At 40.9% G+C, this 121,896-nt stretch overlaps 3 protein-coding genes across 4 annotated transcripts; all 3 read right to left on the bottom strand.

Moving 5' to 3' along the window:
- Nucleotides 1-18,867: 18,867 nt before the first annotated feature.
- nfatc2a (nuclear factor of activated T cells 2a) lies at nucleotides 18,868-47,521 on the bottom strand (the record flags this gene model as incomplete). Its single annotated transcript, XM_080470196.1, has 10 exons — nucleotides 18,868-21,605; nucleotides 30,491-31,201; nucleotides 33,010-33,142; nucleotides 33,246-33,301; nucleotides 36,715-36,855; nucleotides 38,433-38,605; nucleotides 39,742-39,944; nucleotides 45,223-45,391; nucleotides 45,504-46,431; nucleotides 47,389-47,521. 10 exons carry the CDS (start codon nucleotides 47,519-47,521, stop codon nucleotides 21,550-21,552), a joined length of 2,703 nt encoding a protein of 900 aa, XP_080326322.1. The 3' UTR covers nucleotides 18,868-21,549.
- Nucleotides 47,522-59,661: 12,140 nt separating this feature from the next.
- atp9a (ATPase phospholipid transporting 9A) lies at nucleotides 59,662-93,682 on the bottom strand. 2 transcript variants are annotated; one of them, XM_080469029.1, is made up of 28 exons: nucleotides 93,474-93,682; nucleotides 90,590-90,734; nucleotides 87,193-87,306; nucleotides 86,936-87,044; nucleotides 85,264-85,322; nucleotides 84,318-84,369; nucleotides 83,320-83,414; nucleotides 82,395-82,475; nucleotides 81,552-81,627; nucleotides 81,028-81,104; nucleotides 80,358-80,518; nucleotides 80,122-80,264; nucleotides 79,292-79,404; nucleotides 78,327-78,536; nucleotides 74,243-74,404; nucleotides 73,670-73,762; nucleotides 73,505-73,588; nucleotides 72,422-72,592; nucleotides 71,633-71,731; nucleotides 70,197-70,286; nucleotides 69,786-69,930; nucleotides 68,071-68,135; nucleotides 66,591-66,746; nucleotides 65,098-65,162; nucleotides 64,781-64,889; nucleotides 64,649-64,706; nucleotides 63,210-63,413; nucleotides 59,662-61,133 (listed from the first exon to the last, which is right to left on the bottom strand). In XM_080469029.1, the coding sequence occupies exons 1-28, from the start codon at nucleotides 93,539-93,541 to the stop codon at nucleotides 60,997-60,999; spliced, it is 3,141 nt and encodes a 1,046-aa protein (XP_080325155.1). In that variant the 5' UTR covers nucleotides 93,542-93,682; the 3' UTR covers nucleotides 59,662-60,996. The 2 variants fall into 2 exon arrangements, with proteins under 2 accessions (XP_080325155.1, XP_080325156.1); XM_080469030.1 differs by lacking the exon at nucleotides 93,474-93,682 and adding an exon at nucleotides 92,795-92,897.
- A 3,169-nt stretch (nucleotides 93,683-96,851) lies between these two features.
- sall4 (spalt-like transcription factor 4) lies at nucleotides 96,852-102,499 on the bottom strand (the record flags this gene model as incomplete). Its single annotated transcript, XM_080468470.1, has 4 exons — nucleotides 96,852-97,289; nucleotides 97,414-97,718; nucleotides 97,803-100,250; nucleotides 102,433-102,499. The coding sequence occupies 4 exons, from the start codon at nucleotides 102,497-102,499 to the stop codon at nucleotides 96,852-96,854; spliced, it is 3,258 nt and encodes a 1,085-aa protein (XP_080324596.1).
- Nucleotides 102,500-121,896: the final 19,397 nt, after the last annotated feature.

Genomic DNA, 121,896 nt, shown 5'->3' with positions numbered 1-121,896 from the left:
CAGCTAACGCCAAGCAAAGCTCAAGTGCTGATAAAGAGGTTGGCAGTAAGGTTGAGGTTGTCATTCACCTGATCAAATAGTATGCTTTTAAACCAGAAATTGAGCATTAAGTCAAAACAAAAGATTTCTAATGTTCAAAAATACATATCACAAACAGACACGTTGCTACAGACGGCCACGATATCCATCCGACTCAAAATAGTCCTGTAAAAAAAGCCAACAAGCTAAACAGGTGTAATTTTACACTTTAAATCATATTCAGTCATTTCACAGTCCATTTATTAACACTTTGACAGACGGCCTCCAATTTTAATGCGTTCTGCATAGTAAACGTAACAATCTTCCATCGTCTTTCAATTTTAACCAATTAGAAATACATAACCCATATAAATCACCACTTTTCTAAATTGATCACTCATCACAATGTCCATGCTGGATCACAGAGTAATCCTGATACAGGAGGAGCTGGACCCACTCTTGGTTTAAAGCAGAACTGTTAAACTCATTTCGGGCAAAAGCTTGTAGCTTCTCAGAACTCAGGATTTCTGCAGCCTCTAGTATGATGCTTGTTTTCACAAACTCATCCCCATGAGGGCTTCTTTGCCCCTCTACGGTCTGAATGAATGAATTTTATGTCTGAGTAAATTCCCTCATTTGTTGGATTTTTCCTCCTTCCTTTTTTGTAATGCGCATATATAAGCAGACACATGGACATATATAAGTAGGCCGCTGCTTTCTTTTGCAGCCGACATATTGGCATGGCTGCCATGTTGGATGATCACCATTTCACCACCAGTGCATTCACTTCTCTTGAGGAAAGGGGTATTTATGGAACTAAAATAATCATAGCGCACTGATTATACAACACAGTTAAACTGGTTTGGTTTATTACAAGCAGCAAAGATGTAATCTGGACTTTGGGTGTAGAGAAACGAGCTGTCGTGACCTGCATAGCTGACGTAAAGTCACATTTTCGGTGTACAAAAGAATTTTGGATAATAACTACATGTCTGTCATTTATGGGAAACTGAACTTAATAAAATGGGATGAAAAGAGAAGTGAATAATGCACGTCAGGTGAAAAGGGTCCTCATCCAATATGGCAGCCATGCCAAAACATCAGCTATAAAAGCACCTGCTATTAATAATGTGTCTTCTGATATATGTTCATGTGTCACACATACTGCATGTCCATGTACAAGTCGACACATGGACATTCACTTCTACGACGGGAAGTCAAATGAACTTTCTCAAATGCTCTGAGAAATGTCAAGGTCGTATCAAGGTGTAAATATAAGACACGACTACCGGTTTTAATGTAATCATGCCTTAATTTTCCTGTAATTAAACAAAGGAAATGTAGCAGGTCAATTTTGTTTCAGCCTGTTGGTGGTTATGGTACACGCATTAACAAGAAAAATTCAAGCTGTCCCTTCATGTCACAAGCATTGCAGATCTAAATTGACCTTTAGAAACCTTTAATACCTTAAAGTAGGCCTATGCTGAATGTTTTGCTGAAATCAAGAAAATAAAAAAAATGCCAATGCAATTTACTCTGACTTCAATGGACTGTATTTAATCTTCCAGAACTATTCTGAAAGAATGACCATTTTTTATATCTTTAAAATGAACTTGTAAGCTGACTGTTATGAAATGTGGAATAAGCACAAACCACTCCACTGGTACAAATTCATAAAAAAACACACAAGTTACTCAGGCTGCACAATATATGAAAAATCTATTGTTATAGCAAGACCAGCATGAACATGATATATAATATACGTATCCCAAAAAACTGTCTGAACTGTAATACATTATGTTTCTGTGCACTGTGCATCTGTGCTCTCCAAGTTCAAAATGACAGAAATGTCAAATCAGATTGTGACAAAATTACTCAGCAACCTTATATCACACGTTCACCTGATATCCTGCAGCCCTTACAGGTACGTGAGCTTAAATTGCTAAACCAATTAAAAAAAAGAAGTTGAAAACAAATATAAAGGGGTATACAGTAGATCAAATTGTAATATAACCCAAACTCTACAGTACAATAAGCGAGTGTATCACATGGTTTAAAAGCTTAGGAGGTTCATTTCATTACATATCTGGAAATTGATTTTCACAGTAGATAAACTCCTACAGTCAGAAGTAGAGCCCTGCGCTGGAGTTTTCGCAGTATGACTAAGCACACCTTTGTCTGCCCTCACCAACGCTGGGCCGATCTGTCAGGTAAACAGACCTCAGAAGGTGAGGAGAGGACGTTTACCAGCCTCTTTCTTCTTTCTGACGATCTCTGCTCGCGTCTTCAGAGGAAAATCAATAAAAACATCAAGTGGCGGCACGATGAAAGCTCACAAAGTCGGGATGAGCAGAGGATTTGGCCTGATGGGAAAGAAGGAAACTCTTGTTTTTGGCCGCTTTTGGTTTGGTTTTTAGATTCAACTGACTTTCCGCTTTGTGAAACTCAAAAATTGAATGAAAAACGGAACGTTGACTTTAGTAAAATAGAAATAAAAACATTTCTCTACAGTTTATCATCCAAAGTCAGACGTTTGGTTAAATATCACAGAAGATTTGGAAGGTTAGACACAGACACCCGAGAAAGTGGGCATGCTGGAGTAAAGAAAGGGTCTTGGTATCAACACAAGTTTTTCATGTGATTCAGGGAATACAATAAAAAAAACAAAAAAACAAATGCCTCCTGCAGACGGTAGCTGGTGTTGTAACACATTATCTGATGCTTCGGGTGGATTTGGTCATATGTGCACAGTTGTTTTACCTTATGTGAAAGATGATGTCATTGTCGCCATATTCGAAACAATAGGTTTCTTCCTGCAAATGTATTCAAATAAATGTGCATTCACTCCTGTTGCTGGTTCAGTTTTACTTGCTCTGCGCCAAATGTTGCACGGAGTTTCCATGCGAACAGAGCATGAGACATGGGGAGTGCCATGTTTATGTAGCTACAGGAAGTAACTTCCACCTTACTTTTTCTTTTCTGCATCACTTGCTGTTTTGTAAAGTGCTCTCATATATTCTGCACAAAGAATTTCAGTTTATTGTGAAACTGTTTCACATTTACTAAAACACATTGACTCTGGATTTGACTCCAGCTTTGTTGGCAGTTTATTTGCATTATGCTTCTCCAATTTATGGTCAGAATCCCAACATAATGTCCTCTTTTAACTTTTACTGTTTACATGACAACATTTCAAGTGAAAAGCCGTCGTTTTGGCATTTTCATTTCTGAAAAGTTTTGCATTTACACAGCAATGTTTTTGAAAGCGATGTCCGTGTACACGGAAAAGGCAGAAATTATGAAAATGATGTAGTTCTCATGTAGAGCCACTAGCTGTTGCTGTTGTTTGTTTTGGTAAAGAATCCACATGCCTGCAGAAAACAATACGCAATAAACATTAACAATGGTGAGAACGCATCATTCGTATGGACAGAAGACGACATTGCTATGATTAGTGACTCTCAACTATAAACCATCCAAGTCCCAGGAGAATATGGACTGATAGTTTAGACAATCTGAAGGCGGCCATTGTTGTTATTGTCCATCTACTTGCATGTGTAAAATAACTATTATCTGTGGTCGTGGTGCGCAGCAGCAGTGTTTCAGAACAGTTGAGCTTTTTGGGCCTGCATTAAGCTCCTTTAAAGAAAAAGTATAAATGCCTGCTGCCTGCAGAGAAACACAAATCAAAAAAAAAAAAGAAGGAACACTTAAATAAATAGAGTAAAACAAGTGTCAGGAAAAGGTTAGTCTTAAATAAATCCAGATTTTTTGTTTTGGAGTAATACTTAATTTGAGCATAATGTGCTGCATTCAAAGCTTTTGAAAACCCTTTCGGCTGACACGACACTGAGGATATGTTTGAATGCCCCATTAGTGAGCTGCAGCTGTCGATGACAGAATGCAATTATATCACTGCCTTACACAAAACAAAGCAGAAAACCCGGCTCGGTAAAGTCATAGTCTCGGCATGTGCAGCAGTATCACACGTACATAAGTCGGAAGTTCACGTGACTTCATTCCCAAAATAGCATCATGAGGTCTTAGCCTAGCAAACAGCTCTCGATGTGTTGCTGCTGCTGCTCCAACAGCAGGATATCATTTTTTTCCCTCCATGGCTGTATTTTTGTATTTGTATTACTGCAGTGGTAAACTGTTTTTATTCCTCCCTGCGTTCTCTCTGGAGACTACTGTGTTCATTTTGACCTTCATGAGTTCACCCCGATTCCCACAGCATGCTAAACTTAGTACTGAGGCTGCTGCTAAAGGCAGTTACCATTAGTGCAGTGATAAACTACATATTCACATTCTAATCTACTGTTTATGCCACTTCTCTTTCCCTTAAATTGTTATCATTGAGATACGTGTTATTCTGAGCTGGAGACCATGATTTCCTTTAACGATTGTTACTAGTGTAATAGTGAAACCATTTAAGACCCCATTTTTATCAGAACGTTTCAAGTGAGAATGCATCATTTTTGCATTTTTGTTGCTAAAAAATTTGCGTTAACACATCAACATGTTGATAATGATGTCCGCTTACAGAAGAACTTCAGAAAACGATGTAGTCAGTGTGCCAGGCCACCAGGTGGCACTGTTGGTTGTTTCCAAAATGAAACCACATACATGAGCAGAGAGAACAATAATTACAAACATTAACAATAGGAATACACGGACGTTCAAATGGACAGGCGACCAAGATGGATTGTTATTATGGTGACTCTCCACTATAAAACTACCAGGTCCCAGGAGAATATCGATGAGGAGTCATGGCACTCTGGAGGCAAACGTTGATGTTATTGTCCATCTACTTGCATGCGCTGAGGAACTATTTACCCCGGCTGTGGTTCACATGTGCAGTAGGAGCATTTCAGAAAAGTTGGGTTTTCCCTTGTTTACACGGAGATGGACTCGGAGCGTTTTTTTAAAACGTTTCAACTTGGGAGCTGTTTTCAAAATGTTGCATTTTGAGTGGCTTCGAATACCATTTTCCTGTAAACAGACAAACAACAAATGCAACAAGAGCTTTCCGTTTTCACTACATTGTATAAACCGAGTACACTAACATATTAGACAGCTGCTAAAGCAGGTTATGTCAGCAAACTACCACAAGTTATAGACTGAGAATTAAGATTTATATTTCATGCTTATGCTACTACTTTTTCCTCACTATTTTCTCAGAAAAGAAATGCTATTATCCTGTGTATGGTCATATATAGCGAGTAAAACAAGTAAAAGCCATAAAAGTTTGATTCAAGTTTGCACTAACCTACACTAGCATGACAAGCATTTAAAATGCAGCTCATTTTCAGATTAGAATCGGAATCCGTGTTGCACAGCTAGTAAAATAATTAAAAACTAAAGGTTTGCTTTGCGCGTACCATGTAGCTTATTTGATTTGTGTTAGCATGCTATGTTTAGCACTTGGACTGGGAACATTTTTGTTAATAATAAACGCTTTCCTTCACAGGTCAAACGAGAGGTCATAGACCTGCTGTTGAAGTAACCATAATCAACCTGCTCAGAACTCAGAGTTACGTCCTTTATCTATCGGACCAGAACTGATAATTAACTGGGTGGAAAACGGTTCAAGCAGAAACTACTGCGACCATTCTAGACAGTTTCATGTGGACTCTTTGACTCGTCGCCACAGGAACAATAATGAGATCCACCACCGTACGCTGCAGCGAAGACCTCACAGGGTTTTAATGTTAGAAGGCTCATAGGAGGCTCGTCTGTACTGAGGAATCAAAGTACGAGCATCAGGAAGGTGCTGGTCCTTTTGGTTTAATCAAGGGACATTTTTCTCTTCATGTTTTTAGTTCATGGAGTGTATATCATCAGATGTGATTCTTTTTCTCAAACATGTCAGCTCTTTTTCCAACTCAAAGCATCTGTTTTCAGCAGTTTGCGCTGTTCCTTTTATGGCTCCTTATTGCAGCTTAACGTGGTTCAAGTACAACAGACCAAAGATTTTTGTTTTATCCAAGGTTGTATTCTGTCTAATTTATTTGCTGTTGTGTCTTTGTGCATTACTATAAGATTCAAATAAAGTCATGAAAAAGGAATAATTTGTGCAGAGGGCTTATTTTCTCCTCTCTTTTGTGCACCATTATATTGAATCAACATGATATTTGGAGACTGCTGTGAACAGTCACAATGTAATTATGGTTTCGTGACTCCAAGGAAAAATTCTTTTGCCATTTTCATGCTCAGGTTTACTTATTAACAACCATTGTTTCATTATTCCTCTCAATGTGAGCCCTTATCATTCTGTCACTTCTTTTCCTTTACTATGTCTACAGCTCGCAGCATGACCGTCTCCGTGTATTTAATGAGCTTAACATCGTTGGAAGTTGGAAAAACAAATGTACTACATAATTCTGCTTTTGCTCTTTAATGCCACATAAGATGTATAAATCCTCATAGTAAAAAAACAAACAAGGAACGTTGTTTTTTTTTTGCCAAACTCTATGACTTGAGTAATTTTTTGTAAAATTATAGTTTGTACAATAACCGAATTTTGGTGAGCAATTTACACACTAAATGTAAACAGCGGCCATGCGAAATGCTGTGAGCGACTTTTGGTTCAGTGCACTTTGTGCATAACCGTGCTCTTATCACACAGTTTTATATTTTAAATGTTAAACTTGCCATCTACCTGGCCAAACAACTGGTCTGATGGTCCGCTGCATCAGTATTGCCATAGAAAGAAGGTTGAAAATGTGTCTTGTTTGAGTGCAAGACAATTCAATGGATTTATGGATTCGGTTGGCCGCAATCATGCCGGAACAAAAGTACAGAATTCATAAATGAAATCATGCGAAAAAGATTAATTTGCAGGATGTAAAAATAACCACAACTTCATATATGATATAACCTCCAATCCTCAAATCTCCAATCCCAAGTTCTCCCAAGGTCTCTTGGTCGCCACTGGCCCAAAAAGGGGCTGAAAACAGACACAATCACAAACAACGCTTTCATTGGCAGTAAGTCTCTTTGCACATTATAAATTACTCTTCCACCAAAACCTATTCATGGTATTTTGTGTGATCCTGAAGAGAATGGGTGATATTCATGAAGACAGAAGAAAATAGAAGGTAGGTGATATTCATGAAGCTAAATGTAAGTTATCTTGCACGCCTGCATCCGCATGAAAACTAGTTTAAATTTAATTTACGCTTGTATTCAAGGAGTGCTTTAAAAAAAAAAAAAAGCCACAAAATAAAAAATATTTTGGGAAAATCACTCCCTTCAAAAATGTGTTTTTTTACAGCTATAATTAAAATACCATGCCGGTCCTAGAGGTTGAGTAACTCCTTAAACATTACAGTGATTCTGAGACATGTTTCCCTTCACACTGATGTCAGTCCGCTCTGTTACCACAACAAGCATGACAATCTGAGTCACACCGGAATCTGTATCTTATTGTAGGTGTGGGTGTAATAACTTCCTACGACGAGCACTGATCATCTAATCCTGGCTTGGCACAGGGAGGTAATTAGTCTACAGATCTTTATTTCAAAATAATGCCAGCCGACTTAAAAAAAGAAATTGAGTAAAAATGACTGCGAGCAAAGAGAGGAATGAGACCGTGGAGCAGGTTTTAAGCCTCTCCTCCGGCTCATAGTGAGCAGCTGATGACCTTTGGCTTTGTGGACAGCAGAGAGACTCATCCCTGTGGAAACAGTGACAGATGATCACTGGAGGTGTTGTGAAAATGAGAAACATGTAGGGCACATCCTCTTGACAGTGGTGTGCGAGGTCACTCTGGTGTCACCCACTTGTGTGTGTTCATTAATTTACCTGAGAAGATCCTTAGAGGAGTCTGCTTTTCATAGATTCATCCAGCAAAATGCACCGACATGCCAGAGTAAACCTTCTCAGATCAGATGTCAATACTGAATGTCAGCCAGCCTGTATAAACTGGTATATTAATGCAGTTTCGGTAGTATATGGTCAGAAACAGAACTGGGAAAGCTTATGATTATGCAAATATTACTTTATTTGCATGATATATGGAGCCCAGCAGGATTTTTAAGGATTTGAAGAGAGATTTCCAGGAAGCAGAGCCGTGCTGACCTTCAGTCCAGCCGCCTAATGGCAAATTGCTCTTCATTCACGATACAACGTATAGATGTAGCTATCAAACGGGTAGAAGGGAAATCCAAGATCCTGATTATCAGAGCCGAGTTTATGAAGGCACCTCATTTATTCAGACTCTGGGTATTAATACGCTCCTACAATGAAATGATTGTGAGTAGCAGTCCAGTGAAGAGTACAGACCCAGTTGATCTACTTAATTATTTCCAATTGCCTTTCAAGAACTCACATTTTCAGCTTCTCGGCCCAGAGAAAGTCGCGCTTTGGAGGAATGGAAAATTTGAACAGCCATAATTTGATCACAAATAAATTGGATGACTCCGTCTGCCGAGAGGGACGACGTGAGGCAATCAAAAGCCGTGACTGAGCAGATGCTGTCGGTGACAATGCTTTGCATTTTTCTCATCTATTTCCAAGATGAAGACACGAAGTTTTGCCTCACAGACGCAGTAAACTTGAAATGACTTGCTTGTGTGGTTAAAAATAACACAACATTTTAGAGTGTGAAGCAGCTCCGCAAATAGAGCAAAAGGGAAAACTATTCTATTCTATTCAGAGGATCCAACAATTCAATGTAAATATCCTTTGTTTTAAGTTGAATTCTGTTTCTATGGATACCACATTGTTGCTATGAGACAGGGTTGGAACAGGAGGAGAGTATATGTGGTTATTCTAAGCCAGGAAACGCATACAGTTTACATATACACCGATCAGCCTAAACATAATGACCAGTGACGGGCGAGAGGAATGACACTGAATATCTCTTCATGTCAGTACCTGTGAGAAGGTGAGATTCATGGGACGTGGTAAATGAACAAGTGAACAGCCATGGATACGGAAGAGGCCTTTGATCTGTTGCCACTGAGTGCAACACTGAGACACAAAGAAGAAGCGACAATTTGACTGAGTTGATCAGAAACTTTGGGATTCATATTACTGAGCACCTCCAACCGTTGTCTTTGAGGGAACGCTGCGGTGTCGTCCTTGAAGGTAATCTGCATGGCACGTCTCTCTGATAAGACGTTCTGCCTGTTAAACTCATCATGCCGGATGTTGGTCGAAACTCGACAGAGCAAGTCATCAAATGGCCTCTCATTGTTAATACCAGAGATAATAATTCTCCGTAACCACAATGTCTTTAACAGCCTCACCAACTATCACCGCTGACAAAGCTTCTGCCTCCCCCTCAAAAGAGAAATGATCACAGTCTTTTCAAAAGTTTCCATGTTTGTTTTTTTGTTTTGCGACTTGTTGCCGTACAAATTGTTGCCAGAGACTGTTGACTCACAGCTGCCCCCAGTGGAGGTAAAGTGTAAAATTCAAAGGACATATAAAAATATAAGGCCAATAATGAAACCATTGCTTGGAACTAACACTTGAATTTTTATGCATATAGTATTCACAGTAGAAGTACAGAAATCACACTTTACCAGGATGCACTATGGGAAGAAGACAAACCAAGAAAGGAACAATGTTCTGCTCAGAAACATCGGATCCTACCGTCCATATGGACGTTTTCTGTGACATGTACCACCTACCAACACCTTGTGGCAGACCATGACTCCCCTCTACAGAAACAACATTCCCTCCGAGGATAACGCACCCTGCCACAAAGCAAAAGTGGTTCAATGAGAGCTTGAGTAACAAAGCCATTTTGGCATTGACTCGGGTTATCAAATTCCCCGGATCTCAATCCAGTCAAGCATCTGTGAGATGTGGCAGACAATGATGGAGTCTCCACCTCATTTGATCTACTGCTGACATACAGCAGCAGCGCACCGTCAGGGGTCAATGGAGATCCGCCTTCAGTGCACTTTTTTTGTTTAGTTGTTGCTGGCAGCCAATGAGAAAATCTGCACAATATTCCCAATATTAGTCAGGTGGTCTCAATGCTGTGGCAGATTTCAATATATTTTAAATTTGGGAATTTTCCTAACAACAAAGACATCCCGTTTGTTCATTCATGGATTGAATGCACCTTTGAAATGTCTCATAATCGATTTCCATATCAATTAAACAACACTAATCCTTGAACTGACACATTATCAATGTTCATTTTACTACTAATAGTTCACACGTCAGGTCTGATTTCCAATTAGACCAAATTCAATGGCGAGGATTAACTTCCCCTCTCGGCTGAACCCTGAATATGATCCAATTGTCAAAGGGCGGGAATTAACTGAGCACCCAATTAGTCAGAGTTCATTAATTAAGTGAGGCTGCTGCTCAGGGTTTCTCCTGGCTTCCTGCATTATATGAATCCTCTTTGTAGGTGTGATTTAGACTTCACAGGCACACAGTGATAAAGAAGAGAAAAGAAATGTGAATTTCTGAGGAGGAATAAAAATGTACATGTGCCAGGCCTCACTCACTTTCTTCGTCCCTGTGTTCGCTCGAAGTCTTCTTGAAGTGTGAGGATTCGACGTCTTGCTGACAGTGTTAGGGGGACGTCAGCTTATAACTCAGCAGGTCCGCTGATAACTGTGGCTTTGATTATAGCTGTGCAAAATAACAGTTCCCTTCTCGGTGCAGTCTGTGCAGATGCTCCTCTATCTGCTCTGCTGTGTGCCACTTAATGTGCTCCTGCATGTGTTCCTCTGAGGAGTCCTATTATTAGTAAAGTATTTCTGGGACCATATCTTTTCTTCTTTTCTTTAAGCTGACTGGTTGAATCAGGATAAACTTTAGCAATACACAATGTATAACATCAATGAAAAAACCCCTCAAATTGACATATGTCTTTCAAAAATCATTTCAAATAATACAGCTCAGTTGGGTTTGGTTGGTGGAATAGTTTATCTTCTTGTTTGGATGTTGGTAAATCATTGTAAGGAAAAAAACAACTGAAGAGCTGATTGTTTTTAATAAGCCAAGAGCCAGTTCACCAAAGCCTTCTAAACCAGGGGTGTCAACATTAGTTTCACCATAGGCCTCATCAATATTCTGGTTTCCCTCAAAGGGCTGGTTTAATCTTTAGGAGTCTAAATATGTAACTAATACTAAACATAGAGTAACTTTCAATAATGTTAGTTATTTATTTGAATATAAACATATTATACATGCATTTATGTAAAAATACATCTAAATATGTTTCTGCTCTTATAACAAAAACTATTTTAGTGCAGCTTCTCTCAGTATTGACTTTTGTCTTCCAGGACCTTTTGGCAACACAAAATGACCAGATGAGCTGTGTTTGACCCGCAGGCCCTGACTCTGATACTTTAGTTCCATTCAATTGATTCAATATCCTGATTGTGTGTTTGGGTATATTGATAGGATCCGACATCAGTTAAGGATTATCAAGGTTATGGCGGTTTAGGAGCAGATAAATATGAAATGCGGTGAAATGAAATGACGTGTCACTCAGATGTAACTGTCAACCTCAATGTGTGAGAAGGGAAAAAGTCAAGGGGTCACAGGGTCAGCAGGCACAAGAGGCAGCCTGATATTACCATTTTACTATAAAGGTGTGATTTCAAACATCTGTTGAAGAAGGATCTCCAAGAAGGTAATGAAATATACTTTGTACTAATTCTGTTATTTTGAATGTGTTGGTGCCTGTGAGCCGTGATGTTGTACAGCTGCTGCGTGTGAGGATGGAAATGGCCATCGTTACGCTCAAAGAAACAAAGTAGTCGGCAAACAATTTGATTTGTGAGATGAGATTGCGTCGGTGCTGCGCTGGTGGTTCTCCTTTGCAGCCGAGTGTATGTGAAATGTGAGCGGCCATCGGGACCGAGGGCTGCGTAATCTCAGTTACCGGCAGCACTTCTGGTTTAAACACTGAATACACTCTGCATGATACCAATTAGACGGAAACCGGAGAAACTTCAGCTTACCACTGCAGATACTGAAGCTGCGATTGCAGTGTTAAACAATGGCTGCTGAGAACACTGGGGGCTGAGAGCTGTGCAGCATGATGAGATGACTTTTAACATAACAGCAGATTAAAAAAAAACAACAAAAAAAACAAGGGAGGAATTGAAATAGTGCTGTGTGCTTCACATGTCGCCCTCAAACACTCCCACAACAATTACGCTGAAGTGCATGTTCACGCACTGCACTTAACCTCCGGAATACCTTGTGAAGCCCTGACGAGCGGTGCTGGTGACAGCTTCAATTAACGTATGCAGAAAGAACATTTTCAAGGCTCCAGTTCATTAAGAAAACTTTTGGGGCAGATGTGGTGCCGTCATTGGAGAATCAAGTGCACTGCATTTTGCCTGATTAGAGCTTCAAATAATTTTGTATCATTGAAGACATCCGCCACATCCGCCTCTGTTTTACAATAGAGTGAAGCCCCAGGATAGGCTGTGATTGTTCGTGGATATGAAATGTGCATAAGAAGTCAGATAATCAGTGGGACTTGAAGCAATCATGTTCAATTTGACATGTTCACTGAGATAATCCTGGTGTGGCACCTCAGTAAAGTATCGACCCAGGCCCCGCACTCTCTCCTCACTAATAAAGGGTGCGCCGATTACAGGCTGTCTATTAAAACCTATCATAATAATCACCTTAAACAAATGTTTATAAGTCCTCTTGATCACCAGTTGAACTCTTTTAAGCTGCACGTACTTTGTGCCTGCAGGGATGTGGGTGTGTGTTGTCTGACCAGGGGTCTGTTTGTGTTTTCTGAGCTGCTGAAATACAGCAATTTCCTGTAATGTGTCAATAAGGTTCAATAAAAGTATATTGTATTACATTCATCTTGAATGAACGCCATGATTTCACTATTGACAATGCAGTGTAAACAGTCCATCGACCTGAAGTCAGTAACTCAAACACAAGAAATGCTGGGAATGAAGCACATTTAGGGGAACTAGTTTAAAAAGCAAAAGAAAGAACTCAGATCTTTTCACGATTTCTTCTCAGGAAGTTTAGTGATTTAGCGGCTTCGTCTCATAGTGAGAACATTGCCAGCTCCAGGTTAAGAGACTCTCTGCGTGCAGTTTGCATGTTCTCCCTGCGTGTGTCTCCTGGTAAACCAGTTTCCTCCCAAACATGAATTGTAAGGTAATAAGTGACTGTGAAGCTGCCAGTAGGTGTGACAGTGAATGTCTCTGTGTCAGCCCTGTGTGGGACTGGAGACCTGTCGCTCCTTCCCCCATTGTCAGCTGGGATTTGCTCCAAGTGGGATAAAGCAGTGGAGAAGATGGATGTATGGGTGGTAACTGAAATTTATCAGTATGATAAATTCTCAAATAAAAAAAATACAAAATTATTAGAAAAAATAAATAAACTTGAGTCATGAAATCATGCTGGGAAAAGGCATCATACATCTTTCATTCTTTCATCTGTCATTTCCTACAACTGCTACAGCCGGAACGATTGAATTTAAGCGTCACACTGCAATTTCAGTAAAACATCCCGGCACTGTTTATTCACAGCAAATATCAGGTATGCTTTCTGTAAAGTGTTGCCGTTTATATAAATCCGCAGATATTCTATGAATATCCTCCCAATTACTCCCCTGTCAGGAGGAGACGGCAGTGAGATGAAGGGATTATGTAAACGGGGGACCTTTGACCCTTGAGGGAGCGCTAGAAAAGAGCCTGTGTTGTTGTCGGTGGTGGGCGGCAGCTGTATTTACCAGTGCAGCCTGTTTCCTCTGGTTTAATGAGCATCAGGTCCACTTCAGGGCTGATGTCGCCACTCACCTCGGCGCCGGAGTGGGATTTTTCACCACCTGGCGATAACAGATAATAAACCATTAGAGCAGTTTGGACAGTCTGTTTGGCGCTTCACGCTCCATGCTCGGCTCCCTCAGAGCGTGAATTAAATTGTGCTCCGTGAGAGGACACTTGTTGTTTGATACTTAAAGCCTGCTTGTTGTGCGGCCGACTGTCAACTGAATTTTATGTTTCGTCTCCCCGCAATTACTAATTGAGAGACCATGATTTTTATTTTTTTTTTAATTAATTGGAGGATTTATTAATAAGGCTCATTTAAATACTGTTGAATGTGTGTGACAATGTGTCTTATTTAAAATGCATACAAATTGAAATTGCAGGCATTTCATTTCGCGTGCTTTATGCAGGAAATCAGGCCCATAGCGAATGCAAATTGATGCATGATGGCGTCACTCTGTCCTATGGAGGTCACCTTTGATTCAGTGGAGGTTGACATCATGCAGTCAAACAGTTCATACCAAAGTTTATGAAATCCAGCAGTCTGTAAGAACCATTACTCCAATTGAGTCTTCGATCTCCAGGCTCTTTATCTTATGATAATCGTACCTCCAAAAGATGTTCACCATCAAATTATTTAGTCTTGGCTGTAACATTTTAAAGTTAAAAAAAAAAAAAAGAAAAAAGGAAGAAACACTGCTTATTTTCCAGTTGTTTTTAAAACGGAACCAAAACATTAGACCTTATCAACTCCAATCAACTCCTGCAATCTGATCATTTACACACTAAGGCCTCACAGTGGGGTGGAACAATGAGGAATCAGCACACAAACAGCAGCAGACTGCAGCACACCTGCTCCCCATCAGGCTCACCTGCTCGGGGGTCTGCTCCTCCACAGGTGCTGCGCTTCCTGTGAGGTCAACGTGACAATGTGAACTCCCGTCACATGTCTGAGCCGATACCACGGACAACCTGGAGGTCTGTGGAACCTGAGGCCCAAGTGGCGTATTTCTTATATACCTATCTTCTATTTTTGAATGAAATAAATTGTCTAAAATTATTAGAGGTGTTACTCCACACAGTTTTCTAAAGAACTCAAGAGGTTGCTTAAAACACCTTTCAGAACTACAAACAGACTTTATGTAAATGGAGGGTTGCTGTAATTATTCACTCTCTTCAGATAAACCCAAACAGACTCCATGATGCAACTTTCAGAGCAAGATTTGTATTTAAGAGGGTTACTAAAAAAATGCTATATGTTGGCGATTATGATATCCTGCTGCTTCAAAGTGCATTATTTATTATTAGGAGAGCATTGGTGACATATACCGAGGTAGCAAAAGAGAAGTGCTCAAGTCATTTACTCAACCCAGGTTGTATGTGGTCTCAATGTGAGGAAGGATCACCTCGTAGTGACCTCACTTTTTGTGCGTTTATGTTATTTGACTAGGGAATATGTGAATGTTATTGGAGACTTTGGAATAATTCAGAAAATAAAGTTGTATCACACAGCAGCACATAAATATTCCAAATTTATTTAGTTTTATCATTGTTTTGACAATTTTTCAAAAACAGTTTAGCCCCAGACTTCAAGTACATATGTTGAAGTTTCCCCAACTTGTTGTATTTTACCTCTGATTTGTCCACAATAATGGATTTTGCCAAATATCTGTGTTTATCTTAGATTATTTTCTAGCACCATGGAAAGAAAATCTATCATCCATATCATAGCGATTAAAAACTTAAAACCACAATCTCACAAAAACACAAAAAAACAATGACTTGTAAAATGTAAGTGAAGCAGAGCTCCCACATAATACTCTGAACACACGCTCTCATGCCACAAATGCTTTGTATCATGCAAAGTACAATATACATACTTCTACTACAATCTTCAATTAACATAATGGACTTTAAATGCTGCTAAAGTACGAGGTACTTTGTGCCATGCATTACTCTGGACATTAGCATTCTGCTGAGGGGCAACTCTGTAGCTCCGTCTAGTGGCAGGCAGCTGCATGACAGTTAAACAGCCCAAAACACAAATCCGTATTACTATATTTTCCAGGCTTGAGAATAAGTCACATCTAAAATACGGTAGTACTGGTACCTACCGGTAGTTTTTCTGTGGTACTGTAGCAATATTCTATTGAGGTATGATGCCATCTAGTGGTGGCAGAATGTATGTACCTGTATATTTTGATATATACTGTAAGTCCCTTGGTGACATGAGCTAATACAAAAAGTGTAACTTGCCTAGATAGTCTGGCATTCTTTCTAGCACGAGCTACCCAAAGGACGAAGTGAAAGACAATCACCTGCATGTTTAATAATTATTATAATTGTGTGTTTGTGGTTGCAGCGGCATGCACCAAGATTTATTGTTATACAGTTTGCATGCAAAACTTTTACAGATTTGAGGTTCTCTCTTTAATGTTCCCAGTTTAACTCAATGTAACCAGTGTCTCCATTTGACTTAAAGTCATTTGTTGAGATTTACTACATCCGGTGGAAACACTACTGTGTAATGTAACGTCTGCAAAGAGCTAAAAGCAGCCCGCAGCTGTTTGGTGAATGAAGCTTTGTGAGATTCTCAGATTCAATTTGCAAGTCTAAAGTGACTGAATTTGCCAATTTGATAGTAAGACAGAAAGAAAAAAAAAAAATTGGTTGAAGTATTCCCATTGTGCCTCAGAAGCAGCTCTGTGCTTCAGTGATTGAGTGCTGTTGGAACGGCTCTCCATGTTTCGGACTTCCATCTGCATGTTGCTGTCTCCCTCTGCAGGCCTGCTGCAGATCACCAGCTTCACCCAGCTGAGAAACACACTTCAGTGTGCAGTACTGTACTGCTATGTTTTGTGTTGCATCATATATAGACTGTATGAATAAACCATTAAACTGTGACTGTGAAAGGTTTGTTCCTGTCAGATTCATATGTAGAGAAATATGTGACTGATATTTCTGTGTTCTGGTGAGAATATTTGATTTGAAATTTGAAATGTCACTTTTCCATGGTCCGTTTTAAAACTAGACAACACAGGGAAAATAACACGAAGACCATGTGATTTTGAGGACTTCGTTTGTGAATTAAATTCTCTTTACTTCCAATTAAATGAGATTAAAGGGCTTTTTTTTCTAAGGACACAGAATTTAATTAGCAACTTTTGTTTTTAAGACAAGATTCAATCTTTGCATTTATTTTATACAACTATAATAATAAAAATATTAACAATGATGATGATGATGATAATAACAACAATAACAATAATAATAATGATAATAAATTCAATATACCTACATCACCTGAATCTATTTAAAAGTTGAAAAAGTTCCCTTTTATTGGACCCTGGGGCCAGAAAGCTTGGCTACCTTTAGATTTCAGTCGACTCATTTGACAAGAAAGCAGCTGAGGACTTGACGCTTAACTCAGAATCGATATTGTATAACAAGGTCAAACAAAGACAAACTTTAAAAGTAGTCCAATTCCTGAATTATTTCTAAAACACACAAGGTGCAGTGGAGGGAAGACATCATGTGTGTTATGGGATCACATTTTGATGCTCGAGCACACGAACACCTGAAACAGGAAGGTGACTCATGTCTGTGAGAAAATGATGCAGAGTTTTGGGAAGTGTCTGCAAACGGACAATATCATCTTTATTCCACACAAACAGCCCTCTATGCTGCTGCTTTCAGCTGAATCTGTCACTTCTCAGGGATCAAATGTTTTACTTTGAATATAAGAAACGTATGTTAACACTGAAAAAGTCAGGCAACAAGATAATGAAGCTTGAGCAATATAAGCAATTGTGCTGAACAAGTGAATACCAACCCCTCTAAAAAAACAACAACAAACAAACCCCTCTACAGTGTTGGTGCCATTTCAGTTGTGTTCATTTTGAAGCCTTTTATGTAAAAATGAGCTCACTCATTTTCTACCCTTTTCGTTTTTGGGGGGTGAGCTGAATGAAATGCCAAGCTCATCATGTATTTCATTCCTGTGCGATTTCGCACAGTAAACTCATTAACTCATTACAGCGTGGAGTGTTAAAGGGCGCGTGAGTCATCAGGGCAGATCTGTGTAGTGGGCTGCAGAAGCCCACGTGCTTTTCTCTTTCTCTTCTTCTTCTTCTTCTTTCAGCCGTGATGATGTCACAGCCAGATACTTCCTGAACACAGGGTTCATTCACAGAGTCCTCAGAGTCCGCCCAAAGCAAGGAGGAGGCACCAAACAAGCCGTCTCCATGGTAACTGCAGCCTCCGGCACAATTTATCCCCACACATCCCCTTTCTTGTTGTTATTTGTTATTTGAGGGAGGATTAGAAACTGTGTGCAGTCTGTCGGCCGCGGTCACGTGTGCCCGGGTAAACAGCACTTTGCTTTTCAAGGTTCAAGCTCTGAATATCTTTTCATGTCAGGCCAGTCAGGTCTCCCATGAATGCATCTGCTCCTGGCTCGCTGTGTGCAAGGAGCACTGGATGAGTCACAGACTTCTGTGGGGTTTCAGTTTTCCTTTTTCTTTTTCTTTAAAAAGGCACCGGGAAGGGTAAACAGACACCTTTGTGTTGTCTTGACCATACGCAGACGAGCTGAAACTGGACTGAAGCTCATCTATACAGCAAAAACCAAATATCCCAAACACCAATAATAAAGTCCATCAGCAGGGAAACGCCAAGAGATGCTTCAAAAGTTTATACACAGTTACCCAGACAATACAGATGAGTCATTCACACAGGAACACAGACGGACTGACAACCAGAACACACAGAAAACACCCAATATAAACCACAGCCACCAGGTGAAGACAATTATACACTCAGGCACAGGTGAAACTTAATGGGGGGGGCAATCAGACATAAAGAAGAGAAGCCAAGGAGCCTGACATGAGACACAGTCAGAGTCAGAGAGAGAAATCCCCTCAAAACTACCAAAACAAAGCAAGTTGATGTAATCCAATACTAAACCAAAACTAAATTTGTGTTTTGGGGCACACCACATATTATTTTGTGGACCCCTGAGAAATGTGTACACCACGGCATTGGATTTTATAGTTAATGTTTCAATGATTGCAAAATACTGATCAGATGACAAATGAGATACAGTCTTAATGATGTTCAAGGTTATTATTTATTGCTTCTTTAGGGATACAAAAATAGCATGGATAGAGATTTTTTTTTTTTTAAAGAGGCACACAAACTCAACATGTAACAAATACATGACAACTATCAACACAAAAAAATAATAAAATAAAATAAGACAGTATTAATAACCAAAGATTCCTTAACAGATTGCAAAAAAAAAAAAGATAATAGAACAAAAACATGAACAAGAATATAAACTGACAAAAGGGTAGGTGTATGATAGTTCCCTTCAAAAAAATAAAAGTACTAAAACAGATTAAGGATAAAATAAGGACTTTAAAATGGTGTATTTTAAAATGGTGTATGACGAAAAACCAAACTGCTCGTACTTTAAAAACTTGGACATTTAGTGACTAATATTCACACAAAAAAAGAGGGGAGGGAGGGATGGTTCATTTAATACAGATTACATTCAAGAAATGTCAAATGTACTTGTGCTGTACTGGCTCAAAAATAAAAAATAATATAATACAAAATATAAGAAACATTTGAAATCTCCTTAAAAACTAAACACTGTGATCCAATTATTAGATTTTACTTTTATGCTTCTTCTTTTTTTTTTTTTTTTACAGAGTTTTATTTCCTGGCACTTAACATTTTTATTGTCGTCCAATCCACTCATCATTTTATGAAAATATACTGCTTTTCTCGCCACAGTAAGCCTCAATAGTATATCACTGTATACTATTATTGTGCTTACACTATAATGACAGCTACAGAAAATAGAAAGTATTCTCTTTATATCTGCAAGCATGAAGATTTCCGCATAGGCAGCTTTTGGTGTGTTGATTGTCATCACATGCACATCTTCAAAAATGCAACTGTAAACAACAGTGCACACAGTTTTAGGTTCGGGCATCTCAATTCAAGAATGTGGGGCGAACCACAAAAGTCAAAACAATCAATGCAAATAAAAAAAAAATGTAAAAAAAGACAAAGGATTTGACTGACAGAGGCAAAAAGGCCATCTTTAAATCAGAATGCTCACACTTCAGCTTGCGGGCGCCAGACTTCAAATACATTTCAGAAACCACAGGGCGACAAAAAAAAGTTGGGATGATGTGTAAAATGTAGATAAAAGCAAGTTTAGAAAATCCTAGAATCGTATGAGGGTGTTTTACCGTTTAATGAATTACATATATTTTTTAAAAATTGGCTCTTGAAAAGGCATTTCTTTTTTTGTCACATATCGTCCCAACTTTTTTGAAAAGACATCGCCGATGCAACGTTGAGATGAAAAAGTTCAACTTGTGCAGAAACGTTTGGGAAATGTACACTCATGCTATCAATGTCACGTCACAGACCTCTGTGAAGCTTGCTTGGCACCTGACTATATATTTGAGAATATATATATATCTATATATTTATATAAAACAATACATTATTCACATGACTCCAACATCGGATAAAAAGATAATAATGTTGACCTCCCAAGTTGTTGAAAACAGTGCATATTAGGAGTTGGCACAATAGTTTATTTAGATATGATTAAGGCAGCGTGTGCTTCACTTCAGTCAGAAAGATCGCAGTTCGCTATGAGATGATCGACAAAAAGACACGTCTGGATATAATGCGAATTTCACAGAAGGTTCGTATCTCACTGGGCTGCAACGTGTTCTTCGAAACTTTGTAAAAAAAAAACCATAGTTCACAAAAATGTCACTTGAGTTTTGAAGAGAAATGAGAAACGGGACTTTTTTTCCAGGTTTGAGGTCCTCATGCCGGAAAACAAAAAAAAGAGTAATCAGGAAATCTTCAATCCCTCACGTAACTGTTGCACCACTTTTCTAGTTTACTGCCAAACGGCTGCAAACTTAACAAGTTATCGTGTGAATGTTGAACGACTGTCGCCGCGTTTATCGCGCAAAAGTCGTGCGAATGTCGTGCCAGTATCATGCGAGTTACTTTTCCAAAAGCGAATATCTTAAAAAGCATCCGGCATAACATGCCGGCATTAAAATCTCTTTAAAGTTTGTGAAACGTTGTTGCAATAACTGTGCGAATGTCACACAATTACTGTGCACAAGACGAGTGTCCTGCTAACGTGTGAACAGCGGGCAGTCGGCAGAATCTCATTCAGACGCCGAGCGAGTGTTCAGCGGGACTGAAAATGATAAACATGGTCTCTCATGTTCACTTTTCCGTCTCTCCAGCCAGTGGCCAGTTCTTGCAGCCCAGTGAGAGAAGTGCTTTAACCTGCTTAAGACGTTTCGGTTCACACTCCTGCTACGCGACACTATCATGAGGGGAAACGGGTGTGAATTCATTGTCTGGCAAACATGGCCAGCTAATTTATTATTTCTCTTACAATTTCCTCCTGTTTTGTTTGTTTCGTCGAGTTTATAACACAGCCTCGCATGAGGAAAAAGCCCATCTGTCCGATTCTGAAATGTTTCACTGGTGGTAAACCTGTTGCTGGTGGCAGACGGGTCAGTGAGTCCTTCTGTTTGCCAAAAGTTTATTGCAGGAAAGCATCCAAAGCAAACAAGAGCCGGGAGCTGATATTTCAATGAGCAAAGAAAATGAGGAAGAGGAGCTCTGATTATCGGTGGAAGTGCGTCACTTCACCGGCAGGTTGAAGACTGTGTGTGTGTGTGTGTGTGTGTCTTGTGTGTGTGTGTGTATCGGAGGAGGGTGTGTGTTGTCGTTTCCTCCTCTATGTCTGCCCTCTGGCGTGAACGCCCGTCAGATCCTTTCTGATGATCTCATTCACTGTGAAACAGATAAAAAAAAAAGAGGGATTTTAGACATCGACAGGATCAACTGATTTCACAATAAAATCACGTAACCATGCGAGATCTCTTAGACAACATGCAGGTGGATTATATATATTCCTGAAATACTTTTTGTAAACACTCGGTTGACATTTCTGTACAAGCTGCATTGATGCTCGGTGACCTCTAGAGGTAGCAAGCAGTTGCTTGTGTTGCTCAGCTGATTATGAGGGTGTGTGTGTGTGTGTGTACACTGATCAACAGGAGGAGGAAGGGGGCATGAGATGGAAACTTTCATTGAGTCATAGATCTAAAAATAGGAGCCCAAAGTGTGGGGGAACACAAACCGTGCCCTGAAAATAAAATTCTAACACTGGATTTAATTTCTGCCCACATCAAACCACCACGGTGTTGAAGTGCACGACAACTCCTTTCACCCAGAATGCTAAACTTTATCAACCTTCAATTTGAAGATGACACAGAGCTTTGACATACAATTTTGCAATACAAATCAAAGCGATGGATTCGATGCATTTGTGAAATTAAAGAACTGAAACTCAAGGCTTTCTATTTAAATCCCATCAGAGTTCAGTTATTCTACAGTGACACGCGCTCACTGTGGTTACAGAACTTAAGAAATTCTGCGAGTCTTCAATTCAATTTGTGTATGTTCTGACTGATGGTGTTTCCTATCCTTGATGGTTTTGTGAATAAATGAGCATAACTCTTAAGTTCCAAAATGCTCAGTCGTTTGTTTCTATACTATTAGTTTTTTCCACATTGTTCATCTGTGAATTGACGATTTATTATCTACTGAGCTGCAACAATTCAGATTACTGGGACAAATCTGTTCATCGGAAAAAGAAAAAAAAAAGTCCTATTTGATGTGTTTACATGCACAAATGTGTTAAATGGAAAAACCCTTGTTTACATGTTTCTGTCTCATAGGATGTAACATAAAATGTGTCTTCTCTTTCCTCAGAAGTGGTACTTTGTGTACTTTCTGCTGCTGCACGTCACATTCCGTCTTCTGCTCACAGAAGACTACATCCTGTTGCTTTTCTTGTTTAAAATATTGGCCGTCTCGCCGTGTTAATCTTGATTCCTCGCAATCAAACCTGATGAAAGCATGTCTCATCACAAGTTAATGTGAATGTGATCTCCCCAGAAGTTGGGTCATTATCAGGATTTGAATCTGCCTTCACCTCATTTTGTCAAACCAGACGCGTCCCACTTCCTGTGATATCTTTGAATACACTGAGCACGACGGCAGAGCTCCGGCCTGACGCGAGTGAGCCCTGCCAGTCTCCAGAGTCAATGCCATAATAAGATGTCGTTTTATTTTAACGGACCGAATGCTGAAACATTTCTCCATTAAAGTGTCACATCTTTCACCCCAGACTGCAAAATATTAGTCTCTCGTAAAGGCTGCCTGAAGTGCAGTAAAACTGTGCGTAACAGTTTCCTGCAGGAGGATGAAGTCCTCTGGTTTTGCGGCTGCTGCTTATTTTTAATGCTGCGCATTCATCTATTTTCTAATACGTGTGTAATATGGAAAACTCGCGCTGTGACCACCTGCGTCTCGCCCGTACTGCCACCGTGTTCTGTCTCAGGTAGTTCTGCATTAAACTGAAAGGAGTGACGAGCATGGAGAGCCTCATCTCCACACACGTGTAGAGCTGCAGTCGGACACACTACTGTACAGTGTGTGTGTGTGTGTGTGTGTGTGTGTGTGTGTGTGTGTGTGCATTATAGGCTGGTGCCACTGCTTCCACTGTGCCTCGGGGAACTCATTAGGCCCGATGAGTAATATAAGTATTTCAAAGTGGGCCAAAACAGCTTTTTCCCTGCAACCAATCCATTACAGAGAGCACCAGTGTCTGTGATCTCTGTCGCCATGGTAACGGGCTATATACTTAGCTCCTGAAGTGCTGAGATAAGAATATTAGCTTTTCAAATAGATATTTCTTTGAACTATTAGTCAGAAGGGTGGACGGGATTACTTAGTATTTTTGCAGTAAATATAGCTATAGAATTTTCAAAACATGAATGCATAATCCACTAAAGCAGAATTTATCACAGTTTAGTCTTGGCCACTATGCATATTGTGAATGTTTGTAGCTACCACTATTTTCAAGTTACAAAAAAAAAAATTCATCTGAATATTTGTACAAATATTAAGTCCTGAACTTTAAATCCAGGCTTCACTGGTTTAATTTTAGAGGCGCAGGAACGTTGGACTGCGGCCTTGTGTGTGTTCTATTTGAAACCTTGATTTGCATAGTGGGGAGGTGAAGGGTGCAGCTATTAAAAGTCGCAAAGATTCAAAATCAGACACCATCAAACCCACATGCCTGAGCAGATGGCATACTGCGAAGGAAAGGATAGAAAGGATTTTTTTAAATTTACTTAATTCTGGCTTGAATTCAATAGCTGTAACCGAAGTCTTAGGATAATATTTTGGATTCCGGCTTTAACTGATTTCTAAGTCAAAAAGATTAAATACACCGATTTATTTAAGTGTTTGCAATCTAATTAGGCAATCAGATGAAAAATGCTCTTCAGTCCAACAAGCTGATCCCTGTTTGCTTCTCTCACCGCCTCTCGCATGCCTGCCTGTCCATCTGATTATTTGCAGATGTGAAAGCAGCAGCCCAACACTGAGCGCGGTTTATAGCCGGGGCAGAATTTGAGAGCTCAGAAACTGCGGGAGCGGGCCAGCCCGGGTGCCGTGCTGTCGTCACAGCATCAGCGTCCCTGTTTATTTTAGCGTGTGGAGGAATTCCCTCTGACACCCAATGCCTTAAAGAAACTTTCATCTCCCCAGCGGTGGCACAGGATTTTTTTTTCCCTGAGTATAAAACTGGCTCAGAGAAGCAGCAGGAGCGCCACAGAGGGCCAGCATACACTGAGAGCTTTACTGATCCTAATGAAGGGTTGGCACGGAGCGGCTTTCTGAGGGAGGCGCAGGGAACACCCGGCCTAGTTTGTTCAATAGGTGAGTGTGTGGATGCTGAGATCCACTGCACCAATGAGAGAGAGAGAGAGAGAGAGAGAGAGAGAGAGAGAGAGAGAGAGAGAGAGAGAGAGAGAGAGAGAGAGAGAGAGAGAGAGAGAGAGACCCTGCTGTACAGTAGCTGACTCAGGAGCTGCACACGCCTGCTGTGAGCTGGAATGTGTGCATTTGTGTGCCTGCGACTATTTGCACGTTCACACAGTGCGTCTGCTTGTGCTTACAGTAGAAGTGTGTACGTGTCTCGCATACGACCGAATCAATTTAGGTGAGGCGCAGGAGATGACAGCACAAAACTGCAAAGCATGAAGAAGAAGAAACAAGAGAAAGTAGAGACAGACGGCGCTAATCTCCCTTTGATTTCTCGTAAATTGTACCTCAACATAAAGATACAAGATTAAAGTGATAATTAAGTTGCTTTTGGACTTTGCATCTTAAAATCTACTTTTCTAACTTATTACCAGAGTTGGCAAATGTATTCACATTCCACACACCACGGTGGGTCCCTGAGAAAGACCTCCCTCAGCTCCATTGTGGAAGCCCACTGCTGCCGGGGTGTAAAGTTAAGGTTGTATACAAATAGGATGTTCTCAATGCAGAGACATACTTTTCCCGAGGGGATCAACTGAGTAGAATTGTATTAAATGTTTGTGTACATCAAGACTTTGGTAAAAGTAAGTTGATTTGACTTGTTTATGTCTTCACTTCAGTGCAGATGGGAAAATACAGGTTCTGAGATTAACTCAAAAATATACAATGCCATTTTTAAGGCATCTTTAACCCTTCTCTGGACGACACACACACACACACACACACACACACACACACACACACACACACACACACACACACACACACACACACACACACACACACACACACACACACACCTCTGTTTGATCGTTCAAAATAGAAGGAGAAAGTACAGATATTTCTCCTCAAAATCTCTGCTTATGAGAAACATCTTTCTGCAACAGTGTTCGTTCATTCAGCAAAAGATCCACTTCAACCACTTCAGTCCAATTTATCTCCAGTGAGTTGTTATTAAAATGAAGCTTTAGCAGTCAGATTTTGACAAAGCCTCTGGTTATTAACTTTTTACTGTTAAGTGTGCTCGAATCAGGACAGGGGATGATGATGATGATGACGGGTCAGTGTGAACTTTACCACAAACTCAAACATTTTGGGAAATTAGCCTTATCTTCTGACATGTGTCACATTTTGTATGGATTTTAAATAGAATAGAATAGAATAGAATAGAATAGAATAGAATAGAAAGACATTGTCTTTCATCATCCAACTTGTCCATGACAAAAATATTGCCTCTACTTATGCAAAGAAGAATAAACCATATAAAACCATAAATGTGTGTCAATATTGACCGGAACTCACATAAAACCATCACCACTGGATTTTACATTGATTTTTTTTTTTTTTTACAATATTTGATAGACGGATATAAAACAAGCTTCACACGCTTTGACTCTGATTCATTTCTATACCGCTCTCTCGTACGTGAATTTAAATGATTTTTTGTCCTTCTTCACGGTGTGAAGCGAATAATCAAACAAATGGTCAAACGGGGTTGTGTTGTGCTTCCCACTGCGGTTGCTGTTGCACCGCCGTGTATTTGACGAAGCCTTTCAAATAGGATGGAAGTGAGCTGAGACTAATGCGTGTCCACCAGGCTGCTGCTGTGTGCTTTATCTTTCCTGCACTGATCCCGACCTGCTGGAACAATTTCACCTGCTCCACTGCCTCTGGGCTTTATTCCACACCCACTAAATCTACCAATTTCATGTAGATGAGGCATACAGAGAACTACAACACACATTTTTCACCCTTCGTGGTCCGAATCTCAAGGCGTGCTCTGACAGACGGAGAAAAGGATACCTGAGTAGATGTAATGAATGTAAATAAAAACTGGTGAAAAAAAGAGACGATGTGCAGTTGGAGGCATGGGAACGCGTGTGGGAGTGTCTGAGACGTAAAGCCTCTGAGTGGGCGAAGTTTTGGTACTCCACTTTCACTTCACACTTCACTTGTCACAAAAGTTGACACAGTTCAGGACCTCCAGAGATGCGACAGTTATCGACCACAACACCGAGACACTACCAGGATGTGGCATCACCTCTTTTCTTCATTAGAATGACTACGAACAGCAACACACATCCTGATGAGTAATGTTGACAATCTCACTTGGGTCACAAATGTGTTCAACGGTCCCGACTTATATGACTGTTCTGTGGTGTGGATCGAGCTTGAGCACCTTTCAGTAACACTCAGGGATTTTTATTTTTTTTACCACCTCACTTTGTTTTTCACTCCTCTTTAGATGTGTCCAGTATTGGAAAGTCCCTTCTTTTTTTCACAGCGAAGCAGCAAAGGTGATGTGAGTAGGTAGATTATCACGAGTCGGAGCGGAGAAACGAGGTTTACGTTAAACCAACAGACACTTTTTTTTTAAAGCATTACAGATAAAAGTTTTACATTCAGTGCACGATTATTGTCGTTCAATCGTTAATCACAGCTAAGAAATGAAATGTCTGCTCTCTCCCCAGAATTATTAGTCCGTTAGTATCTTATTCCTGTACAAAGCTGCTTAATATGCACCGACCCGCCACTAGTCGGAGCTGCAGAGCTCACTGCAGTTTTTAACCAGCGTAGTGGGGAGTTGAAGAGATCTCCCAAAATCAGAGTCTTCCTCTGCTCGCAACACCGAAGCTGTTGACATTGTTTGCACTGAGATGCTGCGATCCTGCCAGATCTGAGGCCCCGTTTCAACGATCACGATCGACTGGAAATGGCAGGAAAGTTTTCCATTCAGATGGCGACATTTTGCATTTTTGCCGTTGCTATCAAAAGAGACTGATCGGCAGAAACTCTAGGACATTATTAAAGTGGCTGATCTATTCGCAGCACATGTCCAGAAAAAACTACCAAAACCGCTGCGCGTGTGTGTAAAACTGCACATATCAGAAAAGTTGTGATGATTTCCCTATTTACACAGAGCATTTGGAAAACTTTGCACTCTGGAAGCCATTTTCAGAGATTTCAAAGTCGAACACTTTCACTTGAAAATGCAACTTTTTACAACAGTAACTTTGTTGAAGGCTTCTGAAATGCAATTGGACACGTTAAGCTTGTATACACTGTGCCTTTTCACCTTTTCAGATTAGAACTTGTTTAGGCTGTCGAGGATTATTCACCAGAAACATTTTTAGTATTCGCAGAGGGTCATTATATGGTCATAGAACCATGAGTCATTTGTAGTTCAGAGGGGTGAAAATCGAGTTATACCCAGTGATTGTTATTTTTATGAGAAGATTTCACGAGATTTCCAGAAAGGTGGTACAGTTTCTTTCTGGATTAAAAGATTAAAACTAATTCGAAAGCACCTCCATGGGAGGGAAAGACGGTTCGTCATCACCTTTTCATGATGGGAGGATCAAAGAAAGACCCCCAGTTTGATTGTTTCTCTAACTCCTTGTTAATTCACCCATTCACAGCTCTGTTGCTGTTTACTAGGGAGGGAAACCCTGAGAGTTCAATCCAAAAAACATAAATTCCATTGCTGGCCTTTTTTTTCGTTTAATTTTTTCCATTGAACCACACACACACACACACACACACACACACACACACACACACACACACACACACACACACACACACACACACACACACACACACACACACACACACACACACACACACACACACACACACACACACACACACACACACACACACACACACCTCCTTCCCCTTTCCTGCCAACTACCCTCCGCCCTCTGCTATCTTACAGGGATCAGGCTGGATTTCTGGAGGACAGCAGCTGCAAATAGGAATTTCTTGTGCCAGATTGGCAGAATGTCGTGGTCGGAAAAAAAGCTAATCCTCTGGTGGGCTCCCCCACAGAATCGAGGGGCACGAGGCCAAGGAGAAGTCCTGGCCAACTATAACAAACAAAGAGGCTTTCCCCAGTTCTCCCAGGCAGCACGTTCCAGTGTTTGACAATGGTTGCCATAGAGGTTGTTTTTCACTTCATAACAGTGTCAACATGTCCAGGCGGTCAGGAAAGTGACACTTTTTTCTCCCTCTCGCTCGGGCTTTAATGCATAAGGGGGGGGGGTAATTTCCTTGTGCGGGGCGGTGCCAGATGAACCATCGGACCAGCAGAGAGGGCAATGTTGAGCAGAGAAGCACCATGACAGCAACAAACAACTTTTAAACCTCATGTTGAGACAAAAATGATCATTTTATCATGAAACTATTGCAGAGAGTTCGAATGAAATCTATGATGATGTGGGGGGAAGAAAACCTAACATATCACATCATAATCAGTCAGAAATGCACAATTAAAAGTCATTTATATTATAGTAAATGTTAAAATAAGCTACTCCATGTACGACTAAAGTAACACACTGAAAGAAACTGCAGTAATATTAACTCCTCCACTAATTCAATAATAAAAATGAGTTGTCATGGTGGTGGCCTAACAACTCTTACAATAAGTTCATATTTGAAGCAAAGACACACGAATGTTAATATTTCCGAATGGACATCGTCCAATAAACAAGAGCTTACTAAATTGTTTGGAACCATTAATGCAACAGCCTGAGCTAAAGCAGATGTAAGACAGCAGCTCTGCAACTCTTTTAATGTACACCATCGCTCACAAGCTCACAGAAACTTTAGTAATCTTAATCGTATTAGAATAACTACGAGAGCATTACCGCGAAAAGCAGTGGTTTCATCGTATCTTATTACTTTCTAACATTTTATTTGCACAATTGATTGTTTAATTTGAAAAACTAGGGTTAGGATTTCACATTCAGAATCACTTTCTTGGCACTCACAAGCCCAGCAATGTACTTATTGAGCTATATGGCATGTATATTATAAAGAATATATAATACAGTAATAGAAACTTAATTAAAACAAATCCTAAACAAGAAGGGAACCCCGCCATGAAGCCTTGTGCATGCAGAAAAAAGAAATCTCTGTAGCAACCTCCACAATTTTTACAGCTTCTACTGAGCACTACTGTACGACTACATCACGTTTTACTTGCAGAACAAAATAACCTACATTATGCTGTCACTTCCACTGGATTTATGTGCATTGGGCACGTTTTTTCCTCTTTTCACATTGTCAAGATAAATGTTTCAATCTGGGTTGCTGATGTGGAGGAAAAGCTGCTTTGCCAATGAGCAAATGGGCAACACACAGCGGTGTTTATGTGATTATGAGAAATGTAAAAGGAAAGTGTTTGAGGCTTTGGTCCGATCTCATTGCGGACTACCTTTGTTGAAGAAATGTGAGGAAACGTTAAAGGGTTAAACACGGAAGCAGTTTGCAGAACCTTTAACTCCAAAACAAGGGAGAGCCACAACCTCGTGCCCGCCGCTGGATGTGGCCTGACATTAATTCTCTCGGAGGGTAATAGGGTTGACAAGCATAAGTATAAACATATGACTCACGATCCTTGTTATTTCCACCTTGAATGGAACTAAACTACCCCTCCTGGCGAGGATTGTTTGAACAGTGCGAGCTTGTCGTGTTGGCTTTGTTGAGGAGGATGCTATAGCACATAGATTGGATCAAGATATGTGGAAAAAAAAAAGAAAAAAGGAGATGGCTCAGATACTGTAAATATCCTTGAATTGTTCTGTGGAAAAGACGTATCTCTGTTTGGAAGTCTTATCTATTTCTTTCACAAAAGGGAACCCAATGTATCCACCACTTCGCCGGCCTGCTTTCTTTTTCCACGTCGATACACTTCACAGATAAAGACTCACACTGAGAGTGACACAGCCAGCTCTCCCACACACACACGGAGTAGAAAAGCATTAACTTACACTCACCATCATCTAGGTAGGCCTGGTCCAAGTTCTCCTCTTTGACTGTGACTCGCCTCGGCCCGTCCCCCGAAGCCTCTATCTGCCCCGTCCCGGCCGGGGTGCGACCTTTCTGCTGCCCCTTCTGCACGTACGGCTGCTGCTGGATCACGGTGGGGTAGTGCTGCTGCGGGTGGCTCACTGCGATGGGGGCCTGCGGGGGGGTGGGTGAGTGGGCCGCCGCCGCCGCCTGCGGGGAGTAGCTGTCGCAGTAGATGACCTGCTGGCTGTCCGGCTCCGGCGTGGCGAGGGCCTGGGGGTCTCCGGCCCGGAGCAGGTGGTGGTTGGTGGGAGAGAACTGGATGATGGAGGGGTGCGGGCCTGCGCCGATGGGACCCACGGACTGGGCGGGGGACCCCGTGTGGACCAGTACAGACCGGTGGGGGTCGGGAACCATCCCTCCGGTCTGCCAGAGGCCGGGGCTGCCGCTCAGGGCTTTGCCCGCACGAGAGTAGACGATGGCCGGACTCTGCTGCTGGAAGCGTGTGTCCTGGTTCGGGAGGCTGGAGCTGAGGCGCTGGCAGGACGCCATGCCGGGGACCAGGCCGTTGTCTGGGTGGAGGGCGCCGCGTGGGTTATGGTAGTAGGAATGAGGGGATAAACCCAAGATCTGAGGCATGGCGAAGCCCATCTGCTCTGCTTCATACTCATCTAGAGGCTCTGTCTTTATGGAGGAAGCTGCAGGGAAGAAAGAAACTATTTTTAGAAGGCAGTCACATTTGGCTGGAATCGACATTACTCTCCTCCGCTAAACAAATCATTAAAGAAATTTACTAGATAGTGAAAGTGACACTCTGTTTAAGTTTGAAGAATAATATACACTACTGTGCAAAGGTCTGAGCCAGAGGTGAAAACATCGCAGAGTCTGTGGTCTCATTTTGTAGCAAAGGCAAATGATCCCAAACACACAGTTAATTTCATTAAGAGTGCTATGTTGTGTAAAGAAGAACAGCGAGTCCAGGAAGGGCTGCTGTGGACCCCAAAGACCCCTGAAGTTGAGTTTCCCTGCCGAGTTTCACAAAAAACAAAATGAAATCTTTTGGTTTTGAAAAAAAACTGATCATGTGCGTTTTCTTAATTGATTTAAGAACAAATCCAACATTTTGGGTTTTGAAAGCATTCTACAGAATCCTTCTGCCACAAACCTGCCTAAATCTTCTGCACAATCTTATATATACATTAACAAAATAGACATTTTTATCTGGTATGGTGGAGGGGCTTGACATCTCCACCTCTCCACTTCAGGAAAATGAACTGTACTACACCAATACATGTTATCGAGAGGCATCAAAAGCACTCAAAATCCTTATTTAAACTGTTACAGGGCCCTTATTTAAATACTCCCCTCTCAGGAATGTGTGATAATTCACTTTTTACACAGTTTCAAGTCAATAAACAATGCTATGATGAAAAACAAAATACCAATTTCTGAATTCATTTGAAATTCTTCCTGTACTTTTCTGGTATCGCATACTTTTTATTTAATGTCTCATTTGCACCAAATGAAATAAGCCAAATATGACTCATAAGAAAAAATGTTGTTGAAAAAGTATCAAAGTCCATCTAATTAATACTTCAATAAGATTTAAAAGAAAGTATGAGCCACTTCAGGCAAAGTGACATGCTTGTTTGATTATAGAATATTTAGACTTAAAATAAGAAAAACTAATAACTTTCATAAACTCTCAAAGCTCCTGCGATACACACCGCTGTTGTTAGTTTGCAACAAATGTAAACAAATGAGGAAGTTGAAACACGTATTGATGTAACTTCCACTGATCGTCCCTTGTGTTTTTTTTACATTTTTATGTCTATTCATGTCCAGTACTTTGGTTCCGCTGTGGTTGTTTTTGAAGTCTTCCTCAAATTGACTTGAGCTGAGTAACTTTCTCACACATTCATTCATAAACTTTTACGGCTCCAGAATGAACTCGTTTCAAGAAAAAAGTACTATTATTTGTGTTCAAAAACAAATTACTTAACAAAAGTCCAGACCCTTGAAAAATGTAATTAAGCATACATACTTTACTGCCCCCTCTGTTGATTACAAGCTTTTTTCCCCCAAAGTGATCTTGCGATAATGTCCTTGCCTTCAGTAAAAGATACATTCAAACACGATTTCTTCACTGAAGTTGTTTTATTTGCTACTAATGTGAAGCTTAAGTGGTCGGATTTAGACAAAGATGTCTGTCGTTTTCAGCAAATGTTCCTGGAGTCGGGAGGAATACACTGTAGAAACAGAAGGACTTACAAAATCAAATCTACTAAAGTAAGCAAAGTAATTTAGTAATACTCTGTTGTGCTTTATTAAACACAGTTGCTTTGCTTTTCTTCCTCATTTCAGTTCTTTCTCTTTGGGATCCTGTTCTAGGTGGATAGAGGAAATGAAAACCAACGACTAGTATTAAAAAAGACTAATATGTGTTTTGTTTTGGGTTTTTTTTTTACAGCTGAATGAAAGCAGACAAAGTGATCTGTGTTCTTACATGCCAGTGGTGTGTAGGTGAAGTGCTGAGGCTGGCTGCGCTTCCTCTTGCCATTGATGACGTAGAAGTTCACTTTCACTGAGTGGCAGACGGACGCGTCCCGGTAGGACGGCACCTCCACAAACAGCATGCTCTGTAAGACAGCGCTCTATTATGTACCGGGGCGGCACCGTGTTTGCTGTGTTTCACAGGTCTGATAAAGAGTGTTTAAAGAACAGTGCGACTGTGACACGTACGGGCTGGCTCTTATCTTTGTCCACCGTGGCTTCCATTTCCCAGATTTGTTGCCCGTCTAGAAAGAAGTGGGGGGGGGGGGAAAAAAAAAAAAAAGAAGTGAAAAAGTGCAAACTCTCCACAATGTGGCGATTAACTCGGCCAAGTAATGCAGGCTGATTGTTTCAAGACGCGCTCAACGGGGTTCAGCCTGCACGCTTGGAAAATGGTGAATGCAAACAAAGTGAGAAATCACCTTTTCTTTTTGAAAAAGCCTTCAGATGGTTGTGGGTCAGACCACACTGGATCACTTCGTAGCTGAACTGCTATAGATTTAGACTTGTGGGACAGGTTTTTGGTGTTTTGGATGTTGTTGTTTACTCGTTCTGTTGAAGTCCGGTGGTCTATTACAATAACTCGAATATGAGCATAAAGCTTAATTTTTCTGTTTTCTGGGAATTTTATTATTATTTTTTTCTTCATATTTTAAATGGTCTGGCAGTAAAAGTGAGGGGATGCGTGTAAGATCAGATCAGTGGCGTTATCATCGGGATATAAGGGTTAAAAAAAAAAGAGTTTTTCCTCTATTAACTGTTTTTTCTTACTTTAGATTCTTCTTTCTTTCTTTATATTTTATTTGAAGGCAAAGTGCTGCGAGAAGTTGTAATTGTCCGAATATAAATTAATGAAATAAAATGTAACTTTTCAATGTTTTGTCTTTCTTTGTCCATTTTGAAGCACTTCACATACTCAAAGGCAGTGAGCCATAGTAGATTGTGTGTGCAGATACATTGCAAAACCACTTCCTCTTTCACTATAGAGAAGAAAACTAAAGATATAAATGATCCCGAGGTTCACCTCAGATACCATAGGGTCGTTAATTGATCACACATGGGCCTGTGTGCTCTCCGGATCTGTGCTGACAGCGAGTTAAAGCGCAACGTCAGCTGGGAGGTGATGAGAAGTGCAGGTTTGAGCGCTGCTCCGTGTTACATCACACTTGATCGTCCGAAGCCGTTGCTTGGGTGCAAAAGTTGAAAACAAAATGTGGACTGTCGATACAAACGCCACATGCCCGCACACATGACGGAACATGTGGTGCAGCGAGCTCTGTTTGAATGTTACTGTAGGTGGGAAACCCTCTGTCAGATTGAAAACACATGGCTTGAATGAGTCAGCAGAAGGAAAGGGGGATTCCACACGTGCTGCCAGCTTTTCTTTTCTTTTTTTGTTTGTCTTAATTTTATTTCTATGATCAACTTTCTCCACTTCAACTACAGAAACGTGATGGCTGCAGCTCTCCTGGCAGTTGCATTTGTTTGCATTTGTTGCAATTCCACACTAAGGGATACCCCCGTCTTGTTCTCCCTCTGGAGATAATTGTGCGCGGAGGTGGAAAAATAAAGAGAAGAGGGGGAGCTGGAAGAGGGAGAATCTTGGCTAGGCCGGGGACGCTTTCCTTCCCTCCATACAGCTCCCCTCCATCCAAGCACAAGAGTCAGGGGAGCTCCAGCCAGAGGCAGCTGTCTCTTATTCAGAGGGAGGATTTCACAGCCTCACTGGTCCAGAACTTTGTGTCATACAGAAACTCTCCAAAACAATGGCAATCCCTCTTTGCGAGATTTCTTTTTCCGTCTCTGTCTTACTATCCATTACTGTGGTGTGTCGTAACACAGCAGCAGGGAACCCCACATATGAAAACAAAGAAAGAAAAAGCAAGGGCCCTGCAGGTCCAAGTTTTACGTGAGGTAGGCCGTGCTGGCTTTAAAAAAAAAAGAAAAGAAAAGCGAGGAACTCCACTCTCAGCAGTGGAGCCGGTGAGTCACAATATCAGACAAGTGCAAGTATTTAACCTTAACCAACAACCCCAATGAACCTTTGAGCAGCAGCTACAGGCAAACGGGTGAAACAAGTTCACATCAGATTTGCTCTTCTTTTGTACGACTTACACTACTTCAAGTAAAGAAATGACATTTTCAGTGCATTTTGGCACAAGAATGGTGATTCTCTCAAAAAGGGCTTCCAGACAACATCTTTTTTCAAATGTCTCCATCTGAAGAGGGGAAACGTAATATATTTGTGCTGCTCACTCTTTTGCTTTTAACAGCAGCTCTCCAACAAAGTTCAACACTTCATACATCCTCATTTGCATAAAAGTGGAGACACTTTTTTTTTACACACACCAGATACCAAATGGGCCAATATGAACAATATAGGCACTTTCTTATGAGCAAAGGTTTATAGTGTGTTCCATTTCTTATTGGAACTCAGAATTCTTTGTTGTTTTCAGGTTTTCAGACAACTTTCAGATCTCGAGCCTGCATCCCTTAAGATTTGGTTTTCGGGTTTCAGCCATGACTGTCTCAGTTTACGTAGCTCTGACCTTCTGACGGTGTCGTCCAGGGAAGTTCTGTCCTCAAGGTTGTATCATGAAGTTTTGTCGAAACACATAGTTTGATCTCGTTTTTTGCAAATTTGACTTGATGCTAAAAGTTGTACCAGAATTTCTAACTTACTTGAAGTGGAACACGACAGCTGATGGTGATCAGGTTGACGTTACGTTACTACATCATATAAAAGGGGCGGTGAACACAGGTAAATTCTTATAGTCATCATAAATAGTGTTTTAAGCAAAATATCTAATATTAATTAAAAAACAGACCCAAACTTTATTGTATATTTGTCTTGTTAAGTCAAAAAATACTTTACAACGAGTGTATTAAATATGCCTCCATATGTACGTATGTGAGTATGAAGTTACAGTGTTCTTGCGAATAAAATATGGTGAAATATTTTGCGAGCTCTCTCTGGGTATAAATAAGAAAAACAGCTCTCTTGGACATGTGCAGTGTTTCCTGACTTGAAACAGTTTGCAGAATTTTTCCAAGAAAGTGACTTCATTCGGAGTCAAATGGAACGCAGCATTAAACCAGGTGGGTGACATAACAGAGCCAAGCAGACAGATAAACAGCTGAAGAGGGGGAATCATCTCAGTTACTTAATAACATAAAAAAAGAGAAAGAATGGAACATGGATTTTATAATATTATGAGAACATAAAACACAGTTTTGTTCCATTTCGACGAATCTTTAGGGAGAGAAACCGTGATACTGACAAATGCAGTCGAAAAAACAAACTTCCAGGCAACACCTCATCACATAACAAAGAGTCCATTTGAGCGATGCGACATGAATGAAAACAGTCAAAGGAAAAGGGCAAAAGGAAGTGAGACAGAGTGTTATCCTTTGGCTCATGCAAATAGCTCGTCTATCTACATGACATGGGGCGATGAAAAGCAGCTCTGGCAGCTACACGCAGACAAGTAACGACTCAGTGGGGAGAACAAGTGTTGCAATGCAACTGTGTGGTTAGAATTGCATAACATGAGAGCTCACAGATCCAGCGATCATAAAGATTTTACAGATTCAGACAATGCATGACGGCCTGAAAATGGCAAATTCCTCTTCTGCGGCAGATCTGAAAGTCACTCACCCTGGGTTTTCTCCATAAAGATGACTTTGGAGTCGGAGCTGAAGTTCTGCCCAGTCAGGATCATCTGCTGGCCACCCAGAACAGAGCAGCTGTCCATGTCCTGCTTCTCCACCATGGGAAGCTCATGGGCTGAGCGCTGGGCTGCAGAGACACACAGAAGGGTGGTGTGCTACATTTTACTGTGTGCAAGCAGGCGTCACTTCATCCACACTGACAATACTCTATTGTTCTCTCTTTTATCTCAATGCCAAATACATTTTATGGACTTTTGAAGTGTTTGGTGAATAAGACAAGGCGGCCTTGGAGTCTTTGCTCTTATGAAGGGGAGTTTCCAGTGTCAGGAATAACACCTTATAAAGTGGCTACCACTGTTTCATGTACGTAAAGAGTCAGTAAAAAATCTCTATGTGCCCTGCAGCCCTTGTCAGCTGTCAAGTTTAGAGTGAGCATTAGCAGTCTATTATACCAACTGAACTGCTTATTGATCCTCAACTACCTCAGTTCCAATAGCAATGTGCACCACTCAAAGTAACATTACATTTCATGAGCTGATTGATGATGTAAACAACCAAAAAAGGTTATGTATTGATGAAACAATCATTAGAATAATCCAAATGAGACTGAGAAAACCTGCAACCACTGAGAATTGAACTGACAGAAATGTGGTACTCATTACCAAGAAGTGACAGTGCTTTACAATAAAGAAATAAGGTTGAGTCATTCAGTCATCACAACAGTTGCTTTCGAGTTTGGTAAGTGTCAACTAAATAGGACAAATCATAACACATAAGAGGCATCAAAGAGCGGCAGCTCTCATCTGTAATGTTACATACAGGAAGTCTGTCCCACGGCTTTGACATTTTGACAGATCATCCCACATATTGTGCTCTTCTGTCAAATTTATGAGTAAATTCAGATTTGTTTGCTGTAACACTCGATGATGTCACATTTTATTTTGTGTATTTGGGTTCAGCACTCAATCCACTCACTCCACAGCAAGCAAATCAACTGGAAAACATGGATGGATGGATGGATGGATGGATGGATGGATGGATGGATGGATGGATGGATGGATGGACAACACAAAGAGGAATAACAGATGCCTCACAGGTATCATTGCATTCAGCTTTAAACTTGACTCCTTCTCCCTGCCAGTAGGGTTCATTTTATAACCGATATCCACTATTGATTCGACCTCTCTGGAATTCAGGGGGGGAATAAAGAAAAAAGCTAATAAAATGATCATATATTCTGTATAATCACCACGGCAGCACTGCAGCACGCCACATGTTGATCGAAAGCTTCATAAAGGCTGTTTTTGTTTGACTTCTGATTAGACCAGGTGTTTTAAAAACACTGCGTACACATGCGCCGGTGTCGCCAAACACAGACTTTACCACTGTGCACATACAAACAGGTACACAGACACCGAAACATGCAGCGCCCACCTACTGGGGAGAAGCCCTGGCTGCATAAGGAGGCCTTTATGCTCAGCAACTCTGGACTATCAACCTGGCTCCAAACTCATTTAAATGCAGATTCCTTTTTCACACGGTATATTTTGTATAAGGTTTTGTTAGCTATTAACATCAGGGAAAAGGGGAATACATAAAGCCCACATTGTTTGGGAATTTTGCACTTTTTTTTTTTTTTTTTTAAGATGTGTTGAAATAGCACCAAAAGCAGATCATGAAAGGATCTTGTGTGCAGCTGCTTACAGCACTCGATCGGATGCGAGGCCGCTTGGAGCGAGATGTGCTGTCCTCCAGGCTGTGGTATGTGGACGCGAAACACAAGGCGAACCCGGGTGTTCTTCCGGCCGACGTCTGTCTCGCCTTTCCTCAGCTCGATGTCGGCGTTCCTCAGCTTCAGGATCCCGGCACAATCAATTCTGGGAGAAAAAGATCGAATCTAAGCAAAACTGGCGACGGAAGCCTTCTCATTCATGATTGCTTTTGTCTCGCAACAAAAATATAGTCTTAGGGGCCTATTCTGAGCAGAGCATGCCAGTTCTATGGATTTTCTCTATTTCGTGTGTCTTCTACATCATGGGAAAATACTCGGAGGAGTTTACAACAACAGATTCATATGCAACGCCAGAAAACATGGATTGCTGCTGTCTTTGGGAAGAAACCGGAGTACCTGGAGGAAATCCATGCACACAAGGGGAGAACATGCAAACTGCAGACAGAAATACCCTGGATTCGAACCAGGGCCTTCTCGCTATGTTGACGATTTATTAGGCCTTTCAATCTATTCTAAAACTCTGCTCTTGTTCTCGGTTCTCCATCTATATGTTTGATACTTTCTTTAACAAACTTGTTCGACTTAATTTTGTCCTTGTGGAGAGCAGTGGATCCACTAATTTAACGCCAGGCAATAGAGCATGAAAACGATACGGTTTTCTACTGATCGTTCACGTAAACAGGGTCTAAAGTAAAAACCCGTTTGTCACTCCTGGTGTTATTCTTAGTTGAACCCCCAGATAATACACACAAACTGAAAACAATCTATTTGTGTGGGCCTGCCATTAGCACGCTTTGCAGCATTATGGTAAATCATTCTCGAAGTTGATAAAGGAAGATGGATGGATTTGTGTGCAATTATTGACGTCAACGTTAACCAGATGAGTTTAGCAAGTAAGTTGATTGATGACTTCATGCATTTTCTCAATATTTGGATGATTGGTTAACATGATGCTATTATTCGGCGATGCAGTAAGGTCTACGCGTCGTTTGGAAATGTCTTAACTCAAGTGATTAAAGTAACTAAAAGTGATTCCCCAACAACCTACAATAAAAGTAAATATGTAATAGGATTATGAATAATTAATTTTAAGTTGGATGTGTGTTGTCAAAATAATATTTTCATTTGCCGACTTGTTCTCATACTATCTGGAGTGTGCATGTTCTCTCTTTGCATGTAGGGTTTCCCCTGGATTGCTTCCAGCCTGCATGTCCCTGAGTGGGACAAGGCGGTATACAACAATACTTTTATGCACTCTGGATCGAAATACGCTCTTCTTACATTGCTTTCATGTTGTTCTTTGGCTCCAGGGGGATCTCCAGGACTTTGGTGCCATTGATGATCTTCTCGAAGCTGGTGGTGGTGACCGTCTTGCCCGTGATGCGGTGGACTTGGTAGAAGGCGTGAGGCTTGAGGATGCGCTCATCCGCCGTGCCGATGAAAATCTGCAGGCCAAGTGGCTCTTTGCCTCGGTAGCCCTGTAACTGCAAACACAAGCAACAACAAAAAAGAAAAACTCCAGTCATGACTTTTTGTCTTCTCACTTAAACTTCCGGAAACAAACGACGGAACAGAGATATACATGCATGGAGGAAATATTTCAGTCACGTGACATAGCCCTCTCGTTGTAACTCTGCATTTCCAGATGTTCCCTCCAGAGAAGGTCAATCAGTGTCAGAACCACGTGCACCAGCATGAGTCTTCCCTCCGCAGCCTTGAACAAGAGCCAGCAGAGAGCTTAACTCCTGCAGCCTTGTGCTTGTTCTTTCCAGACTGTAGAAGTTAGAAAATGGGAATCCTGGAGCTCATTGAGAGATATTTGGCCCGAGACCTAATTTAATGTCCTGTTGCAGAAATATAAGGCAGTTCATGAGTGAAGCTGTGTCGTGAAAGAGAAAGGAGATGTTACTTTAAACCTGTGACTCCCTCTTAAGGAAATCTGCAAAAACCACAAAAGCATCAAGTTGCATCTAAATGCAGTTTTTGTTCAGTGTGTGTGTGTGTGTGTGTGGTGCATAGCCTTTGTCACAGAACACAACCACGAACTGGATTTTCAGTACAAACTAGACGGGTAACTTTGCATGTCAGTGACAAGCTGAAGCCGTTTTGTTTCTCAGTTTTTAGCGAGAAATTCTAAAAGATACTTTTCTGATCTGTTAGATTCAAACTTCTCGGTGTTGCTTTCTGTCCACAAAGGCTGCTTTTATCTACTAAATAGTTGGATCAAGCTCCACTAAAACTGCAGGACGGCTCCACGTCTGAGTTCTTTCACGGCAAGAGTTCTTCCCTTGAAGCTGCAGCATGTAAAATCAGTAGCGTCAAGACAAAATAACTTCATTTGTGGAGCATATTTCAGAAACTCAATTTGAAGTGCGTCAAAGAAACACCCACAAACAATACAAGGGATACATATTAGAATAAAAACAATTCATTGACATTATATTGACAGAATACAAGTAAACCCAAGAACAGCTAAGTGAAATTAAAAACAAGTTTTCATAAAAAATATTTTTTATAAAGTTTTAAAACAGTTAAGAAAATACATTAAAGTTGAGTAAAGTTTAGAAATGTTAAGACATTAAATGCAGCTAACTTAAGAAATGTTCAGAAACATTATGTAAAGTTAAATGTTAAGCAAACTTAAGTAAAGTTAAGAATTAAGACATATGGGTTTAAGAAATTATCAAAATGTAAGAAATACAATGTAAAGTTAAAAAGAAGTCTGGGTAAGAAAATTTCTGAAGCTGAAGAAAATAGATGTTAATTAAGTTAAGAAAACTTAATAAATGTTAAATAAGTCAAGAAATGTTAAGTAAAGTTAGCTTTAGAAACTCTAAGAAAAGTTATTTTAAGTAAAGCTGAGAAAACTAAAGTCTTAAGAAACAATAACGCTCAGTGAAATTCAATTAAGAAAAGTTTGGTTGAGAAATTTTAAGTTAAGAAATGTTATGTTGAGATAACTAATCCGACAGCAGGAGAGATTTCAGACATCGCCATGGGTAGAAGACCTGTCAGCTGTGAAACGTGCACAGTGACATGAACCTGTACCCTCTAGAGCTGTGTCTTAAAGCAATCCCACGTGAAATACACGTTTGCAGAGATAGTCAGCACATACAATGAGACCGTTCTTGTTGCTGAAATAAGCACGACTTGCTTTGCCTCATTCCTGTTATCGCTGGCCTGATAACATCAACTTGTTGTGACAGTCAGACTTTGCAGCAGCTGCCGAGTGTGAGCAGAAACTATGGCAACATGAGTGAGCTCCCTCCCTTCATATCAAGGCAGGTGACACACACACACACACACACACACACACACACACACACACACACACACACACACACACACACACACACACACACACACACACACACACACACACACACACACACACACACACACACACACACACACACACACACACACACACAGAGAGGAAGCTGACGGCAAACACTGAGCAAGACATGTGAGCGGCCGGCCGGTTGTCATGGCGCAGGCAGGAGCAGTGAGTCATGACAGAGAGCGGCGTAGGAAAAGTAAAGTGGAGGGTACAAGAGAGGAGGATGGAGGGAAAAACACAGGAGTGAACGAGGAGCGGAGCACAGGAAAGAGGAGGTGAGGGAGTGCAGCCGTGGCCAGCCAGGCCTGACCATCTGATCAGGCAAAACTGACCTCAGGGTGAGGCAGCGGGAGCAGAAAATGGAAAAGAAGCAGAGGGCAGCTTTATTTCCAGAGTTTCTGCATTCACCAACAAAAACAGCGTTGAAACGTTGCTACAGCAACGGTCAGGAGAGGGAAGTTAAACCGGTTTGTGGACACCAGCTGATTGTTCAAATGTTGACATTTGAATCCCACGTTACACGCGTGAGAGAAGTACTGTGCGCAGTTATTTTTTACCACGGATGCTATTTTTGTGAGTCTGAGTGCTTCAACATTGTTAGTCAGCTTCCTAATTATGAGACCCAAACAGTCAGCAAGTAGTAGGAAGTCAACCTAACCTCAGATTTGTCTGTGTGGTTAAAACACAAAGACATATCGACATACATGTTGCTTACCGAGTTCAGTTTTTAAAAGCTGTCCTCAGACTGCAGAGACCAGAGCTGGACAACTAGACTTTTTTTCGGGGTACATCATATCAAACTGGATTCAACTCAGTATTTATATATTTCTTAATAATAAGCTGGATGTCGCACGATTACTCTTACTGTTTTTGTATTTTCAACAATCTGTTCTCCACAAACCAGGACTTTCACTTAGTATTTTAACCATTTCACATGCGGCTCAACCAATTTGTCAAGCACATTTTCAGTTGCTTGTTTCAAGGGTGTGGTTTGGGGGAAAAAAATTGTAGAACAGTCCAGTTTGTTTTGAAAGTCCAGGTATAGTTTAAAAAGTAAAACAAAACAAAGAAAATCTCATTTCAACATAATTCTTCATATTAGTGAAAGACTCTGTGTCTTTAAAGAGTCAGACATGTTTTGAGGAGTCCAAAACATATGTATATGTATATGTATATGTATATGTATATGTATATGTATATGTATATGTATATGTATATGTATATGTATATGTATATGTATATGTATATGTATAAATGCATGCATAGTCAAAGAGGAGATTTGGTGCGCACCGTCTGCTTTGTACCTGTAGGATAACAAGGCCTTTCTATGTGGAGTTTGCAAGTTGTTCCTGCTTTTCACACCAACCCAGTTCAAACCTATGGGGTAAGTTGCAGACCCTCAGTTGATTTTAGACTGGTTGTGCGTGTGATGGTAAATTAACTTTACTTCAACACACACACAAAAAGTGTTTGGCTTCCACGTAATGGGCTTGCACACCATTAGCACAGAATTGGGGGTCAATTGGCGATCTTCCAGACATGGCCAGGGTGAAAGGAGGGATTGAAACATCAGTTTAGGGATTGGGAAACATTCAGCTTGACAAACTGATCTATAAATCTATGTTCTGGATTCTTTTTTACCGACAGGTGAATGCAGGACGTTTTTTAACCTTGCTGACATGTTTCGGCTGCATCTGCAGCCTTCCTCAGAGCGTCATCTGACGTGTGATGACGTGTGAGTAAGCAGGCGACCATCAGCCGGGACACGGGGGCCTACATCCTTCCACACAGCTGGGATTCCATCCTCAAGAGACCACCGGACAACAGGGGGCGTGGCCGGCCTGACAGAATCTGACAGATCTGTCAGATTCTGTCAGGCCGGTCACATGATAAAGACCAACACGTCATCACACGTCATCACACGTCAGATGACGCTCGGAGGAAGGCTGCAGATGCAGCCGAAACATGTCAGCCAGGTGAAAAACTTTTCCTGCATTCACCTGTCGTGAAAAGAGTGCATAACATATACTATTTAGAACGACAAAATGAACACAATTCAACTGATCCATAAATCCATAACCACCTCAGGATGTTATATTATTACTCATTTTTAAATCAATACCTGTAATAGTACTAATATTTTGACTACACTAATGATATCTGGGTGTATTTGTTTTATAAAATGTAAAAATACAGCATTGTTGGGACTGGGAATCGAGCCGCCAACCTTCAGTTTGGAGAATGTCGAACAGCATGTGTGCATCATGAACATTTTTAATGGTCTTGAGATGATGTGCACATACATGCATACAGGCACGGCTCGGTTGGTGGAGCGGTCAGGTTGGAGTCCCATCTCTGCCTGCATGCCGAAGTGTCCTTGGGTGAATGCAGTGTGAGAGTGAGTGGTTGGTGGTGGTCGGAGGGGCCGAATGCACAGATTAGCAGCCTCGCTTCACTCAGTCTGCCCCAGGGCAGCTGTGGCTACATACGTAGTTTAACACCATCGAGTATGGAGAGAATGAATAATGCAATGGAAAGCGTCTCTGAGTGTCCAGAAAAGCGCTCCATAAAACCTATGCATTATTATTATGTGACGACTACTATGTAGGTAATGTTATGTTTGTCAGTGTGGATAACATCAAAAAGAACAAATAATAAGACAAGTCTTATTATTTGTCTGTCTCAACTTTCAATAAAAAATTATGCGATACTTGTATTTTGGAAAGACTTGTTTTGAAACAGAAACTAGTCTTTGCTTTCAAACCTTATGGATGTCAGTTTATTACCATTAAATCGTCTGCAGGTTTAGCATGAATGACTGTTACCGTCAGCTGCTTTGACTTGTTCGCCGTATTTGTCTTTTAATGTAGGGCCATAAAGGAAAAAGCTGTTTAAAGAAATAACGGAGCACAATAAAGCACGGATACCTGACAAAATCTACTTGAAGTACAAAGACTTTGTTTGCCACCTCAGTCTAGTGGCAGCGCTTCTTTCCATCTAGGAAACATTTGGATGAATGATGAATGGGAGATGGAGCTAGAATTTTTATACTAAATACAAAATTGACCTTTAATGTTTCTTGTGCTTGAATTCTGTCATTTAGTCTCCTGTTGTTTGTCTTTTGCTTCGAAAGTGGAATAACCCTAAAGTTATCCGTGAGTTTCGATAAATGCGGTCACAGTTTGTTTGAGAAAGAGAAGAACAGGAACAGCACCGGAGAGCTACCAGAGACACAAGCAGAATGATTTTCATACAGCCTGCCCTGGGCAACAACACCGCCACAGAGTGCATAATGAGTAGGAAATACCATTACATGCGAGCCCTCCCATCAGGTCTGCCCGAGGCTCCCGGACTGGCATTCTAACAACAAGCAGCAGACTGAACCTGAGATTTATGATCATGTGTGAGGTATAAACCGCTACCTGCACGACTGGATGTCCCCCTGTGGGGGCTTTGACGGCTCCTCTGCTGCCCTCCGTTTCATAGTGAGCTCTGTGATGTGGTTTGGGCTGCACCTCAATGCGGAGTTCGTACTGGTCGGTGCGACACGGGACCGGCCACTCCAGTGGGGGAAGAGAAGCCACAGGGATGCTGCAGGACAGAAATTTGTATAAAGTGCAACAATTTTTAAAGTTATGACTGAGAGAGTCATGGAGGATGAGAGTTTCTTGGCTCTGAAGTGTTGCTTTTCCTGCAAACTCACCTGCAGATGCTGGAAACCAGGGGCTTGGGCCAGATCGGTGGGATGACAAAGAAAGGTTCTGCGGCGGGTTTGGTTTTCAGGTCCTGCTCGCAGGACACCAGGTAGTTCCCGTCTGCGTTGTTCTCTGGGTACAGAGTGTAAACCTGGTTGGACGTCTTGACTATTTTAGTAGGCACCAGGCCTGGCTGACCGACCGTGCCAAAACCATTCATGCCATCAGGGAGGCCGCTGTGCGTATAGTGGACGCCTATGTTGTGATCTTCATGGGTGCTGTTGGGGGAGGGACTGCGGGAGCGGTGCCCGGGGAGCAGCCCTGGATTCCTGTACATGTCGTAGGTCCGTTTCCCCTGCGGGGAAGCCGAGCGGGATCCGGGTCTGGGAGAAGGCGAGCGGGGTCCCAGGCAGCCGTCCTCGCCTACGCTGGTGCGGGGGGAGGTGCCCGGGGAGGTGCGTGGTGAGCCAGTGTGGATGCTCTGCAGGCGGGGGCACAGGTCTCCGGGGTTCTGGCCACTGCCGGGAGACACACAAGGGGACGCCCAGGGGGAGTAGTTCTCCGAGTGCCAGCTGGTGGAGGAGTTGCTGCTGGCGGGGCTCAGGCACTGCGGCTCGCGGTAGGCGAGGCTGTCGTGGCCCGGCACAGTGAGGGTGGGCCGGGGGCTGATGTTCAGGTGGTGGATCTGCAGGGAGTCCCGGACGTGGTTGTAGTGCTCGCGGGAGGGAGTGATTTCGATGCGAGGGCTCAGGGCCAGGCCCGCGGGACGGGTGGCATCCACGTAGTTCCTGGCCTCCGAATTTTCATATCCGGACAGAACCTCCGCGTGGTAGGAGGGACTGCAGGACTTGATGCCGTACGGGGAGGCCTCCTCCAAAGGGAAGGCCTGCTCCGATTCAGGACTGAGGACTTTGTGAGGTGCAAGGTTGGGGTCATCTGTAGAATAGAGGAGATCACAAGTTACAAAACACAACATTCAATAAAACTGTTACTGAATTATGAAATTACTCATTCAAGGTTAAGAATGATTCTCTCTTATTCTATATTTGGTAACTTCTGTATTTATCTCTGTTTCTTTCCAACCAAGTGATGACTCAAAGAGCACATGAAAACTAATATGCTAAAGTCAAAGATAGGTTGTGGTACTTCTAGCAATTGAGAAACTGATCAAAAAGACTTCTGGTTTACATCCCCCAGTATACCTCAAATCCTCATTAATGCATTTCACATCATTTACAAGACAGTGCTTGAGTACAAACACTGTACACATAAACCTAGTGCAGGTGACTATATGCCAGTTTATATTCCTATGTCCAATCTTGTCACATTTGTGGGATTTTTTTTTATATTATGTTATAGGACAATAGTTCTTTGAAGAGGATGTGGTAACAAGATGTCACCATGCTTCAGAGAAATCTAAGAAGATTTTTTTTCCAATAATATTCAAAGAACTGCTGAAGTCATAAATTGTGGAATGAGTGTGGTTTTTGGTTTGATTTTAAACAGACTTATTATATTTGAATATTACACATATGATGGTGTTTATTTATACTATCTTGAGTGAGTCACTAAAGTTTAAAAAAGAAGTTCAAAAAACGAGTCTGGCCTTTAATAACATGTCAAGGATAAAAGTTGGCGTTTTGAAGTACAGCATTTCAGTGAACGTGGGGGAAACAATATCCCTTTGAAAAAGCACTATTCCTTTAAAATGTCAATATTTACAGCTGGAGGAGAATAAGTCATCATAACAATTGTTTCACGTGGTCAGACTGTCAGAATGGTCCCAATTACTTCCTGGTTTTCATTTCGATTCACATGAATAAACTTTACATGCCTCATCTAAAGTCATGAAGCGACAAATAACCAACGGATGGTTAACGCATGATTCCAAACCTTGATCGGCACCACCAAAGTCACTGCACGGCGGCTCATATTCAAACAAGTACTCAAACTCCAAATCCTCATCGGGGCAGTTGACTTGACTGAGCTCTTCCTCCAAGTCTTTCTCATCGTAAAAGGAGGTCATCTGTCTTAATTTTTCCTGAGGGACTCCTCCGGGTTGGGACGAAGCGACGAGTGCGCGGCTGCGGACTTTGCGGCGCTGGCGTGGATTTGGAGAACCTGCTCGTGCATCGGTGAGAGAGCTGCAGGAGGCGAAACGCGCACGTTTCCTGTTTGCAGCTCGCCGCCGTTATTTTCAGACGAAGGCGGGTCTATTTACACTCCGAATGCGGAGTTTTTCGGGTTCACCGACGTGCTGCGATCACGCCTTTCTCTCCCCCCAAACACACCTCCTCTGCGTCGAACAACCAGAAAGCGAAGACGCAGGACGGATGCGCTAAGTTGCCGCCGATCAAACGGGGCTGTGTTGTGACAGTACGCAGCCTGGTGCTGCCCCCGGGTGTTTGACAGCTTGTAGTGACACAGCAGGGTGCCGGCTGGCGACGTTACAGTCAGCCGAGCGGAACAGCTGTCCATTAAACCAGCGCTGCATGGCGCGACATCCTTTCAGGTTTGGTATTAAAACGTGGACGGAAACATTGGTTTAATCTATTACATAATCTTATGAAACACCCTTCCATGTTAGATTAACCATTTACGAGACGCGCTTTCCTTATTTACTCATCTATTTTATTTTATTGGGATTGACAACGCACGGGTTCTCCAGAGGGTATCCCCAGATTTACGCACGACGCACGACACGGACCGGGGCGTTCCCAGCAGTTTACGTCCAGTACCCCAGCTCTGTCAGCAATAACACCCCGCAGTCAACTTAACCTTGGTTTATTAGTATTTTTTGACGCTCCACATACGAAAAAACACTTTAATGCAGGATAGCACTGAGGTCGTTTAAACATTCAAGGTTTCTGTCCTCGTTCGGACAGGATCAACTTTTCATTGTATTAGATAAACCAGAAAAATGTCCTTAACATGTGTTTTCTTATAGTAGCACCCAACTCTTGAACAAACAAACTTGTTCATCTGTGTTCATGTCATCACTTGAAATGTAATTCTTGACAGAATTACAATAACCGTGTTTTTTCTCCCCGTTTCTCTTGGGCTGTTTAAGTAAGAAAAAGGCTCAAATAAATTGACAAATGCTTCATTTTGTTGCCTAATATCTCTCGCTCCCTGTGATCTAGGGCACGCGTCACGCACTGACGCAAAGAAGCGCAGAGTGTTTCTACCCAAACATCCACATGCCCACTAGTGATCTATGACAGGACATCATTCAAGTCAACAAACATCCCCGTGTAATGCTACTCTATCGATTGAAAGTCAAATGGGTTGATTACCAGATAATCACAACACTTCAGCACTACCTTGATCCATCGACCTCATGGTGTGGTACTGTGCCAGCCTCCAAGTCTCTCTGAACATCTGGAGAAAAGAGGTGAAGAAATAAACACAAAATAAAAAAAAGTTGTAAAAAAAAAAAATTAGGCTCCTCTAACAACCATAGCGGAGGAAAAGATCTTCAGGTAAAAATGCTGAAAGTGTAGAAAGATTTAAAAAAAAAAAATGAAATAAAATCTCTGAACGCGTTCAAAAAAAACCCCGTGAAGCTCCGACTCAAGCTGCGCGCAAACTGTCGGTGTTCACGAAACATGCAGCCGCATCAGCTCCAGCAGCGGGTCTGGTAAGAAGTCCTTCTTCCTAGAGCTCTATAAGGATTACTTGAGTATCAAGAGCGGCTTCCTTCCCCGCTCTGGGTGTTTATAATGGTCCAATGCTGTAAAATAACGGGATTCCCTCAGTGTTTCCTCCTGTTTATACGCCTTTGCCATGGAAACCTGGAGCGGGTCCATGTCGGAGACTCAGGGCTTTCCTGCAAAGCCCCACACTCAGGAATCCATGACGTCTCCGGCTCCTGCGCCAAGGCATTTCTGCGGCTTCTCTCAGACAGTAGCACACAAGAACTTCATTGTAGGGATGAAGAAATTACTGTAGGACACTGTAGGAGAGGGAGCGAGAGGGAGAGAGAGAGAGAGAGAGAGAGAGAGAGGGTGGAAAAAAGGAGAGAAATAGCTGTGAAGTTTGATACACTACATGAAATTTACTTAACACACTTTTGAGACAGTTCTGACAAACACTTAGATTTGTAAATGTGCAGGATTGCGGGTTTCTAAAAATGTTATTTCTTTGGAGTAAATTTAACCGCACTGTCTAATTTTAAACACGGAATATAAAGAATTCCTTTGTTTCCATTGTGGGAAGAAGTTACCATCCATTTCCATTTTGTAATGGAAATCTGCAACATCTTCTGCTGCTTGAACGGAAAAAAAAAAAGAGCTGAACAAGACCAATACATAGTCTGACCCCATGCAGAAAGATTCGTTCTTAGATGCAATTATATAACTAAACCCAAAGAAACCTCCTCCTAAAAGGAAAATTAAGGACAACCTGGCCTGCTATGTCACAAAAAACACGTTTCTGACAATGTTGGGGGGAAAAAACACCCAGTATTTAATTAAACATTTGAGTTAAAGTTCATATAACGACTTTTTTTTCATTGATTTGTTAGCAGCTGTGTCTTTTATGGTCAGCATGTGAGGGGAAAACTCACTCACACCTTGGGGATTTATAGGAACTTGATTCCTTCACTGGGCTGCAGTGTAGTGTAGTGAAGGTCCACAGATCGAGTCCAGGTTGGACTTTTTGCATGAAGTTTGCATGATCTCCCTGTGTGGTTAAGACATTTTCTTTGTCCCATTTAGTCCTGTTTCCTCCCACAGTCAATAAACATGCATTTGAAGCTGTGAATGGCTTGTGAGTGCGATTGTCTCACTGTGACCTCACAGTGTCTCAGAGGTCAATAAAACATGTGATAGAGGCAGAAAGTCCCAATAAATATGAACAAAGATATAGAAGTATTCAGAAGTATTATAGTTTTACAAGTTAGTTGCTAGAATTACATATATTTTATTCAGAAGATTCCAGATTTTCAACTTTCAACCACAATTTACTACTGGGTGTGCAACATAATAGTGAGTTAAGAGTTAATCTGTGTTCAGAGAAGGTGAAAGTCTCCATTAATTTACTCCCACATCAGATTTTCTCTCCATAAATCAAAATTTGATAAAATGACAATATCTAAAGGGGTGCAGTTGCTGCTTTTAAAGCAACTACCATCCGCTGAACAGTTCATGATTAAATCCTACATATGTACGGGTCTGAGTCACGTCTCAGTGTGTGAGTGCTGTCAGGTGTATTAATAGCTTTGCCAGTTTGTAAAGGATCGGGGGCGGGTAAGGCCCGTCTATCAGCCCGATGGGGTTAAACAAAGCTCCACGCACACCAAGAACCTTCATGTCGAAACACTTCAAATCATCCAGCTGCAGTGACTTTTCATCCACAGTTCATGCTCCTCCTGAACTGCGGCTGTTTCAGAGTCGTGTGTGACAAACTGAGGCGTTTTCAGGAAGTCGCTTATGAGCTGAATACATTTGCATCGTCAATTGAAAATAGCCGAAGCTAAACAAGGTTACATATAGTGCCCAGGAGAGGAAGGTGCAGAATAAGCCATCCAGAGCAGCCAAGTTAAACTATACATCACTGTTTCACTGCCAAGACTCAGAGCAGACTCTCATGTGTTTAATACTGCAATGTGCTTACAGTAAGGGGTCCAAAATGTATGTAAATATCCAAAAAAGAAGAAAAATAAAGAAAGAAGGAGAATTCATTCGTTTGTATGTGGGCGAGCCACCCATCTACTTTCAGTTAGCAAAGAGTCACTCAAACATGAATATGTTAAAAGTCCTTCACTAACCCTAAGAAGCATGGCACTGGAGGAACTGGAAAAAACTTTGACACCGACAAAGAAAGAGCATGCAAAACTCTACACAGGCCTTGTCAGCCACAAGGTATGTGGGAGATGTCTGAGACTTCACATGGTTTTTACCTGCATCAGTATAACAAAAGCTGGTTTTCTCATCCAAATCCCTGTAAAAGTGTATTTGCTCTTTATCCATCCTCAGGCTGCAAGTCTGGCATCCATATCAACTGTCAATGGTCAAGATGCACAACACACCCTGAACAGGTCCAAAGTCAGTCACAGGGCTAAAACAGAGACGCACAACTACAGTCATGATTAAATCAGATATGTGTGTCTTTAGACTGTGAGGAGGAAACCAGAGTGCTTCCAAAGACCAACACACACACACACACACACACACACACACACACACACACACACACACACACACACACACACACACACACACACACACACACACACACACACACACAGAAAACATGAAAATATGAAAAAGGCCCGATCTCGAGTTGAACCAGGGTCTTCTTGGTGTGGGGGGACGAGGGCAAACCGCTACGTCTTCCAAGGAGGAAGAGTTAACAAAAGGAATTTTCTAAAACATTTGGATATTCCATGAAGCTTATAAAACAATTTGAGTTGACTATATCCATAATAGACGTGGGTGGCACCGTGGAAGACTGGTTAACACTGTTGCATCAAAGAGGGTTAAAACGTGTGTTTATGTGGGTTTTCTTGGAGGGCTCGGGAGTCCTGCCACAATCTATAGAATCATTTTATTGTAAACTGAGGAATTTGAATTTCCAATGTGTGTGTGTGTGTGTGTTGGCCCTGTGATGGACACAGTCACGTCCAACACTCCTGATAATATATTCAGATGAAGACGCTATATAACAGGGGAGTCAAACTCTTTCTAGTTTGAGGTCCACACACCAACCAATTTAGATTGAGTGGACGACACTCCTACAATAACCTGATCATCAGGACAAATTTCTCATTTGAATGAGAAACCAGGGCGAACACTCTGCCGGGCCTGCAAACAGTATGTTTACCCCAATAGCAAATAAAATTGACAAATGAAGGTAAGGACTTACTTAATAGACATGATGGAACAGTGGTTGACAATGTCGCTTCAACGCAAGAAAGTTTGAGCTTGATGATCAGCGAGGCCTTTGTGTGTGGCGTTTACACTTAGTAGCAACTCATAACGCAATAACAGCACATGTTGCATTAGTATCATATTTACCTCTAAAATAAAGGTGCAAAATAAACCAAAATATTATTTTCTTACATTTCCTTACACTTCTGCAGGAATGACAGCGCCATTATTACATTAGACTCTCGTGATTTTATTAGATAATCAGTCATTTATTACATTTTGAACTCTTAAAGACATGGAGGTTAGTATATTATGAGCCATTTTTACAATATGAGTTTCCCTCAGCTACTCCAGCTTCCTCTCATGATTCATAGACGTGCTGTTTGTGTTAATTGGGGACCTCACATTGCAAGTATGTCTGAGCGTTGTCATATTTCTTTGTCTTTTGCCCCGTGATGGATGGTGACCTGCCTTTTGCCCCGTGTTGGCTGTGATCGACTCCAGCCTCGTCTCCCCTGTCTGAGCCACACGCATATTTCACTTTCTGAGCATCTGTATGACCTCAGTGACTGCTTCCATCAGTGGTGTCATCCTTGGGGCTATTCATAGGAAAATGTGTGTACTCCAGCGAGAGAAAAAATAAGGGGGGGGTAATTAGAAGATCTGTTTCGGATCGAGACATGGATTAGTCTGAGTGAGAGAGCCCGCGCTAGACAGTTGGGTTAACAAGGTGACTGCAGTGAGTCTGCAAACCGCAGCGGCCAAAGCCCACATTTATGGTGGTAACCATCTCGTCTACCAGATGTAAATTCCTCCGCTGTTACGGAACTCTTATGCAACTCAAGACGTGAATGAGCAAATTAATATGGCACACGCTTAACAGAGGAAAACTGCCTGTGTCCAGACGGCCGAGTTTGCACTTCCGTTTTTTTTTCTCTCTCTCTCGCGCTCTCCCTCCCTCCAAGTGTCTAATTTTTCCAAGTTCAAGCAAGTTTTTTCCACCACAGTAAAACAGCTCATTGAGGTACAGTTGTCTGGGTTAGAGCATTGCCCTGTTTAAGTTTTCCAAGTGTGACATGTGTGATTGAGCCTTCTAAATCCCAGCAGTGGAATTTTGATATGGAACTGGTACATTGCGATGTGTCTCATGGAAAAGTTTCAGGAGAAATTCAGGGGTCAACGACAAGCGTGGACTTTTGACTCCCTGTCAGGTCTTTTGATGTCCTTAAAGCCGGGCACGGTGGACTTTCTCTATTGCATCGGTCCTAAAGTTCAGAGGAAACTTGGGATTCTTGCAGGTGCCTCACCACTGGACTGATATTTAACCAAAAAGGAACATGGAACATGAACGCCCAGGTTCAAGACAGAATGTTTCCACTTCACCAATTACCGTCGATCACTTTCAGCTCTCTAATGTTGCCTAAATTGAGGAAAATAAGAGAAAAAAACACGCTTTATCCTATTTATTCTTGTGGAAAAGTATTCCAGCTGACAATGAGTGTGAGGCAGGGGCCCGTCTGTTCATTTACAGTCTCCAATTCTCTCTTCTTTTTTTTTTATAATGGTAAAGGGGCACAACTGGAGGACGTGTTGCTAGCAACGGTGGTCTAGGAGGACGATAAACACCACGGAGTGCCATATAGTCGAAAACTCTTTATATTTGCTTTTCATCTCAACACTGCCACGCATGGTTATCGGTGGTACTGCAACATTTGGTCTGTACCGGCAAGCTTTCAGGAGATGGACTGAAACACAGAGTACGATCGGGAGGCTTCATACATATCTGTAGCAAAAGTAGAGCAGAAATAACCATGAGGAAATGATTGGAAGTCGATGTGAAGAAAACACATCCATGTGTATGTTTCATTACCGTGAATGATGACATTGTCACGTCTACTCTCCTGGCTGATCCACGTACCTCATTTCTATATTCCCAGGTATAAGGATGTTGAAGGATAATGCTGTAGTGGACTGTAGCTCACAATCAAAGAATTTGTGGATTGCATTGTAATGAAGAAAAACAAAAAGAAGCTTTGGTTCGCTTGTGGTAGTTGCTGCGAGCAGCGTCAACAGACTGCCGGTTGGGGCTGCACTGGCATGTCATTGTGCAATAAGGAACCCTATTTCCTTCCTGCCACAAGTCCAGATCCCTGGAAAACATTTTGCTTCTTTTTCCAACGTGCATAAATGAACTAATGTGTTCCACCAACATGGAAACTACATACATCCACACACAGGAGGAAACCTCCTTATGTAATCTGATCAATACTCAAATGTTTGTAGAAAGAATTCAAGTATTTTAGGTCCAGTGGAAAAGTGGCAGTCTCGCCGGCCCAAGGGTTTTTCCCCTATTGCAGCACCGGGTTATGAAATCCAACGAAACAATATTACCGAGACTGTTTTCGAGTTATCCAGATTTCCAATTCAGCCCTGCAGCGGCTCACAATTTAAACATCCCTTTGTATTTAACATCAGTGCAATATGGATGTAAAGAAAACAGCATTAGGTAGTCAAAACAAATGGGTTCGACTCTATTCAGCATTTCAAACTCACTCCTCCCAGCAGAACTCCATTCATAACAGCGACTGACTGCATTTTAGTCCCAACAATCACAATCAAGCAGCTGCTGCAGCAGCTCCTCACAAAGGGAAAAGATGTTCCTAATCCGGCCCGTCTTAAAGTGATCCATGCGGTTTTGTTTGGTTGGTTTCGGAGGCCTTAGCCGTTGTCGTTGCAGATCACGGGGAGCGGAGTCGCACACGTGCAGCGCTTCTGAGCGTTTGCACAAATCAAAGCATTCCAGGCCCACAGAGCTAAAAATAGTACCTGGGGAGGGTGTGCGGCGTTTTATTGCAGGAGGCCTATCATTGCCAAAATTCTGTGTTTATACAGGGCACTAACAAGTGAGTAGTAAACAGTGACTTGTTCGTTATGCGGCGTCACCCACAACCATTCATCAGGGGTTTCTGTTATTTCCAAACAGCTCGCTGCAGCTAAGCACAAAGTCTCGACGTGGCATAAAATCATACATTTTGCACCAATTTGTAGCGTATCATAATATCCCAAAGTGACTGTTAGAGAAATCTTGTTTTGTCTCATAAAGAATGAGGTGTAATTTTGTAACACACGACAGTCACTCGTTTTAGCCGTAACAAGCTGATTATAATTATTAGATGCCGGCTCTGGGGTCACAGGTGGCCCTTCTGTAGCAGCTGAAGCTTCCACAAAATTATGCATCAACGGGCATTTTACTTTTTTTTTTTTATCTACACATCATTTTTAAAAGGGCCTCTATTGGCTAAAAAAGAGCTCTACAAAAGGTACAATAACTTAAATTTTATTTAAAAAGTAAACAACAACAAAAACCCCTAATAAAACACCTTTAAAATAATAGAATGACTAGAATTTGAAAAAAGAAAAAAAAACTTGAATGAAAGAAAAAAGAAAAACATGCAAAAGCGTTTTTTCTCAGAAATGCTGCAAAAACAGGGTGAAAATGCTGAAATTCGATACAAAACACCTGAAAATGTAATGTTATGTTTACCGTCCTAAATTCATAAATACAACATAAGATGTGCATCATAACAGTTTTTGTATGTATATCAAAACTATACGAAACATAAGCTGTATTAAAGGTTAGACATGTTTTGTGGCTCCAGCTAAATTTGATTTGGTGGAAAGTGACGAAAACGGCTCTGTTGGTCATCAAGGTTGCAGGCGTCCTGGTTAGGCAATAGCAATATTGAACAATTCTTAATTTTAGCATGAGCTCACAGTTAGCATTCCCTAACGCTGTTGTCTCCAGTAAGGAACTGCTTACATGGTGCACCGTCAGTTTTATCATTAACAGATTATCATCTTTAATTACCTGATAACTTCCCTGGATTCTTCAGTGAGGAGCTGTCCTGCTTACCAGATAGACTTTCAGCATTAGGCATGCGTTTGTTCTAGCAATGGCCACAGCATTATCCAAAACCGACCTATTTAACAGGAGATTAGTATTATCTGATGAGTTTATGATTGCTATTATCAAATCAAATCAAAGAATAATCCTGCTCACAGGACAGGCTGTTTACTTTTGCATTACCTTTTATTATTATTATTAGCTGTTATTTTCCAAAACAGTTTGAGCCGCCAATGAGCATTATCTAGAGTTGTCGTGTTCAGTGAAGAACTCTCCATTTCCTAGGGCAAAGTTTTAGCTTCAGCATTAACATTTCCTACACAAACTTTAAAGCGATCATATTGTGCAAAATTCACTTTGTAAAAACGGTAATACGCATCGCCATACCTGGGAATGACGCCCGAGAATTGAAGAAAGTCTGTCATCTCTCTCCCTGGCTTGTTTCAATTTTTAAAAATTGTGTTGCTCCAACGAGCGAATCAGAACTCAAACCCTATGAAGTGTCATCAGGGGTTTAGCCAATCCCAATCAAGATAAGCCCTCCCTTTGATCCTCCCACAATTAAGCAGCTCTGCTCCGGCACATGGCGCCACGAGAGGAAGTACTTCGTCCTCTTCCCAAGATGGGCGTGTGTGGGCGGAGCCAGTCCAGCTCACACAGACACAGCAGATTCTGAATGCAGCTCCTATGATCCAATATTCAAATAAATGAAAATCAAGGAGAAGCTGGATTGGGTGCAATATACAATGTTATCTGACCAAAGAGGCCCATGTGAAAGTGTTGAAAAGCTGTATAGAATGAGCCCATCAGCAAATTCTCATTATTCAAATTGTATAATGTGTAGATTTGAGAACATCGTCCTGCCATGAACCTTCTCTGGTATAGCAGAGTCTCAGCAGATAGTTCACATGTACAATGTTTCCGCACTCCTGTCTTCAAAAGATAAAATGTACCGACATCGTCATCATTACGAAGGAACTGTTATGTAACAGCTGTAAGCTACTCTAAAAAAAAAGAAGAAGAAAAAAAAAGAAAAGGTTTAAAGGCCTGAAAATCCAAAGCTTGTAAAACACAAAGTGGATTTGGGAATTTATTTGGCCTCTGGTTGGATTGAGAGTTTGGCAGCGAGGTAGCGGGGGGCTCCACAGCTGGCAGCCCACCACAGAGCTGGGCGCGCTCTGGAGTGGAATTTCAGCTTTCATGGGCCTGATGGAGGGGAATGTTTCTTTTAATGGTATCACTTACGCATGTGGCCGTCGGAACAAGGAGAGAACGTTGGAGGAACCCCGAGGAGTTCATCTGAAGACGCACAACCGAGGGGCTGCGCTGCACGTTCGGAAAGAAACTAGGCTTTTATGGTTGAGGTTCTGCTGCTGGCGTTACCGTGGCAACACACACACACACACACACACACACACACACACACACACACACACACACACACACACACACACACACACACACACACACACACACACACACACACACACACACACACACACACACTAATAGTAACTAGTAACTAACTGTAATCAAGTACAAATTTGTCAGTAACTACCAAAATTTCTTCACAATTATTTGCAGCCGTAACTAATGAAAACAGCTGTAATCAAAAGCTAATATTCAGTAACTAGTTAAGTAACGCAGATACTTTTTGAAGAAGTAACTATTTACTCATAACATTTTGCACAGTAACTAGTAACCAAAACTATAATCAAGAAATAATTTTCTGCAACTGGTAACAGACCAAGTACTGAACTGATTTTCAACAACTTGTGAATTAACTCCTCTACTACTTACTGAAGTTACTAGTAACTATAACAGTTATCAAGTACTCATTTCCAGGTACTAGTGACATAACTGCAGTATATGCAGCAGTAATTGGCAGTCATAACTAGTAACTGTAATCAATAATAACTTTTTAGGTACCAGGGAAATGCCTGCAACGATTCAGTATTTAAAGAAGCAACTTGTAACTCTAACTATAGTCATGGCTCTTCCCTGAGGTCATTAGTAACTATAACTGTAATCAGTTACTGATCTCCAGGTACTAGTTATACAGCTGCAATAATACAGTACTTAAAATACAAAGTTACTTACAGCAGTAACAAGTGAATATACCTCTAATCAAGTAATGCAATTCAGTTAGTAGTCATGAATCAACACTACTATTTAAAGAAGTAACTATAACTATAATGAGATAGCAATTTTCTGTAACAAATAAAATAACTTCATGCATAACTTTTAACTACAACTGCAATCAAGAATACATCTTTAGGTCCTGATGAAACAACTGCAACAATACAGCATTTAAAGCATTAACATCACTACTTTTACAGAGGTAACTAGTAACTATAATAGTAATGAAATGCATCTTTCAGTAACTAGTACTTAAACTCCACTACTATTGAAATCATTAAGTGTAACAGTAATCAGGTCGTACTAGTTTTGCTGACAGGTTCCTCTCCTTTTGGAACCGTGCTTTAAAGAGAAAAGAGATTGACACTGTGAAGAACCTCCTGGCTGCCTCCTCTAAATCGAACCTTTTCAATCGAGACATGTGCTCCTGTTTAGGACTGTGGGGAACGTCAGGCATGCGGGTCAGGACTCGGGACTCGGGACCAACCAGTGGAAAGGAGTCGCCGGGGACTCCCCCCACCGGAGAGAGGGAGCCAGACATCCCCCGTCCCGCTCCGGGACCCGGAAACTCACAGCTCATCATGGAGCAGCAGGAACAGCAGGAACAGCAGGAAGGCCTCCGCATGCAAACTGTGGACGTCCACAAGGAAAAACAGCAGCTTCAAATATCACATGTCCACCACAGCTTCACGCATCTGTGGACCCATCAAATAGAGAGAATAACCAGACAGGCCTTTTCTGTTTATTAAATCAGAAAGAACAGACCCTCATCGCTGTAGAAAAAACAACAACAACAACCCTGAAATAAACAAATACGTTTGATGCTTCTGAGATTTGAAGAAGAAGAAGAATCAAACACGATCAGTCACATTTGTAGTGTTGGAAATGAAATGTACTAGTTCCTGTATTACATGCACACAAGAACACTATTTTTGGGGTATTTGTACTTTTGGCATTTCGGATGCATTTTATTCAAAATGTGCATCGTGTATTTACTTCACCACTTTAAAAATCTCAATAAGTTCTGAGCATCAGCTTAACACAATGTTTGAATCGGACGCATTTTCAGTTCAGTATCTAGTTTAGTTTTTATTTAATTAGTAACCTCTAGCAACTACTAAGTGCACTACTTTACAGTAGCGAGCATAAAGCTGCATATTTTGTACCATATATGAGTTCTGGAGTCGGTCTTATGAAATGAAATGATCCATAGTGGAAAAAGTTATAATAAAATCACAGACCAGTAAAGAAAACAGGATATTTATTAATCATCATCACAACATTGACATTAGGACAATTCTCCCTTTTTGTTCTGCTCATTTAAGTGCAATTACCATCATTAAATAAGACATGTTAATAAATTAAAAAAAAAAAAAAAAAACCTTATTTACAAGCAGCCAGATCATTTTAGCATCATTTTTCAACAACATAAAAAAAAGAGACTCAACAGTTGTACAAAACAAAAATCTCTGTGCAAACAGCTTGAATTCAGTGGAGGTTCAAATAGTTTTTAGTTGACTAATGATTCATTATGGCACCGAGGACAATCGTTCTGACACTTCACCAAGTCACATGAGAAAAAAAGTTTGTTTTTTGCACAACTGAATTATTGTTGAATAGCTGGACCGTGTGTTAATTTGTTAGCTGCTAAATATTTACAGTCTATCGTCACACCACCAGTGAAATAAAAGTTTATTTTCCTTAAATGTGCAGTTGTAACCCTTCCCAACTGTATTTGTGGTGATTTTCTTTTTTCTTTTCTTTTCTTTTTTTTTTTTAAGTGTGGGGGTTAGTTGCAGTTAGAAGTGAAGTTTTGGATTAGACTCCATGAGAGGGAGCAGCTGGACGGTCGGGGTATTTTGGGTTATGGCTTTAGGTCACTGTTACAGTGAGTCATCATGCAATGCTGAAGCGCGGCCGGACCGGGCGGCCACATCAGAAGCCACGCGCTGCCCCCGTGGACACACAGCCGAGCCCCCGGCGGAAGGTTCGGGCTGCAAATAACCCGAGTGCTGCTCTGCGGCTGCTCTCCACAAACACCAAGAACTCGGGGTCCGCGCAAAGAGGCCGGGACGGATTTAACATCAGACACCACGGGTCATGCTAAAATAAGCCACCGCACCACCTCCGCCGTGTCGGGCCGAAGCTTCGAGGGTGACGCACAAACAAATACACAAACTTGCAGACGTGTGTTTTATGCAAAGTCTAGCCAGTAACCTGTTTTCTTTTTTTTTTTGTTTGTTTTTTTTGAAACCGTCAGTGTTGGAGGAGTGAGTGAATCAGGTCCTGAGTGGGAATGCTACCTCCAGTTCACTCGATCACCTCTGAATCTACTTCTTGACATGATTCTACTGAATTATTTTTTTTGTTTTGTAAGTTAGTCCTTGCATCAAACACATTTAGAATGAACACTGCTGTTTTACTAACAAAAACAATCTGTCCCTGTCACATCTCCACACCTTCATACCAAGTTGAAGCGGATCAATCCAAGTTCGATGCCGAGTTTTCAGCGCAGGCTCAGCAAGGATGAAGACTGCGGCGCGGTTCGGTTTCCCCTCTGCAGTAAACGTTTTTGTTTCTCCCTCTCTAGGAGGTGAGCTTGGAGTAGCTGGGTGGAGAGAAGCGTCTGCGGAGATACTTGAGGATGTAGAGCGGCAGGCAGCTCACCAGCGTGATGACGGTCACCTTCCAGAGGAACGACACCGTGGTGATGAAGTAGGCATCTGGACACAAGGCCGAGAGCAGAGGGTGAGAGAGAGAGAGAGGGGGGGGGGGCAGAAACCAAGTCTGAGCAACAATATATAGTTCCAGTGGCTCAAATAAGTCTGCATTAAATAAAGTGATGTAAGATGTGAATTGATGCCTTTGTGCGTTCAACCAAAACAAAATAAAAAAAACTGCTTTGCTAATTGGCCACTAGGTTGCAGAGTTTCCCCAGGATTGGAGTTATAAAATCACTAAAATGTGAAGTTTTGATTTATTTTATAATTGAACTAACTGGCGCTTCGCACAGAATACTACGGCTCTACCATCGCAACCAGAGGGGGCAAACTGTGGAGCAGCATCACTGCTGATCTGAACGACTGAAAATAAGCGAATACAGATCATAGCGCAACGCTGAGACGCAGTAGTGATCGTCAGAAAGCTGCGGAGTTCATTGGCTGAGAGGTCAGTGGTGCAGCATTGACAGCTACTTCACCGTTCCTACTGTCGGAGAAGTCAGAACAGAGAGTCGGGCGGTGGTGGCCTGCAGGCTGGAAAAACCAGCTGGAAAAGGACAAGTTTGCTGGTTTGAATCCCCCTGCCGCTGCTCTTTGAACCAGGGGCCGAACCACCAACTTCTAAAGAAGGAAATCCACTTCACACTCTCTATCTGAGGAAAAACACTGCGGCTCAGGGGATGTCAGATTGCACTTTACCCAATAAAAAAATCTCAAGTTGACGATATTTTGTAAAAAGTTCATAAAATGTGAACATTTTCAGGATTTGATGATTTTTTTTCTTGGACTACAACTGAGGGGAAATATAGGAGTTGTGCGTATATTAAACTGCTGACGTTGGTCTCCATTCATTGTGAGGCTCCTAGTGTTTCAGGGAAGGCTGCACTTTTGACTGGGAGTGGTTTTAGCCCCGCCCACCAACACGCCCCCTCCATTTCATTGCAGGGAGGAGAGGATTAGAGAACATGATTCTGTGACCTACTTTATTATTCTCGGGGATTCCTTTAGTCATTCACATGGGGCCTGGTGGTTAAGTCATTTAGTTTTCCCTGGAGAGGGGAAGTCACAACACTTTTATTTGGGCTTTACAAAGACTTTACTTGCTTCTGTGAGTCAAACTTCAGCTGCTGACCGTGTTCACAAGTGGGCCGAACTGCAACAGCCACAATCTTGATGTTTTTAGGACACCAACACACACCTTCGACCCTCAACTCAACCAAGAGGCACACCTCAGTTTGGACACTTCTGGTAGAATCTAGAAAGTTTTTTTCTGACTTTAAATGTTGCTGGCGTGCTTTGACTTCTGGAGAAAGGGAAAATAAATCTTGGAAAATGTCCAATTAAGTTTGTGAACTGGAAATGCAACAGAAGAATAGCCTTTAAAATCTATTCTTGTCCGACTTCAAGAGGGAGAAAATACGTCCAGAAAGCGTGCCCTTGACCACACGGCAGTCATGGTCCTTGGTGGTGGAGGTTGTCGGCTGAAAATGGAACTCCACACCCAACATAAAGCTGAAAATAAAGACTTGAACAGCTCTCGGTCGGAGATTCGTATATGTCACGCATCTTAATGTGGCATGACTATAAACAGCTGACTTTTCTGACAACTGAAGTAAATAAGACGTCCAACAGCCTGGCAACAAGTGGAGTGTAGAGTGAGATAAAGTGTAACAACAGACTCTTACTCTGCTATAAAACTTGTTTTTGTCTAAGAAGCTCCAACGTGAATGAATGTGTTCCAATCTGACTCTGTTTTTCTACCAGACACGCTTCCACTGTGATAAACACATAAACCTCGGCCGTCTGCAGGAAACGAACTGGACTCTTGGCATTTCCTTTTTTGGAATTTCATCCACACCAGGACGGTTTGTCAATACGCTCACCTTTACACTTCCTACTATCTAACATACCACGGCTAATTGTCCACCGGAGACGCGACGTGAACGAGCGGGACTGGCTTACTGGTGAATGCTGACGCACTATTTCAAGGTCGACCAAAGCACAACAACACCAGTCGTCCTGCATTGAAACGCGCTTGTCCGTTCGTCTCTATGAAAAGACAAAGTCGCCGTCACTCACCGATGAACTCGTGCAGGAACACGAGCGAGGCGACGTAGCACGCCAGGCTCAGGAGCTCGCCGACGATCATGAGCCAGTGCCACGTCTGGATGGTCAGGGCCACCATCAGCAGCTCAGTCAGGATGAGGGAGGTGAAGGAAATGGCCACAATATGGACGAACTCTGACTCGAAGAGCAGCATGGCCCCGTACATGATGATGCTCCCTGTGGAGGAAAGCAGAGGCCACAACGTTTCGAGTCGAGTTCAGGATCCGCCATCGTTATAACCTCGACAGGAAAGACACCCGGCAGCTCTTGACCGTAGCCAGTTGAGTAAGAGGTGGATCAGCAAGTAAAAGGTTTCAACTCCTGCGTGGAGCGTTTATATTGTCATACCCTGGACGTTGTTGTTTTTAGTCATTTTACAGGGATTTTTGAGCTTCATGTTTCTGACTTCTGGCCTGTTGTTGGCACATATGATGTAATGTTGGAACAATGAAGTGAAATACGACCTGTTGTCAACATAAACCAGGGGTCCATCTGACTCAACAAATATGTTGACATGCAGAATGAATGAATGAAAACGTCATTTACTGCAGTTATTGGCAAGTCGAATACAAACAGTAAGTAGCTGAACGTCTCTGTGAGTGAATGGTTTCATTCACTCATAATTTTTATATGAATTAAAGGAAAAAACCCGAATAAAAAACACTGATGGTCAAAGTTTATCATCAATATCTGTGCTCTTACGTTGTACAGTAAGAAGAAATCTTGGCTGTTATTACATTGTAGTGAACATATCTCTTTTTCACAAAGGAAATCATCTCACTTCTGACATACAATTAGTCTGCCGGCTGGTAAAAATGGTGATATGTATTCCTTCATTTGCGAGGCTTCTTACTTTTCTTTCAGACAGGCTCAGGTTACCCAGGACCATTAAGCTGTTTTCAGTTTAGACTTCATCCTTCTTCACTGGACCAAACTTCTCTCCTTTTCTTGCTCTTAATATATTCATATGTCACTAACTTTCTCTGCTGTAGTCTCTTCTGCCCTGCTGGATCTTTAATCTTTAGTCAGCAGGGTGTCAACCGATATGGACCTGTTTGTTTGTGTTATCTGGTCAATCACTTTCTTCTTCACTTTCCTCCAACTGCTCTGGGCAGAAAGCGAACACCTCAGATCTGTTGGGGGTTTGTTAAAAACAAATAGTCGCCTCTGCTTTTTAAGAATTGAATTGTCAAGAAGTGTCATCTTTCCTAGAATTGAAAGTGCAGTGACATGGCTATGTTGTAATGAAACCCATAAATACATACAGCCAACAAGAAATGACTGACGTGCTCCTTATACTTATATGCTCTGAGGTCTTGTACCTCTACAAACTGTTAAGTATCAATAGACATAACAAGAAGAAAATGAATGTGCACACAGGGGATGGATAATTGTGTATGTTCTCCTCTTACCTTGATAGATACTTATCAAAACCCAAATTAAAAATGTCTTGAAAGATAGTGGGCGACCCTGTAAAGAGAAAACAACAGAATCAGATTTCTGGCTTCCTACATAATGTGGCAGTCAGGTAACATATTCCAAACCTTCAGGAGATCTTTATACAACTCTGGGTACAACATGGCAACCTCCGACTTGACATCTTTGTCCAAAACCAGGGAGAAGACTGGGAACATGGTGTAGATAGTGGAGTAACTGAAACAAGACAAAACTGAGTGTCATGGATATTGCCCGGATTAAAATGGCAAAATGCGTCACATTGTAAGAGTTTTTTTTTTTTTTTTTTCAATTTTTCCCCTTCCCACATTTAACCAGTGCTGTAACACACAGAGGAAATGCCAGGAAAGCGAGACAGCCAAATGCTCTCTCGATAAGTCATCGACATTCACATCTTGATTCTCACCCAATAATCAGGAATCCTTGGTAGAGTGGGACCGAGGCAAAATAGAAAACAGAGGAGAAAACTGCCTGGGGGGGGGGAAGAGAACCAGAGAAAACAGCTTTTATATCAATACCAAAAATAAAGCTTCAAACATTACTTTTTTAACTGAAGCAGCAAGAAATAAAACAGAAGAGTTCATGTTTTATTATAATCACAATGACATGTCGGCACATAAATCCAACAGTGACCACACTGACGGAGCAAGCCCACACTTAAAACGCAATAATGTTTGTTCTAGCATTTCACTGCTACCGCTGCAGAGAATCACACTACAATGACTAATTCTAGGATGAGTATAAGGACGATGCCAACAGTGAGATGTCAACTAGTGAGCCAGCCGTCCAGCCTGCCGTCCCAACGCAGACAGGTCAGAGCTGCAGCTGTGGTTGGTGTTAATGTGACACATGTGGAGGAGGGCCTCCCTGAAAGCCCCAAAGTCCATGATGCAGTGAGTCATGAGCTGTCCCTGTGCAGCGGAGGCTGAGGTTGGACTGGGACATGGGAATTGGACAAGGGAACGCTGTGGGGTGGGAGGGTCGGCGTGGAAGGGCACCACTGGCTGCCTCCTCTGAGTCATCTCGCACCCCACCCTTCCATGACCACCCGTGAAACCTGACCTGCTTTATCCCTCTTTTTCTCCTCAAATGTAGATTTTAGTGTTGCAAGTGAGCAAAACAACTATTTCCGTGCATAAACTTGAGGTTTTTTTTACTTCTTTTTTTTTTTTTACTTTGTTGTCAGTTATTTTAAAACGTTATGCTTTGGTTTGGCTCGTGTTATCAAAAGGTCAGCAGTGTCTGGACAACTCTTTCAGTTTCAACACTCTCAAAACCCCCTTGTATTAGCTGGCGAGTGAATCAAAGCATTAATGTAACCTCATTTTAACTTTATTACCAAGGTGAGGATGTGTAGTGAACAGATAGCAGTAGTGCATTAAAGCCTCTTATTTTGGGAGGGAGGGATACTTTAATGCATCCAAATCTATACAGAACCAGAATACTTTCAAATTAAAGCACTGGGCAGTTTTTCAGGTTCTAAAGAAAAAAAAACTCCATTTCATAGTGGTTTTTGTTGACATCATCCAATCAGGAGACGACTCAGGCCCCCGCTTGGTGAGTCTTCGCCACTAGGTTGGGAACCAAATGTTGTCCATGCAAATTACAGGATTTTTATGAAAAACATTATAAATACAGATTTGTCAATGCAACTAAAGCCAAACGGTGCGGTTGACAAAGTAAAAGGAAAAACAAATCAAATATGTGATGCATTAACCTATTCCATACAGAGATTCCACAGATGTCAAGGCTAAAATTATTGGTACAGCATGTTCCAGTTGGAGGTTTTGGAAATTTAACTAGAAATTGAGCCAAATCAATTAAAAAACACTCAGTTATAATTCCAGCCTGAGTCATGCGCGCAGACATAAATGACACGGTGTTCTGGTTGGTTTTTACCTGCATGGTGCTGATGCACAGACTCCTGTGGATGACAAACTGGCTGAGGGCTGCAGACCTTTTGTAGCTGTTCCGACCGTGGACCATGAGGAGACGGCCCAAATGTTTGAACTGAGTCACGGAGAAGTCAGCAGCCAAAGAGGCCTGTTTTCCTTCCTGTCAAACACACAGCACAGAGGACAGTGAGGACACGCCACCAAACCGCTCATCACATGAAGGGCAGATGCTGAGAAACTGAGAACGCAGATATAAAGCTTCTTTTAATCAAAATAATCCGATAGATTTTCAATTACTACTACTGCATAAAGAAACTGTAACGTAAACTGCAATTACAATGTGAAGTTTTATATAAAATCCAGTGGTTTTTGTCCATTTTGTATTTCCTTTGACTTTGTAAGGAAGTTAAGAACTTACTTGGTACAAGTAAATGACCCCTGAAACTACTCATTTCTGCATTTCTAAGTATTGTTTGGATTTGATAATACATTAAGAATAAAAATGACAATGTTGGGAATACTGTTAGACAGAAAATTAAGTACACAGGCAAGATGAACAGATATGAGCATATGTGCCTTTCACTTAACACATACTGTGATCAGCTTTAATAATCAGAAAGCTTCTTTAAAAATATCATTTACATGGACAGCATAAGAACTGGTAGATCAGGAATAGATCACCAACAACTTGTAAATACAGCCAGTTTGTAAATGTAGCATGGCTCTAGTTTCAGCATGTGAAAGCTACAGAGCTGTCAAACTTTACACATCAGCACATCATTGTTTACCATTCTTATCATTGTCATACATATGGAACTTATTAGAAATTTAAATTGAATGTATCAAGGTGTGAAAAAAGTGTTTTTCTTTTATAGTCTATGGATTTTAACGGTCGTTAACGAAAATATCTTGTAAAAAATTAATTATTGCTTAAAGAGAGACGAGAATGAGGGGGGAAGCTCATTCTTTTCGTTTGTGATGAAGGTGCTCTTGGCAAGTAGAATAAAAGAAAATCATAAATTTGCAAAATAAAATAGGATTTTTTTTCTTCTTTTTTATTAATAGTTAAAAGCCTTTATTGTGGTTGAGATTGTAACATTATGAAGTGTGATGGCAAAAGGCAGGGACGACTTGATGTGGCGTATTGGGGAAAAAGATGAGCTTCATTAAAAGGATGACCTGGTGCTCCTCTCGTTGCATTGTGCAATCATCCAGGTTAGTAACAACTGAATTCAATAAAGTGTACAAGAATGTGTAAGCATGCCAAAATAAGACGCTATCTGAGGTAACAATTAAAAGAGTCGGTTTGATGAGAAGTACAAGAGCATCCTGCCATCTTTGTTTCCTCTGCTCAGACAATAGATAGTCAAAAAGAGGAATCATCTGTGTGCACGTCCCTCCACAACCCTCCGAATGTTGAGAGAGATCTTGGCAGGAAACACCGAGTGAAAATCTGTGAGGCAATGAGATGGACAGAGACTTACTTTTCCTTCCACTCCCACGCCACAGTCCGCTTCCTGGATCATGCTGACATCGTTTCCTCCGTCCCCTAAGAGACGACAAAAGCCACGGAGGTGTCAGGATTCACATGAGTGACTCACCAATACATATCGCTTGCCGAGCCTTGTGTGCGTGTACATTTCATGGACTGTTGAGATTAAGAGATCAAAAGAAAGTGAGAGGCAGTTCACAGCGGCCCGTTTCGGTCAATCTGGCTGGATTTCCTCTGATTAAGAGAACACATTGTCCCGTTTACATGAACTCTGTTTAGAGTGATCAGATTTCTATGCACCAAGAATATCATCTCAATTGGTCAGTGGATCAATCCCATAATGCTTTGCACTGTGACGTTGACACTGTCTGACATCCAGATTCATTCAGAAGCCCAGCACTAACAAAGATGATACCTGGATGACTCAGCCATCACCAAAGGATAATTTGTACAAACAAGTATATGGTATAATTTCCATATTATGCTTAATTATTCAAGACTATCCCCAAAAATATATTTTCAGAGGTATCAGAGATGTGTTCAATGGCTTTCAAATGTTGAAACAAATCGACTCTAACAGCAGAGAATATTGTGACACAGTTAAATACAAATTTTATACCATGGCGTCGGAGTAACTGAGTTTCTGCAGGTACAGTAATGGGTAAGGCAGGAGTAATCCCAGGTTGGTGAGTAGCACAATGTGAAGTCGAGAACTGAGACTTTGAAGCCACAGCGTCAATTCCTGAATTTAAGATTTGTCTTAATATCCTCAGATTGAGATTTGCTGCGTGGGATTATTGCACTACTGTGCAAAGTAAACCAGGAGCCAGTTGGATGTTTTGTTGTTGATATTGCATGACTCAACAGTGGCAGTTCATTCCGATAGGCCTAAACGTTTGCACAGTACTGAACCTGCACTTTTATTTTCAAAAAGGATGAAGTTAATTTTAAATAACAGCCAATCATATCGCTCCCTACTGTTAAAGTAACCCTGCCTTTTAAATGGCTCATGACCCCTAAAATAAAAATAAAATACAGTAAAATGTGATCGTTGTTATTGGATGTATAACATACAGTATAAATAAAATAATCATATTCAGTTAAATGCACTAGTTTGCACATAAAACCAGATCAGGTGACAATATGTCCATTTTTAAACAAATGTCCAGTTTTTTGGAAACAATACATTTCATGTAGTGCACTTTTAAAAAATTTTTTTTAAATTAAACACACTTAAATAAGTCACTGTTCAATCAGCTTGAGTGAAGCTACACATTAATGACTCATACATGCAGGATGTGTGCAGGAAGTTAAAGAGTTAAAATGTCCTAAAATATCCTTTAAAGAAATTACAATTGTTTGTATAAGTGTTAACTAAAGGGTTAAAGTATGATAAGTAGCCTAATGCCTGCCTTTGGCGTTTATAGAAATGCTCTATTGCGAGAAAAATAAGGGGCATGAAAGATAAACTCATCGTTATCATGAAGTGATGAAGAACACTGCCTGTTGTTGGACAAATACTGAGACGGCTGGACACTGGACTACTGAAGGGGAGAAGATAAAAATGAGGGTGGTTTGTGGCTGAGACGAATAAATACAGACTGATGAGAATGTGGGAAAGTGAAATGCTGTTAAAAAGGTCTCGACGCAATTCATTCTTTCCAATGAAAAAAAAAAGACGTTGGATGGTTTCCATTTTCCACTCACCTACAGCACAGGTGAGTTTGCCCGTGCGCTCCTGTAACAGCCGGACTATCTGGGCCTTCTGCGTGGGGGTGCATCGGCAGCAAACCACAGCGGGACACTGACATGCAAGCTCCATGAACTCATACTCGTAGTATTTCAGGCAAACCTGCAAGAAACCCCCAGAGAACGGACAGGAGAGGAGCTCAGGCCACCACATTTAACCGATCTCGGCTCAATCTCCAACATCTGAGCATAAGTTACAGTTACTTGCTCCCACTGTGGTTTTTGAGAGAGACTCTAACCACAGACACCACTTCCAGATACAGCTCAGTAGGACTGATATTATCGTGCTTCACAATGAAGATACGTCACAGTTTTATAAGGAGAGATAAGTCGGTCGGATGAGGGTTAGACACACAGGAGCGCAGTTACCTCAAGCGAGTCGCCCGATATCACCAAGGCGCAGTCGTGCTTTCTCCTGAAAGCGTTGAGCTCCAGGTGGGCTTCCCCTCGTGTTGTCACCTGCGGAAATGCCGACCACTTTTAAGATGCATGCGTGTGCGAACACAAACCCACAAATATTAACAGAGAACCGTGATCATCAAAGACAATCATTTTATTTGGCTTGAATCACAATACAATATGATTTACTAATTTAAATATGGTTACCATATTTACCAGCTCCATGCCGAATTAATAAAGACTGATAGAACATCAACCACACCAAGTCTCCAGTTTTTGACTAACAAGCAGGTCTTTGGATGGTAGGAGAATAAAAGCATGCAGGTTGAGGAAGAACATGTAAACTTCACACAGAAAGGATTCTCAATTTCTAAACAGAGCACTCACTAAACAGTTTTAATCTAAGCGTCTTTTTCAAGTGGATTTTATAATTGCACATACTTCATGAATTATACATAGAATTATGTTTAAATTGTTGATATTCGAATAAGAGGTTGTAAAAAACAGTCAGCACTACAAAAATTGTGATTGTTTAGCACAATTTCCTTGAAGACGTTAGTCAATATTTTCATAAATTAGATTTATTGTGAAAATTTTCATCTCAAGCTTATTATTGCTTATCTAAATCTGAAAAGTTAAAGTGGGAAGCAGGAAAATATACAGATGTAAAGAGTTTCCTCACAATTGCGTGGGGTTTAAATATAGACTTAAGAAATCCTCCAAAAATGCAGCTCTGACAGGGCACTGTGTTAATCTGTCAACAAGAGCTGTGCTCTGGTACACATATCCTTCTCCCACTAACGATTCATACGTCAATCCAGGATCAGGCCATTGGTGGCCACCAGGAAACTAATCCAGATGTATGTGTTGCAGGCCCAGTCAGCACTCCCCTGTCCACTGGGACGGAGGTTTTCAAGCCGTGCCAACCATTGTTGTTCTCTTCCAGTAACCGCAGTTGTACGCAAGTTTTAACCTTCCTACATGGCAGGCTCTCCTTCTGCTCTGGCACGGCTCCAGAGGGGAAGGCAGAGGGGGACTATCAAAGTGGGGAGGGAGGCTGAAACCTGCAAAACAAATTAGGAAGTGAACCCTCTGCATGTTCCCTCTGGGAGTGGTTCGGCTGGTTTCTCCTCTCGGTTTGAGCGAAGGCCTGTTTGTTCTCTTTGACAGTGGTTTTGGATGCTTGGGCTGGTGGGAGGTGATTTATTCAGCTGCGGACGCTGGTTCGGTCTGCGTGCGTAGCTCTGCGGGGCAGCATGACCACCAGCTAATGGCCTCTGGTTGCAGAGCATGGGCGGCCGTGGGCTGACAGGGTCAGGAGAGTGTCGCTAACTGGGATTAGCTATGTTATCAAATCAATTTTTATCCACTTCAAAAAGGAAGATGAGACTCGGATGTGCACTTACGGGTCTAAAGATGTGGATGTCCTGGTTGCGGGTGATCAGATGGGCGTTTTTAGCCGTGCATGTTGCAGTTTCAAGTTTGTCTCCTGTCAGCATCCAAACCTGACAACAAACCAACAAAACAAACATGGACATCAATGAATTAATCAAATAACTTAATAACAAATCTGTGCATAAAAAGCAAAAGTCTGCAGATATGTTACAATCAAAAGAGTTCTGATTTCTTCAACACTTCAAATCAGCATGCATCTTGTGTGCTGGTATCACAGAACACAATTTCTTTAACATGGTGGCCACAATAAAGATTTTAGGGTGCTTTGAGATAAGACATTATGATTATTGTTAACCATTAACTATTAAGATTATTCAGCATTATTTATTTGTTCCGGATTCATTAGCGATGAACTCAATTTAATTTAATTTCTGCTTCTCACAGCAGTGTGAAAGAAACGTTAAAGTTAAGTTAAAAATGTATGTTCTGTTAAAAATACATTCATAAAGAGTTAGTGTACCGCTTTATACTCAAATAAATAGTACGTATGAAAAGTGCTGGTGATGTGATGTTTGCAATTATTTTTCTTTAAGGTTAAAGAGAATCTAGAGAGAAGAAAGTGAATTGTGCACCTCGACAATGTACTGGGCCAGAGGATATACTTCTCTGATAGATATATCAAACAGAAATTAAAGTTCTACTCAGACGGACATGAAAAACATGTGTTTTGTTTCTATATTTTGATGTTTTTCATAGTTTCTCGCTAAAGTCAGCGTTGCGCTGATCTACCCTCCACGGACCTTAATGCCTGCGTTGCGTAGGATCTCCAGGGTGGGCCTGACATCAGTTTGGAGCTGGTCCTCCACCCCAGTCAGACACAACAGCTCCATCTCCATCTCCAGACTCTCAATCACTGTCGCCACCTTCAGAGAGCGGTCATGGACACTGAGCTTGGCCTGGACGTAACGTGCCTGGGAAATTGCAAAAAGATGGGAAAATTGTGAGTGGGAGAGTTTAGAATTGGTATGAAGAAAGAAAGATTAGAGGGCCAAACGAAGGGAGAGAGCCAGAAAAAGAAGATAATATCACTGTGGTCACATAAATGAGGAAAATTGTGCAGCCATGAGATATCACACTATCTGCATGTGCATTTATCAAGGAATCTAAATTTCAACAAGATAAACTTGCTGGTGTGTCCCATCCAGCTTGTCCTACAATTCTGTAAAATACAAAACTGACTAAATCAATGGGTAAACCCCCATCTTTACTGCTCAGGCTTCAGGGCAGTTTGCGAGTGAGATAAAGCAAAAACAATCTGAGTGTGAGTCATACAGGAACACAAACTCTGTGTGTGACTCAGTTGATGACTCACTGCTGCCCACCAGCTCTGCTCACTCAATTATACACTTCAGTCATGGGCCCGGGGCTATCAACTGCAGGGGAGACGGCCCTGCCCAGCTCAAACAATGAGTGGGGCCTGGTCTGTGTGGTCTGTGTTTGTGTGTCTGTGTGTGTGTGGGGGGGGGGGGGGGGGGGGGGGGGGGGGGGGGGGCTGGATGGGCTGGGGGGGGGGGGGGGTCAGAGGTTACTCCAATTACTTTCTTTGACATTTTGAAATACAGAACATGTCGTCCCAAACTATCAATCCACAGTTGTACATTTTGTTTCATGTGACACGACTGTGAAAGATCTATTGAGCTGTTTCATTTTCACCCGCTTACAACTTCACTGAAAAGAGGCGAACAAGAAAGAATGTTTGATGCTGCATGTGAAGTTATGTATACACGTCAACAACATATTTGTATATCTGACGTTAAATCTGAAACTCAGCGCATCGCTCGGCTTGACATCCATGTGGGTGAAACTCCAGAGTTGTTGCCTACCTCAAAATCTTGATATTGCTCCTCTGTAAGGGACTTCTTGGAGACCACGAGTACCCTCAGACCTTCTCTTGCCATGTTTCCACACTATAAAAATAGATGTTTCAAGCAGGTTGGCAAATCTCTTAATATTTGAGTTACAGTGAAGAAATCAGTGTCGATACGTACCTCCTCCTCCAGCCAATCATTATACTGGACGATGCCTGCCATCACCACATCAGCACCCTTCATGTAGAACGTGATCTCTCCCGTCGATTCATCCTACAAAAACAGTCCACTTACAGTTTATCAAAGGTAAAACCACAAAAGTAAATCTCATTATACAATGAAAACACACAACTCTGCATATATCCAGTACATATCTACATAAGTGAAGAGATACGTGCAGTATGATTTCATGTTGCCTAGAAATTCTTTACTTATTTTGATTTTCACAAGAGGTTTGTAAAAACAAACATTCAAATCACAAAGAAGTCCATTATAAGAATCCCAGGCTTCCCAAGTTATTTTCTGGCCAACAAAAATAGAGTTAGTCACCAAATTTAGTCAGAGGTTATGAGGTGTGTTTTTTTTCTCAGACAACCGTAATCTGTTTTTCTTGTCTAAACCAAGCAGGAATAAAACATCCTAGCAACCAATCCTGACTCAGAGTAATCTATGAGCAATCAGGGGAATCAAGTAACACAATACAAGTCACAGCAAAGAGAAAGGACACAGAACAATTGTTATCTTTACACTTACTCGTACTATAATGCCCATCCTCTTGCTCTCATAGGTGAAGGGAAATATCTGAAGGATGGTGAAGTTCAGTATTTGTCCAGTAGGGGTCCGCAGCTGCATGGAGGACTGGTCTCTCCCCACCAGCGTGAGGCCCACGCTCTCAGTCCACTGCACCAGCGACACCTATCAACAACAGAGTGTAAAAGGGTTTCATGGGTGGTCAATCAAACACAACTTCAGCACTGAATAAATGTGACAGAAAAAATGACAATCTGAGAGATGATGTTTTTTTTAATAAAATCATAAAGTATGCCTATAATTCAGGAATTTACAGGAGAAAAAAAATGTTATTATCATAATTCTTATGAAAGCAAAGCCATTAAGTCAATTATGTTGGTCCATTACTAGAACTGAAGACAGCGAAGGCCACTCTGAGAGAGAGTGAGCAGTATGCTGAGAGCACAGTGACTGTTTTAATCAATAGTTCCAGCATTTTCAGCACTTAAGACTATCGATTGATAAACTCTGGAGGACGTTCATTTTCGAAGTGAAAATAATGTTCTGCTCAATCGCTTCATAAAGACATGACTTCCATCAATACAATAGCAAAATGTGGAAAAGATGGGGAATGGCATTGCCCAACAACTTTCAGACAAGCAGCCGAAACACAGACCTGATTCATCCTTGCTCTTCGGACAGGACAAACAGCAGTGGAGGGCAGAAAAATACAGAGTTGTCCATGTTCCAACACTTGATTTAGAAGCACAGATTTTGTGGTTACAAAATTACTTATTTTGGAAATATGTACCCATGTCGTCCGACAAAGCCGGTAAACCATAAAGTCTGTCATCCAGGTTGGGAAATATGAAGATTGCGCTTAGTCACAGTCTCGAAAGTTTCACTGAAGAAGAATTCTTGGATCTGGTCTGCACCGCAGCAGCACCTTATAAGAGCATCATCTGGCTTGGATGCACATTTTAAACCGAGCTGAACAAAGCTGGAGGCAGTGAGTTTGACTCACAACCACCTCATGGCTGACGAGTGCTCTTATCGGCTTGATTCACATCTACGACTGATCAGACACAACATTATAACCACTTGTCTGTTTGTGGATGTCCCACTTACGAGATTCCCACGAGACAAACTGTATTTGACAAGCATCTACAAATCAGCATGAATCTCTGCAGCAGTTTGAACTACAGTAGCTTATCTGTAGCTTTTAAACTTGTTTGCAGTGTACTTTGGTCTTAATCTTTGTTTGCTCTGTGAACTCAATTTTATGTGTTTATGAAACTATACTGTTTTGCTTTTAGTGCCTTGACCAATCACTTGGAAAGCACTTCAGTTAACAATAACTATGAAAAATGCCACATGAATTAAACGAGTAGTACTATTGTCATTGTCTTTATTGACGCTTTTATTAACCTTTCTGATAGTTTGTTCTACATTGTTTTACTAAAGCACTTAGACTTGAATTGTCGCTGAAATGTGCGATTCAAATGGAGTTGCACACATATTCCCATCCAATGTTGGAAGTGCTACATGATAACCCCTGACCTGCCATTGGCCATGATGTTCCTGCTGGTCTTAGAACAAGGTGAAGTAAATCATATGAAAGCCTCTGATATGAGTATCAGTAGGAACAAGATCTTTCTAACAGTAAAGTTTGCCAAGCAAATAATCTTATTTCATTTGCATGTAGATAGATTTGAAAAATGGCTGTTTTGGTCAGACACGTTGGTAAAAACCATACATTCAACAGACACTCAAACTGTGCTCACAGTCAAAACCAAAACTATATTAAGACTTCCTGGAAGCTGCTGCAAACTCAATCTGTTGAGGTGAAACAAAACTGATAAAACAATTCAAGTTCTGCAACTCCAAGGGTGGATTGTTTTTTTTAACCTTATGTGGTTTAAAACAATAAAATGAGTCAATTTCCTATCACCAACACAAGCCCAGTTCTCTAATCATAACAACCTGTTTTGGCTTCTATTAAAATTTGCCATCAAGGGGGAAATTCAGACGAGGCTAAGTGCAATGGACTGGGGAACATATTAAGGAAATCCGTATTCACACTGCAGGAAATGGATCAAGTCAAATTCCGCTGGCCCCTTCCTGATGTTCAAATAATTCATATGGATCAAGGACACACGAAAGTAAGACACTCGAGATAACCTTCGTTATTATCAGAGCACAAGTCTGCTCTTAAATCTGAGCAGATGAAAAGAAATACACGTCAATTCAAAATGATCACATTATAGGGATTCACCTGAGTGTGTGTGTGTGTGTGTGTGTGTGTGTGTGTGTGTGTGTGTGTGTGTGTGTGTGTAGTCACCAATTAAGCTCAAACATAACATTCTTAAAATTATATCTTTATATTTATCTGCTGCTTGAATGTCTGACTTTTTAAGTTTTACAGTTTTTTCAGTGAAGCATTAAAACTTTTTTATTACGACATGAATGGTCTGTTTGATGCAAACGATGACCACACACAAAACAGGATCAAAATTAACCTCTAAATGTTCAATAATTTAATCAAGATAAGCACAAATGTGAGTCGGATGAACCTTCTATATTAATATAAAAGTGAACTTCTAATGTCATATCTATTCAGCAGAGTGAAGGTTAATCCTTTAATAGGCACACATTCAAACAGGAACTTCATATTTCAGACCTGGTATTCTTCCTCTTTTTGTTAATTTGACATTTTTACTGTTCTTAAACAGAATTAGATGAAATGAAAATCTATTGGAAAGTGTAACACGAACCAATATACATACTTGATCATTTCTTACATAGAAAAACAAAAACAGTAAATATAAATAATAATATAATTTTTTGCATAATTTTCTTAAATATTGTCAATACACTTGCGCACTATTACCACACAATACTATTTGCAGAAATAATAGAATTATGACTCTGAATGCCCTGGGTGTATGTTTGGAAATGGTACGATCTACAGTCGCCTGTCCTAATTTTATTTGCAGTTTGTAAATTCAATTCTTATCTTATACATCAAATCGGGTGCAGTGACCAAGAGGAAAAGCTATGGTGTGAGCCAAAGCAGAACCGTGTTTCTGTCTAATATTATTATTATAATTATGTGAAGGAAGAATGTTGTACATTGTTGTGGATTTACAAATTCCCAGAAACGCAAGCAACTATTGCAGCCATCTTTCAACTAGATCATATTTCAACTGTATTGACCTTGTTACACCGGATCCAAGTCCATTTCAGAATTCAGGTTAAGGTTTCACCACTTGCTTTAAAAACTATTAATGGTATGATAGTGTTTCACTTGGCTGAGCTTTTAACACTTTAAACCCAACCCGGAGCACTGAGGTCAGCCTGATTATACACAGCTTAACATCCAGGTTAAAAAACAAAAACGATAGATACCTCATTAAAATATTTTAGGTGGCATATGAAAAAGCTATTACGAGGAACTGGGGGAAAATAGATACACCCACAAATGCCCAATGGTGGATGATTATTTAAGACATCAATGCGATGTATACTAACCCAAACTGTGACTACAAGAAGGGCAAATGGGCGGTAAATGGAAAATAATGGCTGTATACAAGACTTCAGAAGGCAGAAGGACTAATGAGTAAACCTAATTGCAATGCAGATACCCAACCAATGTTCATATCTTTGTTGTGTGTATGTTTAAAAAAGCCAAATATAAATCTCAGAGGAAAAAAAATAATGATAAAAAAATAAAGAAGAAATAGGTTTGTAATGAAGCTTTGGAATGGCCTCCATATCAAATAGAGTACCCAACGATAGATCAATTTAAAACTACACTAAGAACCCATCTCTAAAAAGTGGACCGTAGCCACGGCTGAATTATATGTATTGGTTTTATAACATTTTACAACACACCAGATTTCATTCGGAGTTATGCAAGTGAGCATTGTGTATCTTTATGTTACTATAATCATTTGTGGTGGAAGTGAGCATTAATGTGACTGTATTTAGTTTGAGTTTAAAAAACAATTACGGTGATAGTTTAGTTCATATGGGCTCTAGTGTGAATTGTGAAAAACATTGTTTTGGTGTCAGAGTGAATCTTAAGTCCTTCGTGTCATAATCGTACCTCGTCTGGGCTGGACGCCTGATAAACTCTGCAAGTGTCTTCATAGTGCTGCTCGGCCTCGGCCTGGTCTGTCACACCGTTGGCCTCGTACACGGGTGTCACGTTGTGCACCAGGGCGATGGCCTTCACAGCCTCATGAACTCTACTGCTGATGGTTTTCCGGACCTTTGTGGCCGCTGGAGCGCGGGAGGACGGGAGGTCATGGGTGGGCTGAAGACAATTACAAGAAGACACAGTGGTCAATAGGTATGCTGCAATCAAAAGAAGCGTTTAGAGGAATCTAAGAGAAGTTATAACCGTCTTTTATAATGGCAGACTGCCACTGATGTCAAGGTTTTTCTGACAGAGGACAGCTGTTGGAGCACAAAGAACTAATAATCTGTGGAGGGAAGAAAGCAAAAAGCCATATGATTGGCTGAAAAACTCAAAGTCAAAAAATGTATTCGGTATAAAATAAACTCACATATTTAAAAAGCCAATAAAAAAATTGAGATTATCATATAAAGATGTCTAAATTTCATGTTTTTGTCAAGAAAGTAGCAGGATTACTAGTTTCAGTAAATGCTGTGACAGTGGCTTTTAAATACAACCAGATGTGTCAAGTAAATATGAACAATTTGCTTTTGCATTGAGGCTTCAGCTATTTTTAGAAGGCTGTGCGTTCCGGGGGTTAATGGTAGCGTCATTAAAGGAGTCCGGTCAATGCTTCGCTTGTGGGCTAATCCCGTTTCCTGCTTCACTAACCTCTGGTGTCAAGGGGGACAAAAAGTGTCATCTGAGGTCAGGAAGCATTCAACCAAACAATAATCACAAACTCATATGTTGGTTAAAACAATGGCTTGTTCTGTTTATCCGACCCTTTCCCAAGCAATTGGGAATTTCACTCCCTTTTTTTCCCCCTCGAGAAGCGAGTTATTTGACCTGACAAACAAATACCTTTGCTTTAGCTTGATGCATGTTTTTACCTGCGTGTAGGCGCTGAAAACATGGCTCTGGACTTCATCCATAGAGTCCATCCCATATGCCACAGTTCCAAGATGGAGCCGCCGGAACACCATTTCATTCTGGGTGAGGGTGCCTGGGAATATTTAGATGTCAGCCATTAAAAATACAAAACCTTTTTCTCCAAATAACTCCAACATCAACACAATCCTCTTTTCCTAGTAGAATTGACAGCATCATATCTGAAATAATTGTACGTTTTAGGTAGATTAATCGTAATCAACATACATTTCTGGACATTTCATTGGCAGTATTAATGAGCTACCGGAAAAGACTTTTCAATGTCACATATGGTGAGTGGGAAAAGAAAACCAGGGGCATTTGACACCACACACGACTTCTGTATCCTCACACTTACTTTAAAAGCATTTTCTAGTAGTGTATCAAAAAGTCTTGAGGGGGCCTCGCTCATACATTGGCCTGACCCGCAGACCCCACGGGTCTTATCGCACTCTGGATGGGGAAATGGCTGATCATTTTATTGGCCATGACGGCAGTAAATCTGACGTGCAACACCTCATGCCTGAGGAAGTGCACTGGTGGAGGTGCTTTGCTCTAAAGACATGTATGGATGAGAGGCTTTTTTTTTTTTATGATTTAAGGGCCCTTTAAGTAGCAGGTCTCTGGGAGCAGAAACCCCACCACAGAGCAATCCCCCCAGGGAAGGAAACAACTAAAGCCTGTCTTAAAGGATACTTCCTTGGCAAATCTCAAGCACCATAACCTCTCATTTAAGTCCCGGACTTGTGGTTTGTAGTTTTGGGTCACTCTACACAGGGTTGTGCAGCCTAACCTGTTTTGTCAGTCAGCAGGTAGGAGATACGTCCAAGTTGTTCAGGGATGGTGCTCGCCCTCACCACCGTCCCAGGGATTTTGGAGTCTTTCTTAATCATCCAACTGAAGACCATCTTTCCCATATCCAGATTGACACGCAAGCTGCAGAAAGAAAGAAAAGAAAGAAAGAAATCTCTTAGGTCTATGCACATAAATGCAAAACAAGATAATGAATGACATCAGAGAGAATCTCACCTGATGGGGACAATGTGTGAAAAGAGAAGCAGAAAGCGAAAGATCTGAAGGTACCAATGGCCGGCGAAGTGTTGGAGCGCCACCATGACCAGTGACACCACCACCAGGGCCCCAAACAGGATCTTAGTCAGACAGTTCACCTCCAGGTCAAACAAACCCACCTATTAATGAACAGATGAGACACACCACATGAGCCAAAAGCATGGAAAGAGTTTGCTTTCCAATATAGATTTTAGCGATTGAACATACACTTTTGTTCTAAACGCACTTAAAACAAAAACATCTAAATTCTACTAAATGACCAAATGTGGGACACAATCACAGATGTCAAAGTCATTTTAGTTCCGTTTAGTAACATGATTTGAACAGTAAATTGATTACACTCCTGCACATGTGACATTGTCGTGGATAAATCAGGAACAGCAATTCCTTTTATCAATAAAATATAGTTAATTATTGGGTTTTTTTTACACTCTACTCTGTCACTGGTTGCTGAGTGCTTAACTACACTTTAAATGAATGTGAAGTGAAATTTACACTTAAAAGATGGAACTGACTTGACATTGATTGTACTGAGCCCTACGGGATAGATCGAGCTCCCTTTTGGCCAGTGGTCTCTACTGTCTGTTTGACAAGCATGCTCTTCAGGCTCTAGTCCACACTACTGTACCTTGTGCCTTGGATTTGAGGTGTTCATGACACTGCGCAGCTCCTTGCCCGTATAAATCACAACCCCCACCACTGTGCCTGGAGAGAGGGGGTTAAAAAAAGACAAAAAAAAACAATGGCCTCAGGTCAATATAATAAAGGCACAACATAAAACATGTTTATGCCAGGAAGATGTTTCCCAGACTCATAATCTTGACATGAGTGGACGTTTCCAAATGAAGAATGTCATTAGGAATATAGGATACAGATTTCCAATTGCTTAATAGATAACACATGTTGGTGTGGGTTAAAGTGGATTCAACCTCCGGCAGAAGAAGCACGCTCTCTTCACTGCTGCGTATGGTTTAGCTGCCCCAGAGCTGTTTCTAAATGAGCGTTTTATAAATGTTTCTTTAAGCTTGTGTTTGGTTAGACAAGTCATCAGACAGTTACAAAGGAGGCAACGCTTCAGTGCAGGGAAGCCTCATCCCAGTTACTTCCTGCACATTAACCGGTTTATGGGTGTAGCAACAGTCACATATTTACCAGAGGCAATAACAGTGCTGGCCCACAGGGTGTTCTCAATGCTGAGGCTTTCGTTAACCGGCGGGTCTCCGTCTTCCTGTAACGGTGGACACAACATGTAGACAGACACTGGTCACAACATTCCTGGTGGGTTTCTCGGTACAGCTGAATGTGTAAATCTCACAAATGACTGAGTCACAGTGGAAAGCATTCTGGGACTCTTCCACTGACAGAAATGGTATTCTAGGTGACTATAAACCTACATATACACTGGATCACTTCGTTCAGTGTGCACGTGAATGGGATATTCTGATCTCTTCAAGGACCAAAATCTCAACAAAAAAAGTGATCATGCAAACTAAGTGACTGATTTTAACATTAAATAAATATCAGAATTATCATCATAAGTTCATTGGGACCCCTAGTATGTTGGTGTTTCACTTACATACTGTGCATGATGCATTTGGATGGAAGATCATTATTGTAACAGTAACATTTGATCATGTCATAAAAAGTTTTTTCGCAGACTGACCGTGGCGTGAAATGTAAGAAGTTTATTATCAAGATATATTGTATTTATCATGGCCCTTGTTTGTGTGTCCCCAATCTCATAACTTGAATATAAGTATCCTCATTTCCTTTACAGACATTTGGACAGATCTGGGACACCAGGGTGTGACACTCTCTACAGCATTGTCAATGATCACACCCACTTTTTGTTGGTTTGGGTCTTTGAGCCTCAACATTACTTGCATCATTCACACAAATGACACAGACAACCGCACTCTAATCATATTAAATTTACACAGATGTCTTTCTGAAAAGTTGTTGAAATCCTGACGAAAAGTTGATCTGAGCACTTACCCTGGTGAATGTTCCGATAAAGTTATGGATGTCAATGTTTGGTTCCTCGGCATACACATAGGATCGGATCTGGAGAAGGTCCTGGGACACGATGACAGCAGAAATTAGAATCACACTGACATCCTAAAAGGTTACTTTTTAATTCCCTTGGTTTTTCTCTTTGATTGATGACACAAAATCGTGAAAGAAATGGTCTTTTTTGTGTCAAAAAAGGCCACCCTAAATAACCCTTTTACCATTTACAGTGGAGTGGTATTCGCAATGTTTACTTTTTCCACGGAAAGGTTCTTGTCAAGTTTATTGACAAACTGTGAAGTGACAGGTCTGTATGTCTAACACAACAGTGAAATATTGCTTATTGTACAAATATATTTAGTCCCACGTGACTCAAAAGAAAGAAGCTTGTGTTGAAGTAGTTGTAATTTATTGCTGGTTTAGATCATCGGAGTGCCTTTACGATCGGTGATGTACGATTCTTCATAAAGATCCGAGAAAATTATAAATTTTTAACATGATGGACAAATTTTTAACATGATGGAAAATAGCCCAAAAGTGTAATTCTTAATCAGTAAATCTATGGTTTCATTTGCGTGTGCGTTAACAGTTAAATATATCAAAAACATACAATTTTAGAACAAGACTATCCAACTTTCACATTGGAAGCTTTATAATATACATAAGAACATTTCTAATGATCAAATTATTGGAATGATGGATTACTGCAAACTAATCCATCAAATTTGGGGCACACATTGCTCACTCTGCACAAACCCGTAATATTGTATGACAACTGAATGCAAACATTCAATTTTGCAATGAAACAGATGGAATATTATTTTAGTTCATTGAACAGACCCGGACACAGAACAGCAGTGAAAACACACACATCTTTCCACGTGTTCTCTGTGTGTATTCAGTGACTCACAGTGGCAGTGGGCAGTCTCTGCGTACAGGCCACTGGGAGGCGTAATTTCCAGTCTGTCTCTCCATCCAGTTGGTCAGTGCGCAGGAAGCAGGAGCCTGGGAGGGAGAGAGTCAGATGAAAGCACATCCACCCCTAGGGGGCAACAATACATAGGCTTGAAATCAAAGACAGGACTTTTATCTTATATTCTCGATGATGGTGTTAACTGCGCTAATGTACTGAAGAGGGAACGTCACTTTTGAAATTATAAGAGGGAATGAATGCAACGACGCGGCTGTGAGACTGTTTTAGTCTGGTTTCAGAGAGGAACAGAGATTTCTTTAGATGACACTGAGTGGTGTTTTACAGCAGAGCTGAAGGGATCCACAAGAGCCCATCCCCCACCAGCCTGCATGCGTCATCCTGCCCAAAACTCCCAATCCTGGCCTAGGCCCTTCATAATTGACCTAATGGCCTCCACATGGAAGAGAGATAACCAAGCACTATTTCCAGTAAAACAAAGTTGTTGTTTTTACTTCCCCCAACAGGAAGACGAAACAACAACAAGCGTCCAGCTTTTCCTATAGAGTCACATTTGGCTGGATGTGCAGCGACTTCGTGGTTGTTATTTTTAAAATGGACCAAGCAACGCAATTCACCAAGTGTGTGCGTGTAATCACAGGCCTAATCCTTATTTGAGTATTCAGATGAGGCATCCTCCTCTGATATCTTTGCATTTTAAGTTTTGATTTTCCTTTTCATTATCTTCTCATTTGAAAGACAAAATTTGTGACTGACAAAGACGGAGGGAGCACATTATCCAGGTCCAGTAGCTGCAACCATACCACACTTGTTTGATAATTTACTAGTGGAGCGAGTTACAATTTATACATGGTAGAGCTTCCTGTCCAGGCTCAGGGCTAATCCCTGCACCTCACCGCCTTTTTAAACAAGTCATTTCCCCAGCCAGGCCGCCAGCCTGTTGTGGATATGTGGATGAATGACCGGCAGATGTTTACCATTTCTTTCGGAGGTCCTTAGAAAGATCATGTCAGCAGGAACACGCTGGTTCTAAAAAGAAAGGCAGAAAGAAAAACATGACTTCAACTTCACTTCCTGATCCTGCTGCTTTCGTCCTCCTTCCTTTGCTCTTTAACTGTAGATAAGTACGTTTTAGCTTTTTATGTGCCACTTAGTAAAAATAATAATCCTCCTGTTGCAGCCTGCTCAGTTTGACCTGACACACTCCTCAATCATTTATTCACATATCTCTCAAAAATACTGATCCGGCCATGAATTACTGTTTGTTAAGTAGTCCTGTGTTTTAAAAAAAAAAAATGTTTCCAACAGCTCATAAAATGTAGGGTTGGTTTAAAAATCCCATCTTGTGGTTTCCCCTCCTCTGATGAGTTCACGTCTCTGAAATGCAACCCGCATAACTCTTAATCACTCGGTCATATCAGGAAAATGTGTAGGATAACACGTGTGACCTTTCCATCAGCTGCACTGAAATGAGTGATTCAGAAAGAAGCCCTCAGCTGGAAACTGAAGACAGAAGTCACTTCTCATATTTCATGAACAAAGACCTCAGAGAATTGAGTCAGGCCACGAGGGAGAACGCCGCAGACGCCACCAGACAACTCAAACTTAATGATATTAAACTGCACACTATAAACAGAATATCAAGAATTTAGCTGAAACTCCCATTTCGATTGAATTTGTGTTTAGGATCCAATTAAAGGCATTTTGAGTTCACATCTGTTGTGCATGTATTGAGTCTGACAGGCTGAAGCCCAGCATTGATCACAAGATTACAAAATCTTTACTAACTCCTTTCACCTCAGTCACCAGTGGAGCACAGGAGATTAACAACCCCCTCATTATTTGCCCTCATGTAAATGGTAACTCAACAGTCCTAAAAAGCAAAACTATTCACAGATGTGGATGAAACAATCCTCCACGAACCTTTTCCACAATTATGAGATCGCCGACCTGAATGCCGCTGCTTTTAACCTTCACTGTGCCTGAAAGATAAAACACATTTTGACGTTAACAAAGCGTTCGGTGAGTCGGTACATGAAGTGGCGGGTTACATGTAGCTTAAAGTGCCCAGTGATGTACAAACCTTAAACACTAATCAATACACATAACGCAGAGTTTACATTTTCAAGATGGTTAAAAGTATTTTTTGTTACAAATGAGTCAAAACCACAACTGATTTGATTACATGTTGGGACAATTAAATGTATTTTAAAGAGTGCAAGAACATAATTCAAAAGAACAACCGACAAAATTAAAACTCTCAAGTTACCATAGGCTAAACATGTTTAAAGTAGTTCACCAATTTCCGGCTGAGTAAAAAGTTTGCGTGCATTTCAAAACGATACATAACTATAACCGAGAACAAAACGAACACATTCTGAAGCGACAATGCTCATCTTTTGTAATTAATGCTTCTAATTAACCCGGTTTGATACATTTCACATCGACTTCTGATGTATGTATGGAGCATTGGTCCAATATTTGTTTGCACCAAATCTCTTCAAACACTTTGGTGGCTGAAAGAGAAAGTGTTTGTTTGTCATTTGAAGCTGCCAGTTAAACTACGTAATGAATAATATAAAACACATCACATGCAGTTTTGATGTGTTGAATTTACAGAATTAGCTAGATCTTTAAATCTTAACAAACGTGTTTGTATCGTCAAAACGTCAGTCTCAAAAAAGACAAATTCAATATATTTTAAAGCCAGTCACAGTCAAGTTTCAAACTTATTAAAACACAAAAAACTCTGATTTTTACCTTAAAATACTTTTCTGATTCTAAACTATTAAAGGGTCTTTTGTGAAAACCAAACATCAATGTATTCCTCTGGGAAAACTGCTGCCTGCACGGTTGAATAGTCACTGCAGTGAATTTGGGAAAGTAATGCTCCATGCAGATTTGAAAGAATGCTGGGGGAGTTGAGCCTTTTCTCTCATTCCACTCGGAATGAACCAGCAAAATTGTTTGGAAGAGATCACTGACCCCTGAACTCTGCAGTGACCTTTGGGCTTTGCATATGTAAGACATTAAAGCACATTAATATTGCTGTGCATTAGGGCTTTGTGGGCCCTCACATCAGTGCACTGTTGCACTAATGCAAAAACATTATACACTTTAAAATAGAAAGCCTGCAATCTGAAGCAACTTCCTGCTTTGATTAAAGATCATGAAAGAATTAAATATGTGGATTCTTCTCAAATAAACAAAACAACTTCAACCACTTTCTATTGGAGTCAAAAGAAGAAGAAGAAAAAAAAAAACAGCTGACACTATAAAGCTTCTATAAACCAGTAAATATGCACAGGGGCGGCTATCATGGAGGCAACCAGTCATTGTGTTTATGGGAAAAACAAGCTGCCACATCAAAGGGGCAAAGTGATGGAAACCACAAGAGGTCCCCTGCTTTTTATTGCTGGTAGCACTTTATACCGCGGCCTCTTACGTACACTTTTACATTTCTGCTTTGAATTACCCACCATTTCCCCGAGCCCCAATAAGGTTTAACAGGACCAGCCTCCTACAGTTCATAGATGCTGACAAATACGCAACACATCACCATCGACGGATATCTGTTTGAGCTCTTAGCCGTTACCTCGCATCGACAGCTTGCTGTAAATCTGAGAGTTGACTTCTTTGTCTCGAAGGTAGCATCTTATTTCTTCAACGGCTTCTCTCATGATGGTGATAATCAAAACAAGACCCTGGAGGGGGAAACATCGCAGTTAAACAGTGACTCTAAAGAAAGCAGGAAACAACAAGCAATCTTTATGTGTGTGTGTGACAGAAGACACACTGAACTGGAAATGAAATCTGGTTGAATGTAATGATTAACAGTGAAATGCCACATACCAAAGGGACCCAGTAAGTGTAGAGGGCACCTAAGCGTAATTCCTCGACAAATTGAGAACAGGCCAGAAGCAAAAAGTACAAGTTGAAGAAGTACTTGAACTGATTGAACAGCACCTGAGAACACAAAACAAAGACATCGAGTGTGAACTTCTTGCTGTGCGGCATTTCATCACCCAGTCCGCTACTGCTGGAAGACAGGGGCAGCTCCTCACTGGAACATACTGCTGACATTAGTGTACTCCATGGAGCTTTTTAGACTTCCTTTCAGCACAAAGTGTTTAATGAGAGCAGAATCAAATAAGCTAAGAGCACAGAGGAGAAAGTCAATGACACTGCAAACAAGAACAGAAAATAAAAGAGAGGAGAGTAGAAAAGAGACGGAACAGAATGGGATAAAAGAATAGAAGAAGAGGAAAGTTAAAGAAAAGAACAGGAAAGGAAGGGAAAGAATGACATGAAATAGGGTACTTCAGCCATAACCATATAAAAAAAACCATAATAAAATAGCCTTTAATTGACTTTGCTCCAAGAAAGGATACAAAAACAGAATAGAACAAAATGAAAATCAAGAAAACAGAGTAAAATATAACAAAATAAAATATAGGTGAATATAAGAAAAAGGGAACAGTGGATGACAATAATGGAACAGAATAATATAGATTAGAATAGAAGTGTATCAAATAGAATTGTGATTTATTGTCATGCTCTAAGACACAAGGCAGAAAGGAACAGAACACAAAACAGAATAGAACAGAATAGAATAGAACAGAATAGAATAGAATAGAATAGAATAGAATAGAATAGAATAGAATAGAATAGAATAGAATAGAATAGAATAGAATAGAATAGAATAGAATAGAATAGAATGGGAGGAGGAAGAGGAAAAAGAGTACAATGACCACAAAAGAAATTAGTGCAGAATAGACACAGAGAATAGAACAGAATTACGCTTTACAGAATACATCCACCTACAGCAGTAACCAGCAGTGATCCCTTGAAAGGAATCCACAAAGTAACAGAGAAACACTCTGTATGTAGTTTAGCACTGGTGAACAGAACCATGAGGTTTGTATGTTGAGGTTTGTAGCTCATATGAAGCAATTTGAAGATTTCAAGTTGGGTTTGAGCCATTTTTACACTCGTTTAGTGATCCTTCAAGGACCAACATCAACCCAAAACAATAATCCAGCCCCAATTATTATTTTACCAGTATGCAAATACTTCTTCAGTCAACTATTTTGAATACTGTCCCCATTGCAACTACAACAACAAATCTGACACAAAAACGGTATAATTTCTGTTAGGCCTGCACATCTTTTCTTGAATCAACTGATATGGGTGAACACGCAAACACATCCAGTAGCCTCATTCCTAAAATTAGCACACAGACAACAGCTTTGCTCAATTTCATTACCACCAGTGTGTGAGATTACAACCAGGGGGAAAGACCTGCGTCCACACATCGCCCCTTAATACCCTCTCTGAAACTACTGCTTGGTGGGAAGTGAAGAGCAAGAAACAAAAAGGTTGCCAATATGTTCCGGACAGAAAGAATTTCTTCACATAAACCAATGTAAATAAAAAGCATCTCCATTTGCAATGCAAAAAGTCTTTGCTCTTGTCTTTTGCCCTCCAAACAAATTTCAGAGTCCATAAACAAAAGAAATGGCCTTAAGAAAACTGCATGCCTTCAAAACAAATACATATGTAAACGCAACGATCAAAAACACACAGATTAGAATTCCCATCTGTCACATTTAAAACCTTCTAATAATGTGAATGCAGTGTTAGTGATGTAATGCAAAGAGGTGAAGCCATTGCTTGTCCAAATGTGGCACAGAATTGACAAGTTTGATACAGATGTGTTTGCTGCACGACTGGGGAGAGCGTCTCCAGACTGCAGCTTCTATGAAGTGATGCAGGCCCGCAGTGATCAGCATCGATCACAAATGGTCCAAGGGACTAAACCAGTGAACCGTGAGCAGCCAAGTCTCAATGAGGAGAGTGAAGGACGGCCAGTGTGGGCCGATCCAACAGACGAGCGACTGCTGCTCAGTCTGCAGCAGAGCCTCTGATAGAAGAGTGTACAATGCAGTCATGCTGCATAGGGGGCATACAACAGTCCCTCCAGGGGGCTTTTCCCCTTGAAGACTCTCTTTTACATGATAGCGATCAACTGGAAATGACATAATTATTCCTTCTCACAGCAGAAAAGTTTTGGATTCAGAATTTAATGAGTGTAGGTGCTGTGATTTTTGTAATACAACCATACACACTTATAAGTACAAAAAACATACACGCTTGTTTTAACTATCTTTCTTAGAAAGTTGAGACTAAGAGTAGGCTTACTTAGCATGTTGCAATTGTCAGAAATCTGTCTCCGAATGAGTGAGAAGCAGAAACACTCGTCTTGAAGATTTGTTGTTGACTGTGACTATAGTGTGCATGTACAGAACTCTGCATTTCAGAAAACTTATACTTCTCTTGTTCCTAAAACCTTGGAATCTATGTGCCTGTTTCAAAAGTTTACAATCCTGCTTGAGATTCTAGTAAAGTGTCTTAGTGTGGTTTTCTGTGACATGTGTGCATCCCATTTATAATTCTTTAGATGTTTAAAACCCAAACACAACATTGGAAAAAATAATAATGTAATGGCTGGTCGGATGTTAATAGAACATTGTTTGGGGTCAAAGTGAATTGAGACTATAAAATACTGCGTTTTGATAAAACTTCAGATACAAAACATATTATTATTTTGATTTAATTAATGTTTTATCTTATTATTTAGGCACTACTGTTTCCTAACTAAATTGTCTCTTAGTTAAAGGGAGCTTGTTGAGCAAACCCAGCATTCTATAGCTCTCTTTGGCCTCTGGTGAGTTCAGATGAGAATTAGTGAAACCTGTCATGCGAGTCTTAAGTGAAAATGCTTTGTGTCACCTAATAGTGTGATCCACAGGCATTCAAAACAAACCTGTGTGTCACTAACAAAAGCATGAATCTGTCTGCTGGAGTTCAACGTTGCTGTCAGATTCACAGCTTTCTTAGAATTTAGCCTCCATATTCGCATTATACTGATCCGAAGAGATCAATTCAGTAGCAATTGTATCATCACGGATACACGCTGAGCAACCATACTACCCTCCTACCTACACTGTCTCAAGCACCAACTGTTTCAGGAGTGTTTTAAAAGGGGCGGTGTATGTGAAGGGTTAATTACCTAATTTAAGACCTTAACCAAAAGTTACTCCTGAAAACATTACCAGACTCGTGTGTCATTATTCTCTGGACAATGTGTGTAGCATATGAACAGAGAGTCAAGGCCGGCCGGTGAAGAGGTGGGTGTTTGTTGTTGAACAGAGAAAAGGTGAAGTGGTGACCTTTGACTGACACTCACCCCCGGCAGGAAGGTGAAGAAGTTGTACTTCTGGTTGTTAATGACATTCCTGGGGTACCTCTGCTCCCTCTTTTCTGGGTGGCCGAGCCACACGGTGCGGGGACGGAAGTCCCCCATGCCACAGCATCTTGACCACGGGCAGCACCTGAAAGAAAGAGTAAGGGGTTAAGAGTGTTGGGGGGGCAAATCCACGGTTTATCTATTTGGTTGTCAAGTAAAAGAAATAAGTTTCTCTCTTTTATTTCTCAATAGAAAAAAAAGGTCTAAAACCTCCAAAGCACTGTGTTGTGGTACTTCTAATGAATTTCCAGCCACATCTCTTTGTTAATGTGTTGCTTATTGCTGCCACAAATCAACAGAAGAAGGATGTGAGCTGACAGTCCATGACTGAAGAGTGAGAAGAGATCATGCCCCACAAAACAAACATTAACTTTATCTGAAAACAGAAGACCTTTGAGCTATCACATCAGGAGGGTGGTTTTACATTTCCACTGTTCACAAAGATATAAAACAACAACTGGGGAAATAGTGTGACTTATACAGCCTGTGACAACAATAGTTGGTTCATGTAAAAATATGACAAACAGGACAACTTTTCTACAATAACACCCGGACCGTCGAGCAAGAACTCAAACTGGCAACCAAAAAATAATCACCCACTTGGCTAAACTTCAACCAGGGCTCCCTCGAGCTGATAAGTTATCTGCTTTGGAAGCAGGGTTACTTTGTTTAACTTGTTCTAATCTTACTTAATAATTCATTTTACGGCCGACCAAATTGTTTGTCATGTTTAGTCAGATAAACAAATAAATGAATGTTACATTATCTCTAAAAGACTTCACACTAAACATGAAGAAAATGTTTTCTTGTTGAATAATTGATGATTAAACTGACAAAGAAAAAAAATCATAGCAAGTATTTGATGACTCCAGCCTCCGATATGCAGATTATACAGTTTGCTGTCGTCCCTAAACCACTTTTACAGACAAAGAAAAACACTTCTGTGTGCATGTCAGTCTGTAGGAAGGACCCGGTGACGTTTTTCATTTGTGCTGACATTTTAATGAACAAATAATGTGAAGAAAATTCTTAAAATATTGAGTAGAGGTATTGACAATGTAAAGATCCATTTTTTTAAAGGCCCACATACACTGTAGGCATGTGGACGTTCCTTTTTTTTTTTAGAGGCTGGCACCACAAAAAGTAACTTGAACAATAGATTTGGCTAGTTTTTACGTTTCCTGCTGCAACCGGGGGTTTGAAACCTGATAAATGACATTTAAGAGCAAAACCTAACCCAATGCTCTACCAGTAAAAGTATTGATCATTACAATCAATTCACAAAAAAGAAATAGAGCCCCACTGAAAGCCTAGCTTTCTTTTTTTAATTCTTAAAATTTAAATTTAAACATAAGAGGATTTAATCATTTCCCACAGGTATTTTTTGTGTTTATTCTCAGAAATGTTGTATTATAGCTTATTTTGCGAGTATTATGGTTTACCCACCCATGCTAACTCTGCTGTTGACACTACCACAGTGCTGCTGATAAGAAACAAGCAAACAGTCTTACATTTGTAAAGATAGTATTGTGAAAATAACCTGCAAACTGACACCACAATGACAAAGGAAATGACACTAGACTCCAGGACATCAAACACTGCTCTCTAGCTCTCTACATACACAGCGACGAAGTAGAGAAGAAGAGCCACCAATGTATTCGGTTCCACATTTTAGCTGGGCTCCTAACTTCTGACACAAAGTGAAGAAGGCCCAGTCGGGACTGTACTTCTTCAGGAGGCTTAAACAAGCTCAGCTCCTTCATCCCCTGCTGACTCGTTTCTGTGGGTGTATCTGATATGGAGAGTCTGTGGACCTACTGCTCGGACATTTCACACTGGGTTTGAAACAATGATCCGAAATGTAATTTCAGTTTCACATTTTATTGGTATAAGAAAGTCGCGTTAACCACATTTGACCATGCTATCAACAGTAGAAGAAATAAAAGGCCTTTACAAAATGAGTAACTTCTCACTTGTGTATGAATGTGGTCGACGTGTTCGCATAGTTTGGTTCCTCTGGCAATGACGAAGTAACTTTTGTGGCCCTCGCAATGATCGAAGTTGCCCATCCTTGTTTAATCATCTACATTACTTCCCTATCATTCCTGATCTTGTTTGCTTTAGAGCCTGCTGTGAAATACTTACATGGTCTTCTAGTGGAAAGATGGTTCTGCCTCACTATGTAAGGGAGCCAGACAGGTGTGGTGAGTGTGTAATCCCTTGCAGATTAGAGCAGCATTTCCGTGTTATCGCAGCATATTTACAGCTCTGAGTCTTTATACCAGGAGGTGACATCATGTGAGTGGGCACTGAATGCATGTCAGCACTGTCTGCACCCTCTCCATCACCACTTATAAAGGCCTACGTCATTGTTCACCTGTCAAAAAACGAGCCTCGCACAGCCTCACATGGTCGGCTTGTGAAATTCGAACGCGGGGCTTCTGGATTTCTTGGTGTGTTCAGCTCTTTTCATTCATGGAGCTCAAGTCATCCGAGCAAATATTGACAAGGGCGTCTATTGCACTTGTTCCAGCGGCGCCCCGGAACGAGCATAACGCAGTCAGCTAGCTCTTAGCCGTTTCAAAGCTACACTGAACATCATGTTTATAAGCATTTATTCCTCCTTTACTCGTTATTTATTCCTCTTGGCTGGTAATTTTCTCCACAAAAACACACCACCCGCTACGCTTCTTAATCGTCTTCTTCTTTTTTTTAACAACGTCGCCCCACGCCTGTAAACAATTCACCGTCCACAGACACAGAACGTAAAGGACGAACACAACAAACAGGTTAACAGCACGCCGGTGGCCATTAGCGCCCTTACCCGTTCCTGTGTTTACTGTCGTGTCTCTTCGGCCTCCTCACGGGTTGAAGGGGGATATTGTCGGTCATTCCGGCAGCCCCCCGGTTCCGACCTGAAGGCGCAGTCACAGCCTGGCTCTGTTGCGGGTCTGGGGCGGGGGCTTCCTCCTCCCGGCTGTCACTCACCCGGCTCGGTTCAACACAGCGCGGGGACCGACTCACTGCTCCACACCCAGCTTCATCATCATCATCATCATCATCTTCAAAATCATCATCATCATCATCCTCAATAATAATACTTATTATTATTCTTTTTTTTTATTTTATTTTTTTATAATAATAATAATTGATAGTGATACCGTGTTTAAACATGTAATTAACAGAGCATACAAATATTCAAGAGTTAAACAAGGAGAAGGAATTAAAATAAAAAGCCTATACTTCTTCCAACTGCTTTTTCAATCAGTAAGATTTATTTAATTTCTGCCCCCCACATATTTAGTTAGAACATACACATCAAAGAGTATATTCTTAGTTTTTTTGAACTTTTTTTGTTGAATAAGACAATTATTACATGATTAATTTACCAGAGGAAAGAATTCGAGTGAATATAGCACCACCTCTACTGCATGACTGCATTTTCTTTATATATACTATGATACATGCAGTATTTTATGCATTTTAACGCTCCTCATATCATTGCATGTGCATGCACGGACTGCATATACAATTTTGTTGTTTATAACAATGACAGTTATGACAATTCTGATGATCATCTATACATTAATCATCTATACTGCTTTATCCTGTTCAGGGTCCTGGGGCACTGGAGCCCCTCTGAACATACTGCCACTCATACACCAGGGGAACATGCAAACTCCACACAGAAAGGCCCTGGTCTGTATTTTAACCTTGGCCTTCTCGCTGTGGGACTCGAGGTCTATCCACTGCTTCACAGTAAGGCCCCAGGCTATTTACAGGCGATGATAAATACCAGAAACATGAAAATGTTCTGGTACTATCAAAAAGGCTACTGCGTCATAATAACAGGTGCAACCATTTATTAAAATATAGGCAGGAAATAGGTTAATGTAAGCTACTGTGGCAAATTGTTTTACATTTAAATAATGAGTCGTGCCTTCAATGATTAAATTTGCTTACCGCAACTTGCTACTAGACTCTCGTATACGCAGATGCCCAACAGTCTTTGTTATGTTTTCGAGTGATGATCATTATGGAAATGAGTAATAACGTTCCTATTGTTTTTCTGTGTGAGTGTTCTAATTGTAAGCATAAATCTAATAAAAGTCAGTAGTTGCCCTGTTTAAGAACAGGTCTTGTTGTGGCACAAGTGTGTGTACATTCTTGCTGACTCTTATGTACTTTTGCTTACTTGATGTCATATAAGGACAATTATGCAAAGCAATGGATTATGCCAAATTGCACAGGAGGCGGCCATTGTTCAGATGACCTCAGATGGTTTGTGGACACACAATTTGACAGCATGCTTCAGTTGTGGATGCAAATATTTTTTCGTTGACAATGCAAACTGGAAAGGGATTAATGGCTTACGGTGGGCGATGGGAAGTAAAAAGAAGATTTCACTAGAAGCATCTGAAGGTGAATACATGTAAATGAGCGATTTTAATGTGCATTCACACCGGCCTGTGTTGGTAATGAACTCAGCATAAAGAAAGGGCGCATTTAAGTAGCATTGTCAAGTAAATGTAGGCGCGCTCCTCAGCTGACTGATGAATTTAAAACTACTCTCACTATCAGAAGTAATCACAGGAGGAATGTTGAAAAAGCCACTCTGATTTTATTTTTCAAAAAAATCAGCAAACATTTAAGGGAAGAAAACATTTGGAGAAAAAAAACAAAAAAACATTTACATTGTAAACAGATCAAATCGACTCAACTGAACTGTTGAAACAACTTGAAAGCAGTTTTGACATGTGTTCACTAAAGAAAGGCACAACTTGGCAAATGCATATTGACAAGGAATGTACAGCAGGGGCCTACGGAGTTCTCTGACCAGTCTGAGTTGTGTAAAGTGTCCAGTGATACATTCATGACTGTTCAACTCAGCAGGTTGAGAATGAGAGAAATCGTACTCAGGAAAAAATAAGAAAAGAATGTATTGGAAAATGTACAGACCATTGCATTGAGAGTAGGGGGCACATGGGGGTCAACTTAAAATCTAAAACGAGGTAGAACTCATCCCCTAAACTCAAGCATTTTGTGTACTATAAATAAATTAATGATGCTACAAGTTGATAAGACAACGTAGGGAAAAAAAAAAAACCCAGCCTGACAATAATCTGAATGGGTGTTTTTGGCAGGAAAGAAATTGAGAGTTGATTTGCCCTCTCCTCATTTAGCCATTGTAATGCAGACAGTGAAATGTAAATGCAACTAAAACCTGAAATAAAGTGCAGGCACAAGAACATTAAGCATAGCCTTCAGAGCTCAGCCAGCTAACTCTGCAGATCAACAAGGTAAATGCAGCAGTGGAAAAGGAGATTACACCAATTTCTAAATTTCAGAGCTTTGAAACAATGTATTGGTACTGTGAAATATACATTTAATTCAGTTTAGGCACTTAGCAAAAGCCATGACACAACTAATGTCTCCAACCAATGCAACAAAGATGTCACAATGTACATTATCCAATGATCTGCTGATGAATGAACTGTTGCACCTCACCTTAAGTAGGCAATGGAATAATCTGATCTGGTCTGATCAACAGGGCCATCAAAGTGAGACCACCTTATGATATTTAGCACTAAAAAGAAAAAAAAACAACAACAAAAAGACATACAATGTCATAAAACATATGGCACACAACAGGAGAAAGTAGTCATCATAGACACGTACAGTTTGACAACGCTACTAAAGCCGTGTCCTGACTGGCCAGACACGCGTCTGTAAAAGTCATGCCCTGAAACATTACCTGTCAAAGTCAAAAGTCCTTCAGAAGTATCAAGGAGACAGTCTGAATTAAAGCAGTTTCAAGTAAGTTATACATTCAACCTTCTGGATAGACAGCAAAAAAAAAAATAAAATAAAAAGAAAATCACAGGAAAAATTTACCCGCATATATATATATTCATATAAAATAAAATACAACTACAGTAGTAATATCAAGTTCAACTAAAAATAACACTTGAGAATGGAGATCAGGAGGGTAGGGAGAGCTGCAAAAAAAAGTCCCTTGGGGAAGAAAATAAAAATCAAACAATGTGAAACTTCTAAAAGGTTTGTTTTTGTTTTTTCTTCTGAAAATTGATTGTACCTCATTCAAAAAAAGGGAGACATTCACAAACTGAATAGAGGCGACTACCTGATGGCTTAGAAAAGAAAAGAAAAGAAAAAAAAAAAAAAAAAAAAAAAAAAAACCTTAGTTGACTGCAATTTTTCCCTCCTCCATGAAATGTGGGAATTGCGATTTCGGCACACTGTCAGAGCTACTCTTCTCAATTTCAGCCAACGTGGCAGGCAGGCCGGAGTGGGATCCATCCATCTTCATGAGGCCTCCAGTGGATCCAATCAGAGGCCCACCAGCAGGGCTCCCAGGGAGCGGGATGCCGCCACCCTGGATGACAGAAATCTCATTGGCCTTCATAGTGAGGCCACCACTGAAGGCGGCAGCAGCGTATTGGTTCCACAGCGATGGGTCAAAGTTCATTGACGGAGTGGCCAACTCTTTGGGCGCCTGCATCATTTCTGGCATCATCTTGGCCTCTGTGCTCATAGCCATCAGTGCCATGGGGTTATCCAGGGACAAACGCTGGCCACGGCGAGAGGAGTTGTTCCACATGTGAGTGCCAATATGCACCTTGAAAAAGAAGCAAGACATCAGAATTTTAGTAAATAAGCAACAGCTCAATTTGGCTTTTCATGCAAGTGCTTAATGAGTAAAATAGCTGCTTTTTTTTTTGTTTGTTTTCCAGAAGACCTACCTTTAGATTCCCCTTTGTGGTGAAAGCCCTGCCGCAGATGTTGCAAGCAAAAGGCTTCTCGCCCGTGTGCGTACGCTCGTGGATCTGCAACGCGCTGGCGGATGAGAAGTTCTTTCCACAGACATTACATATGTGGTGTTTGCTGGATCGCCGTGGCACGGTGGAGATGGAGGAGGCCATGGCTGTTCCCTGAGGCATGTGGGAGCTGAACAAACTGTGAGGACCCAACGGGTTCTCCGGAGGGATCTTCATCTCCAGATTGGCCAGACTCGATGGTATTCTCATGAAGGGCATGCTGCTGGGAGCTGTTAATACAAAGAAGGGAGAATTTACACCTATGCAGTCACTGCGAAAGAGTCTAGGATAGTTGTCTTAGCTATTTTACTTACTGTAGTCTCCGTTAGTAAAGGGAAGGCCCGGTTCTTCTTTAATCACCTTGGGAGCGAGGCTGCTGGAAGCTGTGAGGTCAAGCGCTCCGCCAGACTCAGTGCCATCTTCAATGCCATCAGATTCCTGTTTGAGAGCACTGTGGGTGAAGTCATCCACAGCCAACTCGGGGGACTTACTACTGATGTTATTGACAGGAGAGGAGGAGTTAAAGGACAAGGCCGAGTCTGAGATGGCAGGACTGCGACCATTCTGACATTCCTGCTCTTTAGGAGTAGACTCAGATTCTTTGGGTGCACCCTCACTCTCTGAAGTGGTGCTGCTCTGTCGTTTCAGTGCAAGAGCAGAGGTGAGACTCTTCAAAACCTCAAGGCTGGAAAAGATGCCTGGTGCGGCATTCTTCTGGGCTTGTTCTTCAGCAGAGGCACACACGAGTGATTCTGAAGTCTCGTTTGGCTTCTGAGGGTTCATCTCTTGCTTGTGATCTTCGTTGTTTGTTTCAAAATGACTGGAATCAACAGGCTTCTCTGCTGGAGATTGCTCCATCACCTCTGTTGCTTCAAACTGATTTTCTGGCACTGGGGTGTTGGGGATCTGGCCACCCATGTGCATGCGAATGTGCTGCTGCAGAACTACAGCATTTGTGTACTTCTTCTGGCAGATGGGACACGAGTGTTGCATTTTAAGAGGCGTGTTAGCCCTGTGCACACCATAATGAGCCTTCAGGTTTCCCTTTGTGGAGAAGGCCCGGCCACAGATTTTGCATTTGTAGGGCCTTTCGCCTGTGTGTGTGCGGTAATGCATTTTCAGTGAGCTCTGGCAGCTAAGCACCCTGTGGCAAATTACACACTCGTTCGGGTCGTTGGTCCTCTTTTCCAGCCCATCCACCATCTGCTGAAGTTTTGCCGTTCCGGAGCTCTGTTCTCCAGCGAGGGCACTTCCATTCATATGATGTAGCGCCCCGAGAAACTCTTTAGCATCTTTCTGATTTGGATCCATTCCTGTTTCTTGACCAAACATGGAGGAAACAGACGGGGAGCCATCACTTGTAGATGGAGAGGGTCCCTGGGAAAACGGATCCCCACTAAAACCATCAAAAGAGGTTTTGAATGCTGGTATGGATGACGGGTTGAAACTAGCAGCTGCATGACCCAACAGTGGCTTTACCTCAGTCATACCCGACTCATCGATGGGGACAGACATACCAAAAGGAATGCCACTGCTGGTGGGAATATTGTCAAGGTGCTCCGGCACGGGGTGCGGATTCATGCTGATGTTTGGATATTTGTCTTTGTGCCTTTGGAAATGCACTTTGAGGTTTCCTTTCGTCGTGAAGCGGTTTCCACAGATGTTGCACTTGAAGGGTCTCTCTCCAGTGTGAGAACGCAAGTGGATCTGTAGGGCGCTGTCATTGCCAAAGGTTTTTCCACAGTATTTACACTTGTGCTTGTACAAGGAGTCCCCATTCTTCGACTCTGGTGGGAGGTTCAGCATCTTTGCTTTTACCTTTTTGGAGGACTCGATCCCTGCTTGGATGCCACTGAATGTGCCTGGAAAACCCAAAACGCCGGATGACTGGGGCAGTAGGGCGGGTAAACGGCTTGCCAGATCAGGAACACCTTTCAAAATGTCTGTTTTTGAAGTCATGGAGCTCGTGCCTGTGGGAAGTGAGGTAGGGAGGCCAGTGGGCAGAGGTAGTTTACCTTGCTTCAATGTCTCCATGGAGAGGTTCTGAGTACCAGTTCGTTTTCCTATCAGGGCTGCTGCAGCAGACAGCTGCTGAGAGAGATGTGCACCAAGAGCTTTCAGAGGGTCCATTGCTGCCCCTGCTGATGCCTGGAGACCCTGCGGGGTCATCATCGCTACTTGGACTCTGATCTGCTCTGTAAGCTGGATTTGCTGGAGCTGCTGTTGCTGGAGGCACACAAGCTGCTCCAGGATCACCGGGATGGCCTGCAGAGCTTCCTGTGACGAAGCCAGCGATGTGTTTGCAGGACGCTGGGAGACGGCCACTTTAGTGTCGGCCATGGCTTCAACTACAACACCCAAATTCTGCATTTTATGGGAGGTTTCAAAAGCCATCTCGGGACTAGCAGGTGCCTCTCCCTGATCCTGGTTTTCCGAGTCCTCTGCATTCATGCTGGAGTCTTCTTCCGTCCTGTCCAGCTGGTCTGCATTGGCATGTAACAGGGAATGATTGCTGGAATGACTGTCCTGGTTGTTCACATAGCCTTCCGGAGAATCTTGTGAATATTCCGCAGGCACTTCATTGCCGTCTCCGTCTTTCATGATGACCACTTGCTGACTTTTAGTGCAATTCTTTTCGTGCTCTTCAAACTCTGCTTCGTCGAAGAACTCGGCACAACACTTGTTGCAGACTCTGATTTCATCCATCCTGAATCTTTTCACTTCGTTTCCAGCCTCTTCAGCTTGATTATCTCGATGAACATCTTCAACAAAGAGAAAACACAATTCATTAGTATCGTCGTCATGCCATATGACTTTAGGTAAAACAAAATTTGATAATCTGAGATTACATATACATTCCAACAAAAAAGATATTCCAGGGATTTGCAAGTATTTGTTTTTTTTTGTCTGTTTAATGTGTGTAAGCAATCGCTTGCCTGGTGCAATCCATTATTCAAATTAAATCCTTTACATTTTGTTCTCTCACACTTTGTCTGCACTGAGCTATAAAAATGCTGAATCTGACTATTGTTCACAAAGCCAGCAGAGGGCAATCATCTACCTTTCACATTACCCAGAACAATGTCCTGAGAGACAAAGGGCCATACATTGAGCATTGAATTACTATGTTCTGTAATGAGAAACCAACAAAATGCTTGAAAAAAAAAAAAAAAAAAAAAAAAAAACACACACAAAATGAAAAGAAATGTGAGCGGTTCTATTGACACGTCTGTGACAATACAACTAACACCAGATGAAAATTCTGTGAAATACAGGTCTTGATCTTGGAATAAAATAAATGTATTTAACACTAATGTAACGCTCAAACTGCTTGGCTATAAATCAATAAGGAAAGGTTTACGTTTTTTTTTTTTTTTTTTAAGTGTAGAAATTAGTCATCTTAATGCTGATTACCTCCCGGGATTTATCACACCCTGTGAAAGCATCGTGCATGCTGGAAATGTGCATTTTAATTTACTTGCAAACCAAGAGGGACTTTCACAACTGGGTGTATTGTTAAATGCTAATGCCTCTCAAAAAAAAAGTGGGAGGAGGGGGCAGACCACCTGTTTGCATTTGCCCAAGGAAAACTACTGGACTTGTTAATTGCTCACCAGGAAGCTCAAAAGCGGCGTCAGTGAGAAAAAAAAAAAAAAAAGAAAAAGAAAGTTGCCAACTGCACCGCGGTGATGCAGAAAGCATGGTCCTGCCACACACGTTTACGGATGGAACAGCGAAACTCAGGCGCGCACATGTGCTTTAAACAAGACAAAGTCTCTCTAAATGTGCGTAAAACCACAACTGTGTAAATACAGGAGGCAGCAGCACTCCGATCTACCACTTGACGGCGCATGACCTGTATCTGATCACCTTTACATGGCACGAGGTCAGACCAAACATTGCATTAACGTGCGCGTAATTCACACAAAATCCAAATATTTTCGGTGCAGCGCGTCGTACGTGGCTGTCACAAACCGGACTGCAGCGTGGCACAAGACAGGCTCCGAAAACAGGACTTTCCTAATTACAAGGTGAGGTCTCCGGCAGCGCTGGAACTTGCATATGGCAAACACCAAAACGCACCCCCACCCAGTCTCCACAAAAAGGCCAGTGCTCCATCCCCCACCTCTCCACATATGTACGAAAGGAAACAGTCATGCATTAAACTGGGGGATTTATTGCCTTTAGGTCAGCTTACTCAAGAGTCACATTTCATACAGTTTTTTGGAGGGCACCTTTGTTCGAAACCTGAAGTTTCTTGCAAATACTGACATAAATAATTCTTACATTCTTTTAAAAAAAGGCAAAGTTTTATTCATGAATCGCAACAAATTGTTAATCAGAATTACACCTTGATGAGCAATACTAACAATGGCGATCCGTATTCAATACAACCTTTCCAACAAATTGAATCACATTTAAAGATCTGTACGCCAGGTTTTAAAGGTCCAAAGAACCCGGAGATATCCCAACCACAATGCCCAATCACTCTGCCACACATCATCCCAAATACGTCTAGAATGTACGAAAAAGCCAAAACAGGTAACCCAAATGCATCAAAAATAAAGTTCACAATTGAACTCCACTCCTAGAAAAAGTTCTAACTGTGCGTAAAAGTAGTGAATCAACCCGTTAAACGCTACTTTATTACACTAAACTCTTAAAATAAAAGCGTACAGTACGACTTTTGATGGAGCACCTGATTTCTAAATGTATCGCTTCCCCGGAATCCGAAGGGTGTTTTTTATTTTTTTCTTCCATATTACTCCTGGTCAGTTCAGAGGGACCGGCCACTGGTCAAAGTGCGAGAGAAACGATGTAAAAAGTCGAACAAGCCGCTTAAAGTTCGCGATAAAAAGTCGATCATCTACAGTGCAAAGTAAATCCGAACTTCACTGGTGCCCAAAAAAAAAAAACACGCGTGCCTTGCGCGTAAAAACTCACCATTTTCTGTGGATCCGGGCTCGTCAGAGTTGATGTGCTGCGGTTTGGCTTGCTTGCGCCTCGACATGGTGCAACCATCAGGAGCAGAGAGGTACAGACAATATACCTCCCCTTCTCCAACAAATTCTTCGGCTTGGAAAATTAGCCCCTCAAGTAGAAATGCGCATGTCAACGTAATTATTATTATCAATAATGCATTGCGATTTATCACGGTGCCCTGACAGCTGATTGGCTCTACTCCAAAGGCTCACACATTATTCAAATGCACTCTCTATTGATGAGCGGAGCGCAGTGCCAGGAGGGGGCGGGAGGACGCACGCTAGTGGCCGGACTGCGCGATGGAGGCAGGGTCAATAACACCCAAACTTTAGAGCTCTCTTTCCTTGTTCATTTGTCTCCTACAGCTTGATTGAGCGGAAGATTGAGACAAATAGCCATGCCTCAATCGACACACTGAATCGAGTCTGTATTTAAACCTTGAATGAGCATCTGATTGTTCTTTGTGGAGTTTATTTAATTGACAAAGGGCTTACAACAAAATCATATTTTAAAGCTTTAACATACATCATCACAATTATATGGTTTCTGCAACAAATGCTTGTTCTGGAAGTGTTATCAAGTATCAAAGCACATCTATCAAGTATCAAAGCACATCTACCACGTTTTACACTATTGATGGCAACTTTATTCTGAAATAATCGAACACTTACCAATGTATTATGTATGTTTAAAGGAGGCATTTCAGGTGCCCTCTATAATTATTACTGGATACAAATAAAAGAAGATAAAATGTGCAATTTTCTGATTTATAATTTTATAAAAACTTTGATAATTATTTTAACTCTATATACTTTCTTTTATGTTCTTATTAAAGAAGTAAACAAATCCACCAACAAAAAATGTGCTGTAAAAGAAGCAATGACCCATCATAAATAAAGTTATATACAGTTTAATACAGATGTCACTCCACCACCTTGATGGGTGATTTCCTTGACGAATGTTAAAGATAATGGATTTGTATGGATGTATTGTTCAGTGAAGGCACTGAGCTAACCACAGAAGAACAGAAGAGCTGTGTGTGAGAATATGAACTAACATGTGGTTATTTGTGAAATAAATAAGGAAGCTGTATAAATAACTTTTTCTCGTTGAAACTTTTCATATTTGTTTCATTGAGGAAGAATATGCACACGTTTTCAAGCTCACACCAGGGTCCCATTAAAACAGCTGACACAGAAAACAGTCCATATCTGAATTCTATAGAATTATAATATCAGTTTTTTACGACGTCTACTTGGATTTTATCTTTATTTGTGATCGCATGCTTTATGAAGACACTGGTTTCATCGCAGAACAGAAACAGTAGCCCACATATACTGTCATGTCTGAAATAAATGACTTAACACTGGTTGTTTTATCAAATCAACGAGAAAGTTGCAGGAACTGATTTGTTGTTTTGGTTAACAAGATTATTTAAAGCTGAATAAGATGCATTCAGCAAACATAGAAGCACTACAAATACAGTATATCTGGATTATGTGAGGGCGCATGAACATAACCAAAGCAGATTTTTTTTCAGCTTTGATTTTTTTAAAATGTACTTTATCCACTTTCCCAATGTACATCTTTTTTTTTTTTTTTTAAAGTTAGAGTTTGCCAGCATGGGTCATTTGAGATCACTGTTGTGGTTATTCAGGATAAAAAAAAAACTTCCCTAGATGACTTTTTGTGGTGTATTGTTTATTAAAGAGATTGAATTCAACACAAAACAGCGGCACAAACACTCTAATATATCTGGATAAATGTCAAAAACACAGGTTGTTTCATCAAATGAAGACAGATGCAGGCATTTTAGCTACTACAGAAAACATCACTCAATAAGAATATATGTGGATTAGAAGGAATGCCAGAACACATACCATCTATATTTAGTTCTGATGCTGTGAGTTAAAGTTTTAACTTCCAGAATTTTTCTATTAAATATATTTGCCCTGAAAGTTATATTTACCATTGAGGATAATTAGCGGTTGTTATTAGATTGTGGAGATTAATAAAGACTTCACCACAACACCACTATGGAGGATTTTCTTTTTTCTTGTTGCCAATTTGTGAAGGTTTTATGTATTGTTAATAAATAGCAGAAATACGCTGCTTAAGCTGACAAAAATGACATAGCATTGGGAAGACACAGGATTAACTCTGTTACTGCTTCTTCGCATTAGCGTTCATGTGGTGAGCACAGTTGTTTAGTTTGGCACATTCCTGGAAGTTAACTGCACGTCACTGAGGTTAAATTACAAAAGGGAAAAGAAACCCTTAATTAATGCAGATCAGGGTGATCAAACACTGTACACAACAAGAACATCACACTTGTTTGCTGGAGGAACGTGGTCTGACTCTGGATGGTGCAGTGTGGAATATAAACTCTGTGTCTCTTCTTTACTTTTGTCATTCACAGACTAATTCTCGTAGACGTGCATGTATTTTTGGAACATTGCATACCAAACACATGCCAAGCTGTGCACAAATGTTGCAGACACAGACACCGTTTGGATCAGAGGTGACTGAGTTGTGGGAAAAGTGTTTTTTTGGACATTGGTTTACACGCACAAAGCATAAAAGAGAGAACAAACATACACTCTGGTGCTGCAAAAACACATTAAGGTGAAACTTCTCTTGATGTCTGGGAATTAAAAAGAAAGGTCACATTCAAAGGAAAACTAGAGCAGAAAAAGGTTAAACTGAAGCAGAAAAGACACAGATAAGATCAATCACAGAGGAATGCATTGTTTATTAAGCAGGTCAAGCAAAATATGTTAAAATAGCTTTGTTGATGCATCACAGTCAGGGGCGGCCAGCAAACTTTCTGCAGGGGCCACTTAAAAGAAGTGTTTTCTCTGGTAATCGTGGTTTAAATTTACACTCCCAAGGATTGAGATGTGCACTCGACGTAATAAGTGCACGACTTTACCTTTTGAGTTCAGTAAACAATCATTTAGACGTCTGCATCTCAGGCAAGGTGTGCATAGGCACCAGCTTGATACATTAGACAAATGCACCTTTGAAATAAAAGTTGTATTCCAGGTGTCTCAAAGTAATACGTGAATAAACATTTTTAATGTTGCAGTCATCCGTCGTAGCCTCAGGTGACAAATGTGACTCTTGCGTGAACGATTGGTTCAGCAGTTTGTCAACTAAAACTAACACGTTCCCAAGGGAGTTGGAACGGCTGTCACAGTCATGGTGGCTAAAAACAGCTGAAATGACAATAGTTGAAAAAGGTAAAACAGATCAACAGCTCAGAAGAAGAAACATCTATTTCCGCAAAAATGATTAAACAATCAGAAATGGCTATGGCAGCCAAAAAGGGTAAAACATCTCAAACAGCTAAAAGCTCTCTCGAAAACTAAACCTGGTTAGTGACTCCAGGCAAATTTTTGCGGGATAAAGTCAGTAAAAACGTCATCTTTTGGTCATGAAGGTTGCAGACCTCGGTGTGGGTTGCTTTGCTTTTCATGAAGCTCCTGCAGATCAGCCAGGAACCACCAGATTGTACAACACAGGTCTGACTAAAGTCCCTCACAAGATGGGGATATTAAAAAGTCAAATTCAGAGAGAAGTACTGTGACCGTTATTGTTGGTGGAGTTTTCTGGGGTTTGTTTTGGGGGGGGAAGTCATCTTGCTTATTGAGACACCACTTTGAGGAGCATGCTTCGGAGCACTCCTGCATGACAGTGATTCACTGCAGCATACAAAGTTTAAGTAACCCCGCCACATTTTTAATATTTGGCCCCTCCGCCTTGTTTCTCCAGGCAAAAATACCACAGCTTGTGTTGTATAGGGCGAGCGCAGATAAGTGTGACACAAAAGACACGCCAATATATTCAGATAAACAAATGCCTTTTAAGGGACAGGTTGAAGGTGAAAAAGAGGGGAGTGCTGTCTAGACGCTTTATTGCCCCAATAAGAAACTATATGTGAATGCACAGTTTCTTCTGCATTCAATCCAAACAACTCAAACTGTGCACGGTTGTAAAACAGCAGTTGTGGGAACTGGATGGAGATCAGCTATAAGACCAATTCTTTTGAGATAATTTGAAATATATATAAGAATAAAACAATAATTGGAAAAAAGAAAAAAAAAAAAGAAAAGCTTTCTTGACACATTCAGGAGGCATCATTATGTGAAACAAGAGAAATCCATCTCCAGCCTTGTTTAATAGAAAGCAGTTCATCGTGGAGACATATAGATCCTTGACTTTTTTTTCTTCTTTTTCTTATTGTACAGTATAATATTGTTGACTGCTGACATCCATTGTGACCATTTTGCGGTCATCAATAACAGTCATTAAATTTTGTTTTGAGAGAAGGGGGGAGAAAAAAAAGCAAGTGTATAAATGACTGTGAGCCGAGAGAGCTGACACAATAGCATGTCCATGACTGGGTCACTTTTCTGACAATAGTGAATCTACAGCCGTGATAGAAGGTCTCACAAATGGCCTGCAGGGCGGTTGGAAAATAACCTCTGGTCAGTAACAATTGAGTGCTTATTTTCTATATCCTGGGCCTTATGTTGAGTTCCTGGGGAGTTTCAATGAGCTGCGAGGTGAAGAGTAGCTCCTCTGTTGTGTCATCTGCCCAGCTTTACCACGACCTTGCAGTGGACAAACAATATCCAACCGACACTTGCTGAGAGATTAGTAGATTGAACATGTGGTTTTTAAGGCTCGAAACAGTCGTAAAAGGGGGAGAAAAAAAAAATCTGCAGTGAGAGGAAGAATGTTATCAGCCAGCGGTGGATCCAGAGAATTTTGCAAAGATGGCGGCGACAAGAGTTAAACTTGCATTTCACATCTCATTAAAATTCAGACCCTCTTCACATGACATTGTCAGGAGAAAACAGAATTTGTGGTGGATTTTTAATAAATTTTTTTTATGTTGTTTGTGTACACTACAACGCCATCGCGAGAAAAAGCAACTTTTCTGAATTATTTCATACTGCACTACAGTTCATAGTTCATGTGCAAGTTGATCGACAAAGTGTACGTTTACCACACCATCACACGGGTCTGAGGACATACATTTCTTACATGTATTAAATACTGAGAGGACCTAAAAAAGCCTTAAAGAGCTTTGAAATCATCTCAGTGTTGAGCAGTTTCCTCAGCTGGCCTCCAATGACTTTTGTTTGTTGACTTTATCAAAAGATATTTATTGTGTTGTGTTTTGTTGTGCCTCAGACTTTGACTTTGTCATTGATCATCTCCAATATTATGTTTATTTTTCCACAAATTCAGATGTATTTGGTGTAACACTCTGATACGTTTAATAAAATTCTTCCAACTTGATGGCGTCACAATTTTTTTTGATTGTCAATTATTGGTCTTTGGTCACTGCTGCTGTCATAGGCCCCGTTCACACAGTGTTTCAAGTGATAATGCATCATTTTTGCACTTTGGTTTCAGAAACATTTTGTGTTTACACAGCAACTGTTCGAAAATGATATTCATTCACACAAAAATAGCAGAAATGCAGACAATGGTCTAGTTAGCATGCCAGGCCAGGAGTTGGCATTCACACATGCACACTGAGAACAATACGCTATAAACATTAACAACGGCGAGTGACTTTCAACTATAAAACCACCAAGTCCCAGGAGAATATGGACTGGAAGTCATGATGCTCTGGAGGTCGCCATTGTTGTTGTTGTGGGCAGAAGAGTTGTTTACTAAGGCTGTCGTGCGCATGCGCTGTAGCAGCGTTTTCAAAAAGTTGTGTTTTCCCCCTTTTACACAGAGACAGAGCATTTCTGAAAAGTTCCACCTTGGAAAATAGGCACACCAAGTTGAGTTTTCACTGGCTATATCGTTGCAATAAGATAATAATTTGTAATTCCCAAATAAGTAAAATATTGGAGTACGTCCATATTCTGCAGATTTTTTTCCTTCACATAAATGCTACTTTGACTTAGTAAATGACTGAATGATTAGATTATTATTCTGATTGTTATTGTTGTTGGTTTCTCTCAGGAAGACACCCTTACCCCCAGGTACATAAGATTGCAACTCGTGTAACTAATATATATACATCACCCAAATACATCCGAAAATTTTGTTGACATAAGCCACCAGATCTTCAAGTTGTTGTAGAAAACAACTTATAAAATAAAATGATACAGATCTTGTTTGTGAGTTAATCTGGTGTGATCATTTCATGCTGGATTAATGCTATCTTAAAAAGAGAAATAGGAATCAAAAAGTAGCTTTGAATATGAAAAAAATATGAATCTATACTAAAGCTGATTAACCTTTTACCCCCACTTTATATACTTTTATCTTTTTGTTTTTTTAAATTATAAAGTTACACGATATGCAAAATGTAAGAAATATTTTGATAGGCCTTTCTATCTACTACCCTTGTCTTTGGTAAAGCGTTTATTACTCCCAGTCAGAGCACCTGCTGAATGCTTTTAGCTTTAAAATCAATGTTACCATATTGGTGGATTCATTCGGCTATCTGATTCAAATGATGGGAAGTCCTTTTTAAAATATTCAATGGAGGCCGAGTGAATCCAAATTGAAGTAATTTTTATGTCTTATATCTTAAGACAATAAAAACCCAGTAGTTTATAGCATGTGACAGCATGATTTGGTAAAACATTGAATCGATTAAGTAGAAATTTTATCCAATTTAGCTCCATTTTAATGTTCGAAAATGTGAAATCTGTGTGTTTTTGGTCAAATTTACAATATTTGTTCCATGATATGGACTTGGCATATCATGTTTAATTCCTTGTTAAATCCCATCCTGCATGCTTTGAAAGATTGTTTCTGTATCTGTTGCAGACTCTGCAGTGCGCTGAGAGACGCTCCTCAGATGTGAAGCTTTACGACGACCTCGCAGCGGACGAACACCAACAGCCCAACACTTGCTGAGGAATTGTGAATTGAACATGTGTTTTTTAGGACTCAGTAAAAGATGAAAGGCACAGCCCCCACCCCCCACCCCTACCCCCCACCCCCCCCAGATGGGAAGGATGAGCTATTTCACGTGCTGTTGTCAAAGCAAGTTTAGTTTTTAGTTTTTAAAAAAAAAAAAAAAAGACTGCTTAGGTCAGTCTTGTTGTTTTGTACAGGAACTTGGTCAGACGCTCATATGATGTCCACAACAGAGAGTATTGTCTTCATTGCACAGTGAACATTTTGAGTGTTCTGCTATTTCTATATGTATGTTTTTTGTGCGTTGATAGCTCAGAGTAACACACTGCAGGCCGGATGTACTAAAGGGTGGCGTGTTCAAAAACGGAAACGAACGTGATAGCGTGCATACACGCATTGTGGAAGTTGATCCACTGATGCGACGCACTGAAGACTGAGTCGGACTGACACGCAACATAAAAACGCATCATACATTTTAGCCTCTCACCTCTGAAAAACTCCTGCTTTATGTTGGATCGCGTCTGTTTTTAACGTGTTTGAAACAGAGGTGCAAATCAGCTCAGACTTTAGAACTTCCTCAGCCCTTGACTTTTATTAGTGAACTTTATGATAAAATATTTTCTGTGTGGATTTTTTTTATTACTATTTGGCAAATACGATGCTGCTTATAGTATTTTTCATAGTAAGCCATTTCATAGGAGCGTGTTTTATGCAGAATTTTAAATCACTATTCAGCCTAATTGTTTGTGTTTCACCATTTCGATGTGCATGTTATATTGAATCTCAATTTTGCACCTTATATAACAGTGATTCTGCTCTTTCATATATATTTATATCGATATTCTTTTTGAAAATTTCATGATTCTAGCGACGCCACTGCAGTTTCAATGACAGACAAAAGTTGTATGTGTGTGACTCCAAACAGTCTTTTAACGGTTCGGCAATTTTGCAGAATTTGTGTTTCGTGTATTTCCAAGATCCTGTTTTATTATTTTATCCCATGTTGGCCTTCTTCAGGTGCCCCTTGAAACATTCCCTCCCTTGTAGTCATAAATAACGCCATTAAACCTACACAAAGGACAGAGGGGGGAAAGGCTGTTTTTTTTTTTTTTTCATGCAAGACTTGATTCCCAAGGAAAGGGTACAAAATGCCGAGGACATGCACACGTGAATAAAAACAGTTCAGGTGACCTTTCATGCTTTTCGGACTACACTGCTCCTGTGTTTCTTTTCCACTCATATTAGTCATATCACAACAAATGCTTGGGCTTGTGGGTAACCAGTGTTATTTTTCTCCGAGCACACTCTTAAGACTGACTATTCAGTCATTTTCCCCGCCACCCTTGGTTTTCAATCATCTAAACATGGCATTATCTAGAAAATACAAGTATAGTGGCTCTCTGCAATTACTATAGTGTCAGACTGTTTTCATTATTGATCAGCAAACACCCTTCCAATGTCCTCCTTTTCATGAACATGTGTATTTAGTCCTTTTGTTGGGTAGCATCAGCCTAGAACAGAGACCGAGGGCATTGAGGTGAAAGGTATTGGATGTTTGTCTGCTGTGCCGATATTGTTTTTCCCACTGAATGTTTCTCTTTTCAAAAGCATTGCACATATACAGGCTGCCTCACACATGAACCAGTCGACTGGACGCGTAAGTGCAGCCAGGGAACTCTGTAAAAGCTACTTCAAGGTGCTTTCGCCAATACTTCCATCCGAATCGATACCAACTTTTAGTATTTAATCAATCAATCATATCATTCAAACTATATATGTGTAGCTTTTTTTTGTCAATCATTTGTATAAATTTTTCAATTTGTGGGAAAGGGTATAGAAAGAAAAAGCAGGGACATTACTGATATAGAACTGTGGTCATGTCTCTGGTGTGGTTTTCTCTTTGGAAAACACGTCTCCTTGAAACCAAAGTGCATTTGTGGATAAGTACCCCTTCCCTACCCAAGCAATACTCATTCACACCCACAAGTAACAAAACTGGAGGGCGACCAAATGTCAGAAAAGTGTCAACAAGCATCATGGGAAGGAGAGAAAAAATAATGCAGGAAAAGATTAATGGTGAAAATTAAATAAACAAATAAACAACAGAGTCATTGGTTTTCAGCTTCAATGTGTAAGGTGTCTATGTGAAGTAGAAAAGGCTGCCCGGAACCCCGCAGGGAGAATCTGATTTCTTCGAGTCTCACGCTTTGTAGAATTTCTTGAAACCATCTATTATGCGTTGGTGGGGAGGATGAGCCTTCTCGTGGGCAAAGTGGTGAAAGAATATATAGCACTTTTCATGCAAGGTACTAGTAAAAGTGCTTAACAGAGGATTCAAGAGAAGAATACTACATTCAAAGGTAGAAATTTGGGTGAAAAAACACTGTGATAACAATACCTTTAACATATACGCAAGATGAAATATTAAAGTGATACAGGCAAGGCACGACAGTTGTTAAAAATCTGATTATACTGAACACTAGAATATGATCAATTAATGAAGTATATGAAAGACTAAAACAAAACAAAAATCAGAGAGATTCATAATGTGTGATTCACTTAATTTGTCCCAATACCAACTGCTGCTTGAATTAAATTAGATTAAAATCTTATTCATGTGAAATATGACAAATATAATAGATACTAAAACTATGAAAGTACACAATTCCGTATCCTTCGGTGTACAGATTAAAATAGTGTTCTTTTTCATGGGTTAGAAAAATAACGGAATGTAAAAAATAATAAAAAAAAACAGTTCATTAGTATTTATGGCAAAAACAAATTAAATCCTAATGATATACTTTTCACTTGAACTCGTCCCTGCAATTAAACAAAGTAGAAAATAAGAATATAAAACATGTTACCCAGAAAAGCTTTTAAAGAAATATAAAATGTGAAAATGTATAAAGTGCTCTGAAATGATCAGATAAGGCATGTCAAAGTTTTTTTTTCTACAAAGACAACCAGCTTGTGTAATCGCTGACATATTTATGTTACTTAGAACATCCAGGTTATCCAAGAGTTTTTACCCACAGACTATCAGACTCCTGAACTCTGCACACACCACCCAGTAACATGCTTCTCATACCTGACTGCATACTGCGCATTTTTGTTGTATTTTAGACTTATGTGTATGTATTTGTGTAATATATATCAAATATTACTATTGGTTGACACATACAATCATGCCTGCGACACATACACACACACACGCACACAGTGTGTCAAATATATGAATATCTGTGATATGTGTGTAGAAAATGTTCATAACTAGCTTTTTTTTTGATACTATGGATAAAGCAATAGACGTCTTGAAACTCAGGAACGGTTGTGATTTGGTGCAGAAAACCTAAAGTTTCAAATGTTTACATTAAGTTTAATACATTATATTTAACTAGCTATCTTCAGGAACAGGGATACAAAATGCTTTTCGGTCCACATATTTCAACCAGGGAGAACTTTTACACTGCTGTGTTAATCATTGTTGACCTGCTGTTTTAATTTCACAGTGTATATTGTGGATCCATCACCTCACTCGCGTGACCAACACAGCACAGAATAGTGGTCATGCGAGTTTGACAAGGGACCAGTTTGAAGCTTCTTTCTCTCTTATTGCCTTGAATGTGAGGTTAAGTCTGGTCAGTTGTGGTATGCGACCTACAGTGTGACGTCTAAACCTTTAACATTTCCAGCCCACATACACAAGAAGGAATCAACTTTTCAGTAACATAAGACTGTCTTCAAGTGGATACAAAAGGTAGGAGGAGTGAGAGAGGGGTTCTTTTTCTTTTCTTTTTTATAGAAATGCAAATGGCTGTGACACCTGAGTGAAATAGGATATATTAAGGACTGTGTGCGTAAACCAGATCTGTTTCTGTAGAGATAGTGAGATGAGTGCCACAGAAACCAAGAGGCTGGGGGTGGGGGCAGGACGGAATTATGTGCCACAGCATTCCACAAACAACTTCTGCAGGTCATAAATGCTTCCGATTTAGTTTTAGGTCAGAATTCTTTCCAAATCTCTGTCATTTCTTTGTTGTGTTTGTGTGCAATGACAACCAAAAGTCACTTTGTGTTATATTTTATGATTCAGGCTTCGATTTTCAGGACGCTTGTGGTCAAATATCCTGCTCAGCCCAGAGAGTGTGATCTGTGTGTGTATCTGGTTCAACAGGGGGAGGCAGGGGCGGTGGGTGAGGGTGGGGGAAGAGATTGGTGGCCCACACATGGCTGTAATTTAATGGAGAATTGCCCAGTGGTTCCTGTGCAGAGGTAAACACAGCAATAGTCAGGCTTTTGTTATGGCATGACTATGACAACTGCCTCCATCAATAAACAATGGTGCTTTGGAAGAGGGGGAAAACAACGACTCGCTGTATGAAGAGAAACCCACAGCGGCCACTCTCACTATCAGACACATGAAAGAAACATATGATGAGTCAAAGCAGTAAGAGGTCCGCACGGCCAGTCACACATTACAGGGAAAGTGAAGCGCAACAGCAGATTTAACAGTTTTTGTTTCTCTGTGGAAACTGTGAGAATCACCTAATCTCCGGGGCTTGATTTGCTATTAATTCCCAACCTGACACAATTATTTAAAGGAAATGCAGTTTGAGGGGGATGAGGGGGTCAAACTTGAAGAATTCGAGACACAATAAACAAAGAGATAGGGGAGAGCTTGCCAGTCACCATCAAGCTGTGAGTCAACAGGGGGCCAATCCTTCGAATCTCACTATGCAATCTGGGTCAGGGCCATAAACATTTACAGGGTGGGAAGTGCTGAGCAGAGGGGCTGCAGGACATCACTGCTCTCTCACTTCTAATTAGCTTATGAGAATGTAAAATGGCTCTGCACGCAGTGTACTGCCAGCTCCTGTGTGATTTCCATGTGTTCAATTCAGCTGCGATGGGCGGGACTGATTCAAAAGAACTGAACATAAGATGATAAAGGTGCTTAGTTTTGCATCAAACCTCACTATCTCTTATATTAGTCTTCTGGAGTTCATTGCACTGAATACAGTAATCAGACTGATGTCCAGCTTTGAATGCAGAATGAATATCATCCCATGGAGTCAGTGGATCAATCCTACTTTGCTTCATACTGTGATGTTGGTCTTTTCCGACATACACACCTGATCCCACCTTGTGCTTCACCCAGAAATAGTATTTAAGTTCGATTGGTTTTGCTGTACATTTCAATCAGATAGTGCCAATCAAATCAGATAGAAGTGTTCACATCATTATATTCAGATTGAAGCTGAAAACACATTACTTGAGGTCTGTATAACTACAGCTACTGCACCTGATGTACGCCAGAGTAAAGAAGAAATATTACTAAAGTGGACTACAGATACCAGGAAAGCTTACTGAAATACAGTAGCCAATTATTTGTACTTTACTATCCATCTTTGCAGCTAAATAACTATATTATTTATGTGGCACTTCTCAGTGTAAAGTTACAAAGTGCTTTACAGAGTAATTAAAAACTAAAGACAATTACTCTGCACGGTGGTGTAGTGGTTCGCACTCTCACCTGACAGTTAGAACATCCCTGATTGGGGTAGGGGGTTTGGGGGTTTTCTGTGAAGAGTTTGCATGTCCTTACCTGTGCATGGGTTTTCAATTTTCCTCCCACCGTCCAAAAACATGTATATTTGATTGTTCTTTCTGTTTGATAAAGCGGGAAAAAAAGATGGATGGATTATTAGAAACTAAAACATAATGACACCGTAAGACTAATCTGGTTAATTAAAATTCAACCAGCAACGCTGATATAATTTAACACTCAGTGTTTTAGGTTAGTCTATTTTGAAATACTGTAATAAGTTACATTCACTTTTATTTCAACTAATCGTACGAAAAAAAACCTTGTCTTACAAAAAGACATCCTTGGTTGTAATATCACATCATGGGCTCCACAGCCTGAGAAGGATCTGAAGGATAGAATAAGCCTCCTTTGACATTTTGTAGTTTCTTTCTGTGTCTGAGGTGGTTTGTGGGGCAGGAGAACACGTGCTTGACTCATTCCTATTCACATTGATGGATTCAGTTTTGTGTGGAGAGCAGCCAGATGGCAAAGTGAGTAAAAAGATGGTGCTGATGAAACATTGATGATTGTAACACACCCGTGTTAACATGATCTCACGCTGACGCTCACGCACGCAGAGTTTCTGGACTTGTGATGGAGAGAAAAAAGAGAAGAAAAAAAAGAAGTCCTTTCAACAACATCTAATTGGTCTCATTCAGCCATGAGTTGGCACCTCATTACATTTTTTCTCATGAACTTTCACTTTTTCTTCTTAGATGTGAAGACAAATATCTGAAATTTCTCCTCATATATTTCTTCATTAAGGTTAAAACTTTATTTGCTTGAGTACATTGTGGAATCAATACTTTTATGTTTACGGAAGTCTTTTTTTTACAAACATATCTGTATTTCTGTTTCACTAAACAATGGGAATGCTCATTTTAATTTGCTCTAAAACAATAAAAGTTGAAGTCTTTCTTTGTTTACAAGCTGCGTACATTGTCAAATCTTTAGGAAGTTCAGTGTCTTTGATTTGTTCATAACAAAAGACACAATAGACTTATGGGGGCTTAATAGACGAAGGACAATGATTTGAATGATTCAAGTAACTTTATTGCAATATTAAAAGGTAAAATTAGCAACTGGCTTCACAAGCATCTTCTAAAAGCTCGCAAAAGTGCCCCTTGGGGTTGAAGGAAGGGGGGGGGGGGGGGGGGGGACTTCCCCCGAATACAAAAGAAACGTGCAGCATAAAGCACTTGACAGTGAATGCGGTCGTTTTCTTGCGGTGCTCGAAGACTATAAGACACCTGGTGGGTTTTCAGGGCTCTTCAATGTAGGTTTACAGCGGCCATTGACAAAGACAGCCGTGGACCTCAGAGGTATTGACTGCCTTCTGTGACTGCTGAAAGAAACTCCTAATCCCCTCGGCCTCTGCCTACTGTATTCACTCACAGGCTCTTCAAATCTGCTCACACTGTCTGAAAGATGAGTCAAATATGATGGAGCTGTCAGCAAGTTTTCCTCCTCAACAAACAAAATCTGACCCGCCTGGAACACGAACTGATACGAAGATTCCGACTTTTTAAGAATTTAAAAAAAAGAAGAAGTGATTAACGCTGCACTTGTTGCTGTTTCCTCTTCTTGTTATTACAGTTCAAAGAGCTCACACTAGCAGGAGTGCTGCACAGGGACGTGGATAAGAGTGTATAATGGCTACTCTGCTGAACAATGGTCAGATGGGCCTTTGGGGAGGCCCAGTAGCAACCCCCTCCACACCCACATCTGCTGCCCTCACATTCAGACTTATGGGATGTTCTGCCGATTATTTTCTCTCCTGCTTCCCCCCTTTGAAAAGTGACAGGCTGAGAAAATAAGAGTGAAATTAGGAATTCTGCCAACATCTGTCTGAAAAAAAAAAAAGAAAAAAAAGTGGGATGTATGTGACGAGGCTTGGTATCACTGTTTAGATAGGAAGTAAGGAAGCAGAAAGGATTCAAGTCAAACGGGTTGAAAAGTGTGTGACAAAAGTTCTTCTGTCCTTTGTGGGGTTTATAATGGCAAACAATTTCAGAGGAAGAGCCAGAGGCATCCAGCTGAAAGGGGTCTGTAAATAATAAACGTGCATAGCAACCAGGAAGGCATGCAGCATGCAGGATGGGGGAATATGTACGATGGAAGGTGCCACAGTATTGTTGGAGTGAGAGAAAAAAAAGAAAACTGATATAGAGGCATATAGGTTGTGGACGGAGAGCTGCTTCTCCTTGTACGAGCCGAAGGTTTGTAAGAAAGAGAGAATGAAAGGGAGAGGCACAACTGTAAATCACAAGCCGCACACAAAGAATTAAAAGCCTATAGTGCTTTTGTCTTCTAATTCCTCAGAAGAATTGGATTGAAGCCACCTGCATGTCTGTCGACTGAATGAAGCAGAGGTGGACCTCTGTTGCGTTTTGCTTTTTTTCTTCGTTTTGCTTTCCTGCATCACGGAGAGAAGCTGTAACCTTTTTTTTTTTTTTTTTTTTTTTAAGTAAACAGGAAGGATGGTGCTCAATGCATTCACACACAACACTATAAAAGCTCCTTTTTACTGTTTCCCCTCCAAAACTGACACCCACAGCAGTGTCTGTGGATCACATTCAACCAGGATGCATGTCATTATCACTGTCAAACATGCCACCCAGAAGCAAAAAAGATTTCTTTTTCTGTTGCAAAAGCTACTGAAAAATCTTTATCGATAAAGCCAAAATTTAGATTTTTTTTTATATCATAGTTTCCCTTCACCAACAGAGGCAATAGGTATGTGAAGATATGTTAACCTTTTATGGGGCTTTTTCAATCATTACAAGTTATTAAAAAAATACAAAATAAAAAACTTCTGCTGGACATTAGTATCAAGTGTTTTAAATATATAAAATAACCAATAATTTTAGCCTATTTATAGATTCTTAGTGCATGTTATGAAATTTTAATTAAATTAATTTCATTAAGTTTTAATGAACATTTAATTGCGTTCTGTTTTAATCCTGAATGTCTTGATATTGTCCATCTCTAAATATTTAGGTGAGCGAAGGGTTAAAGAGCGCAAAGTGTCCAAACTTGTGTGACCTGTTTGAATCCTGTCCTGATCAATAACTCCTTTCTCTCAGGTGTGCATCTCCCTCTGCTTTGTCCTCACAGTAAACAACAAAATTAACCCTCGGACCTCCTTACGTGTGGTGACCTTTACATTTTACAGCCAAGAAAGGAAAAGGAAAAGAAAGACTTCAGACTTCAGGGTATCCAAACCCCCGCATCCATATTGATTAAACAAATTTGCCACAAATCATTTTACAAATGCTCGGCGGGGGGCTATGGAGGTTGGTGGAAATACCCCCATTCATGCTCTGTCCTCCCCCGCAGGGCTGAAGCCTCGACTCTTGGCTCGTTTAAGCGTGCTGACAGCCTCTGATCCTCCGGCCATCTGCAGGGTGGGCTGGCCAGTGCCGAGGGGGCTTTGTGTTCTGAAACTTCAGGAGGTTTAACAGTGAAACTAAAAAAAAAAAAAAAGAAGAAGAAGAAGAAGAAGAAGGTGGCAGACCCCCACCCTCCTACCACCCTCATAACTATGGTTCTAGCTCATTTGCAAGACACACAAATCAAACTGTGAAGTCAAAAAGACACACAGAGAAAAACTACATCTAAAGGGGAGGAACGTCTTCATGATGAGGATTTTCTTTGCGGGACGTTGAAGTGAAATCTTTCTCAGAAACATGTGATATTTTCCGCCGCTCACAGCCTGTTGTGCTGTCTCAGTGACTCACACATTTTTGGGGGGGAAACCATTAGCTCCACCCCTCACACCAGGCTTCTGTTTGTGAATGAAAAAGGGTGGAGTGTGTATGCATGTGCGGGGATCTGTATTTTTGAATACAGGTGGGTGTGTGCAGGGGCTGTGTGTGAGATTGTGTGTGTGTGTGTATTAGAGAGAGAGAGAGAGAGAGAGAGAGAGAGAGAGAGAGAGAGAGAGAGAGAGAGAGAGAGAGAGAGAGAGAGAACATGTGGTCAGCCATTTCTCTGTGCGAGGGAAGATAGCAGGCAGATGAAATTGATGACTAATGCAGGAGCAAAAAGCACAAACTCAAGTCAGTTTTCCACAGTTTGGGGGTAAAGCTACATCTTGCTCTGGTTTACAGTGTTAGATTGGTCATCATTTGCTTGGTTTGATGCCTTTTAAATACGACAGAAGCATTTTTATTTGTGATGTTTGAATCAATCTGTAGGTTGTTGAATTGATTTTCCCACAAAAATAAATGACTCGAATAGAAATGTATTTTACTCCCCAAGAGCAATCAATCAAATCTCACGGATTAAAGTTTTTAGCTGTGAACATAATGTGAAACGCTTGAACAGGGCCTCGATCCTCGTGCTCATCCAGGTCCTGTAACGTGAAAGTAAAGTGCGGCGGCCGCTGCTCTGCGTAAAGGAGGCCATTGCTCCCCTTTTTATAACCTCAAACACATGGTCAGCTCCTATTATTTTAACTGCTTCCAGTTACTTCAGATCTCACTCGACCTCTGAGTGCAATCAAGAGACGGAGCGGCCACATTAAAACAGCCAGGCCGGTGACAGCTTAGGTTACCCCCGCATGTAAAGGATCACTCTAAAAGATACAAATGTTCATAAATAAATGATTGGCGTCTCCTTTTTTGCGCACGGTAACTATCTCAGGTGCAGAGAAAAGATGCGAAGCGGTCTTCAAAAATCTTTGGACGATTGCAATGCGTTCACATGATAAATTCAGTGACTCACCGGCGCGGTGGACACACGTGCCTGCAGATAATTTTGCTGCTGTTGGTACAGGAGTCAGAAGACGTATGATCAGTGGGCTCAGAGGGAGCAGCTGAGCTGCTTTCTGAGGACAGCAAACAGGTAATGCTTACAACAGCTGTGTGACCATTCATGTGTGTGTATGAGAAGAAAGCACTGCTGCGAGGAGGTTTTTTTTTTTGTTTTTTTTCCTTTTTTTCTCTCTCCCCCACCTGTGTGACGGTACACATTGATCACCTCTGTTTGTCGTCGCGTTTAAAGACGTTACCGATCAAAAATAAATAAATAAATAAAAAATTCACGCAATTACGCATACAAGCAACACGCGAGCAAATCCTATCAAACATTTACAAGGATCTTGAATCCACCCCCGTGTTGCCCTGCTTATAGACGGCCACTAAATGCTTCCCCAGAAACCCAATCCAACAAAACAGACCATCGCTCATAAAGACGCCACATGAGTGATGTGAGCGGAGCGAGTTATAGCGACCCTGGGACACACAACTCTTCCCTTCCCCAAACACACAAATTCCACTGATTTTTACTCATCTGTGATCTCCGGCAACTGTCACTTCGACGTTTATACAATCTGTTCGTACCCCCGGTTTTGCGTTACCTGTAAAATGGCCGTCTCTTTTCAGCCGCAGCAGCATTCAGCAGCGAGCTGCTCACTTTATTCTGCTGTGTGATTGCCGCTATTGACACACAGCTGCCTTTGAGTTCGCAAGGACATAAAATCAATATATTTTTTCTTGTTTGCTGCTGCTGTTAGCGTTGGTCAGGGATGCAGGACTGAGTCAATAGCGGGCTGTTGATAATGGAGACACAGCTAGATGCTTTATTGTGTGTGTGTCGGACTGCTAACAAATCAAACGGCGGCGCAAAGAGATTTTGCAGTTATATCATTGTTAAATCTCTGATTGGTAGCTTGCATGCCGTTGTCTTTAAAGTGAAAATAAGGCAGCAATTGATAATCGACTGAAGTAGGATTCAACCACTTGAAAAAGTAAGGAGGAGTCGATGCAGGTTATTATGAATTAATATAGCTATGAAACTAAATTCTTCATATTTTGAGGGCCAGTGAGCAGGCTGCACAAACGCACTCCCCTCTGGGTATCCAGTTCTTCTATGACCCACCTAGTCGGAAGTTACAGAGGCTCTCTCCTCCACACAATGAGATAAATATACTACTCCGCTCTTGCCTGCAGATTTTTCTCATAAAAAAAGCCTTTGATAGTTTAGCCATCTGGCCAGAGCTGAAAAAAGTCCTCATAAAAGAGGCCCAAATAAGGTCAGGGGTCACTCCCTCCTTAGGTCAGGGGCCCTGGAAGGTTGTTATAGTGGACTTTACTAAAGTTGTCAGCTCAGATCCCCTTGACAAATTAAAGCACATTCTTCTCTTTTTAACAAGTATACCATTACAGTCAGGCTTCCCAAAAGGAAATGTTGCTCAGGAGGGCCGGGGGAGGTCGGCTGCACAGATATGAAACACGAGCTCACCTCTGTGGAGAAGGCTGAGAGACATATTCATTTGTTTTTCAACAATTTCTGATTATTACAATGCTTTTATGTGAGAGGCCCTGACCTCTTCGTTCTTTCAGTGGACAGCCATTACCCATACATGGATGGGTAAAAGGCCTTTACTCAACACGCAGTACATTAAAGGTGCAGTGACAGCCTGTCATTAACCCTGACCCGTCTGTGTCTCTGTCCAAATGTCCAGAGGATGAAAGGCCGGAGCTGGACTTATCTCGCAGACGCATTTAGCCGTCTGCCGTCTGCGTGTCATCGCGCACAATCCGCCCGATAACACGATGCAGGCACGGTGGGAGTTTGCTACGACGTGCACGCACCTCAAGGATCAGGAGCAAATGTCTCCATATTCAGTTGTACATCTCGGGTTGAGTCCAGTTTTGTTATTCAGAATTGTAACAATTGTATAAGGAAATTCTGTGTGCCACAGATGATCATGATATATATGTCACTGTCTTTCCAGAGCTGCAAGGATGACTGAAAAGCTTTACTCAAGTGAAACTACTACTCAAACTATATTCAATTTTAAATAAACAGACTATAAACAGAGTATTTTCTCAAAATCCACTCGAAGCGTTAGGTCGGTTTTTAACATTGGATGTTTCGTTGCCTTGTCAATCACACACATTTGGTTCTATTGATTAAGATCAAAGCACGAG

Source organism: Lipophrys pholis (genome assembly GCF_963383615.2).
Source record: "Lipophrys pholis genome assembly, chromosome: 8".
Taxonomy (NCBI): Eukaryota; Metazoa; Chordata; class Actinopteri; order Blenniiformes; family Blenniidae; genus Lipophrys; species Lipophrys pholis.
Note: the sequence above shows the minus strand (reverse complement) of the source record. Positions and strands in the feature narration are given on the sequence as shown.

Bases quoted from the DNA above. Each gene is read 5' to 3' on its own strand.
- atp9a (XM_080469029.1), bottom strand. From the start codon at position 93,541: ATGACCGACAATATCCCCCTTCAACCCGTGAGGAGGCCGAAGAGACAC. The intron at 63,414-64,648 runs GTAAGAGGAGAA...TTTCCTCCACAG, and splicing joins TTTGATAAGTATCTATCAAG to GGAGCATCATCATGTACGGG. The intron at 61,134-63,209 runs GTGAGTGACGGC...CCTTGTGTCCAG, and splicing joins GTTCCTGCACGAGTTCATCG to ATGCCTACTTCATCACCACG.